Raw genomic sequence first — 142814 nt, forward strand, 5'->3', positions numbered from 1 at the left:
TATGTTAGATGTGATTTTTATATTCAAAATACTAAATTCTGCCCCCAGAATTTATCAAAAACTTCTGTTTTTTGGAAATTTCGGGAGAAATTGTGTCTAAAACAAAGCATTAATGAGATGATTCCTGTTGTTTTAATGGTGCAGGCATAAAAAACCCACAAAGAAGGGGTTCAACCAAAGAAATCATATTTAAGATCAATACCAGTTTCAGCATTTGGTTAGCTTAGCTTGTTAGCCTACAAAAACTGAAAACAGAGAAACAACTAGCCTTCCGTTGTCTAAAGCTTTTTCTCTTATAGCTTTGAATAAATTAAACAAACAAGATATAATTTTTTAATGTAGCTTTTTTTTTTACCCTTGAAAAAGTTTCAAATGTTTCCAATATTCTAAATTAACTAAACAACTGCTGGTGTTAATGTATGGATCTTCCCTAACCCTCAGGAAGAAAGCAAATCAACATACTTAGTAGTTGAAACAAACAGGTGTATGTGTATGTATTTTTTTTAAAAAGGTAAAAGTTTTTTTTTCATAACCTTAAAGTGAGCCAATTTAAGAAGAGATCAAAGAGTATACAGTTTTTTTCTGCAGAATTTCAGTGGAAACTTAAAGTTGTATCTTTTTTTCTGTAACAATATTCCTTAATATTGTCTCAATAGGTTCACAGTGGGACTGTATGTTGCCTCGTGTTGCACTCACTCTAAATAAAGTTTGTGGTTTTCTGCAAAAGCACACATCCTGTAATGTGTCAACAGCTCTTTGAAAAACAGTTTCTTCTCTTGAATAGCGTCACACTGTGTGAGCACAGACAATGCTGTAGCCTTGTTTGTCACATAAACAGTTCTGTAGGTGAGACAGAGAGACTTGACTTGGATAAACTTCATTGCCATGACAGATAATGCAACAATACAAAAGCCAACAGCACCACCAGGTAGGTCTTAATAAGATAAATGAAGGTAAATCATCTCAATGAGCCGTAGCATGATCATTCTTTACGCGTGGTTTGATGTGTGATCGTTTGATTGACTTACTCTAAACGGTCAAACATGTGCAATATTCATGATTAAGAATAAGGCTATCAGATAAACATGGACATTTGGCAGCAATCACATTTGATAATAAGTGCAAGAGCTGTGACTGCAATAGCTAGAAGCCGATTGTTACCTACACTGGATTTACTGATATATAGTTGTACATTTGTTGTAGTGACAGTGGGAAAGAGTTATGTGCAAGTCAGCCAACAAACATTAAGTACAGCAGCATTAAGTACAGCTTATCTCTGTCTATGGAGCTGGTGGTTACCGAAAAGGACTAGTTAGGTTACATGGTATATTCATTAGATTGTATTGACATGGGAGAGGTCTCAGCCCAGGTTTTTTTTTTACTAGAGCAGAATTTATCAAGACAAATAAATGTGGCTCTGTGGTGACAGAAACCAGAGCCCACCGAGAGGGTGGCTGCTTTTCCTGTTGAGTGTAGGTAGGATTCATCTTTGACAAACAACATTGAGCTTTTCCTATTAATATCTTTAAATTAACACTTGGTCAGATGTGTCTATATTGAAAACGGTCACTTGTAGAGACTATCTTGCAGAACTTGTAGTGTTTATCAGCTGACTGCAGTTCTCTTGAGCTCTTCATGGTGCTTTTAGCACCTTTTTAGCATTCAATTGTTTTGGTTTTAATACCTGCAGATTTATCTTCAAATGCTGCGTCACCCACTAAGCATTTTTTTCAGTTGCTGCAGGCAGTCACAAACCTCTACAAAAAGCTTGCTGAACACTACTTGACCAGCACCAAACAGCAGACAGACAATGTTACTGACTAGCTGTTGAACATAGTGCAATATTTAGCTGCTAAAGCCTGATATTTTTTTTATATTTTTTAAAAACATTTTTTAGATACTATTATAATCCCAAATTGGGAAATTCTTTTTTCCACTCACATTACACACAGGTGGGAACACACACACAGTGTAGAGGAGATGAGTGCCACACATGCCGCGGCGCCCAACGAGCAGTGTTAGGGTTCGGTGCCTTGCTCAAGGGCACCTCGGGATGTGACCTAGCATTCTCCAACTGCCAGTCCACGTCGTACTTTTTTGGTCCGAGGGGGACTTGAAGGTTGCTGGTTCAAGTTCCCCTCGGACCAAAAAAGTACGACGTGGAGCCAAGTCCCTACGGACTGAGCTATTGCTATGAGAGCTATATCTCTCATATTTGGTAGTGGAGACCAGAACAGACCAGAGCAGAGCCATAACTTAAGGCCATGTTACATGAATGTGGTGTCTACAGCTAGTTCTACTGCCCCCCCCCCCCCCCCCCCCCCCCCAAAATAATTAATTCTACTTAAATAATTTATGTCTGTACCAAGCCAAAAGAAAGACACCAAAATTGTGTGATTGATGTGTTAGAGTAGCTCATGAGTGCAAACTGGACCAATTTAAAAAGGCACAAATAAGAGGTTTCCACTTGAGTGTTATTCCTTTTATTCATTTTACAAATTTCCAGGCACATTAATTATTAAATATCAAGTATCAGCTCTGTAGGGTCGGGCTAAGTACACTTAAAGGTCAGCTTGTGTTTAATGCATCTCTCTCCCACTCAAAATATCTTCCTCGACATCTCACACACAGATTTTCATTCATGAACATCTTCATAATCACCAACAGAACTATGTGTACTCTAATGCGATGCTACCATGGTTACAATGGGATCTAATTATTCATTTCAGAAACTCTCAGATGAAACTGCGACTACATGAAGGCAGTTAGTAAAACACACCCACATTTTCAAAGACACCCAATACATCCTGTCTCGCTAAATTCAATTACAATTTGTATGAAATGTTGCACTTTACCTCTAGAATTTTCGATGTAATGTTTTTACGCAGTAAAATATAAAGTGTTTTGATTCGATATTTCACTTTATTCAAGCAATATATTGGCTCAGTGAAATGTTAGTTTAGTCTCTTACTGTATGTTGGACTGAAACCACGTCAAATGTTTTTTTCAGGTAGGAAACGCACGCATCCAACATGTTTTGCTGAGCTTGTACTCTTGCAACAAAAACCTACTGCACTGTGCAGTTATGTAATTCACACATCCATGTATGAGAGCTTCTCAGTAAAACCACATCTTCTGCTGCAGACGACTGAGCAGATCCACTGAAGAAATGTAAATCTCTTGCCCAAGGGCCCCACTGCTGCAGCATCTTTTCATAATTTGTTTTGACGCCGCATTCAGTCAGCTGAAGCTCTCTCCAATTGTGTGTCCAACTTACAACCTACTTGCCCATACTGTATAATGAGGTCACACATGGATGGTATTAGAAAGTAACAGCAGGTGAACAAAAAACTAACTTTTTTCCTGAAAAATTGATGTGTGGACAATCAATTTCAATGTATTGTCAAATTGTTTTATAAATATTTTATGCTGAATCAATGTATTATACGTATTATTGCTTCATACTTTCACCTGTAAGAGTAAACTTTCCAGACTTGCCCTTATTTCACAAGTATTTATTTTTTTTTTTAAATGTTTGTTTGACAATGCGGTGTTGCAGCAACACATTCGGCAGTATTCATGTTGCCAGTGTTTCTGCAAACAAGGGATATGTTGAAACTTTAACTTTCTTTATGTTGCAACTTAACGTTTCTTTGGATTTAGTGTTCTGTTTTATGTTGTGACATCACTGTGTTTATGGTCTGTTTAGGCTTAGGCACAAAAATCACCTGGTTAGGGTCAGGAAAACTTCATACCTTGGCTTAAAATACCTGTTTTGTTTGATGATATCCTGATGTCCTGGTGAAAAATATCCTGAGGTTTCAAGCTTAAAAATGTTGAAACAACATCTCGAACAGTGGTCTCTGCCATCCCCTCCACCTCACAGCATGAATATCTGATGATATTGTGATAATGTGAACCTGATATTACATATTGTAGAAATGTTTATATGGCATGTATGACATACAGATTAGAACATATCCATGGTTTGCAGAGATGCTGTGCTTTTCCTATATTTAGGTTTATACACAAAAGACACTAGGGTAGGGTTAGGAAAACTTCATACCTTGGCTTAAAATACCTGTTTTGGGTGCCACAAACATAGCAACAGGAGGAGTTGCGGCACCTTCAATATTTGGATGATCCACGATGAATACAATTATTTTTCTGTGTTTCTCTAGATTTGTGGTGTAAGAATCCTACCATACATGCTCTGTTGGGAGTTCTTGGTACACTGCTGTTGCTCTCACTCTTTTGGAATATTTTTTGCTGTGTATCACGATGCCGCTCAGGTAATAACAAGCTTTTTACAAAATCCACTGAAAATAAATCAATTTCCGGCATCTGATGCTGAATGTATTATTATTTATACTGCAACAGGAAACGGGATGTGTCCAAAAAGGAAAAGACAAAGGTATGTAGCCTGTATATTCAAAGCCTGTTCAAAGGAAAAGGCAAAACCATGATGTCCTCTGTAATGTTCTGCATTTTTAGAAAATCTTTCCAAACAAAAAAATAGAACAAATTCTGACTGTTTGTTTATTTTAAGTAGGAGTTCAAGGCAGATGGAAGATAATCCTATTTATGGAAACATAAGCTACATGCAGACTGGTAAGTGCTCTGTACTGTACATGTGTATCTCTCTAAAGCTTCATCTGTGTCTTACAGTGTGTTGTTGTTTTCCACAGGCTTGACTTTGCTCACTGAAACGGATCCTCCACACTCAAGGGATCAATCCAGGGTCAATTATGACTCACAGGTAGAATCTTTACAAAGACTGGTGGTCCACATCATCCTCTGCACCTTCACACACACAACTCTAACCTTCACAGCAACAAAGCTGAAAGCATTGAAAAAAAATAAACAGAAGCAGCAACATGAAGATGGTTCAGACAGGACAGTGTTGGAATAAACTGGATAACTTTGATAAAATGCTCATTTTATACCTGACTTGTACATATAATGTTGTGTGAAGACAATAAGTCATTTGTTTTGTGTTTCTCTGTCCAGTCCAAAACTCAGGAGTGCTATGCCAACTTGTCCCTGAAGGCTCCCAGGCTGCAGTCTGGCCGCAGCTCTCCACAAATCCAGTACTCAGATGTGGTTCATTTAGAGGAGCCGACTGAGTCAGAGAAGGATGACGAAGGCAACACGGACGCCCTCTCCACCATGTCTGATCTGTATGCATCTGTGCAAACTCAGCGCGCCAAAACCGTCGACACTGCGGACGGTGGAGAGGGCTACGCCAACCATCTCTGAGGGCAGGTTGGCTGCGGATGCTGAGATCATCTTTGTGCAGCTCAAACCTGTAACCACAAGATGGCACTGTTTAATGTTTGTCATTATATCAAAATTCACAACCCTTCTGTGCAGTGATGCAGTGTAAGTCAAACCTCTAACGGCTAACTATCTGAATTGTTTCTACTGGAGAATGTTAAAAGCATTTTTGGCCTTGTTGATGTTGCTGTAAAAAAGCATTTAATTGCAAACCTCCTATATATTCTTCTCTTGGTTCTGTATTAAGTCACACTGGTATTAAGGAATTGTGTTAAATAATTGTATCTTTACTGAAATGATAACCATGGTTTATTGAAGCTCCCCATATTTATGACATAATACTTTGCTTTGACTAGTTGTTTGTACTGGATATGTTTTTTTCAACCAAAATGTTTAATTTCAAGTTCCAGCTTTTCTCATAATTCTTTCAAAAAGCTTTTACACACGTGTTAAACTCCGATTAATGAGAAATGTCCAACTTTTTACATAAAATGATGTTACACAGTAATCATCAAACACAATAAGAAAAACCGTGGTAAGACTTAAAAAAATACTTTCTAAGATGGATGGATGGACGTTTCATGACTGCATCAAAAGGAATGCAAGGGGGCTTAAAGTGTGAGGGGGCAACCCCGCTAGTTTTGGCCCCCTTGCTTGGGACACGTTCGTCATCCAACTTATCCTTCATTTTGATCTCAACTACACTCCCGTGAAGTTTTGTGACTATATCTATCAGACTGACTACATCTGTCCAAGACAGCCAGATGGATCAACACCTGGCAAACTACATAAAATTGCTTCGCCATTAGTTCCTGCTAGAAAAGTGTCTCCAGGACCTCACTGGACACACAGTGGTAGAATAAGAGTTACTGGTTTAGGACTAGGGTTGCTGTGGATACTTATTAAAAACAGTACAAGAAAAGGAAATTACAAAATACAAAATGAAGATAAATGAATACAACTGCAAATTGTCCATCAATATCTTTTAATCCCTACTCATAAAGTCAGTGGTGTTATAAATGCCAGTCCCTCCTTGCTGGAATCTTCCCAGAGACGTAATTAATGTCACATTAATGTTTAAACCTGACAAATCATCGACCAGATAAAAAGGTTACTGAGGTCATTTGTAAGTCTAAAAAAACCCCAGAACGATAAAAGTAGCAAAGTTTGTTTAAAGAACAAATTTGCTCATTTGATAGTGCGTGCGCCCAACGTACAGAAGCTGTGTCCTCGCTGCAGCAGCCCAGGACACGATTCCAGCAGGCGGCCCTTTGCTGCATGTAAACCCCCCCGTCATTTTCTCTGTGTTTTTTCTGCCACAAATCACTTGTCCTGTCAAAAAAGCCATGAAACAGCCAAAAACAAAGAAAGTCTTTATCATTTATCAGTTTTGTACTTTGCATTTTACTGAATCTTACATAACGTTATTTATGATGGTCAGTGATAAAACAGTTAAGGAAGCAATAATCAGTGTGGAAGACAATAAGCTTTTATAATGATTAATGGTTAGTTGGAGTTCATGTGTGACATTGCCCTTGAACAGAACGAGGTAGTTCATATGGTAAGGACTGACACATCGTTGTCTACTTCTAAGCACTATTGCGACGGCTGTACAGAGTTTCTAAATAACTATGAAATTCAATACAGAATCGGTGCTGTAACTGTAAGATATAATAAGTAGGTATTCTGCATAAAAATGTGACTGGTGTAGTGGAGGACACTGCAGTCCTCAGCAGCAACCCGAGTTTGAATTCAGCCTGTTGTCCCTGTTCCCCATTTGTTTATTACGTCTTTTTTAGTAACATAACTTCTTAATCTGTAACTATTTATTTACTTGTTAAAGTTTTTATTGTAATTTTGAATGCAATTTTAATATTTTCATAATGTCTTCCAACCTTCAAAAGGAGCTCATGCTTTCGCCTATTTGTTAGTTTATGTTGGTTAGTTTGTTTGTCAGCAGGATTACACAAAAACTACAGAAAGGATTTCCACAAAACTTGGATGGAGGATTGGTCTCGGCCCAGAACAGACCCCATTAACTTCAGAATCAGAAACGGAATCAACTTTATTGGCCAAGTACATGAACACATACAAGGAAATTGACTCTGTTTTTATTTTTGCTCATGATGTACATAGACGTAAACATGAACATAAACATTAACTTAACAAAACAAACATTCAACTAGAAAGAACAATAACAACAAAGAAGAGTAAGTTAAAGAATGGTATAAAAATACATTACAGTTACATTACATTACAGTAGATAAGTAAGTAAAGACATATACAGTGCAATTTAGTCTGTAATTGTAAAGTCTGTAAGTGGATGATTTTGGAGTCAGGGGGTTACTGACACTGTGTGACCGATCAAGTGTTCATCAGTGTGACGGCCTGGGGGAAGAAACTGTTCTTGTGTCTGATTGTTTTGGCGTACAGTGTCCTGTAGCACCTGCCGGAGGGGAGAAGTTCAAACAGGTTGTGTACAGGGTGTGATGGGTCTGCAGAGATGTTTACTGCTCGTTTCCTGACTCTGGATAAATATAGGTCCTGGATGATGGGCAGTTTAGCACCAATGATTTTTTCCTGCAGTCCTGATTGTCCGTTTCAGTCTGTTCCTGTCCTGTTTGGTGGCTGATCCAAACCAGACGATGATGAAGGCGCCGAGAACAAACTGGACTATTGCCGTGTAGCACTGGATCAGCAGCTCCTGGGGCAGGTTGAACTTCCTGATCTGACCCCGGAAGTACATCCTCTGCTGGGCCTTTTTGATTATGGAGTCTACGTTGGGTGCCCACTTAAGGTCCTGGGAAATGAAAGATCCCAGAAACCTTAAGGTTTCCACAGCAGACACAGAGTTATTTTGGTGCAGATCCACATAAAGGGACACAGCCAATAATTCTTTCTGACTTTCTTTAACATTGCCAATTAACAACATTTTTATTAGTTTCTCAGGGGATGATGCATGAATCTTGATGCATCGGAAGAGCTTAAATCATGGTTCAAAATTAAGTTTGAAAGCAGAGGTATGCACGCTACTGAGTGCCACTGTAGTTTTAAATGAATTTCTATGACTCTGGGAAGCACTTTGAATTGCCTTCAGTCTAATCAGTGCGATATGATTAAACTAGCTGTGCTTTGCCTTGAGTGTGATCTCAAATCTTTGTAGGCAACCACATAAAGCAGCAGGGGTAACAATGGTACATCCTACTTTTACATATCAGACAGTTTTTTATTAGAGGTCAAATTTCTAAGTAATCTTGGTCGAAGCTGTGTTAATTTCTTGATAACGCTGATAAAACTAATTGAGAAAAATGTTGTGCTAAATGTGCTAAATCCTCTAGAAAATGTGATGTAAGTGCTTATTTAGCAGATTAAATCATTATTTGTCTATACACGAGACACCCAATTTTTCGATAACGTATTTTCCATGAAGAGGACTATCAAATCAACATCAAAGTATGTGTCAGCGCTCTGGAGATAAACTTTAAAACACAGAATGCAGTTAACTGGAAACTGATTGGAACATGATTGATAAGGATTAGATGATTAGATAAGACACTTTGTTGTCTCTGTCTTTAAATAAAAACAACAGTGTAGTGATGGAGAAAAATCTTCAACCTTTGTAACTAATAGCATGTGCTTCAGTGCAGGCAATCACAATCCTGGCTGGACAAACTAACACCTGTTATCTGAAACTTATCGTCTTTTTGTTAAGGACACAATAAACTTTTTATTGACTCGAGTGTGTTGTTTATTTTAGAAAGCTATGGCTCGTGGTTGACCCTTTGTAACTTTGCCAAATAGTAATAATGATAATTAAAAAGAGCTGACATGACAGAGTGGACATATCATTTATGACAGAATGTCTCGTGTAAATCAACAGACTTTCTAACTGAGGAATCAGACACAGACAAGTTCACTCACTTGTTCCCCAGAAAAGTTGTAAGGAATGACAATAAGCAGATGTATACAGGTTGCTGAGAAAAATACATCTGCTTGATGTTTTACAATTTATTTTGTTTGGAGATACTGTCTTATCAAGACTGGGTGGCATATAGGCAGGACCACCCATAAGCGAGGTAAAAGGCAAGCTGCTCGAGGTGGGCATGGAAGCCAGCAAGATTCATGTTCATCTGAATTAGCATATCATTTTTTAACAAAAATACCTGAGTCACAACTCACAACAATGATAAAAAAAATATGTATAATTGTTTTAGTAGAATGTTGCCTGTTTCAGAATGGTAATTAATAAATTAATTCAGTAATTTCTGTTGTTGGGTCTACATATATGAAACACTATTTTAGTAAATATTAAATAAACAAATGAATATGCATATTAAAGATATGACTAAAAATTCATCTTAAATTAAATAAATGGGGCAATAAATGTAAAAACATATACATAAATAAATTACTCTCTACAGTTCAATAAATAAATAAATAATGTTTTTATTTTATTTTAAAATGAACATTTGTAAATTACACCTTTATAAAATAAATGTGGTATTATGAAATAAAAGTCCCCTGAAATAAATACAAAAATAAAATCCTATTCATTCATTAATTGAACTAAATTGACTCATTTATACATCTGTGTTGACATTTTTTCATAGATGTATTACTCATGTGATTCATTACAACGCATAATAATTAAACAATGTATTTATTTTGTTATTTTACAGTGACTTAAATGTCATTCCTTGTGTATGTAGTTGAAAGTGCAGTGAAGTGCAAGGAACCAACTCAAGTCACAAAATGTAACAAGATTAAGATAAATATTATTGATCCCACACTGGGGAACTTTCCTTGTTACAGCAGCTCATGAGTCAAAAACTAGAGGAAAACAGTAATAATATTGAGATAATTAATTCCTGTATTTGGAATGGTTCTGCAACAAGATTCAAGCACTCACATATTTAGTATATGTACTCAGAACACTAGTTTCAAGCTTATTCTTGTTTACGCATTAGAACTGTATCCCTCTACTACTTGGAAATAATAAATGGTTACGGTTCAGAGAAGGAATCCATACAGCTGATGTGTTTCCAGTGCAAAGTGAATTAAACTTAACCATGAATATATATAGACATCATAAGAGACACCATTCACTCTTAATTTAATCCAAATGTCTCATGACTCACTATAACCTTAAGTATAGATCTTATTTTTTAAGTCTAATTTAATAAAATCACCACTGGATTTCATTGTTGTAATGCACTGACATTCACCTTACATTTAATTCTACAGACTATAAAATAGTTTTAGATTGTACATTAGTGTGTTACAGGATCCTTGAGATTACCACATCAAAAACATTACGTTCTTCAATCGTCATGTTTTCCACTTTTCTTCTGCTTCCTTTTTTAGTAGCATTAGATGTTTAATATATTCATTATCTTTAAGTGCTCCTCTATATGCCCATTTCAATTCTTTTTTTTTCTTTGTAGCCCAGCCCTGTAATTAAATATGCAACACACAGGAGATGATCCATGTTGGATTTACATTAGAAAAATTCTAACAGCCTTTTATACCACAAGGACAATGTTGAGCAATTAATTGAGGAGGTAGTAAGCAGGGAGGTTGCCATTAATTATGTATGTGATATGAAAGCGAAAAATATAATGAAGAGGACAATGTTATTAAATCAACCCATGAGAGCATGCCTTAAATATGTGTGCTATAAAAAAAAAATGACTAAACATGTTTTGAATAATAAAAAAGATACATCAGTGCATTTTTAAATTTTTTATTTTCAATTTATAAAACACAACATAAGTGCATCACACATCTTTTCTATTTATAATTAAACTCATAATTTACACATTTACTACTACTTACTGATATTTTACATACAACACATTTGGAACACAAAACATATTTTGCTGAAAAACTCTTCAGCTCAAATCCCCAACACATTTTATTTCATAAACAGGCACAATACCCATAATACCAAAGTACTTCAATAGTAGAACGTCTCTGATAATACCCAATCACATATCTGGAACACTTTCAAACAAGTGTAAAACATATCCACATTCTCAAATAGCTGAAATAACAATAATTTAAATCTGGACTGACTTATATGACTCTCTGTGACAGCTTAGACTTTTGAGTTCGTAGAGCTCATTTCTAGTTTTTCATCAGAGCTCATGTTGGTCTTGAGCTCTTCAGCACTGTCAAAGTCAGAGGGCATGTCAAAGAATACCTCATCGTTGAAGCAGCCCTCATCAGATGGGGATGCCATGAAGGACAGATTCATGACAAAACCAGTGAGCAGCCCGCCGACTGTCGATACTGCAATGGTGGCGAAGATGGCTGCCACCTGGTAGAGCGCTTGTTCCTTTGCAGTGCGACCCAAGCCCGGCTTCAGCCCAGGAATCAGCTGCTGCAGTTCCAGGAGCTTTGGATCTCCCTCAGGTGGAGCACGATGGGAAAAGATCTGGTACATGCTGGGCCCGTAGGTTTCCTCAGTGGCTAAGAGGATGGCGCAGATCCCTGCTGTTGATGATATAAGGCCGGTGAGCCCGTGGAGGTTGTGAATACCACACTGGTCTTGGATCCTCAGGCGTCGGGCCATAAAGGGGGTCAGGTACCTATAGCCAAAGAAACAGGCCGTACAGCCCATTATGCCCAGAACGTACGCACCTACAGGGGAAATCATCATGTCTACAGACGCCCCAACAGTCACACCACCTGCCAGAGTCACATTCTGAATATCAGCCATCGTCAACTTCCCTCTCTTATTGAACACTGCAGAGAGTGCAAAGGCGGTGATGGTGGATGAGCTTAGGCCTATAAAGGTGTGGAGTACTGCTCTGTGTTGGTCGTCACCCTTTAAGGTCAGAGCAGAGTTGAATGAGGGCCAGAACACCCAGAGAAACAGGGTGCCCATTACAGAGAGGATGTCAGAATGATAGCTAGTGATCTCTTTAGCATGTCCCTTGTTCAGGCTCGGTCGGTACAGCACAAATGTTGCCCCTAGACCAAAGTAGGCGGCAAACAGATGAATAAGAATGCTGCCACCAGCATCGTTGATCCTAATGTATTTCAACACAGCCCACTCTGTCACAGCAAAGATAGGGACCTCCAGCAGAGCCATAACCAGGAGCTGAACTGGACCTGTCTTCCCAATCACGGCTCCAAAAGAGATGAGCACCACAGCACAGGCAAACTCTGCATTCAGCAGATTGATCACCCCCAGGTGGATTTTACCATTGTAGTAAAACTGGAAGAAACCTTGCATCAGGATGGCCCACTGGATCGAAAATGTAGCCGTGAGAAAGTTAAAGACCATCCCACTGAAGCCGTAGAATCGGAAGAAGGCCAGCAGGCAGCCGAAACCGACGAAGATCATCACCTGCACGTCAGCAAAGTAGGGATAGTCTCGATACAGGGAGTTATCCATTGGGTTGGTCTCATTGTTCTGCATTTTAGCATTGGCATTGTCGTCATAAGTTACAAAGACAGCGTAAAGAGCTATCATTACAACCTCCAACACGAACACGAACGCCGGCAAGCGCACCCTCAAACTAGTAGACACATTCATGATGTACACAACTCACAGTTTCTCCCCAGCTGCAGCAACATCCCTTTATATTGCTATTTTATCAGATAAGAGCCGCTAATAGCAGTGGGTAAAGAGCATGAACACTATAAATCAACTGGACTGGACTTTATGACTTTGTCCTTCCTAAGCTGCGCTAAACAGAAAAATTATGCAGTAAACATGGTAATATGGTGCTCTCGATGAAATGAGCCCATAACTTTTCCAGTTTTTCTGCAGTGTGTTCCAATATTAGTTTGAAGCTGGACAAAACAATTTAGAGATTTAAGATTGTGTCTATTTTTGCATTTCCTAGCTGGTGTTGGAGAAAATGGGGAGGGCCATGCAACAAATGTGTTTTGTGAGCTCCAGGTTATGGAATTACCTTTTAGTTAATAGTAAATAATAAATAAATAAACATGTGTGTGCATGTGTGTGCTTGTGCATGTGTGTGTATGTGTGTTTGTGTGTACTGCTGATTTTATTTATTTGCCATTACAGAGTAAGCCATTTGGAATAAGTGTGTTTACAGGCGAGATCAAAAAGTGGAGACAGTGTCAGAAGTCTGGTGGGAGAGAGTTCCAGAGGCTGTCGGCAGATCTGCTGAAGGGCCGTGACCCCATGGTGGTTAGGTTGGCAGATGGGGCAAAGAGCTGGATGGTAGAAGACGATCGGAGAATGCGGGAGGGTGTGTGAATATGGATCAGTTCAGCAAGATATGATGGTGCCAGGTTATGAAGGATCTTGAAAGTTAGGAGTAGAATCTTGAAATCAATGCGGGATTTGATAGGGAGCCAAAGGTGCTGCTGTAGGGCTGGAGTGATGTGTCCATTACAATTGTAATTGCAAGGCAAGTGTATTTGTAAAGAACCTTTCAAACACAGAGTTATTGAAAGCGCCTTACATGAGTCAAAGACAGTGATACAAGGACTCTTTCTCACAGAAGACATTTTGTCATTTGACAGCAAGAACACCCCAGGTGTGAATAATAAAATAAACCATGACTAAATTAATTTTAGCTCAGTTTCAGGGTCCTGTTTTTGTGCATGCTAGCTCAGTAACATTAATGGTTGAAACACCTGAACAGAATATAGCCGTCATTAAGGTTATTCATATTAATATCAAACATCTTTGCTTTCCTAAGATGTTAAATTGCTGGCTGTGCTTTACTACTCGAAAAGGTCATTAGGTAATTAAAGTAGTAGTAGTTTAAGTTTAGCCCAGAAAAAGCTAATTTCTGCTAACTCTGGCTCACAATATGTTTAAGAAGTGTCACTGAGGGTCGGTAGCCAAACTTAATTTTGATTTTATGGGTTGCTACGACGTAGTCTTTTTATAAAAATGTAGGCTACCTTGATGCAGTACATCATGGCCTGGTTCACTTTCGCGTTTACCCTCCGAAGCAGCGGAGGCAGCAGGGACGGAGTGCATAAAAAGAGACGAAGAAGAAAAGGGACGCGGAGGAGAACGACTCCCATGATGCATTGCACTGCCAACGTATGCAAACAGGAACATGGCTACCGGTGTATAACATCAGCAGAGCAGCTTTATAATACACCTCTGTGGGCCTTACACAGCCTGTGACAGTATAATATTTGCTGTGCCTCCGCCACAGCAGAGAAATCCTTCATAGACTTTACCGGCGGAGCCAGCAGAGCCTCTGAAAACAGCGTCTTCGTTGCCCATCAATCACAGACAGGTAACGGATCAGATAGCTAGCCACGGCTAACGTTAACGTTAGCATTGCCAGTCAGTCATCACAGCAGTTCATGCTAATTTGTGCAATTTGGCGATATGTCCAGTTGAAAACAAGCTCTCAACAATAAAGTGAAGCAAGGCATCTCCAAACAATCATAATGCTATTGACACACATTGTTAAATATACACGGAACAAGATGTATGCCATCTGTAACGTTACTGTTTGTTAGCAACGAGTCGAGGAGCGTTGACACGACTGCAGTTCTGTGGCGAAACCTTTAATTGTTCAAACATTAGTGACTGATCTTTCTAAGAGAGAGATGGCCACACGATCTGGTAGACTTTTGCAACTTGTTTTTTGTCTAATAAGTATAAAATCACGGTTATTTGCATCTAGGCCTTCAAGAGACACATAGCATAGTAAAATTACATATTAAAACGATCTGGTTTGTTTAAACAGCAAGCTTTCTTTTGTTGACAAATAACAATTGTCATCTGTCCTCCCGAGCTGGACTTTTGTTAAAGGTGCCCTATGTAGTTTTCGGGAAGACATTTTAAACACAAGAGAAAGATCTTCATTTACTGATTTTTAAAAAAAATGCTTAAACAAACTATCTCTGTTTTTATGACTGAATAAATAAACTGTCCTTAAAGGACAACATGATTTCATGATGTTGTACTTGTTTATATTTGGCGGACCCTGTTACTTTTCTGGCTTCAATTATGGAAAGTTATGGAAAAATAAATATTCCTGAGTTTGACTATAAAAAATCTGAATTTGAACTTTTACATACATTACATAGTGCCCCTTTAAAGGAATATACATCAAAAGCAATCAAATGACTGCCAGAAATCACGAAAATTTGCCAAAGCTGGATTGAGATGAGAAACATTTTTTTCTGTATATAGCTGAAAGAAGCATTGGTGGTGACTGTAAAAACACCATTGTGTTCCCTCAGATTCATGTGAACGTCTGTGTGGACTTTTGAAGAGTGCCTCCCTGTGAGAACATCACACATGTCACACATTATTTTGGCCGATTGCCAAACTTAAAGTCTCTTGTGTTGTCATTGGCCTGTCATATCAGCAGAGATGTTGATTTCTCTCCGAAGTCGGTATTCAATTTTAATGCCTATATTAGTGGATAAGATGATGTACTGATATTACTGTGCAGCCCTAGTTTAGACAAATCGATCAAATCAATTTTACTTATGTAGCCCAAACTCACAATCACATTGTTTCAGGCTTTAGGTGACATGTTTTGGTTTAGGTCCATTTACTCTGAAGTGATGAATGACTGTCACCTGCCTTTAAGGGTATTAGTATCACCTGTGCTTTTCCTACTCTGACTGCTGTGCCAAAGGTGGGGACATCATTCCTGAATGTGTACCTGTAACATCACACTGCTGCCTTTGAAGTAACAATTAGTGATGCAAATTCTAAACAATTTATTTTATTGATAGTCATCTGTCTTAACAATCAACCATCGCTGATTTCTGCTAATTTAAGAAATATGTTTTAGGTCTCTGCTGACTTGCTGTAGTTGGACAGTTGTTAGAACAAAACAAGTGCTGAAAACATCACCATGGAGTTGTTTTTACTATTTATTGACACACTTTATACACACAATTATATAAATAATTTAGTAACCAGTAAATATAAACCAAAGATTAACTGAGTGTCCCAATGAGTAAACAATTACTTGTGACCTTTTTTTATGTACAGGTATATAACAATCTTTAAAAAAATATATTTTCTTTTGGTCAGTAGTAACTCACAGTTTAAATGAATATAAAGCTGAATTCCTGTATCATTCTGGGAAGGTTTGCTGCAGCCTTTGTCACTTCCCATGGATGCAGACTGCTGCTTTCATCCACTTTCCAGGCGAGGAGCAGTCCATCTCAAAGCCTGTTGTGTATGGAGCAATTCCAAATTAGTTATAGATGGCATTATCACAACAGTTTCTTTTGCTACCATCCAGATTTTGGACTGGCTGGATCAAATTTATAAATTAAAACTGACTTATATAACACAAATAAGGTGTCTTTTCTTTTGTTTTTTCATTCTCTTTCTTAAACCTGAAAAGGTGCTCTGGTTTTGCTTCCATTTTTTAAGATTATTCCTTTAAGATGTAGCTTGGCAACATAAATTTGGGTTCAGTTTAATTCCCAGGAGTATAATTTGTTTCTAATATTTCTGTACTATGCTTTATTTACTAAATAGAAATTTATTTTCCAGTGTGGGCCAAGATGGCGAGTCCAAGGACCAGAAGAGTTCTGAAGGAAGTGAGAACCCAAGATGAGAATAATGTAAGTCTTCAAGGCAACTTCGTTTTATGACTTACATTTACTTCTTCCCTTCACAATAGTGTCACCTCACTGGACCATTATTATTCACATAGAAGGTAGCAGGTGCTTGGGAGGCTTGAAATGTAGCACCTTCCCACAAGACTTCACAGATTTCCCCGCTTTCATCCTTGTTCAAATAATGGCAGGAATCATTGTAATGGAGAATATCGCTCCCAGTGAACATCTTGTTGGCATGCATCTTTGGCAATATCAGTAGGATAGATATAATGTCTCCTGACCTAAAAATAGATGCATAATATGTGTTTACTTGCCACATACTTGGACTAACTCACTGTTTAACCATCAATCAAGTACATGATTACATTACAGAGATTTGTTTTTATTATAATAGGATAAAAAGATCTTCACTCTCAAGAACTTCAGTCAGTGTGAAATAATCTTGTACAATGTTAAAACACAAAGATGTTAATAAATTTCAGGCTTTCAACTAATTGCCTTTTTTTGTAGTGTCAGTCTGCTTGTCATTTTATCTACTGGAAATCCTTCTGTGTAGTTTTTACTCAAGATTAGGTCAACTAATTGATTTTCTAATATGTCTTGTTCTTTTTACAGCTATGTTTTGAGTGTGGGGCTTTCAACCCTCAGTGGGTTAGTGTGACCTATGGGATCTGGATTTGTCTTGAGTGCTCTGGCAAGCACAGGGGCCTGGGAGTACATCTCAGGTAAGAATATTAAAAATGTATTTAGTGTTGATGAGGTTGCACATGGTATACAGCCTACACTGTATGGTGTCTATTAATCTCACATAACCATTTAGTTAATTGTGCATTTATTGATGTTTCCAGATTTGTATTGTTTGATTCGACAAACTTTAAAAATGAAATCATAAGGGAAAACACTGAGGCTTTATATAAACGTCTCACAATTCACTATATAGAACTCAAAAGTGTCGTTGGAACACCAAGGTGAAAGATCACGTGGAAATGCATTGTTGAACAGCCCACAGAATTCGGGGTATGGCTTTCATTCATTAACGCCTGAACATTACAGCCTGATATCTTCTGCCCTGTCTGCAGTTTTGTGCGCTCTGTCACCATGGATAAGTGGAAAGATATCGAGCTCGAGAAGATGAAGGCGGGTGGAAATGGAAAATTCCGCCTGTTTCTTGAACTCCAAGATGATTATGATCCCACCTGGACTTTACAGGAGAAATACAACAGCAAGGCTGCTGCGCTCTTTAGAGACAAGGTATAGTGAAAATAATTAATGGTCTCTAATTTAAAGGTGTTTATTTGTCTTGCAGAAAGATGGACAAAATTGTAGTGTGCATGCTGAATCAATAGATCTCTTTATATTTAGATCTGTTGCCATCCAGTTTTGGATGAGGCCTCTGTGAGATTTCTATCTTGCCAAAGTTCCCAAGATTCCTCCTCATTCTTCATATACTCTGTATATGACAGGTTGCAACTTTAGCAGAGGGTAAGGAGTGGTCCATTGACACATCCTCTGCCAGAAACTGGACATCTCCTCAACCCAAGACCAGCCTTTCATCGACTCATCGGTAAAAGTGGAAGAAATTGTTAACAGCCCAGTATATGTCAGATACAGGACAGTTGTTACACTGTACAGTACTGCCAGTACTGACTGTTTACTGTACACACCACCTTCCCGGTTTCTTCCTTTCCACCTATGATGTCACCTCTGAATACTTTCCCACCCGCTAGCCCTATTGGTGTTGTTTATCTTTACCTCTTTCACCAGTTACCTTTCTCATGGAGACCATTATTACAGATAGACATACCTCACTACAGCTTACATTTAACAACGGTGTCCTCACTTACAGTCTCTGCCAGCTGTCTCACTCCTCTGCGTGCCCCTCTACCACATTACCTCCCCTTGTTATCCATGATCAATGCATGGTTTGGAAATAAGTCATTTATCCTAAATCACCTTTTATATAGTGAAAGTATGGACTTCATTTTTTGACTGAAATATGGCAGTAGAATATGTGATCGAGCTTTGTCTTGCAGACTGCTGTTTTATCAGTACTCCCTGGTCTACAGCTGTGGTGGTGGTCTTGCTGTAGTATATAGAACTGAATTGAATTGCGGCTGTGTGAATCGGTAAACTGAATCCCATCTTTTGTATTCTGATTTACCATCTGCCCGGCCCACTTAGCAAATTTATAACTGATAAAGATCCTCATGGTTTGGGATTGTTAATCTTTATATTAACAACACTAATTGTAACTTTGCTTCTAAAATTATAAATGTCAATGAGTTATATGATAAAGTCTGAGAGAGCTTCTTAATTCTCCTACTTGATATCTTCCAATAATAACTATAAACAATTTTGTTTCTCCCAGCACTTCCCACTCACCAATCTTCTCTAACAAGAGATTGTAATAGCAACAATCTCATCATTTACTAGAGACGGTTGCTAATATTAGGGAAAACATCTTACCCTTATCCAGTCCTCTCACTGAGTTTTTTCAACCCATCCATCTTAAACTCCTTTTCTCCTGTGTCCATAGGTAATATTGCAGCCTTGTTAGGAAAAATGAAACTCTGATATCCTACCCACCACTCTGTTTTTAAAGTTGTATTTTTCAACACAATAGGCCCATGCATTATCGGTATCTCTAACCACTCTCTTTTATCAGGATGTGTGCTAAGTCATTTTAAGCAGGCTATTGTCCAACATTTGTTGAAGACACCTAATCTGGGTTCTTCCATGCTCAGGAAAATTAAAGACTGCTATCTAAACTTTCATGCCCTTCTAATATCTTAGAAAAGGTTGTTGAAAAACTTTCCTTAAACTACATTTTACCAAAACGGCTATCATAAAAGTGTCAAATGATATTTCAGTGGCTGCAGATGCTGGTTATTGTTCAGTTCTGTTTTTTCTAGATATAAGCACAGCATTTGACACTGTTGATCAACAAACTTTATTGTGTCTGAGTGATTTTAGCGTTATCTTTGACGCTTAGACTACTGTAATTCTGTCCTCACCACCCTAAGCAAATTCTCATTACACTGCCTACAAACTGTCCAAAATGATGCTGCCAGGCTACCAACACAATCCAATAGATGGTCACATATTTCACACATTTTAATTTCCTTGCACTGGCTTCCTGTTAATTTCAGAATTCATTTTAAAATCTTGGTGCTCACTTAAAGAGCCCTACATGGCCAGGCTCAACGTTGCTTGGGTGACCTTCTATACCCCTTTACCACGAATTGAGCCCTTTGATCCTCCACCCAGGGTTTCCTTAAAGTCCTCTGACACATCTCAAGGCTCAGAGTGATCACTCTTTTCAATCAGCAGCCTCCAAGTTTAGTGATGGTCTCACAGCATGCTTGGGATCTCTGGACTCTTTTAAAAATCAGTTAAAACCTTCCTCTCCAGACAGGCATTTGGGTAGAATATTAGGTTTCATGTTTTACTACTGTGTTTTATCTGTTCTCCCTCTATATTTGATGTGGTATTTTTATTTTACTTTGATTGACTGTGAAAAATTTTGTGACTGGTTTTCTGTGAAAGGTGCTTTGTAAATAAACGTTGCTTGCTTGTTTTTCTTATTACAACAGTGAATACATTTTTCTCTTCCATAGCTCCAGCGGACCAGGACAAAACTCAGCGAAATCTAGCGACAAAGCCTTTGAAGACTGGTTGAGTGATGACGTTAACTCATATCAGAGGTAAGAACATCACACTCAGACTCTTTAAAATGTCTTATAATGCACTCTTCTGTTGTTTCTTTCTTAATAAAGTGTTCTTTTATGTTTCGTCAGCGGAGGGGGTTACAGTGGGAATCAAGAGAACCGTTACGTTGGCTTCGGTAACACAGTGACCCCAGAGAAGAAAGAGGATGACTTCATAAACAATGCCATGTCTTCGATTTATTCAGTAGGTCAACATGTATACAACTTTTGGTAGATTTTTACTTTCTGTTGTACTTATTCTTGACCTGTGACAGTCATTCTTTTCTTTTTTGTCCTTTTTTGGCAGGGTTGGAGCAGTTTCACAGTTGGAGCTAGCAAGTTTGCCTCCATTGCTAAAGATAATGTAAGTGTATTTACACAATACATTTTGTATCATATACTCACCTTTTGAGAAAATAAATCTTATTATGATAATTTTTCTCTTTTTTTCCCCTTATACAGACATCAAAACTGGCAAACCAGGCGACCTTAAAGGTAAGACTGACGCTGCTAACAAAGGTTTTTGTCTGTCAGGATTGCATTTAACTGTTTAAATGTACTGTCTTTGTAGTTCCCTATTACTTGATTACAATAGTAGTGTATTTACAAATTTTATGACATTTTGCTTGGTAAATCTGATAACATGTATGTGCACTATCAAGCTGTAATAACTGTATTACTACCTTCAATATCTCTTGCCTTCTCTGGACGTAGTTAAAGGGCTATAAAGCGCCCCCAGAACCGGTAAAGCAGATAATGGGTGCATGGCGCTTTTTTCAGCATCTTGTTTATTTTATTTTTTAACATTTTTATGATTTTTGTCAGCTTGTTAGTTTTTTCCATTTTTTTAACAACAAAATGTCATCTTCACATGCTTCTGCTTGGATATCTTGAAACAAAGCATTGTGTCTGTCTTGGTACCTGTAATTTCAGTTTATGGATAATCTGTGAAAGACAGTTGGTAACTGTATTGTGGGTTAGGGGTCTTTTATTCCTACCCTTAATATAGAAACTGTTTCATCCACTGTTCATTCACATCCATTGATAAAAAGTTATCCATTCACGCATTAGTTTTTTTTTGTTGACTGCTAACAGCGCTGTAGAGGTGTAATGGTGTGTAAACAAATTAGGATATCAGTGCATTTCCTTGAAGGTTGGCGCTTTATGGAGGCTTTTTTGGTGTTTAGGCGTTCGTCAGTTATTTAATTTTTTTCTAAAGCCAACACGTCAACGATCTGAGGAAAGATGATAGATTATTTGTACAGGCAACTCTGCCAAGCTTAGCGAGTAAAAAAAGGAAGCATGAATTCTTTTACTGTTCACTGTTGATACTTATTTATTTGAACCATTACACCCTCTAGTGCTCGTTCAGTGTCATGGTGAATGGGGAATGATCAGTCACTTCATCTAACTGCAGAACAAGCAGCTCAGTGTCTTGCACTCTACTGTGAATGTTAAACTCTGTTTCATTCAAGTGAATTCTCCCTCTCACTTCCTACTAGGCCACAGAGTTAGGACAGACATTAAATGAGAATGTTATCAAACCTACCCATGAAAAGGTAACATTGATGTTTGAAGTTGTTGACTTGGTGGTGGGCTAGAGCGCTTTAGAAAAGACTAAATAAACAGCTTCAGATGTGAATGTGCTATTTTCTACACCGCTTGTCTGTGCCAGTTTATCTGCTTCATGCCAGCTTACATTAAACGACAAAAGATGCGATTTCAAGGTTGCAGAAAAAAATCAAACCTTTTGTTTCTCCCAGTTTGTGACTCAGCAGGGGCATTGCAGAAGCTTACAGCTGTGAACTGTTTATTTGGGAACGGATGTGAGTCAGTTTAAACTCTCGGCACAGTCACTGGACAAGGCCTTAAAGAACATTTATATATTTTTAGGAGCAGCAAAGTCATTCTTCAGATATCATGCCTCATTTCAAAGGCATTCAGTGTTCACTTTATAGTTTCAAAGTAACGGACTGAATGCATTTGTTTTTTAAAAGGTTTGGATGTTGATTAAGTTAGCCAGCTTTTTCCTTAGACATGTCAATTTGGCATCATACATTAAGTAATCCTAATAAAGAATAAAGTATTAAGTAATCCTAATACCAATTATACATAAAAAAGAATCTAATTTAGCTTTAAAGCTGGGCCACACTCATCTTCACAAATACAAAAATCTATGTTTAATAAAAAGATCTTGACCAAATGTATTTTCCATATATCTGGCAAGGTAACTGAATAAAAAACAACAACAACAACCTCTCATTTGGCTAGAGGGGGACTTAAACCAAGCTTCACTGATCCATGGCAAATGATCTTGGTCCTCAGGTTTCTTAGTTTTGATTTTTGTAAACATTAGATGACATAGCCCGGAGCTCCTCAACTGACAATTAATTGCTCACTGGCTTTGCAGATTCAGTGTGTTTGAGCTTTTGCATGAAAATAAGCTTTGTTTTTAGCAACACGTGTAAAGTGAAAAATATGTCACCATCCCTGAGGTCATGGTGAGTGTTTTCACATCAACGCTTCTACATGACTGCGCTAACTCTTACTGTCAAGTGAGCAGCTCCCGGATGAGTCTTTTAATGTTGTGAAATTAGTTGTGTGTTGCTTTAAGAAAACATTATACATCTAAATGCAGGAAGATAAATGTTAGTTTTTAATTAGTTAAAAATCTCTTTCACCCTGTCGTGTACTGGTTTACTTTCTAGGTGTGATTGAAGTAAGGCCAGTGACTGAGAGAGACTGGTATTAAACATGATGATTTTGTCTTTTAATGTACAGCTGGCATTGGTGATATAAGGTATCTGTAGAATGTGCTTTTGTAACAATCATCTTACTCTTTTGGAAATTGTTGTAGCTGCATTAATTGGGAGATATTTTCTCTCTTTGTTGTTTGGCTCAAACTAAATGTAACCGTCTTCTCACGTTGATTATCGGTAGAAATCACTTTTCTCACAATCAAATACAAAATGTTGCTCACTAAATGTTCTATTTTAAAAAAACATATGTGGATGGAGATTGTTGTTTTTATTCGTCTTTAATGATAATCTGGCTCATCCAGGTGAAAGATGGCAAATTGCTAGATGAAGTGGCAGTCAGCATGACTGGGCTGGCAACCAAGGTAGGATGGGCAGACATCTGCCACGCTGTACAGAGGCAAAACCAGTCTCCTGAGCAAGGAACAGTCGCTCTGATCCAAAGTTATCTGGTCATACCTGGGCCTCTTACTGCAGATATGTTTAAACTGCAGATGCACTCATAACCTCAAAGGAGACTGGTTTTGTTGTGATGATGAATGTTTGAACAATGCTAACTTAATGTAATCTCTCATTTTTCTTGCTGCCATTTAAAATCTGGTGGTGAGTACTTGGTAGCCAACATCTGTGTTCAGTTTAATTATTACTGCCTCTGTGACTGTTGCTAATATTAAAATTGCAGAATGATCTGTTGTTTTTTCAATATTGATAGTTGATAGTATTTAGGTTCTTTCCGTTGTCACATCTATAAAATGTAGTTTTTGCTTTGGCATTGAGTTTTCTGTTTCAGTAAAACACTGTGTATTAGTAATTTGTTTGTTTCTTTACAAAGTCATGATGTTTTCACTCTTGAAGAGTCAAATATATAAAAATGTTGTCAGCTCAAGTGTTCTCTGTTCTTTAGGTTCAGGGAGCTGGTGCAAAATTGACTAATATGTTCATGGGAAAACCAGAAGATGGGTAATAATAACAACTTCAGAACAATATAAATCTCCGACATACAAAATCTTTAGCACTGTGTTCTTTAATGCAGCATGATGTGTTCAAGCATTTCTTTGCGTTTTGACTGTTCAGGTCTGCTGGAGAGAGCTACCAGAACATGGATGCCACTGAGGGATATCAGGGCAGTTCTAGCCAGCCTGTCTCAAAGGACTTTTGGGAAACCTTTGGCAGCAACACCTCCTTAAAGGCCAAGAAATCTCCCAGCAGTGACAGCTGGACCATCGCAGATAATTCTGCAAAGAAGAGCTCTGATAGTTGGGACAATTGGGGCTCCGAAGCAGCATCCAACAACAAACACAGCACAGAGGAGAGCTGGGAGGCCTGGGACAACAACTGGGAGAACGCGGATGGTAAGACGAAGAAGAGTCCCACGAAACCTGCCGAGGAAGCCTGGGATAATGCAGACTGGTAGTGACCTCACAACTATACTCCTCTCCTTTTTCCCCACTCTGGCCTTTTCCCCTCTGTTTCTCCCTCTGTTATCTCACTGGCACTTTCAGGGAAAGCGCTGCGTCAGCGAAGTTCCTTTCAGTCCATTCAAAATATATTTATTGTAAATTCAAGTAACAGTAAATGAAGCCCAGGGTTAAGTTGATCTCATTATAAAATTGGTATTCTTAAAATGTGCAAGTGTATTGACTTGCGGTCATTTATTTTATTGTAAATTACCATAAAAGTAATTGAGATAAATCAGTGTAGATATGATTATTACTTGCCCAGATATAGTACTCTAAATGGTGAATGAGCCAGTGTTCATACTGTGTCAGGGGTTTAATGATACTGGTTATAAATCCACCAGATAAAAAATGCTGCATGAAAGAGAAAATCTGACATTGTAAATATAGATCCTTGTAGATTGACTAAACCCTATGACATTATTTTCTGTGTGTCAAGTTGATTTGTTGTGCTCCTGGACCTTTTGCACATTTGTTTTTGTTAAATTGATTTGAAAGTGTTAAATTAAGAAAACAAATAACCACTGGAACAAATTGGATGCTCTTAAACAAAATTGTTGTGGATATGTACATTTTAAATTAAAATAGTCGAACGTGGACTGAGTTGGGCTCAGTGACCTTTATGATATTATTTGTTTGTGTGGGTGTTTTTGTTATAAATGTGCAAATTGTCCAGGTGTTTGAAAGGCAAATAGCTGCTGAAACAACATTGTCACATTATCAAGACCAGAAAATTCATGCTTAAAAGATTTATTCAGTATGTCCTGATCAAATGAAGTTTATCAATATGAGATCCTCTGTTGGTTAGATCGGCTTATGATAAATAGTGTATTGTATCAGTGTCATTGGTGTCATGGAGACGAGCTGACCTAAAACGTAGCTTGTTCTTAAAATTGATATATTGAATTAAAATCAATGAGCTGTTTAACTTAATTTTGATTGGTTAATACAGTACTGTGGTTCAACTTTTTTTGTCTGTGATTCACATTTAAATATTCATGGCAAAGTTTTTTACTTGCAGTCAAACTAAATTAATCATTTTGTGTTTAAAATATGACACAATTTGCTAAAATGTTTTACTTCAGAAGCATTTATTTATAATAAACTGTCACAATACCTGAGAATGATTATTAATCAGCTTGGGAGGCAAGAATTTATTGTAATATTATGCAGTGTTTTTTCCCTCTGACCTCAATGATTTAATTTCATTTAAATATAGTGCAGGCCAACTTTTAAATTACAGTTCTCACAGTGAGCACAGGCTGACTTGACTAGTTGTGAAGTCATTAAACCCAAGCATTTTGGCAAAATTGCATTCTGTCATAAAAAGATGACAGTGAGTAATGGCAAAATGAGTAAAGGCAATTATTTCATCCATAATTTCAAAATATTATTTTCAAAACTTGCGTCTGAAAATTGTATATACAGTTTATTGTAGATAATGTCACACAGGATCCACACATTGCAGGGTGATATACTGTATACGAGTATGGCAATGTGTCTCAAGAATTGGATGCAGATGGGGACCGTAGACTACATCGTTAACTGCATGGTGTTGTGTGTGAGCCGGTAACTTGTGACCTCAACTGAATCGTAAATTTCATCTCATATGAAGCAACTCTGGGTGAGCTGCTCTCTATATCTGTGTTATCGCACCCTGGTCTTTATGTATCATCATGAATTGGTTTCACAGATATCTTCACACTCATATTAACATCTGAATCATCGAGCAGGCTCATTATACGCTGGCTGCTTGGATCATCATAGCACTCGAACACTTGTGTATTTATTTTCTCAACCTGGTGCATCCCCTCAGTCAGATGAAATGGCAGCTGGACTCACATTGTTCATTGTAGATGCAAATGTATAATAAGAAGCTAATTGTTTGAACAAATAGGAATGTATTCAGTGTGAAATTGGGTATTGTAGAAGCCTAATAGTCTGGTAATCTGAAATTCAAATGAGCTGTTGAGGTTTAGACCTTAGCAAATTTTGCAGCTCCTAACTTCCCTATGTGGCCTTTAATTCCCTGTGACATAAGGTGTTCTAACTTTATCATATTGTAAAAGACTCGAAGGTTTCATTTGTTTGTACATGTTATAGCCTACAGATGCCCAGTCTTCATAAATGATGCAAACCACTCAAACTAAACTCAAGTTAAGTTATGCTCATACCAATTCCAGTGCCATGGTTTGATTTGTCTTCATTTGTGTAAAACTTTACAACATGATGGTAAAGTTATTAACTAATATCAGAAGACATCTCACAGCTCCAGGTTAATTTGTCACACTGGTTGCACTGGTGCGCCTAGCTTTTTCATGCAGGTGCAGACGATAATACATATTGATTTAATGTCTTTACGTAAATTATTATTATTAAAAAGTTGCAACTATAATGCGATCATCTCAATTGTTTAATAGCTGAAAATTTCAGGTGCGACAGTGCAACCAATGAAAATGCTTTGTCCCACTTGACAGATTTTTGGGTGCAAGTGTGACCAACATAATCAGAACCTGGAGACCTGCATCGTGATATGTTTGGTTTGCATCTCATTCTTTGAGGCTTGGTAGTCAGTTATTAACTGCCACACAGAGCAGTATACCAGTGCAATAAAGCTGCTGGATGTTTTTTTCTGTTGTTAAATGTTGCTGTACTTGTATAGGCTGACTCAGTGGGCCTCATGTTGGTAAAAATAATAATTAGCTGTCACCGATTTTAGCGTGTGAAGGATAAACTTTAAACCTTGCCCATTTCCTACCTCTAAGAAACCTTTAGTTTACTGCCAGTTTCTCAGTTGTGAACATGCATTTTTTACCTTGACCTTTCAGCATTGTTTTGATGTAGATGTTTCTTACAGCAGGCTCAGTTTGCTGTGGCTCATTTTGTCTTTGCTGAAAGAAGTGTGTTAAAGCAGAGCAACAAAGATGGGTCTGCGGTGCTGGTGTGTTCTCAGTGACGATGTAAAAAAAAAAAAAAAAAGATCACTCCTGGCTGATTTGTGTTGCTGAATCTCTGCAGCTGTGCTCATGTATGGTCATGTGTTTATAAACCTGAAACAGCTGTGATTGCTTTCAGTTGATGTCAGTTTGCCAGTGTGTCTCTGATGCAGTGAGGTGTACATGTCAGTAAATCAACATCATAGATAATGTCAAATGATATATTGTCACCCTCAGCTTTCCCTATATTTCTGAAGCGTTATGTCAGCTATTTTGTTTTTGTATGAATGAGAAAAGTGATGGGATCTCTCACATTATAAAAAAGGGAAATATCTGAAGAGTCACTGATCGGAAATCTGTAAAAGAATTTATAGTTCTGAAATACTGTACAATTTTTTTTTATTGGTGAATGTCCTGAGGTGATTGGTACACTTGAATCATGGATAAACTGCAGAGTGTGTCATTGACTAAAAATGCATCCCATAGGTCTTGATATAAGATGATAGTTGTTTTTTGTTTTTTTTCATTTTTATAAAGCTGATGTAATCTGATTCTAAACTTTAACTTTCCAGAGCTGCAGGTGAACTCTGTCTGTGCCTGTCGAAACATTTGAGATTGGGTATGTCTGTGTTTGTTGATGAAACTATTGTGTCAGAAATACTATTTTTGATGTCATGCATGAGATGTAACATGGAGCTAAATACGTTGAGTTTAAGTGCAGTCATCTGCTTGCCCCTTCACCAGCAGTCATCTCATGAGGTGAGCCAGTGTTACCTACTCAGTTGAGGCTGTGGATATTTTTCCTGTACACATGGTTTCTGTGCTCAATAAAAATGTATTGTGCCGTGATTGGAATGATATTTCACTTGTTGCTTGTGTCGTGCAGAACATAGAGCCATTTATTGACCTTATCGTAAGGGAAACTTGATACACAATATAGAAAAATGTTAGGCGAAACAGGTTGCTTTGGTTCAGAAGGATAAATTATTAAAGGGTAACTCTACTGCTTTTACACACTAAACTAGTATAATAGCGTTTGCTGCTTAAGAAGAAGCTTCATGATATCTGATAAATCCAGTGATGTCGCTCGGTGACTATGTTACATTTCAGGATAATATAGGCGCCAGGTTTCGAAAAGCAGTCTGCTGATCTAGAACTGGACTGGATATGTATAGGAAATGTAAAGCCTTGTATTGCATTTAATTTATATCAGTTTTACATTTTACATTAATATGCCTCTTTACATTCTCAGATTTCGATATTTGAATGATAAGCTTCCATTTACAGATGATTTCTCCTGACTTTAATGTGGTGAATGTTTATATTAGAGATTCCAATTAGGTTTTTATACTAAGATATTTTATCATGTATTTTAAACATTATTTAATGTAATTATTTGAATATGTCCCCTTTGTCGGGGTTACCTAGTGGTGAGGAGGCGCTAGACATGTGACCATAGATTAAATGTTTAAAGGGAAACTTCACCATTTGACACATTTCAGTTTATTTACAGGTCTTGGGGAGTACCCCTTCACATGTGAAAAAGTAGTATAAAGGCTTCTGTTGTTATAGAGGAAGCCACATTTAATTGATGAATAGCCTCCACTGATGCACCCAGTGGCTACGTTGCATTGTGGGAAATGTAGGCACCAGGTTTTGGAAAACTGGTTGAGCCTTGCACTGCTATAACACGCACTCATGATTGACCATTTAAAAAAAACAAATGTTTAAAATTGTCCACATTGCCCAAAATGCAACTTAGCCACTGGGTGACATCACTGGAGGCAAATCATTTCACATGCAGTTTGCTTTTTCACGTATGTAGTAGTACTCCCCAAGACCTGTAACTATGCTGTGATGTATAAAATGGGTGCGGTAACTCTTTTCTGGATCATTAAATATTAAGCATTTTTGCCACACATGATTGGAATTTGATTTGGTAATATTCTCAGTTTTCAATTTTCTTTTAAGGGACAAACCTCTTAGGAAGAAAATAAAAAATAGATCTAGATTAAATACTCCTCAATCATGAATAATACATCCTATGTATGGCAGAATGCTTTTAAACCTCACTAATATACCCCCTGTCAAAGATCATTAATCATTTACTGTACCTAATAACACACACGGAGACCCTGATGTCACATCTTCCCTACTGTAGCAGGCTGTATTTGAGGAAGCTGTCAGTGTGAGTGTGAGGGATGATGGGGATGAAGGGCCTGCCTTATTTGCAGATGGTGACATTTACATCGTGTCCCGCCTACAAGGCGTGGAAACGTGTCTCCTTTCCAAAAGTGCCTCACTTGAGAGGGAGAGAGGGGGATACTGAGAGCATCATCGATGGCCCAGTCACAGGGTGAGTAACACTGAGCACCGACATTAGCAGTTAAGTAGCATACAGTAAAAAAAATAAATCACACAGGCGTTTAGAGTAGAGCCAGAAAACATCAAGACATCATCTGAACATCCGCCGAGAGAGGCTGCGTCCTGACTGACTGCAATGGAGGAGCAGACGGGGACTGATGACTGAATAACATTAGCCGCCTTTTGAGGGATAACGCTGCCACTGACTGTATTAGCGAGTGAGTTTTGCTGTTTGGTGTCACTTTCATAGAGAGATTAACGAGGTAATGCTGTCGCTGCTTCGTCTATCGATGATATTTTGAGTTGTGATTGATCTCGCTGAAAGATCTCACTAGGTCGCATTTATCCAGCCGTTGCTGCATCAGTCTGCGGGCTCCCCCTGGTTACAATAGCTCCAGCCTAGCCTGATCAATCACCTGTAATCAGGCATTTAAACCTTTTTAATAAGTTGTGTTTGAGCTTCTGGTGGAAGTAAAGTGGACTGACATCGGTATGAACAGTGGCTGCAGACGTCTGGGTGATAGTCATGGCAGCAGACGGTCCATCTCTAACACGCAAGCGGATGACTGTTCGTGAGACATGTTGAAAGACTGTCAATTTTATTTTGATGAAATCATTTTTTTTCCACGTTCAATCATTTTTTTTTTCTTTTCATGTTGTGTTTTTTCTCTCCTCTGACGGAGCGGACACCCTCTTAATACGCATCGTGTAACCAGAGGGGGCGCCAGTCCTGCATATTCAACTAGTTAGCCTAGCTAACTAGCTGCTCTAAAAGTTAGACGCTTCACATGTGTGGATGTTTTATATGAGGCAGCGCAGACAGGAGCCCCCAAACCACATTATAGGAAAGTAAAATGGCGTCAGAAACATCCGGGTCGCGGTGTGAAGTGGTGTGGGGAACACAAGAGGAAGAAGTTGGGAGTCTTCTCAGGCTCACTGTGGGCTTCCTTTCATGCTGCTGTTGCTATGCTACCAGCAGCCCCACAGCGCGTGCGGCTAACTAAGTGAAAACCTCCCAGTACAGCAGACCAGTACCAGTCTGATTCCAGTCTGATACCAGCTCAGTACAGCAGCCCAGTACCAGACCAGTACCAGTCTGATACCAGTCTGATACCAGCCCAGTACAGCAGCCCAGTACCAGACCAGTACCAGTCTGATACCAGTCTGATACCAGAGAGGTGACTGGGCTGCAGGGAGGAAACCAGACAAATACAGTGTCAAAGATGGAAAACAGCACCCATCACTTCTGCAGCTGTCGTCATCAAACACACGTTCCACCCTCGCACTGGGTCAAGTGAGGGAAATTTGATTTATACAGGCCAGTATCACAAATTTGCCTCAAGGGGCTTTACAATCTGTATGGGATATGACACACCCAATTCAGATAAGATTATATTTTCCCCCAATCCATTTATACAGGCAAAACTTTGAGAGAAACCTGAGGGGGAGAGACACCCCTCCTCAGAAATGAAATGAATGATGTTTGCGCAGAATAGATCAACACCGTAAAATCACAGCATGGACAATCAGCATGACAGCATTATAGATGAACTGTAAACATAAATACGATGTGAATGGATCCAGGAAGGTGTCAGACTACTTCCTGGGCCACATGACCTCCTCCTCTCCATCATAGACTTCCAACAGAAAAAAAGGCTGAACTGTGAACAGAGCCATCATTGATATTATCAGTAACACCTGTGCGTTTCCCACTAAGAAGCTGAAATATGTTGCTGTGCACACCTGGTTTCTGCTTTCTGTCCACTTAGTGTATATGTGGCTACAATGTTGGCTGTACATTTGCTTTATTGAGATAGTACAAGTTGCAAAAGTTTCCTAGTTCTCCATAGTGAAAAGTAGAACTGATTACAGATGTCAATCAAAACCGCTGCAGCCATGTTTTACAGGATATCCCAAACGAATGATTAAAAACATACACGATTTTAAGATAGTTTTTAGTCAGATGTTGTGATTATTGGTTTTCAAGCCTAAAGAAAAATGGCTTTTGTGGCTTATATTCTTCATTCTGTTGTACTAATAGCCTTTTCTTTATGCTTGGCTTTCAGCTCTGAGTCATCACTCATTGTGCTTAGCATGTGAGTTTTTCATTAAGTTCTGTCGTGGCCTCTGTGAGCTGCAGCAGGGACCTGACAGTGTTGTGATTCCTCGCTGGAGGGTTGATACAAGTCAGATTACTTGGTGACCTTTTTTAATTTACTTCGTGCTCCCTTCAGTAGTTCTGTGAAAGTCACGAGTGAATAATGGTGGACCTCCAGTTTGATCTATTGCAGGGCTGTCAGATATTATTGGGAAAGCTATGGAAAAATCTGAGGGAAATTTTGTTTTTCATAAATCAAATACATTTTATATGTAATCCAAAAATCCCTCCTACTCTGGTGAGCTAACTTTTTTTGGCTGCATTTAAGATAGTGTCACTTTTGTCGATCATCTCCTGTGACAGGAGCCACACATTGTTGTAGAAGCTATTCCAGCTTGTTGCTTTGTTATTTTCATGGTGGGTGGCAACCAGCTTTAAGGTGCCCACTGTGACGGGAGGGAGGATGAAAGTAATGGAATATTATCATATGGTTTTATTAACACAGTATTAATATTTTATGTTTAGATATCACAGTTATTGTCAATATCGGTTTAGTTTAACACATCTAAGTGTGGCACGCTCAGTGAAATAATTCATATGAAATATGAATATATGAAAAACAGAATACACTCATGTCTCCTTTTAACTGTCTTATTGATGTTCTTCACAATTGACGACACGGTAATGTTGGAAAGTCAAACCTGAACTTTGATTTTCAGCTGCATCCTATTACTTTTGTAAGTGTTTTCGACAAATATGCATGAATCATTATTTGTAGTGAAAAAAATGCAATATGATTTAGTAAAATATTCCCAAATCTATATATTGGCCAATGCACTCACATTTTTGCATTGATTTTTCAGATGCGTTCATTAAACACTTGTGACAGATATATAATACGGTATGAAATGCAGGGAAATATGACTGTTTAACATGTGATAAACCTTTTTGTCTAGAATGACACCAGTGCACTGTAACAGTAAACTTCACTGGGAATTTAGTAATTATAGATCACCCCAACATCTCTTTATGCAAAAAAATAAAAAATGAAGGACATTTTCATATCATCGCATATAGGACACCATATATGCTGATACCTATAAGATCTATGATCAATATCAGTCATCTGATATATCGGTCAGGCTCTAATATGATTCAGTTAATAGATGATAAATCATAAATGCCAATAGTCCTACATATTGCACAATTGTATATGTATACAGCTTGGGAAAACAACTGTGTGGCATATAGACAGCAACATATTGTAGCTTAACACTGCTTAACATCGTACATATCTTAAACTGTCAGTGCAGAGAAATGTAGATTTGTACCAGAACTTCTAAAATATGTAACGTCTTTGTACAGGAACAAACTTCTCCAGCAGGGCAGGCTCAGAGATCACACATTATGTGAAGTGATTGACAGTCCGCTTGAATGTGCGGGGGCGGTGCGCTTTCTCGTGCAGATGGCTGGTTAGAAACTGAATTTGATTGGCAGTTTTCACTCTATATCATTTGCAGAATCAACCTTTATTTATGGTAGTTGATGTTAATCGCACAATGATAGCTCGCCTTATCTCAGTTAATCCGTCTTGATTTGTGACAAATTGTGTGGAAAATGCAGTGCATCGTCCCCTGTGGTTCAAAGTCATCGAGATAAAAAAGATTCAGGCTCGCTTATTATTCATAGTACCACAGCTTCAATATTTATTCCAACTTTGAAATGTTTTCATCACGGGGAGCCGGAGCTTGAGCCTGTCATGTCAAAAGAATACACTTGTGTTTGAGAGCAATATATCCTTTATTTTCTGGAGAGATCAAAGGACCCAGGCATCAGACGTCAGAGCTGTTGCTGATGTGAACTGGCAGGCGAACATATTTATAGAATCAAACAAACATTCAAGCTCCTTACAAATTCACTATAACACCAGTAAATCTCCAGGGATGACGTCTTTCGTTCAGGCTGGTTCAGGTTGGTTTGTTTCACCCGATACAGTTCGGTAATGATCAAGATGTCTTTTTCGAACTAGCAGCTGTTAACCGTACAAATGTGCTCAGCGTCTGAAAGTGTCCTGAAAGTAAAGAGCCATTTGGCGAACAGCGTTGTCTTTTTCTTCTTTACCATCTTCTTCCAATCACCAGCAGATTTTTATGCTCACTTCATGTCAGGGCGGAGAAAACAATGTCTTTCTGCCACCGAAGAGCGGTTGCTGCCATAGCTCCTCATGTTACAGATCAGTGCACTAACAAGATTTAGTGTTAAATTTGAGATAATGGCTCATAAAATAAGGAATATTTCTGGGTAAATAATACTGTGGTGTGCCTTTGCAATTATTTGAATGAACCGGTTGTAAAAATTGAATTAGTATAAATATGTTATAAGCACGAGAGTTTGCAGTTAAATCGCAGAGCAGATGGCCAAGTCCTTTATTTTCCATTTTGTTCTGATTTGTCACTCTCCCTGCACAGTTTTGTGGGCATATGCGACATACAATTTATTGATGAATTCATTGCTCAAATTTACTTAGAATTTAAATGTGAATACAGTACAGTGACTTTCTACTACATGTGTGGACCCTGTATTATCAAGTATGGCGATCCCATATAGTGCTTATTTAAGGCATGTAAGGTATACGTTTATCAGGCCAGTGAATCAGTGTTTGAAAATGCATATAATTTCCCAATTATGGGTATCAATTAATTTTATAGCCGGTTAACAGAGAAGGGAATAAGTAGCCAAATTGCTTTCATTGACCTAACAAGTGCAGCATCTACACCTTAAAGTGTATTAGGTGGCTTTATACACCTGGGGTGTGCACAGACACTTTGGGGAGCAGGGGCTCAAGAGAAAAAGAGGGGCTCTCACCCCAAACCAAAAGTTTTGATGTGTTTTCATGAAATTCATTTGTTGTTCAGTTAAAACTATTTCAGTAACATTCAACTAATGGTTTTGTCTGTAAAGGAAAATTAGGTTTTGTTTAAGGCCAATACGATCAGAGTGTAATCCAACTGGAGATATGTTAGAGCGAGTACATTTATGAGCTGGACTGGTAAAATAAGACCTATGTGGATTATAACAATTCAGCCTTTTCTACTGGACTTAGTTCTCTCTCTTCTTCTTAAGTCTGTACTTACTGTGCATTAAATCAGATGATGATCAAAATTAATTACTGACCCTGTATGTATCACAACTGTGGCCCTTTCTCTGTTGGAAATAAAAACATCATGGTTGGGCGAAGATACAGAGGAATGACTGCAGGTTTTTTTTTCATCCTATAAACGTCAAATCATAGCCGACCAGTTTGTTGTGTACAAAACTGAAGAAGTCTGTGTACTACTGAACGAGCATGGTGCTGGTGGCATATAATTGAATTGAAGTATCCGTCCTGGATGACAGGTGCTTATCTGTGCACTGTTTCCTCGAACAAGATAGAAGCATATACCCGTCCAGCTGCATTCAGATGTGCCATGGACACATCGCACAGCCTATATGCATGTGAAGAACACACCCAGCTGTGCCACTACACCTGACGCTGGCAAGTAACCCAAATCTGCAGAAACATAAAAAGTTTGTGATACATGCTCCTCAAGGATTCTGAGAGGAGGGATAAGGTCTGCAATGTTAACAAATCTTGTCACAGCTCAGGTGTGCGTAAACTGCAGGTTATGAACTTCTTTTTAAAAAGAGAAGCATGTAATTATCAGTTATAAGCAGCTTACTGGGTGAAAAAAAGAAATCTCGTGCATCTTCAGTCATAATCGTGGGATTTTCTTTCACGGAGGGAACAATGTCAATATATAGCATGAGGGTTTTACACAAACTAATGATAATATATCAGTTAGTAGTGTTACAGCTTAATTTTGTTTGTTAAAGAATTGTGAGAAAGATAGAATATTTGCTAAGTGTGACACTTTATAGTTGAAAAATAAACTTGTCCCTGCTGTTTGGTGGACTAACAGACACATTTGTTTTGAACAGACCTCAAACATGACTTTGGCATTTCGGTGCTGCAGTTGTTTGTTATCAACCAACATATACGCTATATGTGCTATGGTCAAAATAAATGCACAGACTTCACTTCACAGTTATTTAATGACAAGTCCCAAAATGAAAGATCTGTGTTTCCTGTCAAGTTTTGTCTTTTTAGTTCTCAACAACAGACACACAGCTCAGCTTCTTAAATCTGTACCCGATGCAGCAAGGACTGGAACAAAACTATTTTAGTTGGACACTCAAAAGTCAAAAGTTGGTGAAGAGAGTTGTTACACAAATGAAATGTAAAGATATTGTGCATTTTGACTGGCAATAATAATAACATGTCGAAGGCAACGATGTGCAGCAAATCCAAAGCCTTGTAGGCAGGAGGCTTGGCCCAGTCAAGATCTCTCTGTGTGTGTGTGTGTGTGTGTCTGTGTGTGTGTTTTTGTAAAACAGTCATGCTTATTGATCCGTTCACTGACAGATTGAGTTCAGAGGAGGGAAAAAAAATGCAGGGGTGGAGCAAAACTGGATCTTTGGGGCTTTAAGGAAAACAAGGTTTTGCACTGGCAATGACGGCTGTGTGGGTTTGTGTGTTCACAGGGGAGCTGACACAGTGGTTTAAACAGCTGAGCTGTGAGAGTGACTGACCCCCTCAACACTTATCCATCTGGTGACGTATTACAATAATAATTCATATTATTCTGAAGTTAATCAATCAGACTGAAAACCAGAAAACGAGGGTCCAAACATTGTGACATACTGTAGGAGTGCATAATGATATCATAATACTCACAGTCTGAATAGGTGAGTTATCATCATTTAACATGTAATGGTATTTAAAGATGCAATATGTAATAATTTTAGCTTAATACATTCAAAAATTGACTAAAATTAAATAAAAAAATAAGAAGAAATAACAGTTTTGAGGGAATGTCAAAGACATGTACTGTAGTTATTGTATTGTATTGCAGAGACATCTTCTAATGTTAGCATGCTGTCTAGCTATCCCTTAGACACAGCAGCAACACTCCCCCTCAGTGCAGAGTAAGCTAATAGGAGCACTAGCTGCATGGCTAACTGAGCTAACTAGCTCATGGCAGCTACAGTTGGAAGTAGTTTGCGGTTATTCTGATGATATGCTGCCTCTTATTTGTTTGGAGTATGAACTCGACAGGTGGCCTATTCTTACATGTACTGTAGCTCTTGTAAATGTGATTCAATGTTCAAGTGGAGTAAAAAGTGTTTTAAAATGTGTCCAACAGATGAATGGCCGCACGGGAAGCAAAACTAATTTATTTTTTCTTCTGCAGGGTGCTACTGTTAAAACAGCCATGCCGCCCCCTGCTGACATCGTGAAGGTGGCTATTGAATGGCCTGGTGCTAACGCTCAGCTTATAGAGATGGACCAGGTCTGTGTTTGCATACAACTTGACGTTAAGTACATCTCCAGTTTTCCTCTGATAACCTCGACCTAGTGGTAGTTGTCAGTGGCTGAACCTTCAGAGAGTAATGGAATGCGATTGTTTAATGAGTTATGCAGCTTTAATTTGTTATGAATGTAGAATCCATGTAAGTACCTTAGTGGCTGTCATAATTAGTAACTCTTAATGAGTAATAGACTGTAATGAAATACAATTGAAAACATGGCAGGGAGACTAACAGTTCTTGATTAAATTCTTTTATGAATAGCCATAACATCTTTAGAGAATGTTGGTCTGCTTTAAAGTTCACCACAGTGCAGAAACAGCTCTGGTTTAGGTATCAGATGACTTGCTACTGTTTGGAGACTCCTCAATTTAATCCTCCTCGATCTTGGTTCGGATTTTGATAACTATGTTTTAATCTATGTTTTGATGTTGTAAGTTTGCAATGTGTTTTGTCTGTTTGCAGAAAAGGCCTTTGTCCTCAATAATTCGGGAAGTATGTGACGGGTAAGCATTAGCTTATGACCTTAAATATGAAGACTTTCCTCATCATTTTTATTGACTTTCTTGTTCCTTTATCAAATGATTGAATATTCGCACACTTGCAATGTGTTATGATCTCCCTCTCAATTTTATCCAAAGCATATAAGAGGTTTTATTTAGGTCACATGTAGGAAGCAGCTATAATTACACACAAACAAGACCACAACTGAAATGAAAACTGACGTATATGTTACAGTTTGGAGAGTAACATTTTTTTCTCTGGCTTCAGCTGCAAATTATGTAAGACGCTGACAGTGATTTCTTTTGTTATGTGTTGCCTCCAGCTGTCGTTGCAAAAAAACATTTAAAGGTCTGACAGAAGGACAGCAGCCCAAGCCTTTGCTCTGTGCCATAAATCAGCAAAGAAATGTCTTAATGTCATCAAATCCAGAGGAACTCTACTAAAACTTTGAGTTATTGTTTATCACTCTTAATATTAATATATTCAATAAACGCCTGTCGAACTTGTTTATTTAGAGGGGGCTGTGCTACCTGCTGGTTCTGTCAAAACAACAGCGTGTGTAGGCAGAAGAAAGACTGCCTGTGAGACCTGTTCTTACATGAAATCTACCTTATAATCTTTCACAGTTGGTGCACAGTTGTGTAGACACATAGTACTCAAGGATACAATCTGACTGTTGACACCTTACATAACCATCCTCTCCACTTTTTTTTCTCATTTGAATATTCTATGATTTCTCCTTAAGTCTTAAACTGCGATTTTTGGTGCTCTTTTGCTTTCGCTTCAGGGATGAATATTGCAGGATTTCATCTGGCCCGTCCACCTCAGTGCTGCATCTACCCACTGCCTCCCTTTCTCCATTTGAAACTGAAAATCCCTTGCACTTCACTGTTAACACCCACTGAATAATTCTCCTCCACAATCTCTCAGTTTTGCCACTAGTGTAAATGCTGGAGGGAGCGATTTGAGTTTCAGCAACGTTTTGTTCTTGCATACTAGAGAGTGCTGCAGTAAAAACACCAAATAAAGTTTAGTTTACGTCCCACTGCTTCTGTAGTAGGAGTCCAACATTTTATTTATTGAATTTTTACTTCTTAACTTTCTCTCTCTGTCCTCAGCTGGTCTCTGTCCGGCTCAGAGCAATTTGCTCTGCGTTACGCTGACGGCCCTCAGCTTTACATCACGGAGCAGGTGAGCTTCACTGTTTTCTTCCTTGTACAAGCTTGTGTCAACTGCATTGTAAACCAGTGTTGAACATGCAGAGACATTCACGTTTTCTTATCTTTTAGAGCCGTGGTGATATCAAGAACGGGACCATCCTTCGATTAGCCATTTCACCTGTGAGTCACCTTTATTTGTTCGCGTTCAGTTGAGTCTTCCCAGTTCTTCAGTGACTAATTGATGTGTATTTTGGCACCTCACTCAAATTTAACTCTTATTTTGTGGTGCATTTTGCAAATTTCTTCTTACTTGATACAAGACCACTGCTTTCTGAAAGAATGAAATGAGTGAATTTTATAGCAACATTCTAACACACTGGTAATGTATGATAATATATTCTCACTAATCCCACCCTGCCTCCAAGCACGTCCTACTCAGTGCACCGTTGAACAAGCTATCATAGCTTACACGCTGACTCTCTGGTTCAACTTTGGCCGGTCGTTTTTATAGTAGTTGAGCTTGTCTTGGAGCTCTCTGTCTGTATTTCCAACAATAGAGTCCTTTATGTTTTATATTGAAGTTCTCTTTTCCTCATGTTTTATATTCCTCTGAACACAATGAACGCAGGTGTAATTTGTATCATATAGGCTTCTTTAACATGTCGGGTTGAAGCCCACCTGCCGTTACATAGTAAATCATGTAATTTGTGCTTTTTTTTTAAATAGATTTTAGTCTCATCAAATTAACTGGACCAAAAATGATCCTGAATTGCAACAGAAGACAAGCTTTTAAAGGTCCAATTTGTAAGACAGTTCATTATTGAGTCTCACTGCCAAACTGTCATATTGACACTTTTGGTTGGTCAGTCAGACCGGCCACCTTTGACAGTTACATACAGACAGACGTATCTCGGTTGGCAGATATAATCAGCTAATAACAGCCTATGACAGGTTTATTGGTTAAATACAGATATGTTGGGAAAAGATGCTTAGGGTGGTTTATAATTACTAAATATGTTTGTCACGTGGTGTTTGAAATCCACATTTTATTGATCATTGTGAAAAAAGATCTATATTACATTTTTATTTATATATTGACCAATTTACCTATATTGAAATGTTGTACTCTGTAATTTGATCAGTCGGGGTCTATTAAACTATTAGTTTTAAAAGTACACTGAGACATTAATAAAATTAAAATATGAGTGAGTCTCTAAATACAAATACAACAACAAACCGTTGGGAGGAGCTTTGCCTTGAGTCTTCATCATTAATTAATCATTAATTGATTTACATAATTCATTGAACTCGTGGCTCAGGTAAGCTTATCATGAGAGATGTGTTTTTCTCTGGCTCATAGGCCCGTGCTGCACGTCAGCTCCTGGAGAGGATCCAATCCCACGGCATCGACGCTCGCCTGGAGGCTCTAAAGGAGCTCGCCAAGCTGTCCGCAGACCCAACCTTCGCCACAGAGTTCATCAATATGGAGGGCATTGGGACGCTGGCCCGTCTGGTTGAGAGTGGCACCCAGTGAGCACTAATTGATTTTTTCTGACAGTGATGATGGTTGCTAGTTCTACACCAGGCTCATGCTGCACTGAGTGCTGTGATTGCTTAAAGCTATGCCACTGAGGGGGAGGTTGAATCTGGTTTGGACTGTCCAGGTCAGAGGGCGGGAAACGGGCCGCACTAATTGTTCTTTGCTCCCTTCAGCTTCGGCGAAATGCTGGCCTTCACTCTCACCGCTTTCCTGGAGCTAATGGACCACGGCATTGTGTCCTGGGACCTTATCTCCCTCTCCTTCATCAAACAGGTACGTCCTCCATCAAAAGAACAGCTCATAATCCCACACAGTACAGCGTTCACATGCAGCCCACTGGACAAATCTCTATTGTTTAAAATTCCAAGGTCTGTATTTTTTATTCTCTTTTATTCATAAGCTTTAATTTAATTACTCTACCTTCCTTTCTTCCTTCGTGCTGGAAATGAGTGGGTGCTGTTGCCTAGCTACTCTTGAGCGCTGTGCCGAGCTCCTTCAGTGTGTATGTGACTTAGTTTTCTTCTGCAAACTTCAGCTTGGCCTTGACTGTCTCTCAGGGAGAAACTTTCTGAACTTGTGTTTTCTTTCACATTCAAATTCATTTTTTCATTAGGAGAGGGATTTAACTTCCAATGGATCACAGGCTCTTGTTCGGGCGACTCAGAAACTTTCAAGCCCACTTGAGTTGACTCAGAATCCTCTCCTCCTCTGTCCTCCTCCCCCAGATTGCAGGCTACGTGAACCAGCCGATGGTGGATGTGTCCATCCTGCAGCGCTCCCTCGCCATCCTCGAGAGCATGGTCCTCAACAGCCACAGCCTGTACCATCGAGTGGCGCAGGAGATCACCGTGGGACAGCTCATCGGGCACCTGCAAGTGTGAGCACACACACACGCACAGGGGCTTCACGCACTCTGATATGTCGAGGGGGGGGGCCGGGCAGAGGAGTGAATGAAGTGGCTGAATGAGTAAAATGTTAGAAATATGCCACAGAATCTGGCTCGTGGCGCTGTTTTAGAAGAGAGAGTTAAGGATGCTGAGTTCAGGATGCTAATCCCATGAGATAATCGCAAACCAACAATGTGTTAGTCCTCCTCTCATAACTTTCCTACTTCTCTATCTTGCTTGTGGCTCTCAGCCCAAAGTCCATTGGCTCATGAAGATGTAGATCTTTAAAATAAAAGTCACACGCACATTTCATGTACATCATTTCCTGAAAACAGCTGAGCTCTGGTTTTTTTTTTTTTTTTTTACGCTTTTTTTTTTCTTTTAAGCAAACATTACTCAAACTGAAGTAAATAGTGTTGAAGAACAAGCTATATTTGGTGTGATTACTCAGGAGATTCTTTTCAGGAGGATCCATTCATTGTTGGTTCTGGCCTTTTTATGGTAGTGGAAATATTTCTTTACATTTCCAGTAGAGTAGTTCAACTGCTTTAAAGACAAAATTAAGAATAACATAATCACTAAAAACTGTTAGTGTGAAAGAATGTCTTTTAAAAATTGTATGACATTGCTCAGATTTAGATGAATCGTTAATGTAGCGTAGTCGCCCGTAGTTTAAACTTTGTATGGAGAGCACGAGGCTTCTAACTGGTTGTTACATTGCTTGGTATCCCTTCAGGTCAAACCAGGAGATCCAAACCTACGCGATCGCTCTCATCAATGCTCTTTTCCTGAAGGCCCCGGAGGACAGACGGCAGGTCAGTGCACAGCAGTGGAGAAAAGGACTAAATACATGAAACAGATAGACATAGCTAGAATACTAATAATGTTCCATCCTCACGTTACACTCTAATAAAAGCCACCCGCTGACATTTATTCATGACAGTCGTGTGTTTGCTGCAGATATTGCCTCAACCTGGCTGCAGCGGTAGGTTAGTTACTAGAGCTAATCCCATGAATAGGCGTCTGTCTGCCAGCTGTCATGTTGTGGATTCTGTCACCACTGTAATGACACACTCACTCAAAATAGTGCTTGCTTTCCTTTGAAGTTTGCACATTTGTTATGCTGCAGTAATTTCCGCATCGCTCAGCGAGGTAGACGTGCCACCCAGCTGTAACTGAGGGATGAGTTGATTATTAAGGATTTATTTGCAGGCTTATTTTAGCGAAAGGTGCTCATTTCTAATCATCTCAAGGATCGGACACGATGCCAGCCACTGATACTGGATATCATATATCATCATAATGTGCTCATGATGGAGAGCAGAGTGTGAAAATATGACATCCTGGCATTGTTAGCAGTGTAGGCAGGATTTAACAAATGTGGCATGAAAAATCATTCAGGTAGGTCCAAATATGCAAAATTCTGACAGCAAGTTCAGTTTGATTGAACGTAGTCGAACAGAAACATCCCAAAACGGATGCATTCTGAGCCTGAAATGTCTATGCAGCACAGCCAAATGCTCAGGAACTAAAGGAGCGAGCGCGGCTTTGTTTCTCCGTCCAGTGTGTTACTCATCACTGTCATAACGGCTCATTTTGTTCGACTCACCCTGCAGTGATAACTTCAGTCCCAGCTCACATGCTGCACCGGCTCACTGTTTCATCCCGTCTCATACGCTGTTTTGTCCTGTGTGTGTGTGTGTGTGTGGGGTCACGTTTATAATGACCGGTCTCCATGTTAGAAATCTCAGTAAATCAAGTTAACTGATGAGTAACTGACGGTGTATATATTTAGTTTTGGCCACAGAAAAAACAGATCACTTTTGTAGTTTTGTATCACACACAGCATTTACCTGAGAACCTCTTGTTATTCCTAATAGTTGCGGAGGAAGTCTGTGATCCTAATCTGCCATGTCTGTATATATTGACGTTTAAAAGTGATGACAGAGAAAGTTATAAGCAACAATGGCTTTTCAAAGTACAGTACTGCCACAAAGCATCTGTTGCTTGATCTAAATGAGCTGCAAATGTAAATTTATGCTTGTAACACTGCAGAATGTTTACAAATCAACTCTAAGCTATATTGATGATGTGGCTGCGGAAGAACAGAAGCTTCAACCCTGAAATGTCAATGTCACACGGCACTGGTTGCAGGAGGGGGAATTGCAAATAGTGTATGCAGCTCGTGTTGGATTATTCTTTTAATAATTCGTCTGAATAATGTGATCTTGTGTTTTGTGGTCATTGCTTAAAATATCCCAAGATAACAACATCGAGTTGATGAGGCAGTGACATGTCAGCCTGTCACTCTTTGACATTTTTGCTTTAGTAGCCCAATTGTAAATTTCTTGGAAATGAAGCCCCAGTTACCACAATCATTTCCTTAAAATATATTGAAAATTACCCATAAGGGGTAAGGGCTCCTCAGATTGTCAGAAGAGTCCTCACTTGGTTTTGAAAGTAATGAAAGAGAGTGTGTGTGAAGGCGGAGGGTTGAAAGACACAATCAGAAGAAGAGGTGTATTATTCACCGTTTGTTTCTGTGAGTTATTACATTTCCTTTCTTCGGGCCATCTGATGTACTGCATGTTCCAACAGTTGTCCTCGAACATGCATTCATCGCCTGCTGCTGTCATTGACCACTGGAGGGCGAACTTAGTCAATTCTTTTGATATGAATACAGCAGAGGGACACAGAGTACATACTGTACTGCTAAAGTGATTATGAACAGGACTAAAACTCCAGATGCATTGAGTGCATCAGAGTGGAGTTAACCTTACCGTAGATACACAGATATTTTCACACAGTTTATGTTCTAGTTTTCAGAAAAGTTGATGCTTCGATGTCTGTCTTGTGCATAGGATTTTCTTTGCAGTGAAAAAAACTGTTTTACAGATCCAGCGTTCTAGATAAGGCAGCTTCCAGAACACCACATTGATTTTCATACATGAATGGTGGTTAGAATAGCTCTTTTTCCTCTGTGGGTTGATTCAATTTCCCAGTTCTTTGTCAAATGCTTTCAAACCCAGATGAATAAAGCAATAACTGCGTGGTCATCCTACATGTTCTGTGATGTTTTAAAACAGCTGTATGTCGTGACCACTTAAAGTCCATATTTGACTGTTGTTTCACGTTCTTATTCCGTCCTTATTGCATGCTGTGCCGGTGATGTATCCCTGTATCTCATTGTCTGTGTGTGCGCTCTCTGTTTCCATTGCTGTTACACCCACGTCCCTCCTCCCTCCCTTCAACCTGTAGGAGGAGTATACTAACCCGCTGGAGCAGCACCTCACTGTGAGTACACATCCCTCGCGTCTCATACCATCCTCTTCACCCCACAGTCCTCCTCCTCCCCTCCTCCGCTCTCTCGCTCTTTCTGTGCCACCGCATAATCCACCCAAATATAAGATAGAGTCGTAGCTCGCTGCAGCATCAGACAGACTGTGTTGACAGATTGACAGGAGTTAGAGCGTGTCGACATGTCTGACAGAAGATGTGAAGGGCACAAAGTCAGAAATCTAAACCAGAGCCGCTAAAACTACCATTTACTGTAGGTTGAATCAAGTAAAGTCTCTTCTGTATAGTAAAGCATCTTCCCTTCATATTTTGTGTCTAGAGTAGCCCTTTTTTTGGAGAACACAGTGACATGGCACACATTGTAACCAAACAACAGTATCAATCCCAGATCTGCATACACACCAAGAATAATGCACGACTCCCCTCTCCAAAATATTTCCTGACTACTACATCGAGATATTGCACATATGTATCTTTGAATTTCTCCTCAGGAAATGGCGAGCACTTTGGCTCAGAAACACCTGCGATCCATCATCCTCAATGTGAGTATCAAGTCCGAGCTGCAGAAGTATTTCTGGAGATGTCAGCTGCACATCGTAGTTAACAGTCTGCTCTGCCGGCTATTAGCTGTGAAATATCCCTTTGTGAGATTTGAGCAGCAGTTGAAACTAGTCGCTACTAAAAAAATCTGAAAACCTTCTCTATACATAAATATTGATACTGGACTGTCCTCTGTCGGAGTTTGGTGGCTGTCAGAGGCTGGAAGTTTCATCCCAGGGACCAGCAGTTCAGAATGTGGAAAGATTTACTCAGAGAGCTGTGACACAGAACCGGCATATGTGATATGGCACAAGTTCCGTGAAGTGGAACGAAATCTTGCTCTGAAAATGATTCCTTTTGCCACCGACTCTACTGAAAGTGGCTGAGTGACTGAGCGGGCTGCAAGTGTCGGCTGCAGTCTTGCTTCCTGGAGCAAGGAAACATGCTGCAGCATTGTGTGCTCTGACTCTCTGTTCTGTTAACAAGAACTAGTTACTTGTCGGGTTTCATGATGCTACATTGCTTGTCTTTGTCATTATATTTTCCTTGTATGGTTGCCATTGATAACTGCAACAAACATATACAGGGTATGCAGTCCATAAAGCCAAGTTGCATTGGCAGTTTTCTGTCTCCAGGTGATTTACCAAATGTTACAATCATTAGCTCCCCCGTCAGTGGAGGAGAACAAGTTATTTGACTTTTTCTTTTTCTATTTTTGTTATGTTTTGTTTTGTGTGTCAATATTTGATATAACCATAGGCTTTGCTCCTAACCTGGCTCTTTTCCAGCATGTTATTAGAGGAAATCGACCGATCAAAGCAGAGATGGCGCATCAGCTTTACGTGCTGCAGGTACTGACCTTCAACCTTTTGGAAGAACGAATGATGACTAAAATGGATCCGAATGACCAGGTAAGATAAAGATGAATGTGTTATCTGTTTGGCTGTTTCATTATTGAGATGATTATTTTCACAAATGATCGAATCATTGTCAATAAAATGAAAGAAAATGAAAGAAAACCAGTAAATCCTCACATTTAAGCGGCTGGAATCAGCAAATGTTTGGCATTTTTACTTGAAAAATGAATAAGTAGAATAAATCATCAACTAAGTTTATCATGTAAATTTAGTACAAGTGACCCAAACCTTGTTTTGTTTATTAAACCCTTGTGTTTTTAAAGAATGATAATGAATTTTCCTTTTACCGTCGATCTGTTCACACATTCTCCCACATTGAGTGCAATATACAAATTTCTTTTAAACGTATATGTATAATATAAGAAGTCATCTATGGCATGTTCAATAATGTTTATTAATCTGCAACCTTAAACGCTGTATTGATCAGAGACCTTTGTGTCGGGTTTACTCTCTGATAGATCTTCTTTAAGTGTAAAAAGTGGAATAGAAAGTTCAAATTTTGTTGCTTGTTCTAGATGGGTCCTTTTGCACGTGCATGCACAAAGTGAACTTACTGTATCTCATACAGTATAAAGTGGAAAAAGCATTTTAGTACATAAAGTGACTTCTCATCTGATTTTCCTGAGATTATATTTGTTTATTTTGAATAAAGTCAGTCTGTTGACTGCTGATTCATCCAAACCTTTGGGGGGTTCGTCATTATTTTGCTGCTGTAATGTTAAAAGTGTCTCTTTTTATGTTGGTAACATCTTTGCTTGCTGTGGGTCAGGCCCAGAGAGACATCATCTTCGAGCTGCGCAGGATTGCCTTCGATGGAGAAAATGACCCCACTGGTACAGAAAAGAGAAAGGCCATGTACACCAAGGACTATAAGATGCTGGGCTTTACTGTGAGTCCCCACTGCACATCTCAGTTTTTCCTGTGTAGCAACTGTAAAATCAGCTGTACAAGTACATTTAAATAAAAACATTTTTCTCTCCCAGCTGATGTTATTTCTGTTTTAAATGCAGAACCATGTGAACCCAGCCATGGACTTCACCCAGACTCCTCCGGGGATGCTGGCTTTGGACAACATGCTGTACCTCGCCAAGGTTCACCAGGACACATACATCAGGGTTCGTTTTTTGCCTTAGGCGCGATGTTGCTCATCTCACAGGGGTGGAAAAATCCGTCACACCTAACATGTCGTCTCACTTATGACAGATCGTCCTGGAGAACAGCAGCCGCGAGGACAAGCACGAATGTCCCTTTGGCCGCTGCGCCATCGAACTCACTCGAATGTTGTGTGAGATACTCCAAGTTGGAGAACTGCGTAAGTAGATCTGTGTTTGACAAGTAGCTGTTGTGCGTTTATTCATAAAATGTCTCAAAAAGCCATCAGAAACTGTTGTATGACACTTAACACTCCAGCAAAGGATAATGTGTGAGTGAGAGAGAGAGAGGAAACATGTGTCTCATACTGACTTTCACCTCTGTTCTTTTACAATTGAAATATTTTCTTTCGTGCAGCTAATGAGGGCTGCAACGACTACCACCCCATGTTCTTCACTCATGACCGGGCATGGGAGGAGTTCTTCTGTGTCTGCATCCAGCTACTTAATAAAACCTGGAAGGAGATGAGGGCCACAGCCGAGGACTTCAATAAGGTCTGAGATTAAGGCACTCACTTTATATTCGTCTGCATGCAGACATTCCCTGCTTTGACCCAACAATCATTGAGTGCTTGCCACCTAAGCATACCGTATATATTTATTTAACACTGATGGATATGACAACCTTTACAAAGTAGAATTAAACTTGTTTCTCTCTTCTTTTAGAAATCAAAAAGAGGTGAAATTGGGACAGTATGCTGATTGTTTTTTTGGCCGCATCAAACGAAACAGCCAAAAACCAGAAGTGCTGACTGAATAAATGAACTGCATAACTAACAGTTTTAATCAAACGTATCGCTCTAAGGGCCAAACAGCCAAATATGGGAACCATGCTGCTTTTAAAGGTGTTTGAAATCTTTCATTAGAATGTGTATACACATGACCAACTCATGAAAGAGAGCTGGTGTAACACACTCAAAGTCTAAATAAAATTGTTCATATTGACCAAACATATTGAGAAGAGGCAATGCAACCCACTATGTTCATGATAAACTGCTGTAGCTGGGTAGAGTCCCACAGGTTAGAAGAGAGGGCCACATGTTGTTAACAAGTCGTCGCTGGTGTGGACGTTTCAAGACAAAAAAATCTTATTAGAGGTGCTCAATATTGAATCATCAATCTTTGCTCACTACATCTTAGCATTTCTTACTCTCAGGTGTGCACAAAGTACAGATTATAACTCATTATGTATACAAAAACGTTATGTTTTCAGTTATTGTATCAGTATCAGCCATGAGAAGCAGGTAATTATTGATTATGGTATCGGCTGAAAAAAAACAAAACATTCGTGCATCGAGATTTTTAATCTCATTAGAATAAAACTTTTTAATTTGAATTTTTCTGGGATATTTAAACTGGTTAAAATTCACCAGTTCCTATAAAAAGCGAGAGACTGACTGTCTGAAGACTCTGACACTCTGACAACGGAGGCGACTGAAGATGAAACATTTAACTTGCTAATTACTCTGAATGAAAAACACTTTAAGCGTTTACAGTGGCTGATTGTCCTTGACAAGTAAACACCATCCTCCAGTCAAGGTTTGCTCAGCATGAATGTGGGTTATATTAAGCTTAACATTTAAAGTCATTTAAGAGACAACTACATCTACATTGTTCTGCTGTGTGACCGAGCATCCTGTTGAAGTACACAGATAAAAGGTTTTTGGTTTGTTAAATAATATATGACAATTATATTCTTAATGCTGTCTATTTCAATTCAGAGTGTTTTGTCCGGATGATCACATTTAAATACATTTCCACTCATACTGACATTTATTGTTACAGAATACCTGGAACCATCTAGTGTATTTAAAATATTCATGCCCTTAGTTGGGGAAAGATGTCTGTCAGCAGAACGACTCTCTGAATAGGAAAAGAATGGCTCTATGAATTACAGCTGTAACAATATGTGACAGTAATATCGCTGACAGTTGCCAACGGTTAAGGGATTCTGGCATGTTTTTATTCCACCTTTCCCCACTCATTCAGTGCATATGGTGTGTGTGTGTGTGTGTGTATGTGTGTGTGTGTGTGTGTGTGTGTGTGTGTGTGTGTGTGTGTGTGTGTGTGTGTGTGTGTGCGTGCTTAAACCCCGACCAGGTGATGCAGGTGGTGCGTGAGCAGATTACCAGGGCTCTGGCAATGAAGCCGTCATCCTTAGACCAGCTGAAGAATAAACTGCGAGGCCTCAACTATTCAGAGATTCTGCGTCTGCGGCAGTCTGAGCGAATGAGCCAGGACGACTTCCAGTCTCCCCCAATCATGTTAGTGTGTGCCTACACTACCTCTAATTGTACTGTTAGAGTTTTAACCTGGCCATTTCTAGACTTTGCTCTGAATTTAGTAACTTTTTCTTTGCAGCAGATTATGTTTGTTGCTGCAAAATTGATTTCAAATCCCAACCCCTCTCTGTTTTTTTGTAATGGTAAATTGTACACAATAGTGTGTGTCCCTGTTACTAATGCGCTGTTTGTGCTGCAGTGAGCTGCGGGAGAGAATTCAGCCCGAGATCTTAGAGCTCATCAAGCAACAGAGACTCAACCGACTGTGTGAGGGAAGCTGCTTCCGTAAACTGGGGAACCGCCGGAGGCAAGGTACGCACAGTATCAATACAATCACTTCTTTTCTACAGGAGCGCTGTTGATAATGAGATAAACTTGTGTTTTCTGCCTGTTTTCACAGAGAAGTTTTGGTTCTGCAGACTCTCACTGAATCACAAAGTGCTGCACTATGGGGACCTTGATGAGTCACCTCAGGGTGAAGTGCCTTTTGAGCTACTCAGTGACAAGAGTAAGATATTCTGAAACCTTTATTTCTCCAGGTGGCGCCATGTCCCAGCTAATAACTGTTTCATAACACACGATGAAACATTCACTAGCAGACGTGCTGTGTGTGTCAGTAGGCTGACCTTAATAAACTTGTCAAATTATGAAGTTATTTCTTTTCTATTCCTCCTAGTCCCCGTCTCTGATATCAAGTCTGTGGTGACCGGGAAGGACTGCCCTCATATGAAGGAAAAAAGTGCTCTGAAACAAAACAAGGTAATATGATTTTAATTTGTTTTTTATTGTCATTCCACTCACACGGCTGCTCTTTTATTCTTTGCTGCCTATGAGTATAACTGTGTTGTTTGTCCCGTATGTTTCTCTCAGGAGGTGCTGGAGTTAGCCTTCTCTGTCCTGTACGATCCTGATGAGACACTCAATTTTGTTGCGCCCAATAAGTATGAGGTAAGTGTAGCGACAGCTACACAGCTGCACTATTCAACATTTTTATATGAACAATGGATCAAATATGTGTAATTGGAAAGTTGCTTGTAGGGAAGAACCAACATAGAATTATCATGCATCTCTGCAGATGCCATCAGGTCATAGGAGCACTTCAGTGTCGTTCAGCTCATTGTTTTAGTTTTCTTACTGTTTTGGATTACTCTCACAGCATTTTAACTACGCACCCAGCTGCACCAGATGGCTGATTTTAGCTAAAAACCCACACTCCTCTCCTTAGCATGTTTCTGCTACCCTCCAGTGGCTGAAGTTATTCATGTGAGCTTGTGACCAAGAACAAAAGACAATTAGCTGCTCGGTCAGGACCATATACATTTAAATTCATGTGTTTGATAATTGAATGAATCTGGACGTCCAAATCAACAATATGACCTACAACTTGTTTCAGTGACTTGTTGACTGTTGTGTTGTGTGTGATGTTTTTGGAGCAGTATTGCATCTGGACTGATGGGCTGTGTGCGCTGCTGGGCAGAGAGATGGGCAGTGACCTGACACGCAGTGACCTAGATACTCTCATCAGCATGGAGATGAAGCTCCGCCTCCTTGACCTTGAGAACATCACCATCCCGGAAGCCCCGCCCCCGGTGCCGAAGGAGCCTAGCTCGTACAACTTCACCTACAACTACAGCTGAGATGTGTGTTTGAGTGCGTGTGTGTTTGTAATGCATGTGTGTGTTGGTGAAGGATCTTTTGATGAGTTTAGCCGCAGATGTGTGCACCAGAAAAGGTTACTTTGAGTTTTTTATTTACCTTTCAGAGCCCTGGAGACTTCTCTCCATACGTGTTTGTGATGCTGTATTGTTCGTCAATCAGGACTAATGTGTTTATAGCTCCATAGGGAGCTCTGAGGGTAAGGGTCCGCTACAGAGCAGTGCACTTGGAGCAGGTAGAGATTCAGTGACTGAATCTGTCAGTCCAGTCTTCAGGCAACATCTCGATTTGTATTCCCCATTCTTTGTTATTTAAAGCTGTATACCTGTTAATATAGATGAGGAATGCTTTGCCTGATGGTGGAAATGGACATGTTGTACAAAACTCCTAATTAGTCTACAGTCGAGTATATTTAAATCAAATTGTAGCTTAATTGATCGATTAAGCCATGTACATGTTCACGTGCACCCTGTTTGTCCCTCCACATTACATCTGTTCGAGGAAACGTCACACAAAGAAGACTGAGTGGGCTGAGAGTGCACAGACTCGCGCGCTCATGAAATGCGATTCAGCTCAATAGATGTCTTGCTCAAGGTCGCTCCAGTTGGAGGGAGAGTTTATGTCACGGAGGATCGAACATGAAGTTTCTTTCAGGGTTCAGAAAACAAAAGAAGCTAAATATCAATGATAAAGAGAGCTAGAAGAGTAATTTTAAAAAATTGACGGGATTGACAGGATCACTGTCACTGAACTGATTCTGAGACACAAAAACCTAGGGCTGCGTCTAACAACTATTCTCACGATTGTTTAATCTGCAGATTATTTTCTCCATGAATTGATCTTCTAATCTTTAAAATAACAGAAAAAAACATGTTTACATAGCCTGTTTTGTCTGACTTATGAAACCTAAAAGAAAACCCAAAGAAATTCAGTTTGCTATGATGGAGGACTAAGAAAACCAGCAAATAGTCATATTTCACAAGCAGGAACCAGATGAATATTCCGTGAACGATTGTCAGCATATTTGCTGATAATTGTCTGTCAGTCAACCAACCAATTATTACATAACTATCTCAGCTGCATAAAAGTGGTGCCGTTGGCATATGCACTATTTTGCCTAGAAGTATTCACACACCCATCCAAATAATTGAAATCAGGTGTTCCAATCACTTCCATGGCCACAGGTGTATAAAAGCAGGCACCTAGGCATGCAGACTGTTTCTACAAACAATTGTGAAAGAATGGGTCGCTCTCAGGGGCTCAGTGAATTCCAGCGTGGTACTGTGATAGGATGCCACCTGTGCAACAAGTCCAGTCATGAAATTTCCTCGCTCCTAAATATTCCACAGTCAACTGTCAGTGGTATTATAACAAAGTGGAAGAGATTGGGAACAACAGCAACTCAGCCACGAAGTGGTAGGCCAGGTATAATGACGGAGCAGGGTCAGCGGATGCTGAGGCGCATAGTGGACTCTAGAGCAGTGGAGACACGTTCTCTGGAGTGATGAATCGCGTTTCTCCATCTGGCAATCTGGACGAGTCTGGGTTTAGCGGTTGCCAGGAGAACGGTACTTGTCTGACTGCATTGTGCCAAGTGTAAAGTTTGGTTGAGGGGGGATTATGGTGTGGGGTTGTTTTTCAGGAGCTGGGCTTGACCCCTTAGTTCCAGTGAAAGGAACTCTGAATGCTTCAGCATACCAAGAGATGTTGGACAATTCCATGTTCCCAACTTTGTGGGAACAGTTTGGGGATGGCCCCTTCCTGTTCCTGTGTGGATGAACTTGACTGGCCTGCACAGAGTCTTGACCTCAACCCAATAAAACACCTTTGGGATTAGAAATTAGAGCAGAGACTGAGAGCCAGGCCTTCCCGTCCAACATCAGTGTGTGTACCACAAATGCACTTCTGGAAGAATGGTCAAAGATTCCCATAAACACACTCCTAAACCTTGTGGAAAGCCTTCCCAGAAGAGCTGAAGCTGTTATAGGGTGGACAGACATCATATTAAACCCTATTGATTAAGAATAAGATGTCACTTAAGTTTATATGCGAGTCAAGCCAGGTGAGCGAATACTTTTGGCAATATAGTGTATCTGTCAGGTGTCTGTTTACTCAGTACTCATGCTGCTTCAGATCATTTGACTCACATCTCTCCTTCGCAAATATTTTTCGTTGAATTGAGTTTAAGTATGTGGTGTTAAGAATATCGACAGTGCTCTTGGCTACTTTATGTGTCTGTGTGTATTTCTGTGTGTGCAGATTTTTGAGATTTAGTGTAAGTTGTTTATGTCAAGGGGTGTAAGGAATCATCTCAATATTTCATGTGTGTGGAAGACATCCAACACAACAACAAAAATGATGAAGATTGGACCCTTTTATGTTAAATCACAGCCACTGCATTGCCTTATCAGTAATGAATTCTATATATTTTGCGGTAACATTTGCATTTACAAGCAGTATATGAATAGTCCATGACACATTATAACATGCCATGATGAACTTTAGAAGATATAAGGACATTTTTAAGTATTATTTTCTCTTCTCCTGGCATTCGTAACTGGTGTTTAAGCCAGTGTTAATGCAACTGTATATCATAGTTAGAATAATATATAATCATATATATCTTTACTAGTTAAAAATATATCATGTGTTGGCTTACAGTATTAGATGTTTAAAATGTGTTATAAGTGTTTCCTAACTCATGACCTGTATACTGATTACAGCAGGATTAAAACTGTAGGTGCATTTTAAACTACTGAAAATATATGATTTTGTTTGATTACAATGGTATACACCAGTTTTGAAGGCTTTATAGGAGCATTAACAATTTGTATTGAAGACATTATTAATGTAATTTTGCTATTGGCAGTGGATGAGACTAGGGATAGGGAAGGCCAGTATTTGACCAACGATCACACTGATTACAGCCCTTTTATATAGATTGTTTTCTTTAAAGATATACTTCAATGATTAAAGAGGCTGCTTTCAGTATTTTAAACTTTTCCATGCACACAGTAATGAAACTGTAGCTATTATCGTGGCACATTTAAGGTGTAAAACCAGAGGACACGGAATTCAACCTTCAGTTTCTGAAACAATATTTTTAAAACAGCTCTGATGGAGCTCAGGATTTAGCAGGAGGGCAGCTGCTTTACTCCATACTATTGTATTGCAAGAACCTGAACTCCATGTGGGCAGATTTGTTGAAGAACAATTAACATTTAATAACATTAGATCCTGACTGGCGTGACTTTCAGCATGTCGGGATATTTGAATAATCAATGTTAATGTTAATTTATCAAAATGCTGCTGTGCCTTGTGTGTAAGTTCGCACATGGGTCTCTCTTGATGGAGAAATGCACATATAATTTCTGCTGCTGGGGGATCACTGCAGGTGCTGTCATTGATTTTTACCTCATCAAAGACATATTTGTTGAGCCACTCTATTCCCATCTGCTCTCAGTCAGAATGTGTTTCATATCCAGGCCTGTCTGATCTGCAGATTACCCTGTGGATATGACTGAGATCTGCCCATCACTGTATATAAATAATAGCCTAATGCAGTGCATTTAGGGAACTTAGCCTTCTTACGCCTACATTACCCATGCCCCTGGCTTTTATCTTTTAAAACTGCATCATAGTGTGTTTGAAACTATTTGTTTATACACTGCTTATAAATGTTAAATTGGGTGTTACCTTAAACATAAAGGATACAAAGTGACATTACAGTCACAGTTGCTTCTTTTTAGGGCTGCCATTTTGTTTCAAACAAAAAAAGCTGACATTCCAAGAGAGTGTGATGTCCCTGGTGTTGGAATCCATCAGCAGTTTCGAGGCTTTATTTCAGACTTTCAATCACATTGTGCAAGTAAGCGAGACAAAAGAGCAGCTCTATCAGCCTGTCTTAATTAATGTGCCAGATGCACGACCCTCAAATCAATGGAGGCAGGCTAATAACAGTTGAGTGACACGGCCTCACTGCTAATTTAACACACAAGCATACAGTATTGTCTGTTCTGTATACACCGATATAAGTTATAGTACTATTGCTTGATATCATTATCTTATTTCCACTGTGTGATTGGTTCTAAACTTTTTGTGTGTTTATTAATGTCCTGTCTAAACCAGTACTAATCACTGCTGTCATTTGTTAATGCAGAATAGAAGTATATTTTTGTAAATGACTGTACAATCTTATCTGTGAAGAGAATTGGTATCGAACTAACAAAGCGTTTTCCCTTTGCGTCACTCTGTACAGTATATTCAACATGCTTATTACTGTGGACATTTCACACTGAAAAAAAAAAAAATTTTTGTCTTCATGTTTTTAAAAGTCACAAAAACATTTTCATAGCACAAGCACCAAGTATCGTTTCGGACACCTACGCCAGCACCTAATGATGATGTCAGTGTTAATGTATCTTATACTGCTAATGGGAATAATAGAAATTGCCATTATTGTTGACGCTGTTTGTGAAAAGGAATATATTTGGAAGTTGTTTTTTCAGATGTTTTTCTTTCGATTTTTCACTGATGTTGCAGATTTTAAAGGTTCCCTGCGGAGTTTTCTTTTACCTCTAGTAGCGCTATGGAACAGGTTTTCTATCAGAGGGCGTTGTTTGTCTCGTGCACAGGCGTGACACAATAGACATTCCTGCCAATGGTTTCACACTACTCCACTGGTGAACAGGTGGCAACAATTCACCAAGATATGCAGCAATGTGCCAACAAAGGTAGGGTTAAGGAAGGATAAACAGTATAAACAACACAAGATTTGAAACATTTTGAAAATAGTCATTGAAGGTGTTCACTTTGTTCCGAAGACGGAAATATATTATCCATTTTTCAGACCTAAAGTAAACACAGTGCGTCTTTCACTGAATGTATTTAAAGGAAATCCCACAGGGCGCCTTTAACTGCTGAAAAGGGTTATTTTATATTTGAGTAAGTCGTTGAACCCTTAAGCTGCTCTCAGAAAAAACACAGCTGCAGCTAAAATATATCAATAACACAGTGAGTAGAGGATTGTTGCATTGGATGTACTAGCAGTATGACTTGAAGTTTTTGCATCTGGTACTCTTTTACATGACTTGCTAACTATTTATTTTACACTTGCTACTAGTGATAGTAAAGAATGACATGTTGTTAGTTGAGAAATAACAACATAAAATCTAAATATGGTATACATATAGATCATTGTATGTATATACAGTATTGTGTTGCCTTATTGCAAAAAAAAAAAAAAAATGTATTATGTTTTGTGTGAATAAATACAAAGTCTAACTGAGAGGGTTTGTTTTTACTGCATGTTCCTTTTTTTTTTTTTTAAATCTCCCTTTTTCATTAATTAACCCAACCTGTGACCTAATCTCACAGTATGTAAATGTTGCCTTTTGGGGTCTCGATCGAACAAAAGACAGAAGACACAAAGGATCATGGGAGTTGTTGTCTTCGTTGTTATAAAACCAACATTGCTGATGAAAATCTGTCATTTGACTCAGGTGTAAATGTTTACAGAATTAACCAATTTTTTGATGTTCTAATAAGGTCACTTTTAGTCACTTTCAAAAACGTACTCTCTCCCAGAAGTCAATGTAACAGGCAACCAAATAAAAGTATGGATTTCTCTGGGTTTGAACATTGTTGGAAACATTTGGGATAATATTAGTACACAGAAACGTTACATGTATCCTCATGGTATATTGAAGTTTAAGTTTCAGGGAGGAAATCAGGATTTCTGTTTTTAAAAGATGACACATGAAAATATGGGGCAGCTTTAAAAAAACAGCTTCATCACATTGTGCGTGTCTGTGTGCGAGTGCATGTGGGGTGTATGTTTAGGTTGGGCTTTGGAGATTGATGTATGTGTGGTTTGGTTGTAATTTCAAGATATGTCAATAAAAATAATAATCAAAAGAGGAATAATAGTTTCATCTTCCTCAGTGATAAACATAGTGTACTTACACTGAATGTAAAAAGAGCTTTTGTTTTTTTCACAGAGCCTCTATATATAGAAGCAGCAATACCACGTAAAATATAAAAAGTACCTCAATTCAAGTAAAGGTTCAGCATTTAAGCAGCCACAAGTATGGAATATTTTTGTAATTAAAAAATCCTGTATTTATAGATTATTTTAGATTGTGTATGTATTATCATTATTTTGTTAAAAAAAACAAAAGAACTTGTAACTTCAAATCAAATAGAGTTAATGAAGTACATATTTTCCTCTAAAATGTGACTGAAGTAAAACGTAGCGTAAAATGGAAATGGTCCAAGTACAAGTGTTTATTTATTCAACTTCAGTACTTAAGTGAACATTCTTTACTGTTACCTCGGATCACTTAGAATAACATTCAGTTGCTCAGCTGTTAGACTATGTACAGGATCCTGTTAATCAGTTGAACAAACTGGTAATAAGATGAGACCTGTACCTACCGTTGTACCTAGTATCATCAGTCTTAGACAAATCAGGTGGCTTTTAGAACAAGATTCATAGTGCGACAGCTTAGACAGTGTTTGTCAAACCCCCAAAATAACTGTGGACTTTAAACTGTGTTACTTTGGAAGCTTATCCCTTGATTTGACTGACTCAGTCTGCTGAAACCTCATATTACCTGTGGCTGATTTCAGGAGGTAATTTTAACACAAAACGAGGGCTGTGGATTTATTCCCCCATTCTCCGGGAACAGTGACTAGTACCTTGAATAACAAGTGGGGATATTTGTATTGTAATGAGACATTCTTGAAAAATGTGAGCCTATCCTTTAACCCTCTGCTCAGTTCCAGGTCCTATCCAGCAGGGGACACACTGGGTCCTGTGTTTACTGAGTGGGTGTCAGATGTCCTGAGCTATTATCATACTTATGCCTGCTGCGGAGCAACTGCTACTGCATACAGAGAAGCAGAGAGTTGTAGCTGCAGCTGAATCCCTTATATATTGATTTTATGTAGGCAATTTGGGTTACGGTTGATCATCTGTCATGCTATGTTTTAAGGAACAGTTCACCCCAAAATTAAAATTCTGTAATAATCTACTCACTCATCGCCCATGCTGGTGGGAAGTCGGGTGAGGTTTTGTAGTCCACAATAATGTCTGGACTACAAATGGAAATGGGAATAATGTCTTTTCAAATTAATTTGAGATCTCTGGGCTTCCGTAGACTGGAATTACACCTGATCATTTCATGTTCTTTTTTTTACATTTTAAAACCAGCTCCCGTTTCCTTCAGTTGTTTTGGAGAAAGCTGGTTTGATGTGAAGCTCCATAGATGATGTGTGGACAACAAAACCTCACCCAACTTTCTATGAGCATAAGGATGTGTATTTAATTACTGAATTCCTCATTTTGGGTGAACTGTTCCTTTAGATAAATGTTAGCTGATTTTTCCCTCTATTACCATTTTGTTGTCTTTATCAGCTTAACTTAATATTGTGGTAAGAAGGCAGAAATAAACAATACAATTGTGTAAATTATAAAGATTTTATTGTGTAATAGCTCAAAATAGAATTTAACACAACCACTTTTAGATCACTTTTATACTGAAGGAGGATGTTAGGCAGGGGATCTGGATGAGTATACTGTATATGTACAGCAAGATGGACAACCCAGTCCAAGGTACTGAAAGCTAAGCAAAAATCTTGTTTACATCAATGCAGGAGTTCCATTCAGTATCAGTCTGAAGCTTCATCTGCTTGGACAAAATATGGTTCAGTCTGTGAAACACGTAGAGAGGAAACATGACGAATAACCTGGAGGTCTGAGCTGCTGTCCACTGGAAGCATCAGCCCCTGGATTAAATTAGGTTTTCTTTAGTTTCAGTCCAGTGGGCGTCGGCAGCTCAGACTCTTTCTCCTGTGTTCAGTCTTTGTGCTGCAGGAGTTTCTGATTGTCCAGTTGTGTTTCCCTGGTTAGGGTTTAGGCATTCTGTACAATACATCTTAACACAGAAACAATGTCAATATATACTTTATACGGTATATAAAATAAATACAAATCTCTTTCTTCACCTCCGCTCTGATCTCTGACTCATCTCTCCTCGCTGTAATTCACAAAGTGGATATTTGACATTTGTATGTATAAGTGTGTGTGTGTGTGTGTGTGTGTGTGTCACTGTTTCTCATCTGGGTTTAATGTGCTCAAACATAATTATCTCAGCAGTCCTGATGTAACAGCAGTTTCTCGTTCAGCTTTGGCTGGTGTTCGTTGCTCCCATCTGTCTTGTGACTGACGATCAGAGCCTTGGGGCTTTTGACTTCTTGCAGGATGGTACTGTGGTACTTTCCTGCCCCCTCACTGGGCTCACTGTCCCAGCCCTGACCTGCCAGCAGCAGCAAGATGAGTGCGAGGAGCAGTAGTGTGACTGCTGTGGAGGTGAGCTCTGGACTTAGCTGCAGGCTGGGCTGAGGCTCTGGGACATCCTTTGTCCTGAATGAAACACATTCAGTCTTTTTGCTCTCTCTTGATCTCCTACTGGCGCGCTTGGCGCCCTCACTGATCCCTAAATGGAGACACACTCGGTAAAATGTCTCTGCCTGCAGGTGGGTCAGGTTGAAGCTTTGTGTGCCCGCCAGGATACGTGTGGTGTATGTAGGCGTGTGTGCATTTGAGTATATGGCTTGCCAGGATAGACGTGTTGATGGGAGGTTACGCCCGCTCTGCCAGGACAGGATGGCATAGTGTTGTCCGACTTCTCTCACCTCCAACCTGGCATCCGCTCTGAATAGTGGGTTTCTCTTCATGTAAGCAGCCATCCCTTTCTTTCTCTTCTTTTCTCTGCCATGAACACCCACAGCAACACTGCGCGTATCAGCTCCCAGTGCATTCTCAGCTACACAGGTGTACAATCCTGCCTCAATGGGGGTGACCTTATTTATCTCCAGAGTTCCCTCAGGCAGCAGCCTGTAGTGTTTGGAGGGATTACAGGGAGTATCATCTGGAGCATGGCTGGTAGAGATGCTGGAGGCGGATGTGTGGTTGAATCCCTCAGAGGTTGACAGGCAGGGAGCGGGAACTGGTAAACTTTTGGATGCATGGCTCGGTGCAGGACCAAGTCTCAGTCCAGAGGGAGTCACCCAGTACAGTTCAGGCTGTGGATCTGCAAGGGCTCGGCAGTGTAAGATCAGTTTTCCTCCTTCTCTTACCCCGACGTATGAGGGGAGGGAGCTGGTAGGGATCATGGGGAGGCATGAGGCTGACATCTCCCTGGAGGACACCTCTCTCACCCTGCGGGCTCTCAGCTCTGGTGGCTCAGAGCACAGTGTGGCCTGGGGTTGGATGAAACGCACCATCCGGTGCGTTCGCGTGTCTGTTTGTGTGTCTTCTATGTGAGGGTGAGAGGCCTCCTCTGCAGCCCAGTGAAACAGGCAGTCACATCGTAGCGGATTGGAGTGTAGGCTCACCTCCTGAAGTCTCGGCAGGGAGAGCATGATGTGCTGGTGCAGAGCGCTCAGAGAGTTGGAGTTTAGCATTAGACTCTCCAGCCTGCTCAGCTGGAGGAAAGCCTGCGGATGAATGTAGGACAGTCGCGGGTTGTTGGTGATCTCAAGTTTTGTGAGCTCTGGAAGGTTCTCCAGGGCGGCTTTCTCAATGGACACCAGCTCCTCCATGTTGTTCAGGCCAAGTTCCTTCAGGTGGATCATGTCTTGGAAGTCTCCTGTCTCGATCAGTTTGATGCGGTTCTTGTTGAGGTCGAGGAACTTCAGACCTGGCACTCTCCTAAGGGCCTGAGTGGGCACCTTTGTTAACAGGTTATCATAGAAGGACAGGCTCTCCAAGCCTTCCAACCCTTCCAGGGCTTTTTCAGCCAAGCATCTCAAACCCATACCACCAAGCACAAGACTGCGGAGGGATTTCAAGGCCAGGAAGCCCCGCTCAGGCAGGACCTCCACAGGGTTTCCCCCGAGCATGAGCACTTCCAAGTGAGGCAAAGCCCTGAACCACCGAGGGTCAACAGTGGTGAGTCTGTTGTTGTTGATATGTAGACGCAGTAGGGAGTCCAGACCGGTGAAGGCTCCAGGTGCTATTAAGTGTAAGTTGTTGTGGCTGAGAAAGAGTTCCTGCAAAGCTGGCAGCGAGGAGAACGAGGCATCAGGGAGGCGACTGAGATGGTTTTCCTCCAGGTGTAGAGACAGCAGAGTTGGCAGGGTGGAGCTCTGAGTTATTGTCCTGACACGACTGAAGCGATTCTGGGAAAGGTCAAGGTCAGTGAGGTTGGGGAGTCCATGCAGCACCGCAGTGTCGACCTCAGACAGAAGGTTACTCTGCAGGCGAAGCGTGTGTGTGTCCGTGGGTATGGGCAACGGGAGCTTGGTCAACAGCAGGTCGTTGCAGTCCACAGTGGGAGCTTCATGGTAGACAGAATCTGGGGAGAACCACGGCTTGATCTGACACACGCACCGCGATGGGCAGGCGACGTGCCACGGTAGGGCATGAGGTAGCGAGCCCACCACGCCGGGCACACATACACCGACAAACACACACAGGAGACACTGTGTCTGTAGAAACACCAAAATCGGCCTCATAATCCTCACAGGTCACAGGAGTGGATTCAGACGAGGTGAGGAGAAGTTTATGAGGATGTGAGATTAATCATCTGGACCAGAAATTTAGGCCTGGTATTAACCGTTTCAAGGTGTGTGTGCAAACAATTAAATGTAGGCCAGATTTTTCAGTGACATCTTTCATAAAAGTGATTATATACAGTGGCTGCAGACACAAATGAAAAAAACTAAATGTGTTCACTTTATAGTAAGTGTTTTTATGTGTGACTGATTGCAGTGGTAGATCAGAGGGCGCACAATGGCTGTAGCTCGATGACGGGATTCTCAGCTCATATCCTGGACACAGGTGGAGGGCTCATGGCTCGCAGCGTGGCGGCTCACTGTTTTTATCAGAAAAACAAGAAGAGAAAGGAAGAGATTCAGTAAGAAACTAAAAAGACAAAACAGTCAAATTAGCTGTTTGATATGGTCTAATAAAACTAAATGTATCACTTAAATACGAACACATTTTGAAGCATTGTGCATGAGTTCCCATTCTAAACCAAATCTGTGTGAATTCCGAAGCAATAGATGTCTTAGCAAGCGGGGTTTTTCAAGGATGTTTTTTGCTGACTGAAAGCAGCCAAGCAGAGCGGTAACAGAGAGAAAATGGATGAGCCCAGAGAGAGCGTTTACAGGGGAGTCTCTTCTTTACCTTGACTGTAGTGGCATATTTTTGATCAGACCGAGTAATTCACGATTATTGTAACAACTGAAAGACCGAAAGAGGGTGAATAAGTATGCCGGAGCGATCAAATCGTGTAGCACTTCCAGTATATTTCATGCCAGTGCTTCTCATTCAGTTTTGAAAAAAACACTAAACAAATATCAACCTGTTCTTGACAGAAGATTTGAATTAATAAAGTTCACTGAACAAAGCCTGAGAGTACAGGTCTAAGCACGTGTTAGTTAAAGGTGCAGTATGTACGTTTTGGTCACCTGTCAAATTCATCCTCAAAACCATGGTTACCGCTTATTGCTGCTAACTGTAGCCGACGTTAGCCAGCTAGCTTAATTAGTTCAGAGCATCGGGGAAGTGTGGATTTTTGCACCGCTAGCACAGGATCACTGGACCTGGACGGGCCAGGGTTTTTAGGAGCCTTCACTGAAAATGTTTGTCTGCTTTGGTCGAAAAGTACATAGAGTACCAAAGTAATGGGCTGAAACATGACATTGGGCTCCAACGAGCTGCCAAAAAGGCAGGTGGTGCGACATTTTGAATTCCGCATTGTCATTTGACAAACAGTTTTTTTTAATAATGTGAATTTGGCAGCTTTAAGTTTCCACAGTTTCATTAAAAACAGCCATCTTTAATATTAAGAATATGCCGCGCTTAGAAAACTGCAGAAATGTTAAAATTGGCCATCAATCGTCATCAAGAATTCCTTTATTTCAAGAACAAATAATTGTGCTTTCATTAGACACAGACAGGGTTTAACTTTGAGACGAGACCAGGATCAGGACTGTTGCTAAAAGGGTTCGACAACATAAACTCCTTTGTTTCGAAGTTGTGGAAAAAAAGGCGGAGTCCTTGACAACTGGTTGCATTACATTATTATATTATAACATTGTTATACATTATGGCTGTTCATAAGTAATCATTTCAGTTTACTTGCAGTTGAACCACAATTGGCTGAGTGATGTTTTACCGGTCTTTCTGTCCTTAATGTCCTCAATATGATTCTTTTTGTCACCCTGATATGAAAAGCCAAATTCCGTGGGACACACAAGAGTTGTTTTATGTGATATTGGTATTACACACATGCCGAGAAGCCATGCAAGGCTTACTGCGTAGTTGCCATGGAAACAAATATCCCAGCCTCACTCCCTCTCAGTGTTTTGAGATTTACTTAAGAATTTGTTTTGGTCCAATCTGGGCATCAGTTGATAAGAACACAGACGGAACAACACTGACTGACTGGAGTGAGGACAGTACATGATGTCCATATTTCTGAAGCTGCAAAAGACTTCACTTCCTCTTCAATCAATTGTAATCTGTAAATCAAAGTTCTGTGTAATAACAATTAATGTTTTTATTAGGTGAACTGGTAACTATTTCCTTCCTGACAGCTGGTGCGATAAAACTCTACATCTGCCACTGAGGTCTGCATTCTACATGACTAACAGGAAGTACAGGCTGTTAGTGGATGAGGACAAAGTGTGGAGAGAGGCTTGCCAAGTTTTCTCCACAAACAGGAAGGAAAACGAATTGACGGATTCAATTTAGCATAGTTATAGTGATGAGGATAAAAGCTATTAGCAGTCAAACACCATGTAGTTTAATTGCGTGAGCAGCGCAAAGTGAGCGTATGTGTGTTTGCATGACTTTCTGTGTACTCTGGGAGCTGTAACAGTAAAAACATGGGAGCAGTTCTTACCCCGCGGGGCTCTTCTTACTCCTCTATCAGCCATTCACTTTCATCTCCACTCTCTCATCTTTTCACATGCAACCTGCTCAATAATGGATTCATCATTTAATTTTGATGTCCCCCATTTTTGTCACTCGCTCTCAAAAGCTCACAGTGTTTTTTGGCAGTTTCAGGAGAGCAGGACTATGTGCTGATATTCAGAAGGCCTGCGCTGCCTTGTAAATTAACCTATTCAAAAAAAAAAAAGCAGTGTAACATAGATCTGTATGACTCAGCGGCTTTCGTAACTTTTTGTCCTCCCAGCTCTCCATAATCTCCTTGTCCTGTGGAGAAATAGTGAATATTTCTGCCCTCAGTGGCCATTATTACTCCCCTGACTCATCTGACTCAGATTTCTTTGAAAGTATGTATGACTGCACGGTAGCTCACATTTTATCCGCAGCAGTTCCCCCGGCCATACCAGGATGAGTAATAATGGCAAAAAACTGCACTGACCTTAATCCAAAATCTGACCTGATCCTCCAGTCAACATCTGAGACAGAAGGAATGTGTTTTGAGTGATATGTATTTACTTAATAGTGTCTGAATATAACTAATCACATTTCAAAGAAAGAAGCAGATCCATGTCAGCGAGACAAGAGTTAATGTTTCAGGTAATCTCACAGTAAATACATTGCATTTCCCCTCTTAGTAGCTGACAAGACTCTTTCTTAAAGTGCTGAGAGTCAAATCAGTCAATCAGTCATGCACTAACATGAATATGAAGCCCATCTTATCCCAATAGTCCATCCATTTTGTAAAGACTCATAAAACAGTATACACAAAAGATTTAGCATCACACTCTTAAATTGTTTTTGGACTGACTCTTAAAAATGATCAAAACCGATGCAGCAGAAGCAGTTATATCATCGTTTTCATTTCACATCTTTTCTACCTTGACAAAACCTGGCACTTCCTTACATTACTCACAATACAGCTCCACTTCCAACACTTCAGTTTGAGATTTAAATATGTTATGCCAGTGGCTCAAGTAGCCTCAAGCAGACATGACCTATACCCATCTCTGGTAAACTTACTTCTTTTTAACTTCCTCTAACTTCTACTTGAGTTTCCTAGATCAAAAACTAAAACAAAAAATTAAAGCTTGTAGTCTTCATCTCCAACCGATGCACTCATGTGACATCATTTGAGGCAATTTATCAGTCTTAACACAGTTGTGAAAGGACCATCTTTCCATTTTTCCATCTTTAAAATATTATCATAAATATACTTAAAAAGTGAAAGTGATATTAAAGTACACTTGAAGAAAGTGTACTATTACTCCCGTTACTATGGGAATAATCAACTTTCTATCAGTATTAATTACCTTTATAAATATTGCAGTTTACCTTAAAAGTACTCTCGTGTACAATTTACAATACACTTACAAAAAGGACACTTTCAATTTTGCATTGCAGTATACATTATAGAAGTGAATTTAAATTAAACAGAAGAAACATACACTAACTAAGAATACTTTCCTTAAGTACACTGAATGACTACCTTAAGTATTTGCAATTCAGTAAAATTGTTATACTTATTATTAATTTACAATACACTTACAAAAACTACACTGAAATACGTGTTGCAGAAATAGCACATTTATTTTTAGCACATTGAAATTGAACTTAGTAAGATCTGTTTTAAAGTAGTCTTTTTTTTAAATATGTGTTAAATACACCGATGAAAGTCTACTTGTAAAACCGTTGGGTACTTGCTAATATAATAAATTTCCGTTTATTTTATTCATTTATTTATTTTTTTAGCTAAGCAGCCAGACTGAAGCCCTTATAAAGTTGTGTATTTTTGCATATTTTGGACTTCTTGTTTAATGTAACAGTCTCCTAAACCTTTATTTTCTCAACATGCCATGCTTCTCAGGCTACTACACAGTTTTCTGAAATATTTGAATTTCATATCCAACTCTACCCACCAGATGCATTGAAAATCTCCAGATCAATACTTAATCTACCCACTTTTCCTTTTTTCTTTCTACCCACTTTTCCTTTCCTTTACCAATTCTTGACACTATTCTGTCGCATGTAAAAAATGGATCTACTTCTCTCCCACACACCCACGCAGACAATACATATGCATATTTGCCAAACTTACTGCCCCTATATGTATCCTTGATGTGTCGGAGCAGGAGGGAGATTAAAAAATGGTATTAGTTTGATCACCTTTGTTATACTTTCCTAACAGTCTGTAATTTGTGTGAGTGCGTCACAAACTCCCGCCTGTCTGGTACTGTCATGACTAGAGGAAGGTAACAGACACTTAACGTTACATACTGCTATAAAAGAAGAAAACTAGCCAGAACTGAAACCCCTCGCTCACTATCACACACTTTTGTTTACTAGAGGGAAATATGTCAGCGTTTGGCCTTTTTAGCTTTTACCTTCAATCCTATTTTTGGAGAGAAAATTTGACATTTTATGCTAAACTAAAGAACTCTTTTGCTTTCCAGAAGCTCTTCTTGCAAAACAGCTCATGCCATGCAATTCTAGACTTAATCTAGACAATTAGGTGTGGGGCAGCTGATGAGAGAGTGGTCTCTAGCCTCCTATGGGCAACTACCAAGAAGTTAATGATTCGAAAGTTTTTCAGAACCCCTGCGGAGGTGAAACAGCAATTCAAAGTGTTAATTTCAGCAGCAGTCACATTAATGCTTCTGCAGAAGTTCAAGACAAACATGCCTCTCTGTGTCAGCATTTGACTCTGCTGTTTCCAAATCCAACAGAAAATGAGAGAGAGAGAGAGCCAGAGGAAAGCTTTTAAGTCTTACAATGGAATGATGGATAGGGGGAGAGATTTGGTATGGAGCAGCGGATACATGCGTGCATTAAAACGGTCCATTGCATAAGATTTGTTTGTGCTGTGCAGCTACGACACAGAGAGACACTGCAACAGGGCGGAATAGAGAGAGGGAGGATTTAGAGAGCATGGAGCGAGGGATGTTTGACAGAGATAGAGGTGCTGGATGCAGATACTAATAATAAACATGTATTAAAAAAAGCAAAACAGACGCATTGCAATGCGGCTAAATACGTTCCAGCATGCCCACACAGACACAAATGTACACAAACTTATGATTTATATACCCCCCTCTGCTGCCAGAGACCCCCCTTGCCTCTCTATTTCTAACACACCTGCTTCCAGCACCTTTGAATCAATACAGTCAGAGAAAGACACTGTGTGCACGAGTGGCTGCATGTCTGCGTGAGCGCTGTATTGTCCTGTTTGCTTTAAAAAAATGCAACATATCTCAGGTTTCCTTACCGCAACCGAAGCACCAGCTACATCTCTCCCTGTCGACTCTTCTCGTCTTCATGTGCTGTCAGTCTTTCTTTGCAGATGCTTCACGTGTCTGGATGTTTTTTTTTTTCTGTTTTGTTTTGTTTTTCTCTTCCTCTTCTCCCTCTCAGTTGTACGTTCGTGGATCTCTTAAGATTCCTGAAATATCACTTCCCTAGCTCTCTCCCCTCTCTGTCACTGGAGCTGAAGAGCAAATTGGCACAGGCTGGATCGCTCTCTCTCTCTCTCTCTCTCTCGCTCTCTCTCTGTCTTTCTCTCCCTCCAGCTAAAATGGAGATGAGGTGTGTTCTGCAGCAGAGCTTCTGTCCCTCTCCTCCTCTCTTTCTATTGCCTGCCTCGCTCTCTCTCCCCCCTTTCTCCTTTCTGTGTCACAAGCCAAAGGAAAGTCACTTGCGTTAGTTACAGTGTGTTACTTTTTTCTGCATGAGAAGTTTTCTGTGGCTCCTGGTGGCAATTTTTTTTGTTTGCTGCCATCATCTGCAGATTAATGGCTTGCTCATAGTGCCGGGTCGTGGAGAGCCGGTTGCAAAGCAGCAGGAGAGATGCATTTACAATGATAAAAGTGATTCTTTCTGTATTTCAGCGTCTTTATTGCTTTATCCATACACTGCTGATGTAACTTTCGTCAGCGCTAAAGCTGTGTCCCATCTCCTCATGAAAACAGACTTGTTGAGCCATTTCATTTCTGTTTCAGCAGTCTTGAAATCCTCACAATTGTACAGCACACACTACAGAGCATTAATTCCAGATTTCAGTTTTCCACTGGGTGAGCTCAAATCATTTTGTGAGCTTTGACAACTTCTGATTTCACTAAGGTTTTAATGAGCCCTATTCTAATATTGCTCTGAGCTCAATCAGGCTCGCACACACCTTGTGTCTTTAAGCCTGTATCAAAAAAACTAATGAGATACAGAAAACAGTCAACAGTCAAAACTGCAAAATTAAAATAAATGAAATCCTGTTACGAGACTAGCAAGCAACCATAGACAACAAAGTTGAAAACAATACACAAAAGAGGCATTTAGTTAAGATTCTGGTTCTGAAATCACTCTTTTTATTGTGTATTCACTTTCTTCAATTCACGCAGCGTTTTCTGCCTCCGTAGGTTTTATATTCTCTCCTAACAGCTCCTGTATAATACCAAATTGACAGGTGGTGGCTACTGGCAGTAATTTATGTATGAAAGAACAGTAATTTAGTCCAGTGCAGTATGTAGTCAGACGCTGAGAGGCTTACTGCACAATGCATATATTTTCAATAAAATCACCATAGCTCTGTAAGGAATAATATATGCCATTACTTTGACTGTATATTGAAATTGACACAGGCAATGTACTGGGATGTATGTATAGCTCTATTATGTGGATTGCTCAAGGCTGCAGCTCTACAGCAGTAACATGATAAATAGCAGGCATGCAGCACTGTAAGTATCATCCCATGGGATGTAACGTGGAAGCAAAAGACACTACACTTCATAAAAATGGTATATGGCAGGTGGAGACTGAAGTGGCACAATTTGTGTGCATAAGCCCTCCAATTGAAGATATAATGTGTGACATTTCTTATTTAAAACCCATAGAAATCCTCATTTTATTGGTCGTCTGTTGCTGTAACTTCCAGGCGAGAGTCAGAGTGTGAGGAAGGAGGCCAGCGAACGAGACAAAACATCTATAAACATGGAATCAAGTAGGTATTTTCATGAGCTCTAGTTGATGTTTTTGGCCACACATGTGAGTGCTGCACAAATAACGTAACTTGAAAGCAGATTGTCATTGTCCTTTGTTGCTACCTGTGTGCCAGTTACGGACGCAGAATCAGGACTTGCTTCTCTTTTGGTTGTTCATCAAATGTAACATCTAAAGATACTGTTATAAATATTTTTGTATTAACATTGGATCAAATGGCTACATGAAAAATAACTGCCAGAGAAATATCACTCAACTCTGGAGTTTCTCACGGCATCCTTCAGATCAATGCTTTGGTTCTCGCATCAACAACAAACAAGAAAAAGCACCTCTTAACTGACTTATCTGACTGTTTTCAATTGTATTAAGTATTTTAAGCCAAAGAATATTTGTGGTGTGACTGTTTTGGTTCAGACTTAATGCTCTCATCAGCACTTTTTCCTGTCACTGCAGGAAGTCCAGTGAAAAACTTTTAAAAACTCTGTGTTACCCTCCCAACACCAAACAACAGGCGATAAGCAACAAGTTACCATCTAGCTCCTGAACATAGTTGAGCATTTAGCCGCTAAAGAACCGCTTATTTTCATCAGGTGGTCAAAAATGTTTGCTTGGATGTTAAAGGGGCAATTTGTAAAATATGGGCATTATTTTAATTTAAAACCTTCAAAAAAATTATCTTATATTCTCAAAAGAGTGAAGAAACAACAGCGTTAAGGTTGTGTCATGAATGTCTGTGTATACACCAGAGATGTCTACCCAAATTAGCATGCTAACCAGCTAGCCCAGGCTCGGACACTTTGTAGTACAAGAGCAGAACGTACTATTGCCCTTGTAATTTTAGCTAGGAAACAGTGTTCTCAGTTTTTATACATGGACAACATGAATGCGTAAAATCTCAGTCTTACAGCTTCTTTCCATACTGAACACAAAAATACAACCACACATAGTCTGAATTCGAGTCTCTCTCTTTTTCAAAACAAAGTTGAGCTCATTGTAAAACACGCTTCATTGGTATGTGAGAAAAACTCACCAACACAGTGTTGGTTTGTCCTTCCACAGTCACTAGCTGCACATCTCTCCTGCTCCTGCTGCATCTTCTTGTTCCTGGGGTCATAGTCCTGGCCAGAGCTGCTGTAAATCACCTCTGTACCATATCCCAGATAGTTTTCCAACCGTCGGCTGTCAGTCTTGGAGGATATGTGAGGTTCCAGTTTGGTGTCCAGCTGTTTTTTATCCAAGTCTGGCTCAACGGCTAACTGAGCCATGAGCTAATTAGCTAACCGTTGCTATCTACTGCACAGGATAGCGACCAAAGTGGAGCAGCTGTTGGTTATGGTAGTGACATGCTGCCCCATATTTTTCTTTTGGAGCTAACTTAGAATTGTTTCCATACTTTACAAATGACAACTTCAACCATTTCAACTAAATGTTATGTTCACAGCTTGTTTTTTCTGCCCCGAAGCTGAGAAAAAATCAGCTGATGTAGGTTTAGATTGACTTCTGTCGCCCTCTTACTGTTACTACATTAAGTCTTGTGTGTGTCAAAATTAACCGCATTTCCTAAACTTTACAAATCAAAGCAATTTTTCTAGCCCTGCACAACACTACTCCGAAACTTGTACACAAAGCAGTAAAATGACTGTTCTATCCTGATTCATGCAACATGTTCTATTAGTAGAGACAGAACGGTATGATCAGAGGACACAGGGTTCTGCTACTTAATATGTATTTGGCCATTAGTGGATTCTGAGATTGCATATGCCAAATCACATCTATGGATTGTCAGATATTAAAACAAATGTCTGTGTGGATATTCTCCATGACATCCAGAGTTGTTACTCATTCTTACAGCTGCCAGAAACTTGCATGAGTGCATGTATTTTTTATTTTAGCACTAAGAGAGCTTATTAAACGTAGTGCTGTGAAGAGGCAAGAGAGGTGTATGGAAACACAGCCTCTGATCAGTGATGAAAAATACACCAGCGCTGATGTTGAATCATGCAGACTTTGTGCAGTTCCTCTGCAGTGTGATGACAACAGCTACGAGTCATGTACATAAACTGAGTGTTGCATTTGAGATGTGTAACTACAATAAAGTCGTCTTTCTCTATGATTTTGATCACCCACTTTCCCACCCAGCAGCACATGGTGGGATTTCAGGGCACAGTATAGTTTGTAATGGTGATGTTTTCACTCCTGTGAACATTTGAGGTGACTCTTTTTCATTGTATAAGATTCACCTTTTTTCTTTTATGATCACTGACCTTTTGCTAATGGGAAGAGAAAAAAGATGACAGACTCGTGCAGCTCCTTACATGTCCTCATCGTTTTCCTTTTCATTGTAGTTCACATCCACAGGAAGTAGTGCCAGAGAGGATATGTGTGTATTTGAGTGGGTGCATGTGTGGTGACTGAAAATCAGGCAGAATGGTTGTGAAATAAAGACAAAGAAGATAGAGAGGAGCTACTGCAGAAAATAGTGTGAGATGAATGAGCAAAAAAACTGAGAAAGGAAAGAGAAGAGAAGTGGGCTGACTTGGAAATATGAGACATTTTTGCAGCTTCATTAATGTATATTAATTGTGTGTGTGTGTGTGTGTATGTATACATCTCTGTGTGTGCATGTGTGTGCGTGTCTGACTTGGCCCTCTAATGGCTTTCCCCTTCATTTGCTTGATTCATTCAGGAGCCAACACACAAAAGCACACACACCCACATGCCCTGCTGACTGAAAGGCAGCGAGGATAAGTGGTAGCTCGCTGAAAGGAAGGGAGAGAGAGGAGGTCGCCATAGCAACACTGGGGGGTTGTCGCTTTTATTGGAGAAAGAAAATCAGCTCTGCCTATCCTCTTATCTCTCCACACTCTCGCTCAATTCTTTCTCTGTCTCACCTTTTTTCTTTTCCTCGGCGTGTTAATTTCATCTTCCGTGAGCTGACATCAGCTGCCCGAGACGAGAAAATTCAAGTCACGTCTGGTGTTTAATTCTTCCCTTCATCTCTTGCATAGTGCCGTAGTCTTGTAGTTCATAGTTTATAGTTCTTCTGGATGAACTAAATACTTGGGAGTGTAAATCTGCCCCAGGAAATACCTGTGTGTCTCATCAAGGATAAGAATTATGAGAATTCAAGTAAATCATCACTGCTGCAATGATGATACACAGTCAAACGCTATGTGACAAATTGTGTGTGTTTTCAGCTGTCAGTGAGCCAAGGTCCCAAATCAAATCCTCTGCTATTATTAATAAATTGGCTCTTTGTTTCCAGCACATCTGAACAGAAGCAACCATCTCTGTCAAGTTTAGGAATGTGGCTTATGTATCACATGCACACAGAGTTGTGTGTGCAGAAATCTGCCAAGCAATGCACACACTAGCACGTGATGTCATGCTGAAAATGTGGCATGATTTTACCATGTCATAGCATGTCGCAGCATTTGAATTCTGTTCACAGGTGAACTGTTCTCCAGCTGGACCTGGGAACACTCAAGGACTCAAGGACAACCCTCCCACATCACAGCTGAACGTGTATGTGAGCGGGTGCACATGGAAACGTGGCCGGGAGAAAATGATTGAGAATTTGCTGCCATGGTGACAAGCCCAGCAGTATCTCATAGCAACGGGTTGTTGAGAAGCCTGCCTTATGCAGGAGGGAGGAGGAGGGTGGTGGTGGGGAAGAGGGGGGGCCAAGGGACAGAGATAGATGGAGGGAAGTGAGCAGTGAGTGCTACTCGTTTCTCGTACAATATTTTCACAGAGATCATACTGCATGTATAATCTAATGGTTTATGACATTCTTCCGGACTGAAACTTAAAAATAAAAAACATTAGTTATTCCTTATACACAGTCTGCACTCTTATAAGTTAGCAGGATCAAAAGAAATCACACCGTCCCTGCTTATGGTACAACTTAATCACACCTGCTCCCTTGCTGTGAGAAAATAAAAAACATTACTTATTATAACTACAGAGCTCCACTTTTATTCAGTTTTATACACAAGCGCAGATGGCTGTTTTCAGTGACTTCACAAAGACAACGTGATTAGTCATGATTCATCATCATTTCCATGTGTCACATTTCAATTAACAAGCACAGTGTGTGTGTGTGTGTGTGTGTGTGTGTGTGTGTGCGTGCATGTGTGTGTGTGCGTGTGTGTTTGTGTGTCTGTGTGTGTGTGTGTAATGCGGCTGTGTGTACTGCGTGGGAGATGCAACAGGTCTGTGTTTATCTGCCGGTTCGCTGTTCACGGTTGCCATGGTGAAAGAGTTTGGTTTGTGGTTCAGCAGGTTCATTGAAATTTGTCTCACAGAGCAAGAAATCTGTTGTTTTTCAGACTTTAAGCTCTGTTTTGCTGGAAGCACAGCTGAAAGTTTTGACCATTCGAAAGAGCAGATCCCATTGCTTGAAGGTGAACTATATTGATCCAAGAATAAACTGATTCATGTTCAAGACCACCTTATACACAATGACACAAAATGGACTCTACATGGTGGTTGACTCCCTCTGGTGCTGTGATTTGGTACCGCATGTAACACGCTTTGAACAGAAATATCATAAGATTTAAATACAGAAGGATAATACGACAGAGAGTAGGTTTTATGAATTAAATATATGAAGTGATGTATGTAGAAAGTACTGAAATATTGAAATAAATTCAAACTACGTAGGGTAGATTTGATGAAGAAAACAAAGGGAAAAATGGAAAGAAATGTCCTTTAAAAATTGACCCATAGTGCTTAGCCATAAGAGTCATGATGCAACAGTGATGCAGTCACATAAAACAATGACAGTATATAGGCTTCAGAACGGGTCAAATGGACTGCAGTATGCTGAAACTCTCATGCAATAGGCTGGTATTTTTTTACTTTGTGTTTATCTAGCAGTTTAGCTTTGAGCTGTTGTTAGCATGGATAATACAACGCTGTTGACAAATTGTATTTAGTGGAAAAAAATTTAAATAAAGACCGGCTGTGCTGGCCAGAGGTGATTGTAGATTTACTGGGAATGAGATTTAATGGGATTGTATGTGATACTGGCTCAGTGTTGATGGTATGCCTTGTGTTTTTAAGTCATCCTAGCAGCTGGGCTCTTGGGATGGTCCATCACTTTGGTCCAGACTGAAATATGTCAACATTTTTGAATAAATTACCATGACATTCAGTATTGACATCCAAGGTGTTCAGAGGATTATCCTAATGAGTTTTGGTGATCCCCTGAAACTTTGTATTACTACCAGCAGGTCAAAACTTGTGCTCTGACATTGGACTAAAATTTGGGCAAGTCAAATCGAGTCATTAGCTAATAATACTGTAGTCTGACCTGCAGTATTTGTTTTTAATACAAAAAAGTCCAAATGGTCAAATATCTATGTACTTAGTGATTTGTGTTAAGTAGCAACATGTTGAAATGCTATTCTTAGATGGTGAGCAAGGTTAATATTATAACTACCATAACATCAGGATGTTACCGTGTCACTGTGAGAATGTTAGCATGCTAACTGTAGCATATTTTCACAGGGCTGCTCGCATGGTTGTAGACTCTATTGGTAGTTTAAAATATCAATCAACCATAAGATCTATTCAAGATATAACCGACTTCAATCAATCCCACACCAAATTCATTGTACCAGGACAATAAAAGCCACCATGTGACTGGAGCGCTGCTATTTTGAATCTTTGGCCAGGTTGGACAATGATAAATGAGAAAGACTCATCCCATCCACAGTGACAGGTGGAACATTTAAACTTTTTCCCCCTTTGCTTCTCTCAGCACTTTAGCTTTAAAGAAGTGATACTACTGTAGGATGAAATATCAGACAACTGAATAATAGGGGTCATTTTAAGGTAAAGTCCTTTGTAGTCATTAATTCAGAGTCTGTTTATTCATCAGTTTTCACAAATATGACGGCCAGGTTGCCCCATGAGCCTCTCACTGTTTTTCCTTGACTTTTATATCCCCAAACAATCGCACATTATCCATCCTTATATGGGCAATAACCAATGTGAAGAGCATGTCATGTTTCACTTTATGCAGATGATTTGTTGTGATTTGTGTGTAGTCTCAATTAATGCTGATTGTTACTGAAGGTACACAGATTTAGTTTGTTGAGAGTTTTATTTGTAGTCACTTTTTCTATTTGCAACATATAAATGAAACTTTTAAAATGTGACTGTTTCTGTCAAAATAAGTAAATCTCTCTATAAAAGCAAGAAATCTCTGTCTGTCTGTCTGTGTGTGTGTGTGTGTGTGTGTGTGTGTGTGTGTGTGTGTGTGTGTTCCTCAAATATCACTGCGGATCAGGATCAGACTGACCTGAGACTTTCAACATGGCTGCCGCGTGGTTCAGTGGTGTGCAACTAAGCATTTGCTTGGACTGCAATGATAGTGTGAATAAATTATTTCATAAATGCTTTACAAATTCTGCAAGCATTATCCACCGGAGCCACCACAGTCACATGCGCGCCAGAGCCAATCACTGCAGAGCTCAAGCCCACGACATACCTTAAAAAACAAGCAGATTTATACCTGCAGCGGCGCGAGCTGGACCGGGATTTTGCCGGCGGTTCTGTTCCGTTCTGTGCATCTAAACTGACTGTTGTGGATTAATGAGATTAAACAAGTCCAAGTCTGTTCGGGTCTGAGGAGATCCGGAGACGCGCGGACAACAAAGTGGGATCGGAATCTGTGGATGTTCGTGTACACGACCCACCGCCCGAGTCGACGGAGCAGACGCACTGGCACGTCCAAAACCGGATTTAGGGTAAATAATGTCCAACACGCTTTTTCGCGAACATTGCCGTTACGTTTGCTTTATGTCTGGTGCAGGAAGAAACAGTAAAAATGTGCTTTTGTCAGCGGCGCGAGCTGGACCGGGATTTTGCTGGCGGTTCAGTCCCGTTCTGTTCTGTTCATCTAAACTGACTGTTGTGGATTGTAATGAGATTAAACAAGTCCAGACCGAGTCTGTTCGGGTCTGAGGAGATCCGGAGACGCACGGTCAACAAAGTGGGATCAGAATCTGTGGATGTTTGTGTGTAGCTAGCTGCTAGCCGCTAACCGACCCACACGGCCCACCTCCCGAGTCGACGGAGCGGACGCACTGGCACGTCCAAAACTGGATTTAGGGTAAATAATGTCCAACACGCTTTTTCGCGAACATTGCCGTTACGTTTGCTTTATGTCTGGTGCAAGAAGAAACAGTAAAAATGTGCTTTTGTCACAAAAGTGTCCAAGTAGCAAGTTTGGTTATTGAGTAACAGGAAAATGTGGGAGGGACATCGGCGGATGATTGACAGCAGCAGTGATGTGTTGGAGACGGCGACAGAGATAGCGAGTTTTGAGAGTTGAGAGATTTGTGACATATAGCGTGTTTGGAGTGTATAGTTAGTGTGTTACGTAGTATTTGGTGTGGTGTGTTTAGTGAGTAGTGGAGTCGTGTTGTGAGGCAAACCAAGGAGGAGACAGCTGAATGTGGAACAGGCAGGAATGAGCTGAGCCCTGAGCCTGAGGCATTGCCTGCATTTAAATGTAAATAGTTACATATAACTTTGTAAATTTCAAAAACTTATGCACCAATTTAGTAAACAACAATTTATATTTGCATTATAACTAATGCAATTGGTTCATTAAACATATTTGTGGTTTTCACAGTAAAAAAACAAACTTTTTCTACTCTGATTTTATGTTATTTTGTGATTTTAGGTCCATAGTGTTAATATAGTACCTTAAAATGAAAAAATAACTGTACAGTCACATATGTGAGGTTGTGCTAAAAATAATTACACCAAGTAAGGCAAGGTAAATAGTTTTTAAGGTGAAATATAATGGTATAATCAAAAGTAGTCAAAAACAGCCAATTATATCCCTGACGTCCCACCTTCAAACAAAGCCTCATTTGGCCATCCATGAAAAAGCTACTTAACCTCCCACTTTTCTATAGGAATACATGCTTCCTACGGGCAATGCACTAGTACTACAAATTACAAATAAACTTGCATAAATATCCCCTTTAATGTGCCAACTAAAACTGGACTTTCACAGATGGTACATAAACGATAGCTTTGAGTGTAAATCACCATCACCAGTGTCTGTTAATTAAGATTTAAATGGCACAGCAAGTGTACAACTAATTCAATAATCCACATCTCATTACAAACACTGCTGAGCCACATTCAAGGACAAAAAAAAAATCCTTTATGTTGCAATAAGACGAACAACGGAGTTACTTACAGGGCCAGACTATCCATATTAACTGATATTTAACTATGTCTGAGATTGATAAGGCATGTCGCGGAGAACGTAAGGACGACTGAGTAAACATCCGTATCAAACAGCTTGTGTAAATGGAAAATGGTGCAATGTGAATTTTGCAGTCAATGTTTAAACCAAAGAACTGTTACCTGGCCAACAATAATAACCTTGACAATATCTCATTTAATCAGATCATATTATTATTATCTAAAGGCGCTTGAAGGTTATCGGTGCCTTCCGCCAATCCAACGTGACACTGGTGTTAACCAAACAAAAAAGTTTGACTTTTGAGTTTTGCTGAGTAGTAAGACCACATCAAATATGTTTTAGAGATATTGCAGATATGAGGAGGAACTCTCAAGTATAAAAGAGTCTTCTGGTCTTCAGTTCATTGTACAGAGGCACCATGGGCAAGCTACTTATCTGCATCGGTAAGCATAGCTACTCACCAATAAGCAATTTGGAAACTTTAACTTAATTCAATCTTGTGCATAATGCAGATTAATTCTCATTAACTACTCCCAATTCTGTCTCGTCTCTCTGCAGGACTGGCTCTCCTGCTGCATGTGCAGCTAGGTAATTATATCCTTTGTCACTCAATGGTTGGAGTCATATGTGTAGACTAGAGCTGCAACAATTATTCAGTTAATCTAGACGTTCAAAAGATAATTTATTGCCAACTATTTTGATAATTGATGCAAAAATGTCAAACATTGGCTAGTTCCCACTTCTTAAATTAAGTGTAAAGGGTTTTTTATGATGAGTAAATGGAGAGAGTTTTGGACTGTTGGTTGGACTAAAGAAAGCAATTTGAAGACATCTCTCTGAGCGCTTGGAAACTGTGGTGTGGCTATCAATCTGAACTGTCTGGGGTCTGTTTGTCAGGAAGTTCAAGATCCAATTGCAGAGTTTGGTGCTAAAGCCCAGAGTGGGTTGATTTCCAATCGGTTTCATGGGTGAGATTGTATTCAATGCTGAGCTGCTTAACCAAAAGCATTCGGATGTAGCTGTGTTTATTCTCCAGGTCTGTGCAAACTGAGTGGAGGGCAGTGGATATGACATCCTTTTTTTTCTTCACAAGTGTTTATTTTTTTTTACGGACTAAATAATTGATGGATTTATCATGAAAATAAATGGCAGATTAATTGATAATGAAAGTAATCGTTAGTTGCAGCCCCAGTGTAGATGTATTAAGTGGGTGACATGATGTAATTGTTCCACATCTTGCAGGATCATCCTACATCCTGTCCTGTTATTTCACTAACTGGGCACAGTACCGTCCCGGAGCAGGAAAGTATTTTCCCACCAACATTGACCCATGTCTCTGTGACCATCTTGTCTATGCCTTTGCTGGCATGGACAACAACATGATTACGACCTACGAGTGGAATGACGAGAAGCTCTATGGACAGTTCCAGGACCTGAAGAACGAGTCAGTACACATGTATTCTCACAAGAAAACACATGTTAGTATATAGCATCCAAACACCTGCAGGGATTAAGTGTGAGTTGATGTTGTTGGTGCTTGCAGGAACAGCAACCTTAAGACTCTGCTGGCCATCGGAGGATGGAACTTTGGTACTGCAAAGTAAGTAGTTTTGAAATGAGCATCAGCACTCTCACCTGGAGGAATGTACTGGTAAAAGCACTCTGACGGTATTTCTGTCGTCAGGTTCACCACCATGGTTTCCTCTGCTGCCAATCGTCAGACCTTCATTAGCAGCGTGATCACTTTCCTGCGTCAGTACCAGTTTGATGGTCTGGATCTTGACTGGGAGTACCCCGGCTCTCGTGGCTCCCCAGCTGCGGACAAGGAGCGCTTCACTGTTCTGGTCCAGGTCGGTTATGTTGCCTTTCATTCTCTGGTTACGGAGGGTTAGGGTTAGTAGACGTAGTAGACATTGTAGACGTAAACACTGTACATAGTTTTTCTCATTATAAAGGTCCAATGTGAAGGATTTAGTAGCATCCAGCAACCAACTGAACTGAATCTTAAATGATACACATTGGACCTTCTGTCCAGGGTATTCTGAAGAACTGGTTGTGTCCTGAAAAAACTGTCATCAAATGCCTTCAAAAAAAGTTTATCTGTAAAACTTTCTGCAATTAAACTTTAACTGTTTCTCTCTCATCGCCCATCTGTAGGAGCTGTTGAGCGCCTTCGAGGCAGAAGGCAAGAAGACCAACCGGCCCCGTCTGATGGTGACTGCTGCTGTCGCTGCTGGAAAGGGAACCATCGACTCTGGATACCAGATCGCCCAGCTCGGAGCGTGAGTACACGAGCAGACACATGCAAACATTACATACCCTCACAGTTGTTGTACAGAAGACAGCGATTACTTAACATTAATCCTCATGTCTGTATTGTCAGTGTGCTGGACTACTTCCACGTCATGACATATGACTTCCATGGTTCTTGGGAGCGCAATGTTGGAGAGAACAGCCCTCTGTACAAGGGCCCTGCTGACCAGGGATCCATGATCTACTTCAATGTGGTGAGTGAGGGCTCCTGTTGTAAATTAATACAGTTTTTTATTAAAAAAAATAAATTAATAAAAATACAGATGCTCACACTGGCCTGTAATCACCTGTGTGTAGGACTATGCCATGAACTACTGGAAAAGCAATGGTGCTCCAGCTGAGAAGCTGCTGGTTGGTTTCCCCACCTACGGCCACACCTTCCGCCTGGCTTCCTCCAACACAGCTGTTGGTGCTCCTGCCAGTGGACCCGGAGCTGCTGGACCTTTCACCCGTCAGACTGGCTTCTGGGCCTACTATGAGGTTTGAATTTCATTCTAGAGACCATAACAGAGGACAATATGTTGTATGTACATATATTACATGTATCCCTAACTTTCAGTCTCTCCCTCCCATCAGATCTGTACTTTCCTGAAGCAAGGAGCCACTCAGGCTTGGGATGGCCCCCAGCAGGTGCCATATGCCTACAACCAGGGAACATGGGTTGGATATGACAATGTTAAGAGCTTCCAGATTAAGGTATGTCGTTTTATTTTTTAAATCTAAATTCCTGTCACAAACCTAAAGGTTTTTTTTAACATTGGTTAACACTGATCTCATCCTCTCAACAGATTCAGTGGTTGAAGCAGAACGGTTTCGGTGGAGCCATGGTGTGGAGTTTGGATCTTGATGACTTCAGTGGTACTTTCTGTGGCCAGGGAAGTTACCCCCTGATCAGCACCATCAAGAGTGGACTGGGAACTGGAGCTTGTATGTCTGAACTACACATCCTCTGATAATAAACATACTGATGTGGTTTCCAGCCTCTTACCCCTGTCATTTCTCTCCTCAGCCTGCAGTGCTCGTCCTGACCCCCTGCCTCCAGTCCAACCAACCAAGCAGCCTCTGCCCGGCGGTGGTGGCAGCAGTGGTGGCAGCAGCAGTGGTGGCAGCGGCAGTGGTGGCAGCGGCAGTGGAGGATCGGGCTTCTGCGCTGGCAAGTCTAATGGACTCTACCCTGACCCAACCAACAAAAACAACTTCTACGAGTGCAACCAGGGAAAGACCTACGTCCAACACTGTGCCGTCAGCCTAGTGTTCGATGACAGCTGCAAGTGCTGCAACTGGGCTTAAACAATCCATGGTTAGACGTCACCGGTTGTTCTCAAGCCAGAGCTGGGTCAACTATCGTGTAACATAAGGTCCTTTAACAATGGCCCATTCTAAAACAGCTCTATAACACCTGTCACTGATGTCACTGAAATAAACATTGCATTTAAAGCTACTTAAGATCTCTGATGGTTTTGTGTGTCTCATGTATGCTTTTATTCAGAGTCAGTAATGTCATAAACTGAAGGTTTCATTGTAACCGTTGTTCTCTGAGTGAAGAGAATATCTCTTTCATCTCAGAGCATTACAGCAAGAAAGTGGACTGTGTATTTAACAAGTGAATACATGAGTGACAGTGATGGTCAATGATCTGCAATATACTCACAGCAAATAGAGACGCACACATGTACATATTGTCAACACCACTTTGGATTCAATCTTTTTTATGATTTTTTATAATCTGTCAACATTAATAACGTCTCAATATCAATTCCCTTTACTTTATTGCCCTCAAATGATAGTAATAATATTAAGATCAATTAAAATAGGATTGAGATAAAAGAAAACAAAAGAGAAAATTACTAAAAACTCAAAATCTGTGTGTCGATTACCAAGTTCTCCCTCTAATACTTCAACATAACACATGCAAGTAATATAAATACACTGCAAGTTTGTTTCACATGTGTATATTTTATCACATATGTAAAGGGAAATGGGACTTTAAAATACATCATCACAATTATAATGCTCTGGATGAATGTGCAGGCATGTTTTTAGTAAGTATATTACAAAGCCAGAGGACCTTGAATCAATCATAGTTTGTAATGCATCAATAGATGCTTAAAACCAGCTAACAGGTGGCAGGAATGTTGCTTCTTATCGTCACATCACATATTGCAGGCCTTTGTCACAGTGACAGTAATCAGAACAGTTTTATTTATTGGTCACCTCTTCCAAAAGTAGGAAACAAAACCAGATTCACAGTTCGTGCAAGCCACACGCAATGATGGTTCCAGAGAAGGCAAGTTATTTCTTTGTGAAATGACATAATTCACTGGCTTATTTGATCATATCAATGTGATTCTGAATAAAGGAATTCTCCAGAGGAAGAGATGTTCTTGTCTTGTAGAAGATATTAAAGATTATTTTTAGAACTTCTCCTGAATCATGATTTTGTGGTGACATAGGATAATTTGTTTTTGTTTCAGTATTCACTATTAAGTTTTTTGTTCTCTCCTATTGTATAATGCAAAATTGCTTTTTTTGGGTCATCCATAGTATTCGCGTGTTAAAACAATAATAACTGCATTTTTGGAGCAGTTGCCTTAATGTATTAACTGCAGAGCCAAATTGGAGAGTGGTCAGACACAGAGATTAAATTGGGCTGGAGCCCTCCGGAGCTCAGCTCCGCCTCCTCACCTCGTCAGTACAGCCAGCAGGAGCTGAGCTCCCTCTGCTTCAGTGTTTCATTGTAATCATGGGTGTAACTACCATTATATGACTTTTTAAAATCATTAATTTGGATCCCCATCAATATATCAGCCTGTTCACTCAGCGCTGTTTTCAGAGCGCTGTGTCAGAGCTTCATTACTGAATCCGTTCCGCTCGTTTATTGAGATAAAACCTGAACCAATGAAACTCCAGTCCATGTTTTCACTGCTACCGGCATGTTCTCGCATACCGCGCAAGTGCACGCACGCACGCACACACGGTGCTGCTGACGCACAGAAGGTGGGGGAAGTAACTCACAGCAAAATGTTAACTTTGTTAATTTACTGAAACTAAATGTTTGTATTTTTCACCTTTTTGTTTCTGTGACGAAGTCTCTACATAGCTAATGCTACGTTAGCAAATTGTGAAAAGATGAGGAGGGTGAGTAGTTTTCATCTGATTAACCGCCCTCCTCATTAGCTAAACGTAGACGAGCTAATGCTAAGGTTTCCCATTAATCAAGTCATTCCGCCACAGTCTCTCAAAGGAAAAAAAAAAAAAACCTTACAACCCGACCCCCCCACCGCTGCCACTGAAAAAATATGTATTACGCTGATGGTGCAAGGTAAAAAAAAACAAATATTTTGAGAGATAATGGCCGCTGAGTGAAGAAGGGCTCCCCCTCCTTACAAAAGCCAATTTAACCACTGGTCAGACATAAACATAAGAAGCTAACTGCTAAAGAAATAGAATTTTAAAAGGACAAGGAACTGTTTAACTAATTTCAAGAACACGATCTGTAATTAAAAGTACACAAAGTGTCATCTGCCTTGTTTACTTGATGACCACTAGGTGGCGCTTTTGAGAGAATATTAACTAGATGAGCCCTTACACACACAAGGCAGGATTTTATAATATCAGCAGAAGAATTTGAAAACTAACTACAATCAGCAGTTACCACAACAGTTTGATAAAAAAAAAAAATCTGTAAACTACTGTAGACATTTGGTGAATTCAGCACCATTGAGGTGTGCTGTTGTGCTGAAACCCAGGCAAAAAACTTGAAACAATGACAACAAACTTGATCAACATAAAATTCACGAAGGATCATATCTAACAGTTCAGTCTACATCAGTATAAATATAGGTGCCATGAACTAGAACTTAGATTCACATTTGATATTATTTGTTGACCCTGCTCTTCTTCGATGACAACGCTCTTCTGAGTAGCGTTCTCCTCGATGGATGTCCAGGTAGGGACGCCATTCCTCAGACGGAGAACACAACAACTTCAGACGCTGTAGAAAGGGTTATCACATCATTAGAACAATGAATATGAGTGCGCCCATTAAATGTGTGTTTTGTTTTGTTTTTTTACTTTCAAAATGAGTCCCCATCTTTTACGTCATTTGTTAAAGAGAATTTGCTGCCACGCTATTTTGCAGTGAAGCTCTTGAAACACTTTATGGACTAAGAAACGTCCCCACGGCAGGATATACAGACCGTTGGGTGAGTAGATTATAACTGAATTTTCATTTTTGGGGGAGCTTATCATTCAAATTAACATTACTGCCAGAAATTGACAGAATTAATACAGCCTGCTTTTAATGCACCCTGTATCATACAATAATTCAGTGTCATACACACCTTCCAGGGGCTTCCTTCTGCCCTCAACAGCTTATACACAGCGACAACAGGGATCCAGATGATGACGAACGCACTTATGCACCAGCCCAGAGCCACGCCCCAGTCTGGGTATTGGACCTTTCCATAGGTGGGGGGCTCAAAGGATACACAAGACCAGAACAGGATCACCTAGATGGTGAACATAACATCAAATCATATTCATACATAGGAGACCCTCATGTCAAAGTGTCACATTCATCTTCATAGCACTGAAACAGCTCTGCTTAGAGTGACAAACGATATCCTCATGCGGGCTGACAAGGGCGAACATTCAGTTCTGGTCCTGCTTGATTTAACTGCTGCTTTTGACACCATTGATCACTCAATCATGGTCAATCGCCTCAATAAGTGGGTTGGTATTTCGGGCTCCGCTCTTAACTGGTTCTCTTCCTACCTATCTAACAGAAAGTGTCAGGTCGTCATAGACAACTTCATGTCCTCTACTGCACCTATACTATGTGGAGTTCCGCAAGGTTCAATCCTTGGCCCCATCCTTTTCTCACTACATATGCTACCTCTAGGCAATTTGATCAGCAAGTTCAATTGTATATCCCACCACTGTTATGCTGATGACTTGCAGCTCTATTTCTCTTTTAAACACAACGACATGGCTAATATCAGTACCCTCCATGACTGCATGACTGCTATCAAGGATTGGATGTCTCTCAACTTCCTTCAATTAAATCCAGACAAAACCGAAGTTCTCTTCTTTGGTCCTAATAATCTCATCCCTTTACTGAGTCTGTCGATCGGCCCTCTAGCTGCCAATCTCAAACCCTCCTCCAGAAACCTGGGTGTAATCTTTGACCACAATTTACAATTTGATTCACACATAAACAAACTTGCACAATCCTGCTTTTTCCAACTCCGGAACATCTCAAAAATCAAAGCGATGCTAACAACCAGCCATCTTGAATTTCTAATCCACACCCTGATTTTCTCTCACCTCGCTGACTGTAATGCTCTTTTTACATGTCTCAACCGTGCAGCCCTGTCTCGCCTGCAGCTCGTACAAAACGCTGCAGCCAGACTATTAACCAAAACCAATCGCAGATCCCACATCACACCTATTCTTGCATCCCTTCATTGGCTTCCAGTAAAATACAGAATAGACTTCAAAACACTACTTCTCACATACAAGGCCCTTCATGGTCTTGCTCCTCCCTACTTTGCCGAACTCCTACAACCTTACTCCACGTCTAGACCACTCAGATCGTCCGACCTAGGCCTCCTATCTATATCCCACTCCCTCCTCAAATCTAAGGGTGACTGCGCCTTTGCCGTCAGGGCCCCATCCCTCTGGAACAGTCTACCCTATTCTGTCAGATCAGCTGATTCACTAAATGTCTTCAAACAACTTCTTAAATCCCATCTTAATCATCTAGCATTTCCTACAACTGAACTGTAATTATTCTTTGCAAATATCTGTACATGTATGTTCGTTTTATTTTATCTTGTTGTTTACTTTTATGTTTGTTTTTAATTCTGTTTTTACTTATGTTTACTGTACCCTGTACAGCACTTTGTGCAAACTTTATTTTGAAAAAAGTGCTATATAAAAAAATAATTACTTACTTACGTACTTACTTACAGTGTATTGTACTGTAACTCAACTCAGAAAAAAACAACAACTGTTAAATCATCATATTTACAAAGATGGTTACTAATGTCACCAGTTTCGTGCTGGGATGTTCTGTCATCTTCTGTTCTTCCATCGGCAGCAATTAACATTATATTATATATTATCTTTCAAATTGGATAAAGTTATTCTCTTCAACACCAGTTTGGTCACTACATATATAATGCAGTTCATGTACTTCACTTCACTTTTAGAGTACAATTTTGTACTTTTATTTCAATACAGATTACCTACAAAACCAACTAAAAGATATGGGCCTATATTGGTATTAGGCATAAAAAGAGTGCCTCGTAAAGTGGGTGTTGAAAGTAAAAATAGCCAGATTAGCCAGAGGACAAGTTGTAATCACCACAACGATGCAGGGGCTGATGACGAACCAACACGCTCTCCACCACAGCCAGAAGCAAAAGCTCTTTTTTCCAAGCATCATCTCAATGTCTTTGATAAGGCGGTTCCCTCCTGAAATACACCAGAAGAACATGTACATGTTCACAGCTCAGGTCAACAGAAAGCTGTCTCACATCTGGTTCTAATGTGTAAATCAAAAAAGCACTCAGTCGACTGCTAGCCAAGGTGACAGATTTGCTATATGTATAAGCCATACAGAATTATTGTTGAATTCATAGAGGGGAAATCAATCAATGATCATCTGAATCATTTCCATGTTGATCTTTAACATGTTTTAGTGTCAACAACATTGTTGTTTGCTAGAACTACAGTGCCCGCTTGTTTTAAGAATTACTATTTCTAATAACTATAACTATTACTGTATTTCCTATATCATTGATTGATTGACACTCTGATTCTATTTTCAAATACTTAATTATACATATTTTAAGGTAATTTCAAAAACATATATATATATATGTATTTGAAATTACTTTAAAATATGTATAATTAAATATTTGAAAATGTATTTCGAGTTGATAAAACAAGGGACTTACATTATATGTTGTTGTACATTTTTCTGACTTAATTTTATCTGGTGTTTGTTGAAGTCTGTATCTGTATCTTATATTTTAAATGTACAATTCATTTGAAATTTGTGATTTCATATTTATTTGTTCTTTCTTTCTTTCTTTCTTTCTTTCTTTCCCCTGCAAGGAATTGGTAATACATTATTTTGTAATTTAATTAATTTCATATATTTGTATATCTTTTTGATGATAGTTGTAAAACCAGAACATGACATATGTTCTGTTTAACAATGGTGTTTTGTAATCCCATGTGGGCTGGGCCAGATATTAGCATGACACAGAAATAAAAAAATTACTAACAAACTATAATAACTACTATTCACATAGAATATGTTGTAAATGAAATGTACATAGAAATATATAAGTATATATGTACATAGAAATATATATATATATATGTATATATGTAGACATTCTGTTTCTATTGCTGCTGGAACACTGCTGACATAAACTGTATACTGTATGAGCATACATTCAGTAAATACAGCCAAGCCATTAAAAGTTATAAAGTTTAGTTGTATCAAATGTGAGGTATTACTTACAACCTTATATATCACTATAGCTGTCATTATATTTACCATATATGTAGATGAAGCCAGTGACCTCGGTGCTGGACACAACAAGCAGAACCGTGTTGATAGTAAACGTGTCGAGCAGAGTTACCCAGTATATTCCTGCCTAACTCACATACACACACACACGCACACACACACACATACACAAACACACACACACACACACACACACACACACACACACACACATTGAAGGTACACAGGGTAATTATATCAGTTTGTAGTAATAAAGTCACTGTTTTCAGATCCACAGTACCCTTGTGACACATGGCAGACCCAGGAGGTAGACGACGCCACATGTCATTATAGTCAATAAAGAACGTTTGGATCTTAAGGTTTCAGGGTTGGCATCACTCAGGCAGGTGGTGATCACCTCTGATGACAAGAGGACAGACAAGATTTAGTGAGACAGTGGCTGGTTTGGAATAGTTTGAAATCTAGATCTTTGCTAAATAGCGAACATTCTCACCTAATATTGTAAACTGTGAGTCTAGGCCAACTATGAAAATCATTAAAAAAAACAGGAAAGACCAGAGAGTGGAGATGGGAAGCTTAGATAAAGCCTCTGGATATGCAATGAATGCAAGGCCGAATCCTGCAAAGATGGACAAACACAACATAAGAAGGTATACAACAGCTTTCTTTCTTTCAAGTATGTGGTATTTAAGTTGTCTGACCTTCCTTCACCACTTCTCCAATAGGTTTTCCATAAAGGAAAGCCATATGACCCAGAACTGAAAAGATGGCAATGCCTGCAAACACACTTGTAACTAAGAGGAGAGGAAAGTAGTCAAGAAGATTAATCAGTTCAGAGATAAAATGCTCTATTTCACACATATTCGAGATTTATGTGTACCTGCCACCACAAAAATGGTGGCAGTAAAGCTATTCCATAGGGACAGAAAATGAAGGCAACAGCTATGGATGATTCTCTCTGGGGACGTTGCTGCTGGCCACCACACTGTTTTTTTTTTTAAATACTAGCACTTGGAGACTTCGTCAGAAATGTACAAAATCATCATAGAGGCTGCAGTTTTAAACAAATTACTCACAAAATGTTACTGACATAACTTTACTGAGCTCTGATTAAGATCGCTTCTTCAGTAATAAACATAAAAATAAAAAATATCTGAAATCTGAAAGACTGATCAACCTAAATGGTGTTTTCCTACCGTGATTAATGATGGACACCACAGCTGCGTCCAGGAACATGTTGTTGTGAAAGTTGTTGTAAGAAGAAAGAGTCAAAATGCCACCCGTAGAAATGGCTAGGGAGAAAAAAGTCTGAGTGGCTGCATCCTTCCAGACCTAAAACACACCAACCAATGTTAAACCAATGATATAGGACATATTTTGAAAACTTAAAAGGAAATTCTTGCATTTTTTAACCTGGGCGCTAAGTTTACATGTTGGGGCATGATTTATACTTACCAAATGTTTCGGAATTGCTTCAGTAGGTGGCCACTGCTGGCTGCTGTGACACGGCTGCCTTGGCTACAACATAATCCTTTGGGGCAACTCTGACTGTCAAAGTGACATCCAATAAAAGTGATTGTTTTTGCTAATAACCGACTGCAATTGTTTTTCATACAACATAGCAGAAATAATTCCAGCAGAGAGAGACCCTTTTGTGAAATAATAAGATCCATTTTGATACCAGTAACACAAAGAAAAGTCTTGTTCTGAAATCTTGCAAGATGTGAGAAGTTGTTGCATGAATATGACAGTTGGACAGACCAATTTACCGAGTCATGGCTTAATGTTCAACTGGTTTTGACAATCTAGATGGGGAAACAACTTTAACAGCTCACCTCTCGACTTCTTTTAGATACTTGTGTATCTGGTGTAAATAAATGGTTGTTTGTGGCGGTGAGCATGGTCGAGGGGCGGCTGCAGGAGACAGAGAGGTGGAGAAGGCTCAGGAGAGCAGCGCCAGGTGAGCGATTGACAGAGCTGGTACCAGTTACTAATCACTGTCTCCCTTTAAATGCAGTAGCATGCTGGGCCTCAGGAAGATGCAGGGGAGATGCACAGGAGCACAGCTGGAGGAAGCTGTAGACTAGATGCACAAGCTGCGATTGAGCCCTGAAAGTGCATTACTGTGTGTTGGTTGTTCCTGAGTGGTGCAAGCCGAATAAAGACCGGATAATTCTAGAGCTGTGTGAATGGTACTTGTCGAGGTTACCCACGGTAGCACGGGAAAAGGCAAACAACAACAAAAAGTTCACTCTCTTGAGTTGTTTCTGTAATGTTGTCAGAACAACAACCTCTGCCTGTCAGAGGTAAAAACAAGCACTTTTAGTGGACATTACTTTGACAGTCGGAGTTGCCCCAGAGGAATATGTTGCAGCCGCATTACAGCTGCCAGCTGAGGCGATCTACCGGACTGATTTAAAAACCTTTGGTAAGTGTGAATCATTTACACATGTCAGTGACTTTGGTTAGCCTCTAACTTTTCTTCTAGCACTACAATAAGATTCACATTCATGTTTTTCAGTGAGATGTCTGAACAACTGTTAGCGCGATTGCAATGAAATTCTTGTCAAATTCATTTCTGCCAAACTAATGACATTCCTGCCAACCCCAGCTTTATTTGGTGCTAATTATCAAATGATTTGCATGCTAACACGCTAACCTGAGATGATGAACATGCAAAACAATACTGTATAGCTGCTAAACATTAGCATTTTAGCATTGTTACTGTAAGCATGTTAGCATGCTAACATCAGTGTCAGTTTAGCCCAAAGCACCACTCTGCCTCACAGAGCCCACAGTATGGCTGTAGGCTCTTCAGGTCTTACGCTGCATTAAGACCAAACGCGAAGAAAATATTTGCATCGAGTTTTGGGATAGTTTCACGGATAGTTGGTTCTCACCTGTGCCTCCATCAGTTTCGTCATATTGGATTGGGATCCAATAAAGAACTCTACCCCATCTCTAGCTCCCTCTAGTGTTACACCTCTGATCAGCAGGATCAGAATGATCACATAGGGAAACGTAGCTGTGAAATACACAACCTGGAGAGACAAAGCCATTGAATCCACAGGCTACACTGAGTGTGTACACTGATCACAGATCACAGTGCAAATGCTGTCATTTGAAATAGATGTACAGTAGAATGTGCAGCATTGTCAAAACCTTTGTTATAATTGTTATCTATGTAACATTCATGCCTGAATAAAATGAATAAGAGGTAAGGACTTGTTATTATGTAGATATTGACTTACTTTGCCTGATGACTTGATGCCTTTGATGAGCGCTGCAACAGTAAACATGGTGCTCAGCAGCAGACAGAGGGCCAAGTGCCAAACTACTGGTCCTGTTTCATCCAGACCACTGGACCTCTGCAGGGCCACACGACTGAGGAGGAGAGACATCTGACCGTTCAGCCACAGCAGTTTGACAAGTGTGTTTGACATTCGTGCTTGGGTGCGTGATGCTTACTCCCAGTACTGCTCACTAGGGCTCTGCATTGGAACTGTAATCATGTCGGATGAAGGACAAGTGCGGTTTTCCAGAGTCCAGTTAGACACTACAGCGCCACTTACATTGCAATATACTAGAAGAGGAAACAGGACCAGTAAATAGCTTGCATAACATATCAATCCATGCAATGGGTAGTGTTTATAGTACTCTGGCTCATCTCTGAATCATCCTAATTTTTTACTTGGCCTTGTCTCAGTCCCAGACAAAGAGTACCTAGGATTTTATTTCAAGACTGGTGAGCACCATAACTGCAGAAATATTCCTGAATTGCCCGTGCAATTACAGTCATCATTCACAAAACGCAAATAACATTTATCATTTAAGGAAAGCGGCCTTAAGGGTGGAAGTAAAAAAATACTGACAAAAATCAAACCACCACCTCTCAAAGTCAATACTAGCCAGTATTAGTTTTCTGAGTGCAGTGGTGCTACGACTGAATAAGCTAAACAGTAACAGATCAGCATTCACCAATCAGCAGATTCCTCAAATGAACTGAAATTTTATATATACACACATATATATATATATATATTTAAAAAAAGACCTGTAGGCGTTTTGCTGCAGTTGCTGTCAGCCCAACTGAGGCAGCTGGACCACGGCAGAGGAGACTGGAAAGAGGCGAACATGTAGTACAGGCTGTAGGCGATGATGACGTTATAGTAAATTGCTACGAATGAATTCATTATAACCATGGAGAGGCCAACACCTGGAGAAGATAATATATATTAATATGATATTAATATATTATATGCACTTATAATAAGTTATCTGGATATAAACAATGTTTTTTTTATATAAAACACAAGATCTAGAGCCCACAGAGCATGAGCCGAAGCAGTCTCCATCAACAAATATTACCACATATTCCAATTTTAATTTCAGGATGAATATGATTGATTTAGATTAGATACTGAAATTTAAATTATATTTTCGAAACACACACATCTTGTAATCTTGATCTTTTACGGGACTGTCTTTCATTTAATTCAGACTTTCTTATAAACACAAGTTCTTCTAACCTCTAACTTATTCACCCAGGTAGTATGATGGTACTGTAAGGAGTTCAAACAACACATTAAAAAACACAATCAGCATATTTCCCAGCATGCATAGCTTCAGAGTAAAAGGTTGTGCTCAAAAAAATTTTATGTAGACAAATAATACAAAAGAAAAAACATCTACAGAGCTTGTAGAAAGGTGCAGAATACAATGATCTATTTTCTTTAAAAAACATTATTATGATTGTAAATTAAAAATTCTAAAATGCTTTTTTGGTTCAAAATGATTGTTTTGTTTACTTTGTGGAAGAAATCTGACAGATGGTTCCTGTTTCCAACAAGGTTTGACAGCAAACAGTATAAAGCTGTGTGTATCGTGTGGTTTCTGTGTTTGGTCAGCATCACAAGCGTTGGCAGTTGGCCCTGGTAACAGCTGTTATGTACAGTGACAAACTGACTTAACTAATAGTAGTAGTTGAAATATTTTCAGCTTCAGAATTATAGTTGAAAAAATTGAAAGATTATGTTGAGTAGTCCAGAGTATTGTTTAGAAACTAAATTGAAAATTTTTTAAAAAATAATATAAGTACAACTGAAAACGAGAGATTATTTGTTATGAATCATTTTAAAAAAACCTTAACTTGTTGTTTCAAATTCAGTCAACTGAACATTTTAAGGCAGCCCGGGGGCTGCTTTTTTTAAAAAATTATTATTATTTTTTTTTACTTGAAACAAATATTTAATTCTAAATATATGTTTTTCCACTTGTTTTTGTTTTATAAGAGAAATAATTTTAAAAAAGTAGAAAAAAAATCAATTAGCTGAAGCTCTTCTTTCTTTCTTTCTTTCTTTTCTTGTTTTTTTTAATTTATTTTTTATTTTTTTACAAAAATTCTATAATTTTATACGGAAATGTATCTTCATATTGAAAATCCCCAGGCTACCAAAAGTTCACTTTAGTCAAATGAATCTTGGTCTTAAGCCTGTGGGGATTTTTTCCTCCTGTTCTTTCAGGCTTACCCTGCAGTAGTGGCACTGCTCTCCACACGTTGAGTGGGCCTTGGCTGCAAAATTGACCAATAACGTTTTCCAGGAAGAAAAGGGGAATTCCACACAAAACCAACATCAGGAAATAGGGAATGAGAAAGGCACCTGCTCACACAAATAAAAACAAGGTTTCATAATATTCATAATACTTGCAACATTGTAACAATAATTTTTTATTTTTGTTAATACCGGTACAAAATAATTACCCCCTCCATTCTTGTAGGCTAGATATGGGAATCTCCAGATATTTCCCAGGCCAATAGCGTAGCCAACCATAGTGAGCAAGTTCTCTGCCTTGTTGCTCCAGTTTCCACGCTCAGGAATCTCATCACCGTCTTCAACATGAGTGTCCTGCTCAACGCAGTTTAAAAGGTTTTTTATATTGTCAGTTATTATCTATGGTACAAATTACCATACCATGTACTGGTACTATATAGTTCTTTGTTGTCAACATCAACAGTATTCATTACAACCAAATGGCAGCTTATTTTACTGGTAAATAAGCCAAAACAACAGACTTCAGCAGCAGACAGTGATAACATTTTTTACAGCAGAAATTGTATTTGCAGGAAATGCAAATACAAAATACTGACAAAGATTCAGTCAATATTAAAATAGCTTAGAGCAGGGGTTCTTAACCTTTTCGACCTTAAGGCCCAATTTTTTCAGTGCAGAGTGGCCTGGGGCCCATTAAATATTAACACTGTATATGCAGTGGGGAAGCTAGTTTGCAAGCGTAGCATGTAAAACTACATGTAGTTCAGCCTGGCTGTAGTTTTAACAAACTGCATTTCTACTCCTGGAGAAATGTGGTTTGTAAAACTACTGCTAAAAAAAGTAGCTTTAGCAACTACTTATACTCATTATACTCATTTAAATCAGCGTTAAATAAATCAACATATGATGTATATGAAACAAAATATAATAGCCTACAAAAAATTCACATATGCCTCTCAACTCAAGTTTTATTTTCTAAAGAACAAAAGCTGACATTTTTGGTCAACATCACAGGAACTTCAGAGGCACTAACACTTCGGCACTAGAACTAGATGTCACATGAGCAGTCTCTCAAAGTTTTTATCAGACAGCCGGATCCATTTGGCACTATAAATATCTTTACCAACACTAAAAAGCTGCACTGGCTGGGACACCAGTGTTGAACTTCTTCAAAGAAAAATAAAATAAGATGTATATTATATAGATCTTTTATTTCTCTCTCTCTCTCTCTCTCTCTCTCTCTCTCTCTCTCTCTATATATATATATATATATATATATATATATATATATATATATATATATATATATACGTATATGAAAACTCGTCTTGTTTGCCAAAATTGTAGTTAGTACATTGAGTGGTTAAACTACAAAAAATTACCCAAAAAGTAGTTGATATACTTGACGCAGCACAAAATATGAATGTAGTTTAACTACCAGCAAGTTACAGCAAATTGTAGTTAAGCTGTGTAGTTCAACTACATGTAGTTTAAGTCTCCCCAACACTGCATATAGGTTTAATTGATCTCACTCTTGGTTCGATTTGTATTCAATAATAAGTAAAATCCACTTACAGTTTAACATGGTAATACGTTAATAAAGTTGAATAACTGACAAGGTTTTTTGACAAGGGTCCTGAATCGTCAACGCAGTAACATACAGTGACCACAGTTTAACTCACCAGTTTACCAGTTTAAGGCTGGTATGTAACACTGTTACTGTGATGATAAATGACTTAAATATTGAATCTGTGTCTATAATAACCACACCCTGACATGTAAATGTGACATCTGTCTTGATTCATTTAATTTAACTTAAAATATGGACAACTGACTGCATAATATATGAATCAGAAACAGAAATGATTTACAGCAGCTCCCATTCAAAGTCAAGAATATGCAGAAAAATAGTAGTAGTAGTCATAATAATAATAATAATAATAATAATAAACTATATATGCTGCATATTTATAATAGAAGCCTACTGCAACTTTACTTTTTTTTCACGGTTTAACATTATTTTATACATTATCATATTTTATAATGTTCTGTCATGGAGTACATCACTTCACTGCTAACAGAAAAGAAAGCAGCTCACTGCCAGTTACAGCTTCTTATCGTGATCTGCAGTCTTTGTTAATTTTTTGTCATGATTGTTATTATTAGTACCCATCAAAAATCACAGTTACATGTCAGGATGTGGTTATTATAGACATATTCAATACTTAATTGTCATGTATCATCACAGTAACAGCGTTACATACATTAGCAGCTGTAAACACATAAAAAAATTAGAAAACACATCATGTGGTCCCCTTTAAACGCTGGGTGGAGGTGTATATTTGGGTAAATAACCGCCAATGCAGAATCTAATTTATTTTGAAAAAACATCAAGGAAGAAGACGTGACCACTGACACTGCACGTTTTTCTTCTTCGCCTTTTTCACGTGTTGTGCCCAGAAGGATGCCAGAGAATTCACAGAGAAGCTGGCCAAGTTTGTGACATTTTCATTCCGGAGTTTTGTGAGGAGGGAATTAAACGCCTGTCCCAAATAAACGCCTGGTCTGTTAAGTGAATGAAACATATAAACGGGCTATTATTTGGTATTTTACGTTTGTTCCCGCATCATCAGCACGAGCTGAACAATAAATCTAACACAGCAAGAAAGGCGGGACTTAAGGCAGAACAGCCAATCATCAGCCGGTCAGTCCCAAAGCCGGTGTCATGTTTGTTTGAAGCAGCAACAGGAGAGGGAGGGGGAGAGGAGGCAGCTGCAGCGGGCGCAGATACAGAGCGGCCAGAGAAACTGAGCGACTGTAGTGAGGTGTTTGTGGAAAACTGCGGATAAACGGCAGAAAAAGTGAGGGTGTTGAACCCTCTAACCGGGAAAAGTGTGGGTGTTGAGACACCGACACCTCCCACGGGTGCGAGTCGCACCGTGCGACGCCCCTGGCTACAGGTGAGCAGCAAGCTGAATGTCTTCTGTTCTTCTGTGAGCTTCTTAAACAACTTACTGACGCATTACCGCCACTGTGTGGTCGGAAGCTGCATTGTAACTGAGCGTCTCATGGATAACAGCTTTTCTCTGGTGTCTTCAGTTGATAACCTATGCAGTCCCGCGGCCCTCGCGGCCCACAGGTGCAAAACTGAAAGTTTTTGGCGGCCCTCTAGGTGGCGCTTGCGGCCCAAGCTTGGGCCGCGGCCCTATGGTTAAGAATCACTGGCTTAGAGAGACCGTAAGTGATTGTGATTGATACATGTAAATCGCTACAAATCGTCACATAGAGCCCCTTTAATGTTATCAATTACACTTGTGATTGTTGTTGTGAAATGTAAAAATGCCTGCTATGAAAAAGGTCTAACGGAGATATAAGCATCATAAAATACAGGACTATAGCCTCATTATGACCTCACTCTGAGCAGTGGTGGAATGTACCCAAGTACAATTACTAAAACTTTACCTAAGTATAAATGTGAGTTACTCATACTTAACATGAGTATTTTTTCTTCTCATGCCACTTTCTATTTCTACTCTCACTACATTTAGCAGGTAATACGTTTACTTTCTACACAAATAATTTAACAGCTATAACTAGCTACTTTTCGATTAAGATTTGAACTTCAAACAAAACAAAAAAATAAGTTTTATATAAATTCAATGACAATGTATACAGGCATTCAAGACAATTACTTGACTATACAATTGGAACTTGTTGTTTATACTTACTGTATAAGTAATTTATACAAAAACATGTCATAGGTCACCGCTTTTCCTTTTATTTTTTAAACAATCTTAATTCATTTGAATTAATTATGAGATTTTTCAGTTAATTGGACATCACACGTTTTATAAAACTGTTACCTTGGGCCCTGGGAATTTTATTTCTCTACAACTACAACAAAGATTCTGCTTGAAATCTAAAATATCTTAAATGTATGAGTGAAAATGAGTGGTATATAAACAGTAAAACAATCACAGGGGACATTTTTTAGATACTTCAACACATAATATGTATTATATATATGTATATGTATTAAACCCAGTCGGTTGATTCTTTGTCAAATTGCATTCACAGCTTGTATGTAATGGCAGGGAAATTCACAGTTCTTTCTATTTATGACCCTTAATCATACCTGTCACCATCATGACGATCATTGCGTCATTAAGGGACAGTTCAGTGTCTTAGGTAAATGTTTGAGCAGTTGAATTCAGTCCCCAGGGGCAAACACGTATCCTACTTCCACATGAATGTCTGTTTAATCTTTCCTAATACCAGGGAATGAGTTGGAGCAAAAGTTATTTTTGAGGATCCTAACATGGATCCTCGCATCATTTTGGTGGCAAGCTAGTATGATGGCTAAATTTGAGTTATTTTCACTTTGTTTAGTTTCTTTTTTTGGTTATATTTGTTGCAAATTAACCATCTGCTGTAAAAACACAAAATGAATTTAGATTACCATGTGAAGAACTCTTATTTAAAATTGTGAGTGATAATATGATTTCTTAAACATCTTTGAATAGAATTGCTATTTAGTTATTCAGTCACAGATGTCGGCAGTCCTACCTGATCAGAGAGAATAGCAGGATCCCTGGAAATGTTTGAGCCGTATTTCACCATTGCGTTTTATCTGCTTCTTGAGTAAAAGATAAAGAAAAGTTTCTATGCTTCTGATGGTCTGTAGAAGAAAAATTCAAATGGCTCCAAAAACTTGTCCCAAGCCACATGAAATAGACTGCTGTCACGCCAGTGATCACTTTAAAAGAGAGAGAGACAGACAGGTTTCCTTTCAGGTGGAGGTAAACCTGCCTACACAAGTCTGTGTTTGTCTTTATAATATGTGACAGTTACTGTAGGCCAAAGTCAGCTGACCTCTGTTGTTAACACGTTATTAATTCAAACAATAGATATATTCGCTGTTATATATAAGGGGTGAAATAGGCTAACAAATATAATGTCTTATTTGAAATCGGAGCTGCTGACCAGGTCCTGTTTTGATTAGAACAAATCAACATGTAGCTAGTGTTACATCACTTAGTACATTTAGTAATAATATTATTATATTATTATTAATATATTTTATGAGCAAGCCTGTTCGAGCCAACTTTCTGTTTTCCTCATGTCACTGCCATTTATGTTAAAGTGATTTTACGTTAAAAAGTCACACCTGTCATTATGATTGTTCTGTGCCTTATAGATAAAATATTGTATTCATTTGTAAATATGTATTCGTGATTTATTAATTGACCATTTGTGGTGCTCGTCCCATATAGGGGAGCTGAGAAAAGTATTGCTAAGTGTTAAAATAGCTCAATTATTAGTATAATTATTGAACGCATATTAAGTTCATTTTAAATAATTGTATTTTGTAAAAGCTGTCATGAAAATGTTCACACACGATGATGTTAAACATGCACAATGCACAGACTTCTCAATAAATAAACCAAAAAGTGTTTCCAGACTTCATTTAATATTCACACTCACTCAAAAAAAATCTAATTAAAAGTGGATTATCAAGATAAAGCAGATAAATGCATCACGGAGCAAACCAGTGAAGTTCTTGTAGTGTGTACTTTCTCCCTCACGACTGCAGTTACTTATGATCCACAGTAAACCTCACTGGTTAAAAGACAGATCAGCTGAATGAACCTCAGTTTGTTCAGTGACATCAAACAGCTGCGGGATCACTGGAAACAGCTGTAATAACTGCGTGATGTCATGACCACAGACATGACGTGACATAACCAGTGAACCTTCCTGCACAGGCCTTTAATTAACAGCTCATTAGCATTCCTCAGCTTTAATGATGGTCACAGTCACTCACATGCAGCACACACACATACATTAAATTCCCTACGGCTAAAATGAGCCCTTAAGCTTAATCAAATACTAGTTAACTGTGCACACGTACTCAGAAGTTCCTTTGTAAATACAATGTGTGACTTGAGTAAATACTGGATTACAGATGTCCCTTATACACACACTCGGAAGTCAACAGTTTATCTAGTTTGGTTTAGTCTGAGAATGCTCCCTCTATGACAGTGTATATTGTTGCTTTTTTATTCTAGTTTAGTTTGCGTGAAATTATTGGAGTAATCACACAAAATAAAAAGAATGATGCAAAAATAAAGTACTAAACCATGAAAACACACACACACATATATATGTATATATATATATGTATATATATATATATATATATATATATATATATGTATATATATATATATATATATATGTAACGTTTAAAACCAAATTTGTTCCCACATACAGCTTTGTAAAGGTCAGAACACTGCGAGGTTACATGGCCAGACAACGTTACACAATATACAGTTTCATGTCTTTTTCCTTTTAAATTGGCCCTACTTTAAGGAATAAACTTGCTTGGCAATTCCTTTTTTAGTAATTACCTCCACTAGCCCTTCTAAAGCAAGAAGCCAAACACATCTGCAACAGCCAGAACATCTGGGTTGGATATGACAACATCGCAGGCTTCCAGATGAAGCTCTGAAGTTGTAATGAAAAATGTGTTTCTAATATTAAGCTCGCTCTCTTTGATACAAACACAGAATAAAAGAAACACTTGCAACACAAATCAACAGAACAACAAATGACACCCTCCAAAATGATAGTACCATCCAATCACCACTTCTCTAAGACAGCTTCAGCAAAAGGTAAACATCATAACCTTACTGAAGGCAGCCTTTAATGAGGGACCGGTATATTAGACTGGCTTAATGTAAGCAAGGTGAACAAAATAAAGTCGCACTGAGTGTGCAGTATACGGTATGACATTGTTTTGTGCTCTTACACTGTTTCTGACTTTGGCGCCCCCCCGGTGGTACTGTCAGAAAAGAGGAATGCAATCTGTTGGTAAAAGAACTGCTAAGACGTTGACCTGGCATCGCATATTCCAATCTTAACTCTACAATGAGACAAGCTTAAAGAGATAAATTATATAAATAATTTCATCACATATCAGAGAGGCAGAGAAAAGTCATTTATTGCAGCATATCAGTGATTAGGAACAGAGTATGTACAGTGGTTAACTGACAGGAAAGACAAGAATGATACTGACACATAAACACACACTAATGATTGAGGATTAAACATTTTTGATGAAAGATGGTCAAATAAATTAGTCCATGGATCATCGACAAAACAACAAACTACCTGATTCTAAAACCCCACTGAGTAATATTTGTGATATCTACATGGAATTAGATGATTTCCTTTAATATGAAAGCATAACTATCATTGTCCTGAGTAGCTTTCAGCCACTTTTATATAATTGTCTTCGGTCATTGGTCTGTGTGGTCGAGGGCCTGAATGGCTCTGTCTCATTTCTTTGTAAACACCTCACACAAGCTTGTTGCATGCTGCCTGCCACAGCAGAAAATGGTGGACAGGAGGTGAAAACAGGGCTGATGAATAGAGTCAAAGAGACTCAGAAATGTTCCCCTGAAGGTAGTCAACAAAGCACAGCTAAAACAGCAGTGCATGTTGGTCTTGATGTTTAGCAGAAAAGGACGTTTAAACAGGAAGATGTCTGCAATGAGATGCCCGTATTTCTCTTTTTCTGCTGCAGTATTGGGCATAATCTGCTGTGCGTATTTGAGTCACTCCCTGAACTCTTTCAGTTCTTCACTAAAGGGAAAATAAATGACAGATTAACACATAAAAACTCATATCAGAGCCACGAGCTAGTGATTACATTTACATTTACTTCTGGGGTGTGTTTAGGTGTCATCCTGTGACGGCAGTGTTCTGCTGAGTAGCGCTCTCCTCGGTGGATGTCCAGGTAGGGATGCCATTCTTCAGATGGAGAGCACAGTGACTTCAGACGCTGTGGAAAGTAAGAGATGAGATTTTGGAAAACTATTTTCACTTCTTTGAATAAATGGAAAGAAATCTCAATGTTTTTGAACCACTACATACATACCTTCCAGGGGCTTCCCTCTGCTCTCATCAGCTTATACACAGCGATTATAGGGATCCATAGGAGGATAAAAACAGCCATGGACCAGCCCAGAGCCACACCCCAGTCTGGGAACTTGACTGCTCCATAAGAGGGTGGCGTAAAAGTCATCAGAGACCAGACCAGGATAGCCTAGAGAAAAGAAACATGGCCGGTTTCATTCTTTAAAAAAGATCCGAACTAACTTGAAGTATGTGTGTTGTTGTTAGCAGTGCAGGGTCAGGCATGTATGAGCTGACCAATCAGAGCAGACTCTGATGCTGCAGGGGGGGCCTTTAAGAGACAGAAGCTAAAACAGAGCACCTCGGACGGGTGGGGAATGCAGGGATGTGCTTTTGAGAATTAAAGCATGTAAACATATTCTAAAAGTAACCTAAAATAATATTATGAACCTGAAAATGAGCATAAGATGTCTCCTTTAACATTTGCTCAAAAGTAGTTACATAAAAGACTTTACTTACCTGCATGAAATCTAAATTAAATTTACTGTAATTCAATTTCAGATCTTGAAATACAAGTTCAAGAGCATAGTGAGAGGTTATACTCACCACTATGATGCAGGGGCTGAGGAAGAACCAACACACTCGCCACCACAACCAGAAAACAAAGCTCTTATTTCCAAGCATCATCTCAATGTCTTTAATAAAACGGTTCCCACCTGGCAACAAGGGTAGAATACAGACATGTAGGCAGCTGGAGATTAATGCTCTCTGTCATCTGTGTATGAACATATCTCTCATTATCATATTTACCGTATATGTAGCAGACGCCAGCGATCTCCAGGAGAACCAAAATAAGCAGCACCCAGCTGGCAACAAACTGGTCGATGAGAGTCACCCAGTATATTCCTGCCTATCAAACCCACACAAACACACAAACTGAGTCGAATGGCTGGGCCTGAGTCAGACAACAGTGTCAGAGAGTTACACTAAGGCAGTCTTACCCTTGTGACACATGGCAGGCCCAGGAGGTAGAGGATGGAACACGTTGTTATTGTCAGTAAACCATGTTTGGATCTGAAAAGTTTAGGGAAGGCATCTTGCAGGCAGGTGGTGATCACCTCTGACGACACAAAGAGAGATTTCAGGATGCATGAACTTATCGCAATTGAATTTCACGTGAGTATGAACTGATCTCACCTATTCCTGCAAACTGGGAGTCCAGCCCAACAGTCAGAAGCATGAAGAAGAACAAAGTGGACCACAGAGGGGAAATAGGAAGCTTAGACAGAGCGTCTGGATATGCAATGAATGCCAGGCCAAATCCTGCACGAAGACAGAGAAACATTACATTACATGGCGGCCTTCCAAATGTTTTTTAATAATCAGTGCCAGCACGATGTCTGACCTTCCTTCACCACTTCTCCAACAGGCATTTTGTAGATGTGCGCCATGTGACCCAAGATTGAAAATATCGCAAAGCCTGCAAACACACTGGTACCTAGGAAAATATGAAACAAACAATAAAATAGACCAACATATTAATAACTCATCCAAACTTTCTTTATATACTTATGTCGCAGTAGCAGTGCACCTACCAGCATTAGTAAGTGTTACAACAAATGAGTCCCTGAACATGTTGTTGTGGAAGTTGTTATAGGACGCGAGTGTCATGACTCCACCCCAGCCAATTGAGAGAGAGTAGAAGGTCTGAGTTGCTGCATCTTTCCAGACCTAAGAAAAACAGAGTGAGGCTTTGAATCAAAAGTTTCATTTTATAAATCTTTGGTTACTGTTATGCGTTGCACTTTAACAGGGACGGTTGGGTTTTCACCTGTGCTTCTGTCAGTTTAGTCAAATTGGATTGGGAACCAATGTAGAACTCTATCCCATCTCTAGCTCCCTCCAGTGTCAGACCTCTGATAAGCAGGATCACAATCACCACATAAGGAAATGTAGCTGTGAAATACACAACCTGCAGAGACCAACAGTTAAAACTGTGAAAAAAGTAATTCATACATTTGTATTTTCTTGTTGCTGCTAGTAGTTTCAGGTTCAAATGTAGGTATCAGGTATTGACCATGTTGCAATGTGTCCTTCTTCCTTTTCATCTCTGCATCAAGCATTCACACACATTTTGTTTAAAATCTATTCACAAATGTGTACTTTTGTAAAGAATAGTTTGACTTTTTTGGCGATACATTTACTCAAGTTTGTGCATGAGTTAAGATTTAATGATGAACACCAGTCTCATGTTTGTATATTAATGTAGCTGCAGCCATCTGGTGGTAAGCTTAGCAAAGACTGACAAAAAAAAACACAACCAGCCTGTCTGTATCTAAAGTTAACTACATCCTGCTGTAAGCTCACTTATCAACACACATCTTGTTGATTTGATCTACACAAAGCAAACAGTGAAAACAATTGTTCTACAGTGTTTTCTTGCAGTTTATGATACAATACAGACCAATGTGCTGTAAATTAGTGCTGGTAAATTGATCTTGGTACCTTTGGACAAAGCCGGACTGTTTCACCTTGTGTCCAGTCTTTGTGCTAAGCTAAGTGAACTGGCGTGACATGGCATGGCTGTTCTGTTGGTTGATCTCAACAACTATTGACCCAGAAGGTAAAATGCCATGATCGTTGATGTCCAGAGGATGGATGCTAATACCTTTTGTGGTCCCCTGACTTTTTCATTTGGTAAACAGAAGGCAAACATGTCAGTCTAATAGCCAAACCAGTTTGACTTATGACAAAACTAAGGACATCTCCATGAACTAAAATAGTAAATGCAGCCAACATTATACATACAACATCTGCATGTTAACTTTATGAACATATTAGCATGCTGATGTTAGCAATTAGCTATGCTGCTAGCCTGGCTGTAGACTCTTAGTCTTGTTGTCATAGTGGTGGGAAGAGTGAACTCTCGACTGTCTCATGGCAGCTAAGCGCCAGACATTCTCCATGTTTATCAATTCTCAAACTGTAAAAGGAATCTATTGTTCACGGGTTTCTGATCAGGTCTTTTTTGACATGTAGCAGATTCTGCTTGCTTTGTGTTGCTTTTGTTATGATTGATTTTGAAATTGATATTGACTTACTTTGCCTGATGACTTGATGCCTCTGATGAGTGCTGCAGCAGTAAACATGGTGCTCAGCAGCAGACAGAGGGCCAAGTGCCAAACTACTGGTCCTGTTTCATCCAGACCACTGGACCTCTGCAGGGCCACACGACTGAGGAGGAGAGACATTTGACCGTTCAGCCACAGCAGTTTGATGAGTGTGTTTGACATTTGTGCTCAGGTGCGTGATGCTTACTCCCAGTACTGCTCACTCGGGCTGTGCATTGGAATTGTGATCATGTCAGATGAAGGACAAGTGCGGTTTTCCAGAGTCCAGTTAGACACTACAACGCCACTTACATTGCAGTACACTAGAAAAGTAAAAATTGTTTATTTAATGAGCATGTGCAAGCATTCATTTCCAAGAAAGGGGTTATTATTTGATTATTTAGCTTGTTTGAAGTCAATACTGTCACCCTGTCATTATTATTATGTCACCCCACCCCTGGAGAACAGCACATCAGCTGACAAACAGCAGGTTTGGAGATGAAAAGAAGCACCTGTAGGTGTGTCGCTGCAGTTACTGTCAGCCCAACTGAAGCAGCTGGACCATGGTAGAGGAGACTGGAAGGAGGCGAACATGTAGTACAAGCTGTAGGCGATGATTACATTATAGTAAATTGATACTATGAGAGTCACCATAAGCATGGCAATGCCAACACCTGGAGAAGCAGAGAGAGAGGTTATATGGCATTGTGGCTTTTGTTTAACCCACAAAAAGATCGGACACTGTGTAAGAAAGAAGAAAGAAAAAAGAAAAAGAAAAGCAATCACTGCAGTTGTGTCTATTTCTGGACACATAATGAAGCCCTCAAACCAAACAACAAGCTCCTCTGAAAGTAAAAAAAAGATCTGCATAGTTGAACAAACAGCCTGATAAATAGTTAATGTCTGACATCTTCACCTTCAGAAGTATCCGACTGATCCCTCTCAAAACTTTAATGGTTGTCTTACCCTGCAGTAACGGTACTGCTCTCCATACGTTAATTGGGCCTTGGCTGCAAAACTGACCGAAGGCGCTTTCCAGGAAGAAAAGAGGAATTCCAGTCACCACCAACATCACAAAGTAGGGGATAAGAAAGGCACCTGCTCAAAACGACAGATTGACCAGCTCAGGGATAACATGAAACACAACATCAACAGTGGTGCTTTCAAATGGGATTTCTGTGTCAGACACTAAATATTTACCCCCTCCGTTCTTGTAGGCCAAATATGGAAATCTCCAGATATTCCCCAGTCCAACAGCATAGCCGATGGTAGAGAGGATGTACTCCCTCTTGCTGGCCCAGTTCCCGCGCTCAGTGTTCTCATCGCCATCATCCACATGTGGGTCCTGCTCGGAAGAAGAAGTTATTAAAATAGTAAAAGTTGTAAAACATATCAGATTTTGTATATTGTACCTGGAACTTGTAAAGAAAAACTACTGCAATGAGAAAATGTAAATGTAAATATAATAGCATATGAGCAGCTGATTTCACTGTCGATCATCTCGTGTAGAGAACCACTGCTGTGAAAGATGTAAAAAAAAAAACAAAAAAAAAACCACACATTTTTATTTTAGCAAGTTTTACAGCTATTGTAAGTATTGCCAGTAACTCAACTGTTGTCATAAAGGATTTTCCCTTGAGTGCTATAATGGAGACAGAACATAATGCATTGACAACACATTAGTCTACACTTAGTCTAAGTCTAAGTCTAAGAACATGATGCATTGACAACACATTAAGAATGGATTGTGTTTTTTCTCAGTGTGCAAGTAAACATCGATTCTGTCCGTATAGGATAAAAAAGTGGTTGTTAGCTTCATCATCACTCGAAGACTATCTCACTTACATGGCCTCTTGAATGGAGCTGCTACATCTTTGATTGAAATCTTCTTTTACCTTCCAGCTTTAGGAGCATGTCATAAAAACACACTGGTCCTAAATTCATTGCAATTAAAATCAGAAAACAAGACATCTTTCATCTTTCCTTGATTAAATACTAAATAGGCAAACAACATGTATTCATCAGAAATACAGGCATGAACCGATTACTTAGTCTTATTCAGTGTAACTATTGTGTGGTAAACCTTCCATTAAAATCTAGTGAAACAGGTTTGTAATCCTACCTGGTCGACAACAGCAGGATTTCTGAAAATTAAGTCCTTGAAACTGTTCCAGCTGTATTCCCTCATGTCCTTTCACCTGCTTGTTAATGGTCTGTATAAGAAATTCAATTCCCGCATGTAGGTCTGTTTTTTAAAGTCCCCCCCCTTCAGCGACAAGGGAGTGATGTTTCCCAACCAATCACCTGCCCGGACCCTCCCCCACAACACTAATTAGCAGGTTGTGTGTGTGCAATTAATCTTTTTATAGAAATGAAACCATCATTTATTGCACATTAGTGAAGAAAGTTTCCCTCTTGATGACATTAGTGACTCACCTACACACACTCTATCTGATATCGTGCCGGTTAGTGTTGCTTCCTGTATTATGTCAGCATGCCTGACCCTAATTTTTGATTTTTTGCTCATTTCCGCTCTAGAACTATATATCATTGTTTGAAAATAGACCTGCGCTTTTATAGCTCTAACCTCAGATTATGTGTGATAACAACAATATTTGCTCTGTATTGATAAATGGATAAACAAGTGCAGAAGTTTAACTTCCTCAGTAATACAGTGTTGTGGTGTGTGTGTGTGTGTGTGTGTGTGTGTGTGTGTGTTTGTGACTCAGACACCTGTAACCAAGTCTTAACAGCTTCTCCCTAAAGCCACTGCTGTGTCTGATGACTGATAGGTCTCATTTTGGTCAGTGACGTTGACACATAATCACTGTACTGTTGGTGTAGAAGTACGTCTGTGTCACCCATAATCACAAGCTGATGATGCGACCACAGCCGTGTCAGATGACATGACATGGATAAATGAATAAGTTGTGCAGTACCCATTAATCAAAAGATTATTACAACCCCACTCTGACAGGTTGTAGATAAACAGACACACACATACCAAAACCGTTTGGTGTGTTGTATTGAGTACATTCTTAGATGTTACTTATGAGTAAATTCTGTCCCTCACGTTTTTATCGTCACTAATTTGACCATTCAAGTTCGATCACAAACTTGTTCAAACTGTTGCCTTTCAGCTCATCCAAAAGAGCGAAATATTCAGACAAGGTAAACTGAATACATTAAATTAGAGGGCATTTGGAGAGTGCAGACTTTGGCCAATGCCAACAGATCAGACTTTTGTGATCTGCAAATCTGTAAGCGCTGCCACTCTATATGTCAGGGTATATGTCCAAAACTATTAAAATTATGTCAAAATATGATGTGTTAAACTGAAGCCTCATCTTCGTTATGTACTTCAGAAACTACACATAGATTTGTGAAAACCAGAGAGCACTTATTATCATGGACATATAAAATGTATAGATATTAAATGTTTAGACTTAAATAACTGTTAGGGAAATCTGAACTGGATGACCTGAACTGAATGACCTGAACTGAATCCTCCTCTTAAAAATACTGATGTCTGCTTTACAAACTTGTTGTCTGTCTAGGAGAGAAAAAAATGACCCCATATGAACTGTCTTATAAAACATGAAAGCTTCATGCTCTCGTACAAGGTCCAGCTCTTGGCAAATGATAGACAAGAGAACTGCGTGGCTAGAGACCTTCAACCGATGTAAACTTGGTGTATAAAACCTGTGCTTAAACATCAGAGACATTGTCAGACTTCTCTAACCCACTTGGGGGGAGGAGCTCTGTCCCTATTCAGCTGAAAAGTAGATGTGACTCTTGCTTTGCTGTCTGATTTTGTTTACGGACTTTGTCTATTGCTTAGTATAATTTGCAATGTAATTTTCTATTTCTGATTCTGATTTCCTCATATTAAAGTATTCAAAGCTTGGTTAAGTTGAGCATGTTCATTCTCTCACCAGGAAATTATCATGAAACATCATGAACATGGCAGCTTTTCAAAAAAAAGAAAACAGTTATTACCAAAAACTGTATGATTACAAGGAAGACACAAATGTACCTATTTTCTCATGAAGCCTTTTGAAACTTGTCACACAAACCAGCAGTATAGCGAGGACTGCAATATGCTCGAAAGAGACGTAACACGGTCCAAACCATTTTCTTGCCAACATGTTTACATATAATATATGGAACTGCTGATACATGTCATCACGATCAGGCATTTTATCTGCAGAGAAATGGAACACATATTTTGCTTTATTACAAACACATAGCACTTGCCCTGACAGATAAAAATGTGGAAAGTTACAGCCTATAATCATAATAGTCATTTTAACATCAACACCCCATAAGGGCGTACACTCAGCTGCCATTAAAACCCAGCACAGCTAGGAGAAAGAAAAGCCCGACCTGTGACACGAGATGATTTATCAGGGTGTTATCAATCATCTAGCCAGTTTTCTAGCCTCTTACTTGGTCAGACAGATCAATGGTTCCCAAACCTTTTCAACTTTAGATATTTTCTTAGTGATACATCCAATACATCGTGTTACTTGAGGACGGATATATGGCGAAAATCAATTATTATTATTATTCCCCATTTTGATGGAGAGCTTCAGGGTGAGAAATTTCATGCAAAATTTTCACTGACTGCAGGACAGCATGGGCAGCAGCATCGCTAATGCCATGTTCAAGCTGTGATGTTGGCTGTAAGGCAGACCTCTTGGCAGTAAGCTATATCTCAACTCAGTGTCCTCATTGTGTAATGTACTCTGCTTGGTGCTCTTTTGGTTTCCGGGCCATTTTGGTCAGTGACGTGTGGCCACTAGCTGACCGCTGTAAGCCTATTATATATATTAGTTGTAATGACGTTATCTGCTGGTGTGGCCACAGATTAGAAAACACCCTGATAGCGAGAAATATTTTAAATATAGACATCCTGTGTCCTCTGACTGTCCCACCACTGGTCAGCTGACACACACAGGTTTGTCAGAGTTAGACAAACACACAAGGCTAATCTTATAAGACAGGAGACCGTAAAGAATTTAACTGAAAGGTGTGGCTTCCTGTTTGTCTCATGTGAGACAACAGTCATTCAGGGTTAAGTAGTCAGAAACATTGATATCATCATCTAAAGTGTACTAGTGTTGTAAAAAGTACCCAAAAGTCAAACATGAATAAAAGTAAAGAAACATAAGTGAAAGTCACCCATACGAATAGGACTTTTGTAAAGCTTTAAGTATCTGACATGATATATACTTATTAAAAGTACAAGTTAAAATAAATTAAACATTTATTTACACATGTATATAAACTGTTTACCTGGCACTGACTTGGCATTGGCGTTGTCAGCACTGATGCTGTCAACGTGGCCAGTTATCAGACCTAGTAGAAAATTAGTAATTATAGCTATATATTAGCTTGTTCCAAATTTAGTGAAGTGGAAGAATAAAGTAGCAGAAAATTGAAATACTCAAGTAAAGTATCTCAAAGCTGTACTTAAGTACAGAAGTTGAGTAAATGTACTTCCAGGTCCATTCCATCACATTAGTTTGCAAATAGGTTCAAAATACCATTAATTCGCTTTTGTGGCATTGTGGAAAAGCTTGTCATTTTTCCAAACATTCCATCAGCTACAATGTTTTTACTTTCTTTCTTTTCTGGAAGATTACAGAAAAAAAATACATTGGCCAGAAAAGATTCACTCTCTGCATGCAGCGTGCCAAAAGTTCAAGGGACCTGAATTACTTTGTTGACGCCCTCACAAACAACGTGATGTGCAGGAAGTTACTGTCACCATCTCCAGTGAGCAGATTTAGATCTTGAGTCTCTCTCTCTCCGAAAAGGTATTCTCAAGGTTATGTCTCATAAAATGTATCATGTCTGAGAGAGAGTGTCTAGTGTCTAATACAAAAGATAGCTGATTATTTGCTGTTTAACATAAGCTTACTCTGTCCCAAGCAAACTATGTTTTTAGTGCCCCATGGTTTCTTCTTAATCCACCGTTAGTCCATAAAATCACTGAATCAAACCTACATCACGTACATGCACACAGAGACAGTCAAAGTGCACTACAAATACCGGATGAACTGTAAAACGATCGTTTTAAAAGGCCCAACTTTTATTTCTTTTGCCATAGGCTCGTAAACATAAAAGCTTTGTCAGTATCATAACCTATCCATGCAATGTAATACAGTAACTCAAGACTTGTAATTCATACACTCAAAGGTATGTTATTCACTACAGTACAGAATAGAGATATTTGTTCACACAGTACAAAGGTTTCTATCCATGTTTCTAAGGAAAGTTGATTTCACTGAGAAAAATGACAATCTGCCATAGAAACAAGCAATCACAGCATAAGGTAACACTTTCGGACATGGTGGTCGGAGAAGTGAAGATAATATTGTCATGGTTCTATGCCGGTTAAACACTTCACATCATACATCATACATAATATGTGTATCATCAGCTTATCTGACAAAATAGTGGAAGGCATGCTTTGTAGGACAACAGAGATAAACAAAATAAAGACGCTTAAAACGCTGATTACAAAGATCATTAATCCTCACAGCAACATATAAGTAGGGTGGGATTATTTTCAATATGCAAAAAACTCTGTCATATGTGGCTCATACAATATTGTATTAGGCTTATACACTGTATTTGTGAAAAAGAATCTCATAATGGTAAACAATTTACTTGTCTATATTTTTCACAGAGATTGAGCAGTAAAAGATGAAACGTTAAGCCACTGCCATGTCATCATCCTCATATGATAATTACTGCGATGGAAATGGTAGACTTTGCAGTACAAACTGCTGCCACCTGCTGTCAATATTAAATTATATCATCGCCCCAGCTGTGCTTTGGTTTTGGCTCATGTTGGTGTTGTATCCTACACACAGTTAGATCTCAATGGTGGAAGCCAGCCGCAAGCAGATGGATGACTCGGAAGGGACGTCCTCGAGACTGATCTCGTTTCCATCCAGTCGCAGCGTCCGCAGTTTGGAGAAGTTGGACACATCCGTAAAGGTGCAGAAACTACCCAGAGTGAACTCTAGAGGGACAGATGGAGAGGTGGTACAGTTTCACATACAGCAGCATTTCAATAAATATAACATTGCTGCAGGAGATCCTGAGAAGGCTTGTGATTAAAGGTTCTGTGTGTAGGATTTTAGGAGGATTTATGAGCAGAAATGGAATAAAATACTCAAAATTCAGTTTCTTAATTCAGTAATGTGCTTTTTTATGTTATTAGCTGCCATCACAGGTGAGGACGAGACAATGGGTTCTAGACTGGTTGCAATCTGCAACCTCACCCTAAGATGCCAACAAACCTTACACACTGGTTCATTAAGTATTTTTGCTATAACACTTAATGTGCACAACTAAATGAGCAACAATCATATTTAAAGTTGGACACTGAAAGACTCCGATAACCTGCTTCATCAGGACAGTGTGGGTGTTGTTGATCAGGTTTGACTGAAATTGGTCCAGAGACATCACAAATAACTCCACCGCCATCTGTCTTTGATTCAGATGTTGTTAAATCCTGAGCGGTGCACGGAAGCATGCAACATCACCTTTTTCCAGCTGAGCCCCATCCACTACAAACCAGAGAGGAGAGCACATACAGAGTCATGTGAATGATGTGACAATCACATCATTCACATGACTCGATTTACCTTTGATCTGGTTGGCCTGCAGATAGAGATGCTGTAGTGTGGTGCTCACTGGGGGGATTCTCTCCAGTTTATTGAAGCTGAGGTCCAGCTCCACAAGTCCAGTCACGTTAAAGGTGTTAGCAGGGATACCCTTGTCTGTGAGCTGGTTGTGGGCAATCCTTATGTACTGCAGCTGAGTGAAACCACCCAGGAAGCTCTCTGGTAGAGCATCAATGGAGTTGGACTCGAGGTAGAGTTGGTGCAGATGTTCGGGGAGCGCCTCTGGGACCTGGGATCAGTTAATAAAAATATTGTGGGAGGACTGGAAATTATCCATTGACTTAATGGGACATTTACAAACAGATACACAAAATTACCTTTGTCAACTTATTGCCGCTGATGTCCAACAGTGTGAGGGATTTCAAGGCTTTCAGTGATGTGCCCATGTCTGTGACAGCGTTGTCATTGAGATACAGGATTGTGAGGTTATCCATTCCCTCCAGGTCTGCAGCTATAACCTAGGAAACAGTATAAATAATTGTGTAATGTCTCTGATGTATGGCCAAAACAGTCTATGAGCACAGAGAAGGACACTGCATGACTATCAAACTATGCAAGACATTACCTTTTCAATCTTGTTGTGGTTTATTCTCAGGTCTCGCAAGCTGCGAGGGAGGTTTGAAGGAATGCTGGTCAAATTATTGTGTTGTAGGTATAAACGCTCCAGACTCTCCAACTTCAGGAATGCCTACAAAAATGATGTGGGGAATGAAGAACTTGTGAAAAAGACAAATTACCCTCCCTAAACACATTTAAAAAGACTGAAATAACGTGTTTTTTGCAACAGTGTCAGTGTTATTGTCAATTATTTGTAAAAATAAAAAAATAAAAAAAAAAAAATGTTCTTATTAAAAGAAATACAATTATAAAAAAGGTAATTGGAGAAATATCATAAATGCTCTTTTCTCTCAGGTGGCTGGGGGTGTTTGTGTCTGCTTTTGAGCTACATTGCAAGTGGCAGTTCTTCCTCTTTGAGTCAGCTACTAGCTGTTTTTTGATTCTCCCTGTTGTGGTGTCAGACACATAATACGTGGACTAAATGTCAACACCCCAAATGACGTCTTGTCATTCTATATAAAGAATTGCAAGGCAGAATGATGGCACAACAGTCCTGTCTTGAACAGGCAGTAAAAAGGGGGCTAAAGTACTGAAATTGACTGAGGTTTATTTAAAAACTGCTCAGTGTGCTATAACTGACCAGCTAATTAGCTAACTGCAACCTAACATGATCTGGGTACTTTTTCCTAGTGAACATTTATTTAGTTGCTCTTTCTACAAGACAAGGTGCACAACAACATGTGTGTCAAACGCTAAGAAGCTAATGTAGCTTTTGCCTACAAGTCTGTGGCCATGTCTGACATCACTCCCTCATTCCCTCATTTACTGCTCCCTTTACTGTGGACACTTATAGTTCTGACAATCGTGGCCAGTGACTTTAGATTTTGGACACTCACAGCTATAATGTTCACAAAGGTGGACCATTGCATTGTGGGATTGTTTAGTTTTTTGGCATTTTGGGACATCTATCCACTATACGTTGGATAATTTTTCACATTTGGACAGACACAAATGGCAGACTCTAACTGGCTGATCAATGCAAAGACCGGATGCCATCTCGGATAAAAACATTAGTGTCTCTCTTGTCACAGGTGACATGTTTGTGGAGCAGTAGATATACTGAGGCATTGAAAAGTCTGCTATTTATTCTTAGCTGGACGCGAAGCTAAGAACACATACAATGTACCTTTTGTTGACACATATGCAGCAATAAAACAATTTCTTTTTTCTTTTTAATTACAGTCTACCACCTGCCAAACATCTGACATCCATTGAGACCAGCATGACTCCTTCATACTCACACGCGTGGCTCTGTGTGACTGAGACCAGATGTAGGCTTACCTTTTTGCCAATGGCGTCAGATGTCAGCTGGTTGTGGTGCATCATGAGCCACACCAGATTGGTTGCATTGGCTAGAGTTGAGTCAGGCACGGCTGTGATTGCATTGTTTTGGAGGTACGCGTATTTCACACGGGAGGGAATGGTTGGCATGGTTGACAGGCCCCGCCCATCACAGTACATGGCAATTGGGAAAGTTGGGGGGCAGTCACACTCATCTGGACATGCCCCTCCAGCAGTGTCTGCCTGCAGGGAGCCATAATAGTGTCCTTGGCTCCGTCGAGTGTACACCCAGGCTAAGGGGTCCGGTTGATGGGAGAGAGAATGTGGAAGCAGGGCAGACAAGAGGAAGACAATCACCACACGCATGGTCACAGTCACACGAATCTTCACTGTAATCAAACAAAGACAGAGAAAAGAGCCAATAAAATTCCAAATAGACACAAAGTCATTCACAAATTGACAAATTATGTTGTTAATGGGGCTACATTGACTAATATTTTAATAGATTTTGAAACAGATACAGCTCCAAAGGACAGTGATGGTGAAAATGTGCTCTTGTGCTGAGCCTCTGTATCCCTCTGTTCTGCGCTTATATGATAAAGACGTACATGATTCGCAAAAATAAAGCAAGAACATGTTCATGAAGCCACCAAAAAGTAAAAAATAAATAAATAAATGAGTTGGCAAAAACACAACTTCTTTCACACCGTTAGAGACCTCACTCTTACACAGTTACATGAATACTCAAATGTGCAGTACAGAATGTTTTGGAAATGTAACCGCCTGCAGAGGTACATTCTTAGGGGTCTTAATCCACAGGGAATCCAAAGAGGAAGCATAAAAAAAGAAGAAGAAGAAAAAAAAGCATGAATGGCAGCTTTGTTAATGTCTCTCACTGCTGTGCCAAAACTGTGGGAAAATATCCAATAATCACCCTCTGACTTTGAAAAAGAAAAAAAATCTCAAGCAAAAGTATGCCTCTATCATCATGTGTTTATTTATCCCCTGTTAGGTTTCATTGAGAAATACCACAGAGATTAACAGACACATGTTCACACACATACATGTACATGCAAACACACACACACACACACACACAGACACACACACGCACACCTACCTGATCAGAGAGACTGGCCCTCCTTGTCCCCTCTCTTTCTAATAGTGTGCTCAGAGTTGGAGGGGACTCTGAAAAAGACTTTGTAAAAAAAAAAAAAACTTTCCTCCCCTCCCTGCTCTTTTTAACGTTGTGCCATCCCCCCCTCTCCATCCCTCCCTCTGTTCCTTCACTGTTGGTTCTTTCCTCCCCCTTACCCAACCGCCTGCACCCCATTTTGTTCGCTCAGGCATGGCCCAGCACACCCCACACCCCACTCTGGAGCCTCTTTTTCCACTCATATTAGTGATGTGAGTTGCAGCGACTGTGAGGGATTGTTCCCATCTGTGTCCAGCACACTCAGTCCTTTTCAGCTGAAACCCCTCTGCTTCTTACATATTTAGACCTTTGCTTTGGAGCTCACTGGATCACAGATGCTAAATTTTTTATCATTTTTGAACAATACAAAACACTGTCAGACACAGGTAAAGACATGACTTGGTCGTTGCATTGCTGTATGTACTGTTAAGAGTCGTTAAAGGGGATTTCAGCATTGGATTAAATATCTGATTAATATTTTGTATTCAACTGTAGCATGCTCCTTACAATATAATGGACAAGACTATACAAAGACAATACTTCTATGCTTTTAGATATCATTAAGAGAGACTGATGAAGGACAATAATTATGATATATTCCCAAGACAAAGCTTTAAAGCAGGGGTGTCCATTCCTCTGCAACAACTTTACATCTTGTAAAGGGTTAAATGAAAACATGTGTGGCAGTACCCACATGTTGTCTGTCTGGTCTTAATGTGGGCCCCTTCCTGCTCTGTGTCTTTCTTCTGACACAAGCTCCGTCTGAATCTTATTCATTCACTTTTCTTCCTTTATGTGTGCAAGCACTTGAAGATTCTCCAATTTGTCTTATCCACCTTTTCCTCTCTTCATCTCCTCTGTTTGTTGTTATCACGGAGGGAACTGTGACAAGGGAAGAGTAGTGTGATTGTCGAGGAGTAAGTGATTTTAAGGAGGATAATATATCTGGTTCTAATATGTTTAAAAATACATTTTGTTGAACACAAGATCTTATTCTGTGCAAAAACAAAGCATGTAGTTGAACATAGTCTTATAAAAATGGTGTTTTCTCCAGATGTGTCATTTCACTGGTGCGTTTCGTCCAGACATGAACGTTCGGTCAATGTGGAATTTCTGAGGGAAAAATAGACTGGATTAATTGATTGACTATTGTTTCATCACTACTTTGTCTTCATGAGAGTCAAAATGATTAAAGACATGAGGTAAACATATGTATAGTCAACCTAGAAGGTAAGGCTACAGTTGTCATTGTGGATAATTGGATTAACAGGATTTCAAATCTACCGGATAATGGATCTAATGGTGGGAGTCATTGTAGTTAATATTCCAATGCCACACTCCATCATTACATCTAAAACAAAAGAACACAGACATTTCTTAAAACAGGAGTACAGAAAGTACCCTATTTCAACCAGCCCATGCAGTATTTTCACTTTTACTGCATCTTCTGAATGTTTTACCTTCCGCAGTGGAGCAGAACAAGGAATGGTCTGTGGAAACGTGTAGGAGGCACACCACATGTGTAAACATACATGTTGGTTTTTCTGGATTTTAGAGAATTTATGGCGATTATATTGCATTTCTGCATATGGTGTCTGGTTATTTTGGCAATAGCAATAGTGATCTTACTCTTAAACAAAAAAGTTTGTCTCTGGAGGGAACTTTTACATAACTTGTCTGACACTTAAAATAACAATCTGAGCCTGTCAGTGGCACACAAGAGTTAATTTAAAGATCATTGATAACATTTTCATGTAGATGAATCATTAAAAAAAACAATACATCTACAAAGCACGTAGAAAGGTGTAGCATCTCTTTTCCTCAAAACATTATAACTGTGACTCAATCTCCCTCCCTCCCCTGCTGTTTCTTCACCAAGTTCCGTGTTATATTTCATTTGTTTAATATGTACAAAAAAAACAAAGTTACAGTAAGACACAGTGTGGTTTTACACTTGGTGCGGGCTATTTCTTGGCTGGGTGCAGTGACTTCCTGAAGTGTTCCTCACTGTGTAAGTTTCTGAGTCATCAAAGAGCACTAGTGTCAACACTTGCCGCACTGAAAATATATACATAGCACATAAACACATACAGATAGAAAACTGGCTTAGTGCCTAGTAAATGTTCTTTAAGTTGGCTGTTACTTAGTGTATCCATTGTGTACGACATCTGACAATAAAAGACTTTCATACATCAGAAAAAGGGAAGAAAGAAAGCAACAATCAGCTGGCAAATTCACTTCAATGCTCAGCTAGAGACTCTTAGTGAAGAATTTACTGGCTGTGACTGAGATTGTTGAAGCTTGGATGAGGAGGGTCGGACACTGGCACGAGTCCAAACTAGGACGGACAAACAGATACATAAAGCAGCTTATTCATTCTGCTATCTATTCTGCAGCATCAGGAAACACTTTCTTTTGTCTTTTTTTGTGACCGCAGGCGTCTGTGAGCTGCAGATGGTGCAGAACAGACCAGTTAGTGCTCTGCCCAGCCTTGTAAAAACACTGCACGAGTCACATTCATTAATTTAAATGTGACTTTATATGGGGAATGGACTTCTCAACACATATTTGTTGTTCGCTAAAAAAGAGTGTGAAGAATGAGTCATAAAAACCTGGAAATGTTTTTGGTTGTTAGATGCCTGAAAATGCAAACTTAAGAGATTTTAATGTTTTATTTTTCACAAAATAAACATCTTGAGAATGTGTTTTACTTTTTGGCAATTGCATTAACACTTCAAAAATGATAAAAAAAAAAAAAAAAAAGTGGTTTTCCTTTGTGGAGATTATTTTAAAACAAAACAAAAATGTGTAAGAGATTATTTTCTGCATTAATCCTAGAGCCAATGGAAACATCATCCCTGCTGCTCTCTATGCAGTCTTAGGTCAAAACTGTTTGGTGAAGCACTTCTAAGCTGAACCAGGATGACCTCCAACCTCTTTACTCATTCTTGACGACCGACAACCTTATGAGCCTCAGAGGTTATCAGCTCTTGCACATCAAATCATTCCATGTTGTATGAGGTTGTTAAAGGTAAGTTAAAGTCTAACACATGTTGACCACAAAAACGTAAGTAACGACACATACAAAACAATATGAGGAAATGCGAAAGAGTAAGACAGACAAACAAAGGAGAAATTGACTCTCTGCTGACCAGAACTTCAAAGTATGAGGCCCAGGTTGACTCTGCACAGCCCCCAACGCACTAAGCCCCACCCCTGTCCATCCCCCCCTCTCCTGTCTGGGTCAAGAGTAGCGCTGAGCAGGGATCAGAAGATCAGAGGACCAAACATTTTACATTCAGGCCATGAACTCCTCACAGGAATGTCACGGTAATTTTCATTCCGAATGGTACTTCGCAGGGCACTCACCTGCAGAAAAAAAGCATGTGTGGAAGGTTTTAAAAATATACCAAACATCTACTCATCCTGACGTTCTTCAGTCATTCTTCACTATGAGTGTTCAATGCCAGAATAAAATCAGGTCAGTGAGAGGAAATCCACGTTGTTTGGAGGCCATTGTTATGCTCCAAACAAACTAAATGGTTTTATCATGTAGGTATGGCAGTCAGATGTTCTTTTCATCTGGCTGCCATACAGATTCCTATGGCCTTAATGAATTTGGACTGATAAAATTATAGCAATATTTCTCTTTCTCTCAGTAAGACGTTGGAAGTGTCCTTTGTTTTTTGCCACAGAAGGGAGAAAATGTGCGGAAGAACGAGAGACAAAAACAAAATGTAATATATCAACCATAAACAAAGTCATAATTTACTAAACTCACTTGTAAGTCATTCTTGGCTGACACAGACTCTAAACTTCACCATAATAATTACATGCCTAAACACAAACTCATACCCAGTCTGAAGTAGACAATTTAATGTTTATCCTCATGGGAACTAAACTATTGTCTCCACAATGTGTTTTATAAGATGACTCACGTACCCTTATACTGAGTTAGAACTCAATACCAGCAGCTGATTGTCATAACATTACATCAATAATGAATTACACACAAAAGTAACTCATTAAGATGACGCAACTCATGAAAATACAAATGAATTCTATAGATGAGATTTGGTCCTTGTATTCTACAATGACCCTGAAGATCAAAACAAAACAACATTACATAAAATGTAATATTACAGTAAACACAACAAAATTACAGAAATTTGAACAACATGCTGTTGTGCTTTCTGAAATGTTGTTGTGTTTTCTGTATATGTTGTTGTGTTTTGACACTCAGGGCCACCGTAGTATTCCCTGGATAACGTTATCCTTAAGGTAATTTGAACCATGGCACCCCAGGGCACAGGGGGGCGGCATAAACCATGCTAGAGAAAGCAGATGTCCATGCACACAAACACACACACACACACACACAGACATAAATCATGCACAGATGTTCATGATTACACCGAGCCAAGCTTCTCATCTTTTTCTCATAGGGATAAAAGAAGCAGATTTTTATGAATATATGTTGGCAACAGTTATAATTATGGGTTTCATTTCAATTCTGATGACATCCTGGCAGAATTTATCATTTGAAAAGTGTTAAATCTGTTTCTAAAAAAAGATGGGATCTTGAGAAAACAGTGAAGGTTGTCCCAGGGACTAAGTGGCCCAAGATGGACGCGTCCCCAGTTGAACACATCCCAGCGACCATCTGTGAAACTTGATTGTCAGAACATTATATTACTTCTTCTTCAGTCTGTAAAATGTTGTCTTTTCTTTACATCAATACATCCAATCACTCAAACAATATATATATTTTATTGGTATTAATGTGGTTCCTTGTAGTTCTGCAATCAACATTCGGAAGCTGACCTTTACCTTAGTTTACTTCAGTTTGTACCTGACTTGTGTGTGCTGATGATTACAGAGAAAATGCTGCCCTCTACTGTCAGTGACAGGACATAAACTGAGGCAGCAGATGGTGAATGGAATTATGATAAGATGAATAAGGGGAGTGGGAAGGCAAAAGACATAAATTATTTCAGGTTCAGCTGCAGCTGTAAAAAAAAAAAAAAGTGGCATGTTAACCCCTGTAAGCATCTGTATTTCTGTCATAATGGGTAATAAGTATAAAGTATCATTTAATAAAACAATGTCACTTAGTCTAGTCAAGTCACCTAGTCTATGTAGTCTGTTTGAGGAAAATAAAACATAAACAAAGCAAATATTAATGCCAACATGAAGTCCTTAAAGAGTGTATATAATATGTGATATCTTTTTATTACCAGTTCTTCTCAGCTCCATAGAGTTTCACTGTCACAACTCCCATCAGTGTTGTCTTGTCTTTTTAAAAAAAAATAAATGTTTAGCTCAAAAACTGTAAAAACCCACTGTGCACTATTTTCTCGGCAGAAACTAGTGCACAGTGAGGTGAATGAATAGCTGGTGACGATTGTGGAACATTTAGCAGCTAAAGAGTTAGATATTTCCATCAGCAGTTGATTGTAATAAAAAAAACGGGCAAAAAGGAGAGCGAGTTTTATATTCAAATGTACCAGATAGCCACAAGCAGAACACCAAATCAGCTATGATGTAGCTCTGTTATGTCAACAGAGAACAGAATACTCCCATGAGATGAGTATATCAGTGTTGTGTTTACAGCTTTCTGCTGTCACTAACTGCTCAAAAAAGTAGTTTTAAGAACTCAGAAATAATTAATAATTAATCATTAAATGGACCTTAACATTTAACACGACATTGTCTTTTTAATTGTTGTTTCAAAGACTGAACTTTGGAATCTCAAATGTAACACACTGTGTGTATCCTCATTGTCACATGTGTAAAATGCATGTCCTTTATCATAAAACATTTGAAAAGCCGACATTTAAGTGTTTCAGGATCTCAGCCTTGTTTACATCCGTATGCGAGTGTCTGAAGAGATCTAGTGGCTTTTTCTGGGATCAACATCAGACACGCCTTTTCAATATCTGACAAGTTGTTTGAGGATGTGCCAACACTCAAACAGGAAACCACCCGGGGCCAACTTCTGCTTTGGGAAATGTCATTATTGTGAAGAGTAGTGACTCACTACCAAGAAATCATATCCAAATAATGATTATCCAAGCAGACTGATTAATTTTGTTACTGTAGTACATTCCTTTTTTCTCAGAAGTTACACCAGGACTGACGTCCGAGACCCGTTCTTCATCGAGGTTTCATGGAAGTCCAATCAGTAGTTTTAGGGCAATCCTGCTGACAAAACAACTGACCAACAAGCAGACATGAGTGAAGACATAATCTCCTTAGAGGTAATAATGGGGGACAATACTGAGTGACGTGATACCATGAATGTCTTTTTTGTTTAATTTATGATTTCATAATCCCTGTCATTTAATTTCCCAACGTAATTGCACAGATGTTGGCTAAGACCACATGATCAACTTGGGACACTCATCAGTAATGAAATAGATCCCCCCCATAACAGCTGTCATTCATAGCTATTTGTCTTGTTTATTCCTCTTTAGGTGTTTCTTTCCTGTGCCATATTTGAAATTTCAATTCCCTAAAATAGATCTATGTAGTATAAGTGAATATATGTATGCACCCATCTGTCCAATTTCTATACCCAGTTCTCCTGTGCATATTTGGGAGGTTGGAGACAAGAAATGTCTTACTCCATTATTAATAACCCTTCTCACTTCATGGCACCACTGAAAACATATTAATGTGACAGTAAATGAAAAACAAGTTTTTAAAATGACAGAGGAAACACTCATGAATCATACGAGGTGAACACTGTATTCGAGTGTGATGCTGTAATGTTTCAGTGAAAGGTGTTATTCTGAAGCACAGGGATCCGAGCCAGCAGAGGATGGAGCGAGGTCTTTTCCATTTCCTCCCCCTGTTTATGACTCAACCAGACGCAGACGGAGTGTGGAGGATGGAGAGGAGCTGCCAACCGGCTGCTGTTGACACACTGTGTACCGGAGCTTGTACATGTTTCCAGAAACCCTCACTTAACCTGCGTCAAATCAATTACACAAACATGACACTGTTTGAGAAGAAATCTTACTCACAGGAAAAAACACGGGTGGGGAAAAGTAACACAACATTCAGATTGCATAGATCACCACTCATGGATGGGTTACCATTTAAATTGCACAGACATGATCTATAGAAGATTGATATTGATGACTATGGTGAGGCATAGGGTTTCAGGTTTTTAGTGAAATGTCTCTACAGCTATCAGATTGTTGGCATGAAATGTAATACATACAGCAAAGGTGCTTAGACAATGTATCTCAAAGCTGCCGTGAGTGCTTATTTTCCTATTAAAATAAGTTTTAAATAACTCTTTATTCCATGAATGATCACTGTTCCAGAGTGTTTTGTCAGTAACCGATGTCTCCCCTCTGCCAGCTCATGTGCCAAAAGAGAATACACATTTTCCAGTATCCCTGCCCACTGTGTCCAATCAGGACAGAGCACTCAAGAAAAAGTCAGTTCTGTGGGGTCGTGAGCATGTAGAGAGCAGGATCCTCATGCTCTGGCACCTACACTATCATTGACGAAACAGTGCAAGCTAACAATTCCAGAGCCACCGAAGACGGCTTACACCACCATACAGGCCAAATGAAGAAAAACGCTTTAAGAAAAGAAAGAGGCGAAGAGAGCTGCCTGGAAAAAAAAGAAGGGAGTCTTGTTCAAATGTGGTGAGATAGAGGGAAGGGAGGGGATCGCTGACTGCAAAACAGACAGGAAGTTAGCTAGACCAGCGACAAGGCTCACGGCACCACAATGAGGTTAACATGTGGCTTTGAGGGAAATATATCAACTCCTGGATGTGTTGCCATGACATTTAGTACAGACATTCACAATCCAAAATGTAAATAGTCATCACTTCTGTGATCCCTTAAACCTTCAATTTAGCACCATATTCTCGAATGTTACAGAACATTTGGTAAACTGTTTATTTGACATGCAAACAAGAAAAAAACATTGAAACACTTGTGGCCATTAGTTCATCAGACTGACACTTTTTGTGACAGCATACTTTTAGAAAATTACATTATAAGACAGTGTGATTGGAAGACTGTTCATAATATGCATGCAAACTATAAAGGCCATCACTAGTTAAGTAATGAGCTTTCTGGTGCATCAAAAACAACTTGACTTGAACAAAATATAACAAAGTAAGAAGTTCAAGCTCGGCCTCCGAGTTGCTTGAATTGAGCTTGAAGCAGTGGGAAAAAGTAAATGCCAACCGTGCTCTCACATAACGTTAATCATCGTAGCCTTTACCATGCATGATTGGCTTGAAAGAGGTCATGTGAGGAAAGAGTGTGAACAAAGATGTGGGATCCATAATCGGATATAATGTTTATGATCATGTTCATGATCATAAACTTACAAAATGGTCAGATTATCACACATCATGGTACTTTTGGCATCACTGATCATACAGAGGGCAAAACTATCATAACAATACCACACTTATCATACTGCTGGCTCTAATAAACAGATGTTAGCATGCTAAGATGCTAAACAAAGATGTTAAACATAGCATACATCGTACCTGCTCACTTTATTTGGTGACTAGTTAGCATTGCTTTGTGAACGTGTTAGCATGCTGATATTAGCATTACAGTTATTGGGGTCTTCGTCATTGTCATCAGTTGTAGAAAGTGGTTTCTTTCATGACACAGCATGAACCGTCACAAAACTGCTCTGGAAAGGACTTACTGTCGGTGGCATTGGCACATATACATGAAGTGCACACACATTATTTTGTACCGGTGACATTTTTTGATTACAGACTTATTCATAAACTGTATGTAAAAATAACATCGTACAGCTGCAGTAGCCTATACCACCCACACACAGAGTGCATGTGGCATTTACAGTACAAAACATGTTTTGTTCATGGTTTACGGTTAAAAGAAAGTGCTCCATCACCTTGTCCCCCCAAATACAGGCCCTTATTATGTCATAAATTTGGCTGAACTCTCACTGAATTGTGGGTGTCATGACATGTGATTTATCTAGAGGGCGCTCTTTCAGTGCTCTGATTAAATATACTGTCTGCAGTCTTCCCGCTTGTTCTCCACCTTGCCCCTTTTCTCACAGCACTCCCCCCATATTCTTGGGGGGGAATCTGGAAACGTTTTTCTCTCCTCTGCTCTTCTCACATGCCTGCAACGAGTTACTTTCTTCGAGACACACACACATGCTCAGTTGAACACACACACACACACACACAAAACACACACACTCACACACACAGAATGGTCTCTTTGGCTCCCCAGGTACTTTGTGGCTTCAATACCTCCAGGCAGAACACAGACTGTAGATCTAATCAAGCACACACACGCACACACACACACACACACACACACACACACGCTCATTCTTGAATGCTGCCCAAAATGTTCTCATATTCACTTAAGTTCTCTTAGTTCTGCACCATCAGACTCCAATCAGATAAGTTACCCTCATTTGATGTCTTTCTTTTTCACTGCCTTCACTCTGCCTTCACTCTTCTTCACATACTCAGTCATTCTGTGTCTTTTTATGGTACAAGCAAACATGTTTCCACCAACTGTTTTGGGCTCAACCGTTACCAAGGGCTGAGCCGAGAGAAAGGAGAAGGAAGAAGTGAGTGAGTCAGGGAAGATTATGGAGGAGGTCTGGGGTCGGGGATGTGGGCAGCATATGAAGAGGAGGAATGCAGTAGAACGTGGGTAAACAGCGCTGGTAGCTTGAAAACACACACACACACACACACACACACATACACGCAGACGTATTAACGCACACACATTTCCAAACAGCTCCCGAGGGTTTCATTGGGAATTTAGGACAAAACTGTCTGCGCTCTGTGGCTCCTGACCAAACAGGTAAGTGTCAGTCTGTTGTTGGTTTTCTCGTCTGCTTCCCTCTCCTTTCTCTGCAAGGCAGGTAAAACTGGAAATCTGCACTGCGCGTCTGTTTAATTACAGTTGGTGTTGATGCAGAGGATTGCATAATGTTGCTGATGTCTTGGCAACCTTTTGAGCATGTGCTGTACTTTCAATTCGAGAGCAAAATGCCACATTGCAAAGATGGTGATTAAGTCAAACTTCCTGATGATGCAAATCTTTCTTACGCACTGATGTGTCATACAGCAACTGAGAGTCTCTGTGTGTGTGTTTGTTGTGCAGCTTTGTGGGAATTACCGTAACCATCTACAGCTGTGCATGCAAGCAAAAAAAGGTATTCTTCCCTCTCTTACCCAGAAGTTTGAATGCAAAGAAGCGTGTTTGAAAACATCATCTCACCATCTCAACTCGTGCTGCAACTCAAACAGAAGCATGCATTCGTTAACTCTGATCTCTCCATATGTGTTAAAGAGACACGCTGCCATAAAGAGGGTGACCTTTTTGACCTCACACTGAAACCGTTCTTTATCTGATGTTCAAAGCTTGAGGCAGATAACAGTTTCTCAATTTCACATTCAATATTTACAAGGGTTGCATCAGTTCTTACAGGTGTACCACTTAGAAAAACAGCACTGCCATTAATGTAAAATTGGGAACTTTTGAGAGGCAGATTAGACAAGATTAAGAGTCCTCAGCCAGACTAGCTGCTCAGCGAGATGCTACATGCTAGGGAGTTATTGCTGACATGTTGACATTCAGCGGATTGTGTGGAAAAACCTCCAAATATAGGTTGAATACAGTTGCGTTTCCAGTAAAACACTGTACATAGATATCAGTCTAAACAACTGTGTGTACTTACCATTGTGTTGATAATGGAAAACAGTTAAATACCATCATATTTGTTGGCAAAACCTTTATTTATAAAGCACTTTAAAGGAATTTATACGGAATGAAGTAGTATTTTATATTTCAGACTGATGATTGCACAGTAAAACAAAGTCATACTTCATGGCAAAGCCTTCATTTCTGCAGTATGCATATGGTATTTTCAAACACGTTGCTTATCTCCTTTTCTCAAACTTGACAAAGCTGGTCCACAGAAGACATTAAACAACTTTTACTGGTGATAGAGCTCATCACTAGGACATTGGTTGATGATTTATTTCCCGACTTTGTCATATTGTTTCACTATTGTTTTATCATTTATCTCCCCAGCTGTGTCCATGGCTCCTCTGTGCTGTGTTGTGTTGGTGCTGCTGTGTGTTTTTGACTCGGCCTCGACCACATTTGTTGCTGACATGGATTATGGAGGTGTTCCTCTGTGGATTGACCGCCAGTTTGGCGAGCCCAGTGTGTTGAGCCTGCAGGGACGGATGGACCCACGCTGGTTCAGAGCCAACAACCCCCAGGCCTGCCCTCTACAGTGTGACTGCCCCATCCAGTGGCCCACGGCGCTCTACTGCGACCACAGAGGCCTGGCAGACACCCCTGACCACCTACCGGAAAGAACTCAATACCTGTTTCTACAGGTAGAAAAAACACTGGCATGGGAACTGAGCGTGTGTTGTCTTTACAATGGTCTGCCACTGGCCCACAGTGGTTTTCCATTCCCTGTTCATTTTAGTTCTAAAGTGTGGAACGTGAAATTCTTTCAGACATTTTTTTCTTTTGTTCTCAGGGCAACAACATCTCATCCCTGTCGTCCTCTTTCCTGGCCAACATTACTGATCTACGCTGGCTCATCCTGGACCACAACCAACTGCAGAGCGACAAGCTGGAACAGGCCGCCCTGCAGAACCAGAGCCAGCTGTGCTACCTGTTTGCCAACAACAACCACCTGACATCAGTGCCCAGTGCTCTACCAGCTGGACTCAAACAGCTGCGTCTGGCCCACAACCAGATCAGCAGCATCAGCCCTGGCGCTTTCCAGAACCTGCACAACCTGACGCTGCTGCTGTTGCAGGGAAACAAGCTGCGGACCATCACAGAGGGAGACCTCAAGGGTAGCGTAATTTGTAATTTCCTGATTAGATTACGTTACAGCACAACTTTGTGCTTTGTTCACATATAATAAACACCATAGACAAACATTAGATGATTGTCTTTTGTTGTTGACTAGTTTACACAGGTGGCTATTAGGGCAGTTGGAGTCAGAGGGTTGTTTAATTCAACAATGAATGGCGACAAAGGGAAGCGAGTAGGTAAAAAAACGAAAAGCTAACTTCAATGATAAGCTGAAGTACAAAGATCCAATCGCAGGAGACGCAGACTGAAAACAGATGAACTAATGAAGAGGGAGGGAAAACAAAGGCTTAAATACGCTGGAATGGTTCATGGTTGATTAATTGATCTGTCACACAAATATTGTTTTTTGTGTTGCAGGTCTGTCCAGTCTGAATCTGCTGGATCTCAGTGGGAATTTGTTCTCGTCCGTCCCCAGGCATTTACCTCCATCAGTCGTGCAGCTCTATCTGTCCAACAACACTCTCTCAGGGCTGGATGAGGACAGTTTTGTGGGATTTCTCAACCTTAAGTATCTACGCCTCAGTCGCTGTGGTCTGAAGATCCAGGGCATCCACCCGCAGGTCTTCAACTTCTCCAGTTTGGTGGAACTGGACCTTTCTTATAACAAACTTAGTACCACTCCCACAGTCCCCACCACCCTGCAGTACCTCTACCTGGAGGCCAACCAAATACAAGGTGAGTCGCATATGTGCAGAAAGAAAACAGGCACATACAGACAAGCACAAATACAGTCATGTCTTTAAAATGCTCATACACCACACGTGGACACATTAATAAACTTTACAATTCAACAATGCACTCACTTCTTGTGACAGCAGAATACAATATATGTGAGTTATGTGGCTGACCACCTGGGGAGGTCTGACACCCAAACTTGACTGTGAGCGAGAAGATGAAATGTGGAAAATGTGAGAGGAACTTTAAAGAAAGCACGAGTTCCTCGAACACACAATCGGCCCTCTTCACTGCATACAGACATGGGAGGGGCTGGGCAGAGATGGAAGAGGAGGGAGAATAAAGGGAGGGGAGGGACATGGAAAGAGAAAAGGGTGGAGGAGAGAAGAGAATAAAGGAATTTTGGGTGGTTGGATGAAGAGAAAGCAGGCTAGTAAAGGAGAGAGGAGAGTGGTATGAAACATCTGTGATGGATTCAGAGGTAGGAGCACCAGATGAGCCAGAAGCACATGCTGTTCCCATCATCAGCTTTTTGCTCTCTCTCGCTCTGCTCTCCATCACTTTGGTCTTCTTTGTGCAGATGAGATTCATGATACAGCCAGGAGCCACATTTTGACTCACGTGATCGTCTGGCAGCAGTGTTCAGTTTTCGTTCTCAGGCTCTGGCAACGCAAAAGTTTGCTCTCATTTCCTGATCTGTTTAAGCACCAACAAGAAGAGACAGACAGACAGCAGACTGCAAAACACTTGTACAAAAACACACACCTCATCGTCTAGCTAGCAGCATGACAGCTACCGCGGTGCTCATATGCCAAAGCCCACAGTCTGTGCCGAGGGAGGCTCTACTACTGAAATGAAGTGAGAAAGCAAAAGAGAGGGTGTTGTGGTTTCCTCGTCCTCCGTTTTCACCACAGCACCTGCAAGGCTACTAATGGGAAATGCAGACTGTTTTAGAAGAAGAGCCTTTGCAGACTGCACAGACTAATCTCGTGATCAAACCAGCACTTCATCTTAATGATTTACATATGACGAACACATGGTACATGATGTGAAATCAAAGCTCCGTGGACTGCTTTAGTATCGACAATGTTTTGACAAGACAGCAATAAAAAGAAGGCTGTCGCTCTGGTGAATAATGAGCCCGTGTTTTCTGTCTGTTCATTACAGGGTTCAACTTGACTAGTTTCTGCAGAGAGGTGGGACCGCTGTCCTACTCCAGGATGAAGGTATTACGACTGGATGGAAACAAGATGACCTACCAGCAACTGCCCCCCGACTGGGTCTACTGTCTGCGAGTGCTTGAAAGGATTTTCGTCTGACCCCCGCCTCCTGAGCATGATCAAAAAACAGGATTGCTGTATGCGACTGGAAAACCTCATCTCCTGATACAAAGTACAAGACGTGACTTAACTTAAGATCTTTGTTTTGTTAGCTAACTCATCATTTGTGCAAGTAAAAGCCTTAAAGCTAGAAACCAGAGACTCTAATTCATCATGTGTTCAATATGCAGATGCACTGCCAGCAACAGAGGGGATGCCAAAGCTTGAACTTACCAGTGTACTTACCAAATAACCAGTGTTATTTTATGGCAATGCCGAAGTCCTGATCAAAACATTTCTCATTCCACCAGTGCATTCCCATGAGTCTCTCTTGCTCTCATTCCATCTTCGCGTTCTGCCTCAGCAGGGTTGTACATCTGTGTGTTATTACTGAATAGGAACTGTGACAAACCATCTCATTTATGACTGTAAAGAATAATAAGCTCTGGTTAGTCGGAGCTGTCTTAGGAGGGAATAGAACACGTATGAATGGCAAAATTCAGTAGCTTTCCCATAAGAGAATCTGACTCAGTTAACTGGACTGAGTGAAACAGCCACACCAGTCCGCACATGGAGCCTGGTGGAACACGAAACTATTTAAAGCCTTTTCTGCAAATCAGTGCTACATTAAAACCTGAATTTGTAAACTTAGGTCCATGATCCTGAACATGGTTTTTGGCTTGCAGATGCAAAAGAAAATAAAATGCACATGAACATAATATTGTGTACTCGTCTTGCTTTTTTTTCAAAGCTACTGCAATGCTCAGTTTTACAATACCAGAAATACAAGCAGTCTAATACACAGTGCATCCTTGTTATCATCCATCCATTGTCTTTCACTTATCCAGGTTTGAGTCACGGTGGCAGCTGGCTCAGTAGGGCATCCCACACGTCACTCACCCCAGCAACGCTTTCCAGAGGTCCGAGCTCTATCAAGGCTGAGTCTAGCCAACGTTTGGAGGGGAACTAATTTCAGCTGCTAGTGTGCACGATTAATTTTTTTTCAGTCAGTCCCAATGCACATGACCACAGATGAGGGTTGGAACGTAGATCGACTGGTAAATCGAAAGCTTCGCCCTCTGGCTAAGCTCCCACTTTACCACGATGGTCCCACATAATGCCTGCAAAGCCAGAAACCAGTAGATATTTATAACCAACACAACATTTGACATGTTACCAGCCTTAATTAAGTAAGAAAATATCAGCCATGTGCTTTGTCCTGAAGCATCTTTGGGGAAACTTAGAGAAAAGAAAATTTTATAGTGAATTATATTGCCATACAGTGAACAAAAGAAATGCAGATTAACTTCTAACCAGATGAGTCAAGCATTAGCAAAGCGCATATAGATATATGTGAAGATGAATGACTGGACAGAATGGACAATAAACCAAAGGGGTATCATGGTAAAGAAGGGATTCATTGTTGATTGTATGTACATCTAACACACCTGTACACAGTAACTAGATTATGTACAATATGAATTAGTGGGTTTCTAGTATTGGTATGTGCAGTAAGAAGAAGCCATTACAGTCAAAAATGGTCAGAGTTAAATAAAGTGCATGCTGCCATAGCAACAGCAGAGTAAATAGAGATTTCACCGTTGACTGCTTCTTGTTACCTTGACATTTGGCCTTTAACGGTGCACTAAAGGATTTGACTCCCTCTTGTATATAATATTTCTGCACCCTGATTTTCAAGCCTGTGTTTTGTCATGATGTCATCCCACAGTTTATTCTGCTTGAGGAAGCTTCCAAACCAGACGGGTGGAGCTCTCCTAGTGCACAGAAACACGAGGCTCTTAGTGACAAAAAAATATTTTAATAAAGAGTCATGCAAACAGAATCCCATTCACTTTTTATCTAATTCAGTGCTGACGTGCGTGGGATTTGAGTTTAAACCTTAAAAGATTTTTTTTTTTTTAAACGCAACAGAATGAATATTATTTTGATTTCCATATCTCATAATTACGTCTTCCATATCTCCTCATTTACTCAGCATCAAACTACAATCGTCTTACTGTCTCATGTACTTACAGGAGCAGCCTCACGTGGATCAGAGAGTGTGTTCATCCACCAAAACCCAGCGAATCATAAACGTCTGCATAGCGCTGACACATTAATAACAGTACCATCTTCATTTCTTCTAAATGCAGCTGACCAGCAAGGAAGTACCAGTGAGAGAAAGAGGAGTCATTGCGGTCCTGTTTACTTAAATGGGGGCTGTTATAACCATGTGGTGCTTTGTCTCATAATGACAATGTGTTTTAATGATAATGCGGCTACAGTCTCATAATAGCGATAACGTTTACCCATCATTACAAGATAAAGATCACGTAACCCTGAGACCGTTTCTACATAATTGCAGAATGCAAAGTAAGAATTATCAGATGTGCAATTACAGGAAAATGTGTGTTAATGTTTAGCTCTTCAGTGAATGAAAAAGAGGGACATATAATATCACCTGTTTCCAGCATAAATGAAAAGTGTTTATCATAATTCAAACTGTATGATATATCTGATTCACTTTAGGAACCTCCTGTATGATTTGAGTCATTGTAGATGGTTTTCTTCACTGTACTGGCAATAGAAAATACATTTGTAATGTTTAAGGGCGACTAAAACCCTTTTTTTGGCTTATGTACAATTAAAACTACGATATCCCTGCTTGTGACCACTTACTATTGGTTTATTACTTAATGCATCAACAGTGTTTCTTTTTAAATACTTCTTATAGGCCTGAAGAGCTAAAGCTACCCAATACTTCATAAAAAATAGCAATGGTCAAACAAAAGTCTTGTACACTAAGACAGGAATCACTGTCGCATATGCTCATTTTGATTGAATGGATCATTTTGTTCAACATATCAATCTGCTGAGATACTCTCTAGTGCTTGTTTGTGTGTGTGTGTGTGTGTGTGTTTGTGTGTGTGTGTGTGTGTGTGCGTGTGCGTGTTTGCGTGCGCTGCCATATTTTCCAGGTGACACCATGTCTTTAAAGTGCTGTGAGTGTGTTTGATGGTCTGATCAGACTCATGCTATGTCTGGGCCCACACTAACCAGAGGAGCTTGCTCACACAGAGTTCCTTTGAGGGACGAGCATTAACCATAAAAGTCTGTGTGAGCTTGTTCCAGTGACGACCAGCCGGCGGCCTACTGGGTGCGTATGAAGTCATGATGGAAAGTTGAGCGGTTCCATGTTGCTGCTGAGAGGCCATCTGCTACATCATGATATCTTGAAAGAATGGCTCAACATTTTGGGGCATATTTGGGCAATATATATTTCTGCTGTCTGTCACTTTCTTGCTGAGCGTTGAGTGAGAAAAGTGACATTCATATCCGTCCATCCCAATATGAAGCTGGAACCAGGGGATGCTAGCTTAGGGGACATGCTAGCCTGGCTCTTTATGTTCAAGAAAGAGTCACATATCCTCCATAAAACCAGGACTGTAGTTGTTTTTGTTCATCTCTGGAACACATTACTAACAGTAATCAAACTAATCCTAAATATAAAATATTTTACAGCAAAGGTTAAGTGCTGTGTTGATGCATTGTGGAATGTGAGTATGTGTATTTTATTGCGTTGTGGTTGTATGATGCTGAAAGCTCTATATTTTAATTACACAGTACATTTATAGCAGAGTTAAAAGTTAGCAATAGCTATAAACTCTGTGTGTAGCATATTAGTTTAACACTTTTTATTGGCACTGTGCTAGCTAAACAGAGTTGACCCTTTTGAATAAAAGTCCAATAAATAATTGCATGTTAAACAAACATGATAACATGTTCATCGGTGAGCTTCGGAGAAGCCTGTAGGCTGTAATTCTGTGTTACCTTCAGACAGAGCCTGGATGGTTGTGCCCTCTTGTTTCCAGTCTTTAAGCTAAGCTAAGCTAACCAGCTGCTGGCTGTACGTACGTTCCCAGCCTGTATATAGCAGAGAAAGAATGGCTATCAAACTTCTCAGCTGAGAAAGTGAATAAGTGCATTTCTCAAAAACTCAAACTGTAAACTATCTGGGATCTTGAGGAGGACAGCGCTAAGGAAGAGCTTTTTAACTGGTTGGCGTTCGTCCTCAGCTGCTGCGACACTTTGACTTGTTAATTCCCCTGCATGCCCTTTATTACAGATGTGGCTGCTTGATACTTCTCACCTCAAACTTTATATTCCTCTCTACTTTCCTCTGTTTTACTGCAGTCTGTTAGTCCTGTAAATCAGGCATACCCACACACTTAAACCAGACTGCTGCTGCATTCCTCTTTCTCTGAGCCATGAGGCACGACGATCAAATATGAAGCACAGATTTATTAGCAGCAACAATATGGGTACTTCGAACAAAGACACATTTAAAACGCAGCACATAATCTGTATTAGTGAACGCTCACTTGTGTCTTTGAAGCAGTTGAGATGACACAGGGGTAGGTTTAAATTTCCAGCTAGCAGGAGGCAACACCATGGGGCCAGATGGCACCTGTGAGCACCTGAAAGGCTCCCTGGTACTTCACAGTGGTATAAACCAGTAACTGGAGGTGATTCTGTTGCAGTGACTGCCAGCACCGAGGCAGTTATTGTCTTTAACAGTAGATAGCTAATGTCATTTTTTCCATCCCTACTTCCAGACTCACTGATTTTCTGGATTAAACAGACCTGAGTGAAGTGGAAAAATGCGAAATGGAGATGGAAAATTAAAAAGGATATTGACTGGAAGTTGGTTCCATGTAAAAAAGAAAGAAAAAAAGAAAAGAGAAATAAAGACGCATCTTTGTTTATTTCACTGAAGTGGAGACCTTCTCTGTTTTCTAACCTCTGATGATATGATTTCTTTTCATGAAGTCTGGACTGTTTGGAGGACGGTTATTCATGCTAGTGTAGAACTTATTCCTAATAAAGCGTCATATTCAGGGGTATCATTTCTGCAGCCATTTAAAAACAGAACAAAACTCTGACTGGGGAAAGCATTAGAGCTCAGGCCATTCCTCTCCTCTGAACTAAACTCTGCCTTGGAAACCACCAGTCAAAACAATCTGCAGTGACGCTCCCTGCGGTGTAATAACAGCAACATAGAGCGCTGAGGAGCTCAGGTCCCTACATATATCACATCGCTCTGCCCACACACTCTTTCATTATTACAATACTATACCACTCAGGTATGTGCAGGTCCAACCACAAACCTGTTTTGCATCTCTAATTGTATCCACTGCTTACAGTCGTCTCTATTGGCACTGTTAGTATTATCAGCTAGTTTTGTCAATTTTTCTTAGAAAAACTGAATTCAAAAATGAGTTATTTTGGCAGAAATTCAGAAGCCTGGATAAAGGGAGACTAGCTGTTATGTATGTTTGCCATCTAATCAATCTATTTTTTCTATTAACTCTTGCCACTTTAATCAACCTTGTTTCCCATTGTATGATAAACCCACTGTGTACTTAAGTGCCCAGCAGCACCAAACAACAGACTCGTTGCTGGTGAACATAGTGAAGACTGATACAGAGCTAAAGGAGAATGTATATACGACTTATGCTCATCAGGTGGTCACAAACAAAACTCCAGAAGAAATGAATGAATCCCCTTTTTCTTAGCCTTAGCCTAACCCTGTAAAAGAAGCATAAACAGATTGCAAACGTAAAAACAATTCAACAAAAATGACAAATACAAAGTCATTGGACACCACAGAGGGTGCAACAAGATATTTTGTGCCACATACAGAAAATAGCCCGACACTTCCTGTAGAATCAACGCTGATACAAAACATCACCACAGCAGAAGGAGACGACACAGATGTGTGTATGTTGCAACAATTGGTGAGTTTGATATTGTTCTCATTTCCTCTCGTCTGCTCAGACTCTCTGATCCTCCACAGAATTTTTAATAATCCTTAAGTTACCTCAGAAATCACTGCTAAAAGATCCAGGCTGAGTATTTTGTAGAAAAGCAAAGTCAAGAACAGAAAGCGTCTGTAGTCCACCCAACATCATGAGTGTGTTTGATTTTTGTCACGTGTAATGCTCACCAGCTTATTTGATGATTTTTCTCTGCTGTCATGCTATTGTCATTCTACCTCTAAAACAAGATGCAACATACAATACTTGTGATAGAAAGTGAAAAAAGACCTTGTTTAGATTCATCTCTTCTTGAGAATTTTGTGCTGGTGTCAACATTCTGAAAATTAACCATTTGTTTTGATGTTGTTTCGGTTCCTGACTTCCTGTCTGCTCTTTGCTGAATTTGGTTGAATTTATGCGTCATGCTCTGGCATCTGGCAAAATAGAAACCTTGCCTATCTACTGTGGAAGGGTCCGGACTGCTGGAGCAGCACTGGAGTAGATACGCAACGCAGCGGAGCCAGTGGAAGAACACACATTGACTAGAGTGAAACCATTCAGAGCCGCTCCCGTGGCTGTTAGGAGATGGACCGAACTTGGATCTGGTGGAATTTGGGGGTTAGTGGCTGTGGGACACTGGATTTTGGGAAAGGGTGTGATGTTTTGGGATTAGCTTTGAGGAGTCAAATGCAAGATGTGTCAAGAAATCAGTTTTCCTAGAATCTCTATTCAACAAACAAAACTATTGGAAAGGCTGATGGACCAACTGACTGGAATAATAAGAGGAATAATATACAGATGCCTCGGACCTCCCAGCTGTGTGAAGGTTCTGTTTGCTGTCGGGCAGACAAATCACCCATCGCAGACTTGTATTGTACTTATGGTTTTGGGGAGCTGAATGAGGAAGCCGTTGGTTTCATTTACAGGCCTGTTTACAAGCAACACTAAGACCTCCAGCCATCTCGTTAAACACACATATAAACCGACAGACAGATGCTGATTCTGCTGTCTTGTGTTTCCTTTAATGTCTGACGAGTGTTACTTACAGTTAAGTAGTCAGTGTTGACTTACAGTGCAGTAGTCCCTCAGAAGAGGAAAGGGCGTCTTGATGATTGCAGAAATAGTAATGGTCACACGTTTCAAGTAATGAGCCTCAATAACACGGCAGGAAGCAATGTTCACAAAATCTTCTGTGACATTTGTCTTTTCATGACCAGTAAAAGCACTTTAATGGAACAAATGCCAAATCTAGCTTTGACTCTCTGATCTAGGTTTTCACAATTAGCGTGATACCTGACCTGCGGAGTCTGTCTTGTGCTGGAAAAAGGACTGCTTACAATCCTATTTCCTGTGGTTTTCCCACACCCCCTGCACTGTGCACCACAGGATGATTGTCTTAAGACCACATGGCCTCAGCTGTTAAGCCAATATAACTCAGAGTGGAGGCAAAAGTTGTGGTTTTCCTATTCTCTTGAGCCATGACACTTTCATTAGCATGCTGACTAAACAATATGAGAGGTTAGGGTGTAGGTGGTTTCCTCAGTAGTGTTTAAAGGTGTGTGATGTGGAGTTCAGGGGCCAGACTGAAGGCTGTATGTGTGAACTATGTGCATTGCGTGTGAGAGTAGCACTCTGCGGCGTCTGTATCACCTCTTCCATATTTAACTGAGTCCCGCCACAGAGAATCATATGTGAAACACATGCAGCTAACTCAACACAATATGGCCACGTGCATCCACATACGCGCACACACACACACACACACACACACACACACACACCACTACCATTTATCATACCATGAAGCATATGGGCATGGCAAGCTTATGCTCCCTTTTCATCTAAAATAATCCATCTGTGCAAACATCTTCACTCGTTCCCATCTCTAAATCAGTATGCAGTGAAATACAATAAATTACTAACATGTGCATCTTTATGGGCACATTAATGCCTCTCATGTAGAACAAGGCCAAACTGAGTTCAAGTAAAGACCGTAATGCTTTGATTACTTACTTTGAAAAGTGACTGTTAGTGAAGCCTCACTTTGGCATTTCTGGTTCACTCGGGTTAAAGTCAATTCCTTTTTTGCTAATAAGATATTTTCACGTATTGTTCTACAACATAGAACAGGAAAATACCCCATTTGTGAATATCGCAGCTTTTACGTGTCTTAAAGCGAAACTCTCGCCAAAATGCAGCCTAGGCTTTTTTTGTCAATGTACCCGAGTCAAACCTTTGTATAAAAGCATAATTACGATGAAAGAGGCACTTTTAAGATTTACTGTATTTTCGTTTTCGGGTCAAATTCATTTTCAATGGGAATGCTACGGGCACTCTTACGATAGCATCAATTTTTACTTAGCAAACTATTTTTAAAACACTAAAAATCCTCGACACAACATGAAATTTTGCTCGTAGTATCACCAGGGGCTCTACACATGAACACGAGCATTGAGAACATTGTTTGTGTACACAGAGTTTACGAAAAAGAAAGGGGCCAACTACTCACGTTAGCAGTTGCTTGATCCGCTCGCTGCCGTCCTGCCAGCCAGAAATATCGATCTCCGAATGCGACTTAACATGGAGGACAGTTAAGGTGGACCGCTCCTAAAGCTTAGTTCCATATAAATGCACGGATGATTTGTTGTTTTATAGTTAGCGAAAAACAATATTGACCTTGAAGTTGAAAATGGGGCCTTATAAAAGAAACAATACTAAAATAAAAGGCCAGAAAAGTCACGTGAGATATCGCATTGCGTTGTTGCCGGAGGACAGTAGCGGTTCACCTTAACTGTCCCGCCGATCAGCTGTTAGCATAGCAACGCTAACTTTCAAACCGAAGTACTCAATCCTCTGTGGGCTGTCCATCGTTGCTCCGTTGGTCCTCCCTCCACCCCAACCTCAGGGTTATTCACCGCCTGGCTCTTTTGTAGCTCTCCTCTGCTGTGGTGGTCTCCCCCGGCTCGCGGCGATGTTGGATGGTCGCTGCTCTGCCATTGCTGGTGAGTCTCCAGGTGTTCAGCGCAGGAGCTCCTGGACCTCTGCTGTCACTTCACCCCAGGCTCCATTGCTGGGATTGGATCTCTTGGTCTCCTGCGTTGCCCCCACTGTGTGCACGGGGCCTCCAGGCACTCCAGAAGTTTGATATGGACAGTACTATTCCCTCCGCGCGGACTGAAAGGCGCTCCAGTTATTCTTTGTAATGTGTACTTCTTATGTATATTTTAATATATAAGTTGCACCTGACTATAAGTCACAGGGCCAGCCAAACTATGAAAAAAGTGCGACTTACAGTCCGGAAAATACGGTAATTGGATTCTTAGTGGTTCTGACTTTGAAGTGGGGAAATTAATTAATAGGCTCACGTTGTATTAATGTTAGATTGGAGACAAAATCTGCCAGCACTAAAAAATTATAAATCTGCTATAACTAACAGTAAACTTTGGTGGAGAATTTGACACTTTATCAATATAAATTGAGTATTGTCACAGTTCAAAATAGATGAGGATCCAAATGCAGACACACAGAGGAAGAAGGTAGCATAATAAAAAGCAAGTTTAATGAGTTGATGGTCGAAAAACTAAAAATGCTAACAAAAACTGGCATCAAAAGACAGGCTAAGGAAAATACCACTGACACAACTGAGGACAAAGCAAAAAAAAACACAAGGAACGAGGGCAAGGCACAGGAGATGGATGGACAAAAACAGGACTGATGCAAGGTCAAGGACAGACTAACCTACAAAGAGTGAGGTAACAACACAGGCATAACTTAATGTACGAGAGGATGAGGTGCAGACAAAGAAACACTGGGAACAGGGAAGTGCTGACAAGGCAGATGTGAAACAGTCTGTGGGGGAACCATTCGGGCTGGGAGGAGCACAGGAACACAGGTAGGAGATGGAACACTGGGAACACAGGTGAGCAGGAAGTAGAAAGCGACGACAGACACAAGAGGATAAACCTACAAAATAAAACAGGTATTCAACAAACAAAAAAACGAAAACACGACAACCTAAACCTAGCTCCTACCACCATTTGGGAGATTCAGATAAGAAGAAGCAAACGACTTAGGTGCTTGTTTAAGTTGTGTATAGTATTGGTTTAAAGAGAGAGCTTCGCACTGTACTACAGTATACAGCCTGGATTTCTTATTCACTGGCCATTTGGATCACACGAGCTGTGATTGGTTACACAGCACTGATTGATTTCAGATACAGCAATCACAGTGCTGCAGGGATGAAGTAACAAGAAAACAAACAAAATGCCTGAACCACATGACACAAGACCGGTACTGACAAGGGAAGGGTGTTTTTATTCAAAGGAATGGAAAACTCATATGGTCAGCGGAGTTCAAACAGCCATTTCACTTGACAAAAAGGTTTCATCGAGATTTCGGACATGATAATGGTAAAAATGCAAATATAGGATGGGCTCTGTTAAACATTTACAGTCACCTGATCACAGCCAGATGTGGTTCAGAACTGATCACACCAACGGTTTGCTTTAAAGCAAGTTAACACATTTGAGCTCATTTGTAAATCCATGTTTGAAGTCTAATTACGAAAAAAGAAGTGAGCAACCTGCTCCAAGAATTTCAAACCTCCTTTCAAAACTGAGCTGACCAGTTGTAACTTAAGCTTAGGAGATTGTGTGTACATGGTGTGTGAACTGAAGACTGTGAGGGCTGCATAATGTTTGATTTAATGCACCCAGGATAAGATTGGATTTGGAATTGTCCAACATCCAGATGGCTTCCTTTTTAAACAACATGCGTTCTAGAAAGCACTCTTCAGCCGACAGCCTGCGTGGTGTGATTTCATGCGTGATGTAATGCTTCCCAACGTCCGCAGCTGCTGTCGAGATCCGCTGCTGGTGTATAACGTTTCCCTTTTATTGATACTGTGATTCAGCACAAAAGACACGTGGTTTGAATAAATAAGAAGAGAGATTTTTATAATTCATTGGTATTTATTTGATTGACAGAAACTGCTTTTGCCAAAGTTTTGATGATGGAAATGTTTTTAAGTTGACTTCACAGATGAACAAAGGGGCCAGCTGTCTGCTCTGTTGTGGCCGTATGAACTCTTTTGCAAGCAAAAGAATGAGCATTGATTATAAATTCTGTAAACTTTGGTAGATAAAACAAGCAGTTTTATCAGTGTGATGGGTTTGTTTCCACTGAACACTACATTGTTTGAAATAAATGACGTTTATTTTTGATAAAGGCAATAATGATGTGATTTTTCAAATAATAAAATGATTTAAGAGACCATATATTTATATTAACATAATGGCTTTTGAAGGGCATAAAGACTGCTAACATTTTGCCAGGGTGGGTGCGTGGATTTTGACAGTGGGTGTTGCATGCAGAACTTAGGTATGTATACAGAGTGTGTATAAAGCTGTATCATCTTTTTGCAGAAGTGCAACATGTCAGATAGTTGTCTATAGCACTCCTCTGGCTGTATGCCCTCTTGGAACATTTCTGGCCGAAGCTCACACGCGTCTCCTTTAAATCAAAAAGGTTTTAATCATCCAAATCTCCCTGATGATGACAGAACAGGCGGTTCTTGGAAAATTCTCAGATTATTATACAAACCAAGTCTTTTTTGGGCCGGAGCCTGAGACTGCCTCGCTCTCTCCATCTGTTTGGAACACAGATGCTGCTGCAGTACGTATGGCTGCTTAAAGATTTCCTGCAGTAAAAGCAGGTCCTCTGCTTTTTATGTGTCTCTCCTCTTGAATCAGCAGGTTGGACTCAGCCCTGAAAAACCAGAGCGCTCACAAATCCGACTATCTCCTTCCAGACTCTGTGTCTGAGAGCTGCAGACCAAACATTCCACAGGCCACGTGACTCAGTTTTCACATGCAAAAACAGACCACAGTTTTATCCTCCTCGAAGGTTAGCTACTTTAGCTCTAATAAATACAATTATGAAAAACATAACACATAAAAAATGCTTTCCTGGCATGGTGGATTATGAGGTGATGGGTACAGACTGTGCACCCCGAACATCTGACAGACAATATGAGGTGATAAACACTCTCTGTCTCTTTAAAGGTGTCGTGGTGACTTGTTTACTGCTACAAGTTAAAACTCAATGTTTTTTTTGTCAACTACATGACATATTTTTGAGAGGTAAGAAAAGACAACAGGTGATGCTCATCAAGGAAACACACAGGTCAAAGCTGAAGATTAGAAAATATGGCAAACTCTATCTAGGACTCACAATGTAGGGAATATTGTGTCCAATGAATTTGGCTGCTTCAGTATAGTCACGCAGACACAGTTACTTTACACTTAGCTCAGGCTTCAAGGGCCCCCATGACCCCCTTGGCCTCGCCCCCCACCAGGTGAATGATTAAAACATGACTCAAATCAATATCTTACACTCCTTTACTTGATGTTGTTGATAATTCTGTTCATTTGTTGAACATTGGCAAAAAGTGCTGTTGGATAAAATTGTACAGATGCATTTAAAAAGTTCGAAATCAGATTATATGTCTGTTGAGTGACAATAATTTATAACACTGATGTGCTTTGGTTTTTCAGCTCGGCTACTTACTGTAATTCACTGCTGTCCTCGAGCCAAAGGTGCTAGAGACCGAGGAGACTTCAGCTCAGAGAAGACAGGACGGAGACAGTCCACTCCAAGGTTTTGGACCTCTCAACTTAAAAGTAACTTGGCTTACACGGACATGAGGACTTGCAGTTTATTATGGCGTATTCTTCTTACAATATGTTCACCATCTGTTGGACTGAATAATGGATTAACCTGACATTATCGTGCTCTAATATTATAATGTATTCATTCAAGAGAAACTGGTCGTTCTTGATGTTTCTCTGACTGATATGACACAGACACACACATAGACTCATGATGAATTTTGATCCAAAGCAGAAAGCAGAAAACCATGTCGTATAAGAAGTTATGTATAAAACCTTACATTGATGTTGAGATGAACTTATCTGGAAACAGAATCATGACCCAAGTGATTTTCCTGCTGTCTGTGTAGAGGTTGTGCAGTTTGGGATGCATATATGCATCCACGCCTGATGTGAACTGCGCATGAGCTTTATGAACAATGTGTGGTTGGGACACATTGCAAATGTGACATCATACAAATAAAAATCAAAAGACAGGTGCCAGCAAGTTAGCTTGATTTAAGATTAATAGATGACAGGTGTGTAAGTTACAAACAAGACTCTGAGAGGGTGCATGAGCAAGGTTCTTTTCTTTTTGCTCTCAGTACCTTTATCACAAAAGCACACCGTCAAAACTGATCTTAAGACTAAGTACTGGCATAAATCTAAGATCATTTCTATAAATGAGGGCTCTGGTGGTGTGTCCCCTTTATGTGTCAGCCTCCCCTCTAAAGAGAGCCCTGCAGCCACAGACCAGGCCTTCCACACTTAGTGTCAGTGCTGTGCCAAACAGAAGCCGGATTCCAACGATTTGTGGCAGACCACACCATTAAGAGAATCACCTTTTCTTTTAATATCCACTTTATTCAATTTAAACGTTTCGTACATGCACTACACTGCTATAAAATGCTCATTTTGGATGATATTACACTGGGGACATGATACATGAGATATTATACCAAATAATGAGACATTGCTGTTAATGAGTAGCTATTTCCAGTGATGTCATCCCGGCAGGCAGGACAAAATAAAAACTTTTAGGGAGAAATTAGGTCACTTGAGTTAATCGGAGGAGACGCTGAACATGACTCATGGACCCTTTTCTGAAGTGGTAGCGCAGAAGATGAGAAAGAACATACAAACACCCAAACAGTGACACATTTATTTCATGTGCCCGTTGCTTCCCTGTGTCCTACTTGTTGACGCATTCTTCTTTTCCATGACCAGATGTTTGGCCCAGCTGAGCTCAGTGTCCCGAACCTGGTAGCTGAGTAAAGAAGAGACAGGAGCGCAGTGGAGAGAATTCATGAAAAGAAAAAAGAATGTGAGGGAAAATGAGGCACATGTGTGTACATGTGTGTCAGGAACCGTTCCCCACACATGTTCGCCTCATTATCCTACGGCTGCAGCTCACTCTGCAAGAATGCAGGGCAGCAAACACATGTCCAACTCCTAACCCCAAGTGATACATAAACACACACACACACACACACACGTAGAAGCTATACACTTGTTAATCACGGTGCCACACACCCCTACTTTCTGACAACCTGTCTA

At 39.7% G+C, this 142814-nt stretch overlaps 10 protein-coding genes across 25 annotated transcripts; 5 read left to right on the forward strand and 5 right to left on the reverse strand.

The window, feature by feature from the left end:
• Window positions 1-773: 773 nt before the first annotated feature.
• LOC115583379 (signaling threshold-regulating transmembrane adapter 1-like) lies at window positions 774-9012 on the forward strand. Its single transcript, XM_030420160.1, has 6 exons — window positions 774-928; window positions 4182-4292; window positions 4381-4414; window positions 4553-4611; window positions 4689-4759; window positions 5011-9012. Exons 1-6 carry the CDS (start codon window positions 886-888, stop codon window positions 5257-5259), a joined length of 567 nt encoding a protein of 188 aa, XP_030276020.1. The 5' UTR covers window positions 774-885; the 3' UTR covers window positions 5260-9012.
• Window positions 9013-11004: 1992 nt separating this feature from the next.
• On the reverse strand, window positions 11005-12826 carry LOC115583368 (ammonium transporter Rh type B-like). The gene has a single exon (XM_030420128.1). The coding sequence runs from the start codon at window positions 12818-12820 to the stop codon at window positions 11375-11377; it is 1446 nt and encodes a 481-aa protein (XP_030275988.1). The 5' UTR covers window positions 12821-12826; the 3' UTR covers window positions 11005-11374.
• A 1456-nt stretch (window positions 12827-14282) lies between these two features.
• On the forward strand, window positions 14283-28532 carry arfgap1 (ADP-ribosylation factor GTPase activating protein 1). 8 transcript variants are annotated; one of them, XR_003984356.1, is made up of 14 exons: window positions 14283-14516; window positions 16754-16824; window positions 17437-17546; window positions 17901-18072; window positions 18285-18385; window positions 20439-20525; window positions 20619-20733; window positions 20836-20892; window positions 20991-21023; window positions 21243-21272; window positions 22031-22087; window positions 23590-23887; window positions 24189-24244; window positions 24359-24442. XR_003984356.1 is itself a non-coding variant. In XM_030420131.1 (14 exons), exons 2-14 carry the CDS (start codon window positions 16765-16767, stop codon window positions 24696-24698), a joined length of 1278 nt encoding a protein of 425 aa, XP_030275991.1. In that variant the 5' UTR covers window positions 14283-14516; window positions 16754-16764; the 3' UTR covers window positions 24699-28532. The 8 variants fall into 8 exon arrangements, 7 of the variants coding, with proteins under 7 accessions (XP_030275991.1, XP_030275993.1, XP_030275992.1 ...); XM_030420131.1 differs by having other exon boundaries at window positions 23590-23649; window positions 24359-28532; XM_030420133.1 differs by lacking the exon at window positions 23590-23887 and having other exon boundaries at window positions 24195-24244; window positions 24359-28532.
• Window positions 28533-29875: 1343 nt separating this feature from the next.
• On the forward strand, window positions 29876-51830 carry elmo2 (engulfment and cell motility 2). Of its 5 annotated transcripts, none has more exons than XM_030420110.1 (23): window positions 29876-30259; window positions 36721-36790; window positions 37431-37529; window positions 38011-38051; window positions 39168-39240; window positions 39339-39389; window positions 40570-40739; window positions 40923-41022; window positions 41475-41626; window positions 42373-42451; window positions 44895-44930; window positions 45425-45475; window positions 46262-46384; window positions 47160-47279; window positions 47401-47505; window positions 47594-47702; window positions 47900-48036; window positions 49642-49805; window positions 50023-50135; window positions 50224-50331; window positions 50500-50582; window positions 50694-50771; window positions 51260-51830. In XM_030420110.1, exons 3-23 carry the CDS (start codon window positions 37452-37454, stop codon window positions 51458-51460), a joined length of 2172 nt encoding a protein of 723 aa, XP_030275970.1. In that variant the 5' UTR covers window positions 29876-30259; window positions 36721-36790; window positions 37431-37451; the 3' UTR covers window positions 51461-51830. The 5 variants fall into 5 exon arrangements, with proteins under 5 accessions (XP_030275970.1, XP_030275969.1, XP_030275971.1 ...); XM_030420109.1 differs by having other exon boundaries at window positions 29877-30033; XM_030420111.1 differs by having other exon boundaries at window positions 29877-30033; window positions 41475-41620.
• A 7115-nt stretch (window positions 51831-58945) lies between these two features.
• lrrn2 (leucine rich repeat neuronal 2) lies at window positions 58946-68068 on the reverse strand. Its single transcript, XM_030420108.1, has 2 exons — window positions 67706-68068; window positions 58946-62359 (listed from the first exon to the last, which is right to left on the reverse strand). Exon 2 carries the CDS (start codon window positions 61998-62000, stop codon window positions 59631-59633), a length of 2370 nt encoding a protein of 789 aa, XP_030275968.1. The 5' UTR covers window positions 62001-62359; window positions 67706-68068; the 3' UTR covers window positions 58946-59630.
• Window positions 68069-78016: 9948 nt separating this feature from the next.
• LOC115582787 (acidic mammalian chitinase-like) lies at window positions 78017-81416 on the forward strand. Its single transcript, XM_030419000.1, has 11 exons — window positions 78017-78105; window positions 78221-78250; window positions 78905-79106; window positions 79206-79262; window positions 79347-79512; window positions 79820-79944; window positions 80046-80169; window positions 80273-80455; window positions 80552-80671; window positions 80764-80902; window positions 80985-81416. The coding sequence occupies exons 1-11, from the start codon at window positions 78081-78083 to the stop codon at window positions 81263-81265; spliced, it is 1452 nt and encodes a 483-aa protein (XP_030274860.1). The 5' UTR covers window positions 78017-78080; the 3' UTR covers window positions 81266-81416.
• A 251-nt stretch (window positions 81417-81667) lies between these two features.
• On the reverse strand, window positions 81668-97811 carry LOC115582772 (sodium- and chloride-dependent neutral and basic amino acid transporter B(0+)-like). The gene is made up of 15 exons (XM_030418973.1): window positions 97643-97811; window positions 93286-93430; window positions 93053-93184; window positions 91579-91740; window positions 90993-91107; window positions 90776-90908; window positions 90425-90565; window positions 88721-88856; window positions 88226-88318; window positions 88018-88143; window positions 87805-87923; window positions 87552-87651; window positions 86346-86455; window positions 84319-84486; window positions 81668-83969 (listed from the first exon to the last, which is right to left on the reverse strand). Exons 1-15 carry the CDS (start codon window positions 97694-97696, stop codon window positions 83829-83831), a joined length of 1875 nt encoding a protein of 624 aa, XP_030274833.1. The 5' UTR covers window positions 97697-97811; the 3' UTR covers window positions 81668-83828.
• Window positions 97812-100089: 2278 nt separating this feature from the next.
• Window positions 100090-106294, reverse strand: slc6a14 (solute carrier family 6 member 14). The gene is made up of 15 exons (XM_030419072.1): window positions 106229-106294; window positions 105307-105451; window positions 105073-105204; window positions 104619-104780; window positions 104315-104429; window positions 104098-104230; window positions 102828-102968; window positions 102592-102727; window positions 102402-102494; window positions 102194-102319; window positions 101998-102116; window positions 101807-101906; window positions 101603-101712; window positions 101019-101186; window positions 100090-100922 (listed from the first exon to the last, which is right to left on the reverse strand). The coding sequence occupies exons 1-15, from the start codon at window positions 106292-106294 to the stop codon at window positions 100767-100769; spliced, it is 1902 nt and encodes a 633-aa protein (XP_030274932.1). The 3' UTR covers window positions 100090-100766.
• A 3887-nt stretch (window positions 106295-110181) lies between these two features.
• Window positions 110182-114932, reverse strand: fmoda (fibromodulin a). The gene is made up of 6 exons (XM_030418513.1): window positions 114829-114932; window positions 113709-114097; window positions 112375-112497; window positions 112127-112267; window positions 111771-112038; window positions 110182-111142 (listed from the first exon to the last, which is right to left on the reverse strand). Exons 2-6 carry the CDS (start codon window positions 114072-114074, stop codon window positions 110991-110993), a joined length of 1050 nt encoding a protein of 349 aa, XP_030274373.1. The 5' UTR covers window positions 114075-114097; window positions 114829-114932; the 3' UTR covers window positions 110182-110990.
• A 9379-nt stretch (window positions 114933-124311) lies between these two features.
• On the forward strand, window positions 124312-129510 carry LOC115582648 (lumican). Of its 5 annotated transcripts, none has more exons than XM_030418725.1 (6): window positions 124312-124591; window positions 125055-125106; window positions 125988-126301; window positions 126451-126775; window positions 127155-127472; window positions 128640-129510. In XM_030418725.1, the coding sequence occupies exons 2-6, from the start codon at window positions 125091-125093 to the stop codon at window positions 128789-128791; spliced, it is 1125 nt and encodes a 374-aa protein (XP_030274585.1). In that variant the 5' UTR covers window positions 124312-124591; window positions 125055-125090; the 3' UTR covers window positions 128792-129510. The 5 variants fall into 5 exon arrangements, with proteins under 5 accessions (XP_030274585.1, XP_030274582.1, XP_030274584.1 ...); XM_030418722.1 differs by lacking the exon at window positions 125055-125106 and adding an exon at window positions 124686-124751 and having other exon boundaries at window positions 124510-124591; XM_030418724.1 differs by having other exon boundaries at window positions 124525-124751.
• The last annotated feature ends 13304 nt before the right edge of the window (window positions 129511-142814 follow it).

The sequence above is a fragment of the Sparus aurata genome, chromosome 6 (genome assembly GCF_900880675.1).
Source record: "Sparus aurata chromosome 6, fSpaAur1.1, whole genome shotgun sequence".
Taxonomy (NCBI): Eukaryota; Metazoa; Chordata; class Actinopteri; order Spariformes; family Sparidae; genus Sparus; species Sparus aurata.

Bases quoted from the DNA above. Each gene is read 5' to 3' on its own strand.
- LOC115583379 (XM_030420160.1), top strand. From the start codon at position 886: ATGACAGATAATGCAACAATACAAAAGCCAACAGCACCACCAG. The intron at 4,612-4,688 runs GTAAGTGCTCTG...TGTTTTCCACAG, and splicing joins CATAAGCTACATGCAGACTG to GCTTGACTTTGCTCACTGAA. The intron at 4,760-5,010 runs GTAGAATCTTTA...TTCTCTGTCCAG, and splicing joins GGGTCAATTATGACTCACAG to TCCAAAACTCAGGAGTGCTA.
- LOC115583368 (XM_030420128.1), bottom strand. From the start codon at position 12,820: ATGAATGTGTCTACTAGTTTGAGGGTGCGCTTGCCGGCGTTCGTGTTC.
- arfgap1 (XM_030420131.1), top strand. From the start codon at position 16,765: ATGGCGAGTCCAAGGACCAGAAGAGTTCTGAAGGAAGTGAGAACCCAA. The intron at 20,734-20,835 runs GTAGGTCAACAT...CTTTTTTGGCAG, and splicing joins CCATGTCTTCGATTTATTCA to GGTTGGAGCAGTTTCACAGT. The intron at 24,245-24,358 runs GTAATAATAACA...TTGACTGTTCAG, and splicing joins ATGGGAAAACCAGAAGATGG to GTCTGCTGGAGAGAGCTACC.
- elmo2 (XM_030420110.1), top strand. From the start codon at position 37,452: ATGCCGCCCCCTGCTGACATCGTGAAGGTGGCTATTGAATGGCCTGGT. The intron at 41,023-41,474 runs GTACGTCCTCCA...CTCCTCCCCCAG, and splicing joins CCCTCTCCTTCATCAAACAG to ATTGCAGGCTACGTGAACCA. The intron at 45,476-46,261 runs GTGAGTATCAAG...GCTCTTTTCCAG, and splicing joins TGCGATCCATCATCCTCAAT to CATGTTATTAGAGGAAATCG.
- lrrn2 (XM_030420108.1), bottom strand. From the start codon at position 62,000: ATGAGGCCGATTTTGGTGTTTCTACAGACACAGTGTCTCCTGTGTGTG.
- LOC115582787 (XM_030419000.1), top strand. From the start codon at position 78,081: ATGGGCAAGCTACTTATCTGCATCG. The intron at 79,513-79,819 runs GTCGGTTATGTT...GCCCATCTGTAG, and splicing joins GCTTCACTGTTCTGGTCCAG to GAGCTGTTGAGCGCCTTCGA. The intron at 79,945-80,045 runs GTGAGTACACGA...CTGTATTGTCAG, and splicing joins CAGATCGCCCAGCTCGGAGC to TGTGCTGGACTACTTCCACG.
- LOC115582772 (XM_030418973.1), bottom strand. From the start codon at position 97,696: ATGGTGAAATACGGCTCAAACATTTCCAGGGATCCTGCTATTCTCTCT. The intron at 88,144-88,225 runs GTCAGACAACTT...CCATCTTTGCAG, and splicing joins TGGAGAAGTGGTGAAGGAAG to GATTCGGCCTTGCATTCATT. The intron at 83,970-84,318 runs GTGTGTATGACA...CCCTTTCTACAG, and splicing joins CAGAAGGAAGCCCCTGGAAG to CGTCTGAAGTTGTTGTGTTC.
- slc6a14 (XM_030419072.1), bottom strand. From the start codon at position 106,294: ATGAGGGAATACAGCTGGAACAGTTTCAAGGACTTAATTTTCAGAAAT. The intron at 104,781-105,072 runs GTAAGACAACCA...CTGCTTCTCCAG, and splicing joins AGCAGTACCGTTACTGCAGG to GTGTTGGCATTGCCATGCTT. The intron at 102,969-104,097 runs GTAAGTCAATAT...TGGTCTCTGCAG, and splicing joins GCATCAAGTCATCAGGCAAA to GTTGTGTATTTCACAGCTAC.
- fmoda (XM_030418513.1), bottom strand. From the start codon at position 114,074: ATGCGTGTGGTGATTGTCTTCCTCTTGTCTGCCCTGCTTCCACATTCT. The intron at 112,498-113,708 runs GTAAGCCTACAT...TCATTTTTGTAG, and splicing joins CTGACGCCATTGGCAAAAAG to GCATTCCTGAAGTTGGAGAG. The intron at 112,268-112,374 runs GTAATGTCTTGC...ACTGTTTCCTAG, and splicing joins ACCACAACAAGATTGAAAAG to GTTATAGCTGCAGACCTGGA.
- LOC115582648 (XM_030418722.1), top strand. From the start codon at position 124,531: ATGGAGGAGGTCTGGGGTCGGGGATGTGGGCAGCATATGAAGAGGAGG. The intron at 124,592-124,685 runs GTGGGTAAACAG...ATTTCCAAACAG, and splicing joins GAGGAGGAATGCAGTAGAAC to CTCCCGAGGGTTTCATTGGG. The intron at 126,776-127,154 runs GTAGCGTAATTT...TTTGTGTTGCAG, and splicing joins CACAGAGGGAGACCTCAAGG to GTCTGTCCAGTCTGAATCTG.